We start from the raw sequence: 120,812 nt of genomic DNA on the forward strand, positions 1-120,812 counted from the left end.
TATCTTGCAGCAAAATTAATTTCACTGGGTTAAAGTATTAAGTTTCCAATAAGCAAGAATGGACAAAATCACATGAATGGGATTACACTTTTGTAGCTGACCTGGCAAAGGAGCAAACGTCTTCACCAAGTAAAAGAATAACAAGTCACCTTTGGATTTGTCCTCCTCATCTTCATTGGGAATAGCATCCATAGTGATGGCCACATCTGTTGGCATCTTGACAACATCACCCTCTGTAACTGTGGTTGACGTTACCTCCCCAGTTGGGACATCATCAGAAGTTGGTCCCTGCTTCTCATCCATTTTGGTGTTATTACATTGGACCAAAAACACACTGGAAATATAAAGAAACTGACATAAAGCAGTTGTATACTATTGCAAGCCATGACCAGTGGGATATCTAGGGGGAGGGGTTGAAATTTGAAATCACAACGTGCACCTGAAAATAGTATGGTAACCATATCGTGTACATGTCTCTATGCAGTGCGATGTATATGTGGATACCATACCAGTATGAGATGCGAGCTGTAAATGTCGCCATAACACGGCTGCGACGCGACGGTTCTATATGAAAAGCCACCAAAATCATCATTGTTTCCCCATATTTTAGCCAGCGTAGTTCTGTTTCCAGTCGATCCTTTGCTTTGTGATGACTGCTGCATGGTATTTAGGTGAGTTTAATCTCAACTAGGTTTGGATAATCGGGGAAAAGGACAATTTCAGGCAATATTTCATGGCCTCCGTCATTTTCTGACTGCTGGGGAAAAAATAGTTGGGGAAGAATTCCATACATGTACATATTGCATGCACATCACTAATATTTCCCCACAGTGACCTACATGTATCAGCCATCAGAAACGGATAACATGTTTAAAAGTCAAATTTAGCAGGGAAAATATTGAAACGTTTACGAAGAAAACACTTCAAAATTTTCAGACCAGTCTCTTAGGGTTTGTGCACCGGGTGTCAAGTGATGTCCAGGTGTGGAACTCTTTCCAATAGTTGTTCCCCCAGCTCTAGCTTAAGAAACTCTAGTCCAAACATTTGGGACTCTCAATACTGTCTATGAGAGTGCCAAATATTAAGGTATTGAAAACTTGCAATACAAGATGGAGATGAGAAACTCCAGCTCCAATGCTCATCACGAATTTGACATGTAGAGCTGGAGGCACATTTAGTTTTTGTCCAGCAGTCCGAAAATGGCGGAGGCCGTGAAATTTGGCAAATACTAAACTTCACCTTTTCCCCTATTATCCAAACCCAGATGAAATTAAACTTACTTCACACCATGCAGCAATCATTTATGAAGCATTTGGTCGACTTGAAACAGAACTATGCTTTATAAGTAAGAGTTGAGGCCTTGCAAGGTGGAGATACTAAATAATGAAAGGTTTGCGGAAACACCATGGGAGAATAATTTCTCAACTAAGAGAATGGTTCTGAAAAGCACCAGAGGTACATGTATCAACTCGACGTTCTGGTCAGTATGCTCTGACTCTCTTCAGGAGAAACATTTCATTATTTATGCTTTATACTAAAATATGAAAAACAGTATGATTTTGGTGGCTTTTCTACCTTGTATACTGCATTGGGGCTGCTATTGATGACACGTATACATTCTAATGTTGTTTTCAGAAGAAAAATAAGATATGGTTTAATATAGACCCATGAACGTGGCTATATACATAATATGCACTCAATATTCTGTTATTGCTGCCAAGAAGTTTAAGTGTTCATTTAAAGTTACAGTCCATCATTTGCAGCTATCCAAAACGATATTTAGTGTTGAATAACTACTTGGTTGAAAGATAGTAAGGGGACTAAACTCCCTGTGAAATTATTCTTTCTGGCATGCTGTCATTGGGAAGAAATCAATGAAAGAAGGCCTTTCCAACGATGCATCTAAAGGCACATGGTTGGAAATTTTCATTAGTAGTGTCTTTTGTTAGTTGGCGAAGTGCGGGCAAGTGTTGACACGACGCACACGCGCTTGCTTTAATTCGTCAGATCAGTGCGTGACATTGCATAGCTGCAATTAGCTCAGTGAGAACGTGTCTCCAACACTGAATTCAGGCCAAATTCAAAACAAGATTCAGCATCTTTTGATTTGAAATCAAGATCCTAGAATGGTGTTTTACTCGAAATGTACAGCTGAAGCTGAGCTGAAACTTCATCACGTTAGTTGTTCAGCACCCTTCTTTAGATTTTGAGCACGTTTGTTGCTTCAAACGAACAAAGTACAGTCCATGCAAATGATGGACTGTACCTTTAAATAATATTTGGAAACTTTTATTTTGTTTTCTTTAAGTACATGTACATTTTTTTGGGGGGGGGGGGTGGGTGGTCCTTTTTTGTAAACAGAAGGATTATTGCTGCCAAGAAGTGTTAGTTATTACTTCAAGAATATTTGGAAACTTTTTTTTATAATGCTTCAGTGCCCGATGCGCATTCTGCATGCACCAGTACCAAGGTACATGTAGCAAGTTCAAAGCTTATGATGTTCTCATCCAGAACGAGCTTTAGCAAAGAATTAAACAGAGACAAAATAAGAGAAAGCAAATTTAAAGATTTACTTTGTCTAAATTTACTTTTTTTTCAGTTGTGTCTTTACATAATCATTAATCTCATATTTTTTAACAAACATTCGTTTCTTGACCTTTTTGTGCAGTTACCTGAATGTTCTTTGAAATATGGAAATAAATGTTGAGATGAATAGGAGAGGGTAACCATTTCATCTTCACATATGGTGACTGTCAAAGAAATTCCTGCATTCGTTTTCTTGCGAAGTCTAATAACCAAAATTAAAACACATATTAAAAGAGCAGCCTGTACTTTTAATTGATTCAGTACGACTTGACTTACACGTAATGGAACGAGACGTCTTTATTGAAGGTGCGAGTTGTCCAAGGTACGAGTTGGCATAATGATGTCACATTAAATGTATGTATGAGTTGTCCAAGGTACAAGTTGCCCAAGGTACGAGATGACCTGTTTCCTTGCACATTGGAACAGCAATACTGGGTGATTTGGCAATAAATAGTTAATGCGGTACCCGCTGCTAAAGTTCAAATCGAACCGGCCAACAGATCCCGTTAGCTTGGTGGTCGAGTGGTAAGACATCTGCACTAGAAAGCACTGGACATCGTGGGTTCGAGTCCCACCGGCTTGATTTTTCCCAACTTTCACTCGGGAGGTAACAGACTGAGTATACAGTGTTTATACATCGGTGAAGGGCAAAACCTAATTTGATCAATTCTAAAAGTTTACATTATCTTAAAGAAACCTAAAGGTATTTTTATTTTTTTTGCCAGAGGTAAACTTTTGAAATCACTAAATCCGACTTTTTGCCATACATGTAGGTAAACTTTCGAAATCACTGACTATGACTTTTTGAATTGACATCATCATCGATTCATGATGGACTGCAGACAAGCAATCGTTTCTCGGGCAGCGCAATGGTTCATCAGAAAACCGCAGGATCATCCATAAAATCAAAAATAAAATAGCAAGAAATACACAGTTTGGTATGGAAATACATTTCGAGTGCAAAAATTCAGTTCGGTAATATTTGCAAGTAAGTCTCTAATGCCGTTGAAAAATGGCAAACTGCAACAATGTCACCGTGTACGGACGGCCACATTGGCCGGTCAGCACGGCACAGGAACCGTGTCACTTTGCAGTTTGCACAGTTGGCTAGGTTGACCATACGTACCGGCCCATGAACCTGGCAATGTGAATAATTTTTACGAAAAATGCGTACCGAAGTTCCAGCGTTCCTTTCAGTAGAGCTAGGAAAATATTGAAGTATTAACTGAGAAAAACACAAATTTTCAGACCAGTCTCATAGGGTTTGTGCACAGGGTGGCAAGTGATGGCCATATATGGGAATCTTTCCTTTGATGTTTTTAATTGGGAAAGATTCCATACCTGGCCAACACTTGTCACACTGTGCACAAACCCTATGGGACTGCTCTGAAAATTTGTAAGTGTTTTCTCGGTAAAAATTCAAAATTTGTCACTGCTAATTTAGACTTTTTAGGACAAAATATCACTTTCAGATGGCTGATACTGATAGGCCTAGGTCATTTAGGGAAAAATTACGGCGATCATGAAGTGTAGGGCCCCTGTTTTGTTTTGGTCATATTGGAGTCAAAAGTGTTTTGTTTTTATTGCTCAAAAATCACCTTTACAATCAAAGCAGTTTTTCCTCAGTTCTACACCCGTTTTGCAATTTTGAACGGATTTTTGGGATAGAAACCACGATTTTCCTGCGCGGTTTGTGCCTTGCGATTCAGCGCGCCGTGCGTGGCTATGGATGCCACGCTATACAATAACGCAGTACGTCTAGACTATGGCGACTTCTTGCAGTACGTTTCACTAAATACAATAATGCAGATTTCACCAATAGCTAATATAAACAACCAAATTAATGTTACCATTTATTAAATGGTTAAATAAAATTAGTAATACTGACGTACCAGTAATAAGAAAGTGGCAAAGGTAACAATACAACACACAGGTACAGTTTCGGCCACTCGGAAGACAGAGCCGTACAGTCTAGACATAATATAGAACATGCGTACAGTCGCGTGTTTATGTTGTTGAATGCTGCCCTCATGTGTCGTTCGATAGGCATGCAAGCTCTTTCGAAACATCGGCCTCCATCGCAGATCACAACTGCTTCAGGTTCATATATTGAACTGGCATCCTTCTTCTTCTTTTTAACGATACGCATACGTCTCCCGTAACGGAAGCCCAATAACACCTATTTGTCTATTCTTATTTGACAACTGACGCTTTCTGAATAGCTGTGTGGAAATTTCATAATCTTCAAATAATTATAGTAGACAAAGCCGCAGCTGATAATGAATCGAATTTTCAAAAACCCTTTAAACCCATGTTTTCTTTATTTTCTGGAGGGCGCTGTTTACGCTGAACATGGAGATCAATGTTTTTGAGTTTTTCCCCTTGAATCCCCCCCCCCCGAATTTATGTGATTATTCAAGACAAAGGAGTTATTGAAAATGGCTATCTATGTGGTAGGTACCCAAGAGATTGTGGAAAATTGTTTATATTCTTAGTTGGACACCTCGCCGCAAAAGTAATTTTAAGAAAGCAAAATGTGAAATTGTCCAGTTTCCGGACACTTCACAATGAATATTGAATGGCTGCTGCTACGGTATTCGGTTACTCCTAGATCTATGATGCTCCGCGTGAGCGGAGCCGCATAGACACAGAACCCCACAAAATGGTTAATTGCAGCACAATCCCTCATGACCATTAGCTGGAGTTACCCAGCCCTGAGTTTTATCATTGGGTTGTCATCTAGGGCTGGAGCGAGTTTTTCTCGAAAACGATAGTATAGGCAAAAGAATTTGGAAAATGTTCAATTTTGTCCCCGTTACACACTAATTGCAACTGCAACTCACCCCAAACTTGCCTGGAATAACCATTACACAGGTCCTTGAAGTAAAAAACGATCCACGATGAAGATTCAGCCTACAATTGCAGTGAAAACAGGAGGAATAACCGCTAACCTGACAACCTTTCAGGCATGGCCAGGACCGCAATTGGTTTGTGCACAAAAAAAAATTGTGTACAATGAATGGCGGTCGATTAACAGGCACAGAGAGCGATCGCTGTCAACTACTCGTTTTGCTGGCTGCGCTGGCTGTTGGCGCAGACGTCACGCGGAAGCGTAACACCCGATGACTGTTTCATGCACTATTGGTTGCGGTTTCAGTACCAAAGCTGTGATGCGAGTGGTAAACCTCATATTAGTGCATGAAACAGTCAACGGGTGTTACGCTTCCGCGTGACGTCATGCGCCAACAGCCAGCGTAGCCAGCAAAACGAGTAGTTGACAGCGATCGCTCTCTGTGCCTGTTAATCGACCGCCATTCATTGTTCACAATTTTTTTTTGTGCACAAACCAATTGCGGTCCTGGCCATGCCTGAAAGGTTGTCAGGTTAGCGGTTATTCCTCCTGTTTTCACTGCAATTGTAGGCTGAATCTTCATCGTGGATCGTTTTTTACTTCAAGGACCTGTGTAATGGTTATTCCAGGCAAGTTTGGGGTGAGTTGCAGTTGCAATTAGTGTGTAACGGGGACAAAATTGAACATTTTCCAAAAATGTTTGCCTATACTATCGTTTTCGAGAAAAACTCGCTCCAGCCCTAGATGACAACCCAATGATAAAACTCAGGGCTGGGTAACTCCAGCTACATGACCATGACATATCGTCAGTCCACCAAAAATGACCAGGATATGTTTTGACGCACTCGCATTCAATTTGCGTTGGACAACACGCGCGTGTTGCAAGCGGAGACTCATAGTTCTAGGAGTAGCCAAAATGATGAAAAACATGCCCTTTCCGCACTGAGCCAACCTGACACTAGAAACGTGCACAAAGATAATGATCGATCACTGATTTTCGGTTCGCTCGGAGCACGCCGCGGGGGGTACGGTACTTGCACTTGTACGCATGCGCGTATCATTTGCTTGCGGCGTGCTCCGAGCGAACCTAAAATCATCAATCGACCAAATCTGCTTACACGTTTCAAGAGTCAGGTTGGCTCAGTGCGGAAAGGGCATATTTTTTCATCATTTTGGCCTAAAAACCGACAGAATCCAGCGATGTTTGTTAGGGCGCAACTTACGTGCGTATGTCATGAGGTATTGTATGGAGTTTTTGGGCAAATTGTGCAGCGGTTCTGTAAAAAATGTCTATGTTTTGATGAACGTTTTTGTACTAAGTTGGTGTTTTGTAGTAGCAAACAATTTTGCGAGGTTCTCTGTCCATGAGGCTCCGCTTCGCGGAGCATCATAGTTCTAGGAGTGACTGCTAGGGTAGTTCTCAGTACTCCCTACTATTCTACATCACTTCCTCGTGTTGGTTCAGCATCAGAGGTGACGGAAAGAATGTTGCAACCTGATGCTGCTTTTTCCCTCATAAATCATCTCAATGAAGGTCAGTCATTGGAAAAATGATAAAACATGAATCTTGGACTGAGAAACATTTCCAATTTTGTTAGGAAATACTGAAATTTTTTTGGACTCTCCATAGACTTTTTACACAACCGCTGAAATAGCGTCAGGTTGCAACATTCTTTCCGAGGTGACTGTTGGCTCCCCAAGAAAGCCTTCTAAAACCTCTTCCACCGCCTCAAAAGAGATCCCATCTGCGAGTGGTTTCTTTGTTAAATGTTTTATGCCTGGTTTTTATGAACTACCACTTTGAAAACTGCTGTGAAGATTTGGATTCGAGTAGAAAATGAGATTTTCTACTGATTTTATTGGTGTAGCCGTTTTATACATTCACATTTTTTTTTACATCACACATGTTTACTTGACAGTTTTTCTCATGTTTTTTTTTCCGCAACTGTAGGCGCATCCATCAGTGCGGATGAAAGGCGCTGAGGCAGACTGGACGCCCATACAATGCACAGACAGGGAGTGTAGCCACTCCTTGATGAAGGCTCCGCATCTGCACTGTCCATTCTGCTCCCAGGACAGTCTCTTCACTGATGAGATTCTCCTCAAGGCGCACTACAGGGTCAAGCACGTGGATAAAGGCATCAACTTTGGGGGTGAGTTTGCATTTGGGAACAAGACCAAGCGCTCGCAAACTTGTGACTGGATCCCAAGAAATATGTTTTAGGTTAAGCCAAAGGACAATGTTTTTCACTTTCTCTTCACAGGTCATGCTACAAGATGACTTTTAAGGTCCATGTGAGTTGAATGCAACACTTATCTAAGTGACAAGCCTGCCGAGTGCAGCAAAATCCATCAGGTCAAAAGTCTCAAAGCCAAATTGCCTCGGAGTCTGTGGTCCTCGAACGAAGCAGGATACAACTGAGGCATTGTTTCAGAACTGGCTGTTGATGCACTGGTGTTGATTGCTGAAATGCAGCAAAGTGCACCAGACTTTTCCACCTGATGCACTGTGCTGCATGTGGCAGGGTTAGGGTTAATTAAGATAAGTTGAAGGTAGTGGACAGCAGGACAAGATAGTGGAATTTGTGGAAGTTTTATGAAATTGACAGATACCTGGGCTGGTTATTCTTAGCAGATACCAGTGTTTGATAGACTCAATTGTCACAGGCCATGCCCAAGCGCCGGCTGTGTCTCAGGAAAAACTTTGCATCCGGCCTGCCTGAACAAGAGTCCTAACTCAGGTCAATAGCTTACTTGTGCCTGTTACAGCAAGAGAACCATATAAAAAGATCCATAGTTCATGTTTTGTCAAAGTGCATATAGCTGTCAGCTTTTGTCAAAATTGCCAAACCAATCCTCTACTGTATCCCTCCCCAGGTCTTAAAATATTGCAGTGATGTAGATCCTGCATCGTCCACGGCATCATTCATGAGCAGAAATACTTCAAGGGTGCCCACTAGCACTGCTACCACTGTCGCAACAGGTTCAGCAAGAGGGACGAGGCTATGAAGCACTACCAGCAACACTTCCGTAATCCAGAGACCACAATACAGATAGTTATTACTCGGGTACAGTATGTCATGGTCAATTTTACAATCATGTACTTCATTTTATCCCAGTGGGCACATCAGACTGCACGTACAATACATGTAAACCACAATTCATAAATACCTATGGCAGTTTATCCATTCCTATTGGTCGAGAAGCCGCCATGTGGCCGGTCTTAAAACGGATGATAAAGACATGGCTGGCTGGTCTTCAACTCTTTTCCAGTCTCACTTGAAATTTTGGCTCCTATGAAATCCAGTGCCTCTTTCCATTTTATTGGTCCTCACGTAGGCATGCGCAATGCTACCAGTGAGTCAGTATTTCATAGTCCTTAATTCACAACGCAACGCCCCAGGTGCGTTTTGCATGACATCGCGCAGTATGTGCGACGCATGTGCCAATCTCCAAAAAAGGAGTTGTTAACATCTTACTCGCGAGCTGGACACTCCATTATTTAGCTAAAGAGGGGTGTTAAAAAAACATGAAGTGAACTTGTTGAGCAAAATCAGGTTTTTTACCAAAAGGTTTGGATTTTTTTGACCGAATAGGTATTTATGAATGGGAATAAATATGTGCTTGGTCGGTATTTAAGTTTAAGACCGCTTGGAGTCTGGGTGCTGATAAATACCATCGCCTTCGACTCCAAGCGGTTTTAAACGGAGTGATTAAGACCTTCCAAGCATACTTTTATTCCCTTTAAACTGCATCAACAGTGATAAGCTATTAAACATTGGCACAGGTGGGTAAACTACCATGGTTCACTCAGAAAATGTTGTAAATTCCTGATGCTTGAATTCCGGAGCTCATTGGACTTATGTATAGCTTTAAAGACTCTCTGAAATAAATTTCACAATCAAACATTTGACTCAAGTATTTATTCTTTTGAGAATGATTAGAGACACCTTTTTGGCTTAAACTGTTTGAAAATGCACTTATTTTTTTACCTTCGCAGTTTCAGTGCTGTTTCAAGACAACTGAGTATGCTGTTGCTGTAATGTAATGGTCCCCTTTAATCTGCATGAAAAAAAAAAACAATGAAATAAATTGAATCAGTTGAAATTGTGAGCAGGTATGGTAGTTTACAAGGATTTTGGTGGATTTTATCAAATGCCAACACTTAGGGTCTTTTAAAATAATTAAGTTTGAACTTTAATTTTTCCTTGTACATTTGCGGTGTAAATTGAATCTTTTGCAACCCTGCAGGTTTTGTCTCATTTTATCATCCTCAACCACTTCTCTCCACCAGTTTTACCCAGGATGTCAACTAGATCTTCACCACATACACTGACCCAGCACCCAACAGTACCAGCCTGGTAACACACCTCATAGTCCCCCAGTCACAGCAGCCATCGGAGACGGACACATCATCCCCGGGGCTATGAGCAGACTGACGGGCAGCAGCCGCAGATCGAGTACCAGTATGCCTGCATCAATGATCCGAGCCAGAGCACTGCCAATGGGGAAGGTAAGATGGTAAGAATATTAACCCTGACCCTCCAATAATCCTTCAGCATCTACCCAGAGGTTAAGGTGGATAATGCCACCAGCAGTGGAAGAAGGGAATGGGTAGACAACAGCATGTTTAATACAGTTGTCTTCACTCCTGCACTTGTTTGGTCAATAAAATAAATAAAACAACAACCAAAAGTTCAGCATTTTTTTAGGGGGTTGGGGTGGATGAGGGCCAATATTGACAGTGGATTTTACAAATTGAAATAACAAGGTGCAAAGGGTGTGCCATTGGTGTTATTTAAGTTGATTGAATTTTGGAGGATTCAGGAAGGTTCTAAGCAAAAAATTTTTTTTAATAAGTCAGGGTGGCAGTACATTTTGAGAGCTGACTTCAACGATTAATTAAATATTGGCATTTGTCCTTCACCTTGCCCACCTAATGTTAGGAATAAGGTTTGAAGAAGTGAGTGATTGCTTGCACCCAGTTACAAGGAATTACATCTTCTTGACACACTGCATCACTTTGGACTTTCTTGCCTGTATCCTGTTTTTACCGCTACATATCATCTGTCCCATTCAAGCGCAACATATATGTCGACCTTTCTACTCCATAAACCCCTCCCATCATTTCCCCTCTTTGTGTAGCCCACACCTGGAGTGACCTTTTGATGACCAACTTTCATTATTACAGGAATTATTATCCAGGATAATTACTCAACCCTTTCCCTTTCGTAAACAGTTGTCCTTATTGAAATACCAGACGAAGGAAGCAAAGAGGATTTGGAGGACGAGACTTGCTACACAGAGCACAACTTGTCGCTGCTGCTGCAGGAGAAGGAACGTCTGGAGAAGACTCTTGAGCAGGAGCGGACCACGTGGGCCCAGACAGAGCACAGGATGAAAGGCACTATAGAAAGGCTTCGTACAAAGGTGAGTGGGCATTCCATCTGGTCTTGGTCTAAGAATGAGTTTGGATCTTGTTCCCTGCATGCAACAGGTACCAAGGGCGTCAATCGCTTCTCAAAAGTGGGAGGGGGGACATACCTTGATCAGAACTAATGCAGGCACACTAATGCGACTGCGTTCTTTCAGTGGTCAGATTTCTGTCAGGATGCCAGCTGTCATGGCTGTGGACGATCATGATGTGCACTGTTGTTGTCATTGCTCTACATTTTCTACACGTTCTACGTTGTTTTATGCGCTGACGCTGCTTATGATAAATGCAGACAAACCGTTGCACACATTTTGTACACAAGCTCAGATGTGTCGTTTATCCTTGTGTAGAGGATTCGTGGTTTCACTCAAACTCTAGTTGCACTAAATAACTGGGTAACAACACATGTGCCTTCTTAAGCATTCATGCTCCAACTGCACACATCATGAAGTGCATAAATGTCAGACTTTGGTGTGCGCTGTCATGGTTGTGATTGGTTACACATCATGGGGCAGAGCCTAATGGATTGGTCTATTAAAATTCCATCTGTCAACAAATAATTTCTCTGCCCATCCGTCTTGCCCTCCAGGTTGAGTATTTGTCCAACACAAACATGTCACTCAAGCAGCAGCTGTCCATGATTCACACGTCCAGTTTGAAACATCCAACCAACGACAGCGAGAACCAGTCCATTTTGCAAGAGTTACTGCAACACATGTCTGAGGAGCACACCCAGCTGCTGCACCACCATCTAGCACAGCTACGACTGTACGCTCAGGCCTGCGCATTATCCAAATCAGCCCCCGAGGAATCTGCAGCTGAATCTACAGTCTTGGTACCAGACCTGGCTGACCAATCACAGGACATCTCACACATGGCCATGATGTCGTCCTCGGAGGGCACCCTTGGGAACATGGAGCAGACAGTCGTCATGACGATAACGTCTGAGGAGGATTCGGAGCCGCTCGACAACATCGTGGATAACCCCGGAGATACTGTGGGACATTACTCCTTGACTTTGGATAAGGACGTTCACTTGTCACCAAATGACATTCCATACCAGCTGACAAGCGAGGGACTGTCACCAAGACATGCCACCTCTGAGTCGGGTCACGTTTATCAATCAGGTAGAACTCATTCACATCACAACACAGGCTGTGATGTCACGCAACAGGATTTTCACAAGAACAAAAGTTGAAAATTGGTTCTTTCCAACAGCATGCCAAAAATATTCTGCCCCGATGGCTTTGACAAAAGAACGTTTGATGACAACATGTCAAATGAGGGACCACCATTAAAATGTGGGAGAACTAACAGCCTGAAAGCCACTTAACTAAATAAAACCGGACATATTTTGTAAACAGTGTACACTCAGTGTTGTCTTAGGGCTTAGTTGGGGGGGGGGGGAATTGAACTAATGAGTTGAGTCTTCATGGAAGTTTGTCTTACCTGAATGAAAAATTTTACCAAAGCAACTGGCCTTGGTCTCTCCTATCTTTTCGAGTTCTCGATGGGCAAATCCCGAATCCGCTCAGTGAATGGGCGTCGTTGTAGGCCCAAACAGATCCATGTAGGTCCTCAAATCTATTACTGAAACATAAACGATGCAATTATGATTAACATTGAAACATTTGGTCGTATGTATAAAAACTAGCATTTGCTTTTTTTTTTACTACGTATTTTTAAGCATAACTTTTATTTGCATGAATAAAAATGAGAGCAAATGCTTTCACTATTTGCTTCAAGCTAAAAGTATTTGCTTTTTTACTTTTTGGCTTTTGCTAGACTAGAAGTGTGGACTGGTTTCAAACTTGAAAAAAATATAAATTTCAATTGACCTCAAAATTAATAAAATTTTAAAATCTAAAACTCCAACTGTGGGACTTGAACCAGCAACCTTCAGAAGTTCAGATTTAGGGTCATCAGTCCGTATTACTTGATTAAGCACAACTTCACACTATTTTGTGGATACAAAATTAACTGTAAAGTTTCAATTGACCTGAAAGGTAGTAAAATTTTGAAATCTAAAATTCCCAGCGTGGGAATGAACCTGCAACCTTTAGATTTATAGTCAGCAGTCTGAACCACTGCACTAAGCATAATTTCATGCTTTTAAGTGGTTACGGAATTAACTATCAAGTTTCAATTTACCCAAAAGAAATAAAATTTTAAAATCTAAAATTTCCACGCTGGATTTCAACCCACAACCTTAACATTTAAAGTCAGCAGTCCGTACCATTGTACTTAGCATAATTCTACTGTTTTAATTGGTTAAAATATTAACTATGAAGTTTCAATTTACCCAAAAATAAATAAAATCTAAAATCTAAACCTGGATTGGAACCCGCAACCTTCAGATTTAGAGTCGGCAGTCCATACCATTGGACTAAGCATAATTTCACACTTTTTTGTGGTTACGAAATTAACTATAAAATTTAAATTTACCCTAAAAGACATAAAATTTTAAAATCTAAAATTTCCACCCAGGATTTGAACCCACAACCTTCAGATTTAGAGTCAGTAGTCCATACCATTGGACTAAGCCTAATTTTACACTTTTTAAAGGTTACGAAATTAACTATAATGTTTTAATTTACCCAAAAAGTAAAACAATTTTAAAATCTAAAATTCCCACCCTGGATTTGAACCCACAACCTTCAGATTTAGAGTCAGTAGTCCATACCATTGGACTTAGCATAATTTCACACTTTTTAGTGGTTACGAAATTAACGATAAAGTTTAAATTTACCCAAAAAGAAATAAATTTTAAAATCTAAAATCCCCCCCTGGAATTGAACCCGCAACCTTCAGATTTCGAGTCAATAGTCCATACCATTGGACTAAGCCTAATTTCACACTTGTTAAAGGTTACGAAATTAACTATAATGTTTTAATTTACCCAAAAAGTAACAAAATTTTAAAATCTAAAATTCCCACCCTGGAATTGAACCCACAACCTTCAGTTTCGAGTCAGAAGTCCATCCCATTGGACTAAGTGTAATTTCACATTTTTTAAAGGTTACGAAATTAACTATAATGTTTTAATTTACCCCAAAAAGTAATAAAATTTTTAAATCTAAAATTTCCACCCTGGAATTGAACCCGCAACCTTCAGATTTAGAGTCGGCAGTCCATACCATTGGACTAAGCATAATTTCACACTTTTTTGTAGTTACGAAATTAACTATGAAGTTTAAATTTACCCAAAAAGAAATAAAATTTTAAAATCTAAACTTTCCACCCTGGATTTGAACCCACAACCTTCAGATTTAGAGTCAGTAGTCCATACCATTGGACTAAGTGTAATTTCACAATTTTTAAAGGTTATGAAATTAACTATAATGATTTAATTTACCCAAAAAAGTAATAAAATTTTAAAATCTAAAATTCCCACCCTGGAATTGAACCCACAACCTTCAGATTTCGAGTCAGTAGTCCATACCATTGGATAAGTGTAATTTCACAATTTTTAAATGTTACGAAATTAACTATGAAGTTTCAATTTACCGAAAAATAAATAAAATCTAAAATTCCCCCCTGGAATTGAACCCGCAACCTTCAGATTTCGTGTCAGTAGTCCATACCATTAGACTAAGCCTAATTTCACACTTTTTAAAGGTTACGAAATTAACTATAATGATTTAATTTACCCAAAAAAGTAATACAATTTTAAAATCTAAAATTCCCACCCTGGAATTGAACCCACAACCTTCAGATTTCAAGTCAGCAGTCCATACCATTGGACTAAGCATAATTTCACACTTTTTAGTGGTTACAAAATTAACTATGAAGTTAAATTTACCCCAAAAGACATAAAATTTCAAAAACCAAAACTCCACCCCTGGATTTGAACCCACAACCTTCAGATTTCAAGTCAGCCGTCCGTACCATTGGACTAAGTGTAATTTCACACTTTCTAGTGGTTACAAAATTAACTATCAAGTTTAAATTTACCCAAAAAGAAATAAATTTTAAAATCTAAAATTCCCCCTCTGGAATTGAACCAGCAACCTTCAGATTTCGAGTTGGTAGTCCATCCCATTGGACTAAGCCTAATTTCACACTTTTTAAAGGTTACGAAATTAACTATAATGTTTTAATTTACCCAAAAAAGTAATACAATTTTAAAATCTAAAATTCCCACCCTGGATTTGAACCCACAACCTTCAGATTTAGAGTCAGTAGTCCATACCATTGGACTAAGCCTAATTTTACACTTTTTAAAGGTTACGAAATTAACTATAATGTTTTAATTTACCCAAAAAGTAAAACAATTTTAAAATCTAAAATTCCCACCCTGGATTTGAACCCACAACCTTCAGATTTAGAGTCAGTAGTCCATACCATTGGACTTAGCATAATTTCACACTTTTTAGTGGTTACGAAATTAACGATAAAGTTTAAATTTACCCAAAAAGAAATAAATTTTAAAATCTAAAATCCCCCCCTGGAATTGAACCTGCAACCTTCAGATTTCGAGTCAATAGTCCATACCATTGGACTAAGCCTAATTTCACACTTGTTAAAGGTTACGAAATTAACTATAATGTTTTAATTTACCCAAAAAGTAACAAAATTTTAAAATCTAAAATTCCCACCCTGGAATTGAACCCACAACCTTCAGTTTCGAGTCAGAAGTCCATCCCATTGGACTAAGTGTAATTTCACATTTTTTAAAGGTTACGAAATTAACTATAATGTTTTAATTTACCCCAAAAAGTAATAAAATTTTTAAATCTAAAATTTCCACCCTGGAATTGAACCCGCAACCTTCAGATTTAGAGTCGGCAGTCCATACCATTGGACTAAGCATAATTTCACACTTTTTTGTAGTTACGAAATTAACTATGAAGTTTAAATTTACCCAAAAAGAAATAAAATTTTAAAATCTAAACTTTCCACCCTGGATTTGAACCCACAACCTTCAGATTTAGAGTCAGTAGTCCATACCATTGGACTAAGTGTAATTTCACAATTTTTAAAGGTTATGAAATTAACTATAATGATTTAATTTACCCAAAAAAGTAATAAAATTTTAAAATCTAAAATTCCCACCCTGGAATTGAACCCACAACCTTCAGATTTCGAGTCAGTAGTCCATACCATTGGATAAGTGTAATTTCACAATTTTTAAATGTTACGAAATTAACTATGAAGTTTCAATTTACCGAAAAATAAATAAAATCTAAAATTCCCCCCTGGAATTGAACCCGCAACCTTCAGATTTCGTGTCAGTAGTCCATACCATTAGACTAAGCCTAATTTCACACTTTTTAAAGGTTACGAAATTAACTATAATGATTTAATTTACCCAAAAAAGTAATACAATTTTAAAATCTAAAATTCCCACCCTGGAATTGAACCCACAACCTTCAGATTTCAAGTCAGCAGTCCATACCATTGGACTAAGCATAATTTCACACTTTTTAGTGGTTACAAAATTAACTATGAAGTTAAATTTACCCCAAAAGACATAAAATTTCAAAAACCAAAACTCCACCCCTGGATTTGAACCCACAACCTTCAGATTTCAAGTCAGCCGTCCGTACCATTGGACTAAGTGTAATTTCACACTTTCTAGTGGTTACAAAATTAACTATCAAGTTTAAATTTACCCAAAAAAGTAATACAATTTTAAAATCTAAAATTCCCACCCTGGATTTGAACCCACAACCTTCAGATTTCGAGTCAGTAGTCCATACCATTGGACTAAGCCTAATTTCACACTTTTTAAAGGTTACGAAATTAACTATAATGTTTTAATTTACCCAAAAAAGTAATACAATTTTAAAATCTAAAATTCCCACCCTGGAATTGAACCCACAACCTTCAGATTTAAAGTCAGTAGTCCATACCATTGGACTAAGTGTAATTTCACAATTTTTAGTGGTTACGAAATTAACTATAATGTTTTAATTTACCCCAAAAAGTAATACAATTTTAAAATCTAAAATTTCCACCCTGGAATTGAACCCACAACCTTCAGATTTCAAGTCAGTAGTCCATACCATTGGACTAAGTGTAATTTCACAATTTTTAAGTATTACGATATTAACTATGAAGTTTCAATTTACCAAAATATAAATAAAATCTAAAATCTAAAATTTCCAACCTGGATTTGAACCCGCAACCTTCAGATTTAGAGTCGGCAGTCCATACCATTGGACTAAGCATAATTTCACACTTTTTTGTGGTTACAAAATTAACTATAAAATTTAAATTTACCCAAAAAGACATAAAATTTTAAAATCTAAAATTCCCACCCTGGATTTGAACCCACAACCATCAGATTTAGAGTCAGTAGTCCATACCATTGGACTAAGTGTAATTTCACAATTTTTAAAGGTTACGAAATTAACTATAATGATTTAATTTACCCAAAAAAGTAATACAATTTTAAAATCTAAAATTCCCAGCCTGGAATTGAACCCACAACCTTCAGATTTCAAGTCAGCAGTCCATACCATTGGACTAAGCATAATTTCACACTTTTTAGTGGTTACGAAATTAACTATGAAGTTAAATTTACCCCAAAAGACATAAAATTTCAAAAACCCAAACTCGACCCCTGGATTTGAACCCACAACCTTCAGATTTCAAGTCAGCCGTCCATACCATTGGACTAAGCATAATTTCACACTTTTTAGTGGTTACAAAATTAACTATCAAGTTTAAATTTACCCAAAAAGAACTAAATTTTAAAATCTAAAATTCCCCCTCTGGAATTGAACCAGCAACCTTCAGATTTCGAGTTGGTAGTCCATACCATTGGACTAAGCCTAATTTCACACTTTTTAAAGGTTACAAAATTAACTATAATGTTTTAATTTACCCAAAAAAGTAATACAATTTTAAAATCTAAAATTCCCACCCTGGATTTGAACCCACAACCTTCAGATTTCGAGTCAATAGTCCATACCATTGGACTAAGCCTAATTTCACACTTTTTAAAGGTTACGAAATTAACTATAATGTTTTAATTTACCCAAAAAGTAATACAATTTTAAAATCTAAAATTCCCACCCTGGAATTGAACCCACAACCTTCAGATTTAGAGTCAGTAGTCCATACCATTGGACTAAGTGTAATTTCACAATTTTTAGTGGTTACGAAATTAACTATAATGTTTTAATTTACCCCAAAAAGTAATACAATTTTAAAATCTAAAATTTCCACCCTGGAATTGAACCCACAACCTTCAGATTTCAAGTCAGTAGTCCATACCATTGGACTAAGTGTAATTTCACAATTTTTTAAGTATTACGATATTAACTATGAAGTTTCAATTTACCCAAATATAAATAAAATCTAAAATCTAAAATTTCCAACCTGGATTTGAACCCGCAACCTTCAGATTTAGAGTCGGCAGTCCATACCATTGGACTAAGCATAATTTCACACTTTTTTGTGGTTACAAAATTAACTATAAAATTTAAATTTACCCAAAAAGACATAAAATTTTAAAATCTAAAATTCCCACCCTGGATTTGAACCCACAACCTTCAGATTTAGAGTCAGTAGTCCATACCATTGGACTAAGTGTAATTTCACAATTTTTAAAGGTTACGAAATTAACTATAATGATTTAATTTACCCAAAAAGTAATAAAATTTTAAAATCTAAAATTCCCAGCCTGGAATTGAACCCACAACCTTCAGATTTCAAGTCAGCAGTCCATACCATTGGACTAAGCATAATTTCACACTTTTTAGTGGTTACGAAATTAACTATGAAGTTAAATTTACCCCAAAAGACATAAAATTTCAAAAACCCAAACTCGACCCCTGGATTTGAACCCACAACCTTCAGATTTCAAGTCAGCCGTCCATACCATTGGACTAAGCATAATTTCACACTTTTTAGTGGTTACAAAATTAACTATCAAGTTTAAATTTACCCAAAAAGAACTAAATTTTAAAATCTAAAATTCCCCACCTGGAATTGAACCCGCAACCTTCAGATTTTGAGTCAGTAGTCCATACCATTAGACTAGGCCTAATTTCACACTTTTTAAAGGTTACGAAATTAACTATAATGTTTTAATTCACCCAAAAAAGTAATACAATTTTAAAATCTAAAATTCCCACCCTGGAATTGAACCCACAACCTTCATATTTCAAGTCAGTAGTCCATACCATTGGACTAAGTGTAATTTCACAATTTTTAAAGGTTACGAAATTAACTATAATGTTTTAATTTACCCAAAAAGTAATAAAATTTTAAAATCTAAAATTCCCACCCTGGAAATGAACCCACAACCTTCAGATTTCGAGTCAGTAGTCCATACCATTGGACTAAGTGTAATTTCACAATTTTTAAATGTTACGAAATTAACTATGAAGTTTCAATTTACCCAAAAATAAATAAAATCTAAAATCTAAAAATTCCAACCTGGATTTGAACCCACAACCTTCAGATTTAGAGTCAGCAGTCCATACCATTGGACTAAGTGTAATTTCACAATTTTTAAATGTTACGAAATTAACTATGAAGTTTCAATTTACCCAAAAATAATAAAATCTAAAATCTAAAAATTCCAACCTGGATTTGAACCCACAACCTTCAGATTTAGAGTCAGCAGTCCATACCATTGGACTAAGCATAATTTCACATTTTTTAAAGGTTACGAAATTAACTATAATGTTTTAATTTACCCAAAAAAGTAATACAATTTTAAAATCTAAAATTCCCACCCTGGAATTGAACCCACAACCTTCAGATTTCGAGTCAGTAGTCCATACCATTGGACTAAGCCTAATTTCACACTTTTTTCAGGTTACGAAATTAACTATAATGTTTTAATTTACCCCAAAAGACATAAAATTTTAAAATCTAAAATTTCCACCTTGGATTTGAACCCACAATCTTCAGATTTAGAGTCAGTAGTCCATACCATTGGACTAAGTGTAATTTCACAATTTTTAAAGGTTACGAAATTAACTATAATGATTTAATTTACCCAAAAAAGTAATAAAATTTTAAAATCTCAAATTCCCAGCCTGGAATTGAACCCACAACCTTCAGATTTCAAGTCAGCAGTCCATAACATTGGACTAAGCATAATTTCACACTTTTTAGTGGTCACGAAATTAACTATGAAGTTAAATTTACCCCAAAAGACATAAAATTTCAAAAACCAAAACTCCACCCCTGGATTTGAACCCACAACCTTCAGATTTCAAGTCAGCCGTCCGTACCATTGGACTAAGTATAATTTCACACTTTTTTGTGGTTACGAAATTAACTATAAAGTTTCAACTGACCTAAAAATTAATAAAATTTTAAAATCTAAATTTCCCACTGTGGAAATGAACCTACAACCTCCAGATTTAGAGTCAGCATTCCGTGCCACTATACTAAGCACAACTTCACACTTTTTAGCTGTTACGAAATTAACTATAAAGTTTCAACTGACCTAAAAATTAATAAAATTTAAAAAATCTAACTTTCCCACTTTGGGATTGAACCTGCAACCTCCAGATTTAGAGTGAGCAGTACATACCACTCGACTAAGCACAACTCTTCACTTTTTAGCTAGTACGGAATTATATATGAAGTTTCAATTGACCTAAAAAATATTAAAACTTTTAAAATCTAAAATTCCCACTGTGGGATTGAACCTGCAACCTCTGGATTTAGAGTCAGCAGTCCGTAACACTCGACTAAGCACAACTTCACACTTTTTAGCTGTTACGAAATTAACTATAAAGTTTCAATTGACCTCAAAAGTAATACAATTTTAAAAACTAAATTTCCCACTGTGGGATTGAACCTGCAACCTCCAGATTTAGAATGAGCAGTACGTACCACTCAACTAAGCACAACTTCACACTTTTTAGCTGTTACGGAATTAACTATAAAGTTTCAATTGACCTAAAAAGTAATTAAATCTTATAATTTAAATTTCCCACCTTCGAAATGAACCTGCATCCTTCAGACTTTGAGTCAGCAGTCCATACCACTTCACAGGTCTGAACTACTGAAATTTTATTAATTTTGAGGTCAACTTCAACTTTATAATTAATTTCGAAACTAGTGTACGGTGTGAAATGGTGGTAGTCGAGTAGTGTGGGCTGCTGACTCTGAATCGGAAGGTTGCAGGTTCAAATCCCACAGCGTATTTTTAGGTTACGAAATTTTATTAATTTTGAGTCAACTTAAACTTCATACTTAATTTCGAAACTAGTGTACAGTGTGAAATGGTGGTAGTTGAGTGGTGTGGATTGCTGACTCTGAATTGGAAGGTTGCAGGTTCAAATCCCACAGCGTATTTTTAGGTTACAAAATTTTATAAATTTTGAGGTTAATTTAAACTTTATAGTTAATTTCGAAACTAGTGTAAGGTGTGAAATGGTGGTTGTCGAGTAGTGTGGACTGCTGACTCTGAATCGGAAGGTTGAAGGTTCAAATCCCACAGCGTATTTTTAAGTTACAAAATTTATTAATTTTGAAGTCAACTTAAATTTTATAGTTAAATTCGAAACTAGTGACAGTGTGAAATGGTGGTAGTCGAGAGGTGTGGACTGCAAACTCTGGATCGGAAGGTTGCAGGTTCAAATCCCACAGTGTATTTTTAGGTTACGAAATTTTATTAATTTTGAGGTCAACCTAAACTTTATAGTTAATTTCGAAACTAGTGTACGGTGTGAAATGGTGGTAGTTGAGTAGTGTGGACTGCTGACTCTGAATCGGAAGGTTGCAGGTTCAAATCCCACATCGTATTTTTAGGTTACAAAATTTTATTAAATTTGAGGTCAACCTAAACTTTATAGTTAATTTCGAAACTAGTGTAAGGTGTGAAATGGTGGTAGTTGAGTGGTGTGGACTGCTGACTCTGAATTGGAAGGTTGCAGGTTCAAATCCCACAGCGTATTTTTAGGTTACGAAATTTTTATTAATTTTGAGGTCAACCTAAACTTTATAGTTAATTTCGAAACTAGTGTAAGGTGTGAAATGGTGGTAGTTGAGTAGTGTGGACTGCTGACTCTGAATTGGAAGGTTGTAGGTTCAAATCACACAGCAATTTTTAGTTTACAAAATTTTAGTAATTTGAGTCAACTTAAACTTCATAGTTAATTTCGAAACTAGTGTACAGTGTGAAATGGTGGTAGTTGAGTGGTGTGGACTGCTGACTCTGAATTGGAAGGTTGCAGGTTCAAATCCCACAGCGTATTTTTAGGTTACGAAATTTTATTAATTTTGAGGTTAACTTCAACTTTATAGTTAATTTCGAAACTAGTGTATGGTGTGAAATGGTGGTAGTTGAGTGGTGTGGACTGCTGACTCTGAAGCGGAAGGTTGCAGGTTCAAATCCCACAGCGTATTTTTAAGTTACAAATTTTATTAATTTTAAGTCAACTTAAACTTCATAGTTAATTTCGAAACTAGTGTACAGTGTGAAATGGTGGTAGTTGAGTGGTGTGGACTGCTGACTCTGAATTGGAAGGTTGCAGGTTCAAATCCCACAGCGTATTTTTAGGTTACGAAATTTTATTAATTTTGAGGTTAACTTCAACTTTATAGTTAATTTCGAAACTAGTGTATGGTGTGAAATGGTGGTAGTTGAGTGGTGTGGACTGCTGACTCTGAATTGGAAGGTTGCAGGTTCAAATCCTACAGCGTATTTTTAAGTTACAAACTTTTATTAATTTTGAGTCAACTTAAACCTCATACTTAATTTCGAAACTAGTTTACAGTGTGAAATGGTGGTAGTTGAGTGGTGTGGACTGCTGACTCTGAATCGGAAGGTTGCAGGTTCAAATCCCACAGCGTATTTTTAGGTTACAAAATTCTATTAATTTTGAGGTTAACTAAAACTTTATAGTTAATTTCGAAACAAGTGTACGGTGTGAAATGGTGGTAGTTGAGTAGTGTGGACTGCTGACTCTGAATCAAAAGGTTGCAGGTTCAAGTCCCACAGCGTATTTTTAAATTACAAAATTTTATTAATTTTGAGGTTACTAAAACTTTATAGTTAATTTCGAAACTAGGGTACAGTGTGAAATGGTGGTAGTCGAGTAGTGTGGACTGCTGACTCTGAATTGGAAGGTTGCAGGTTCAAATCCCACAGCGTATTTTTAAGTTACAAAATTTTATTAATTTTGAAGTCAACTTAATTTTATAGTTAATTCGAAACTAGTGTACGGTGTGAAATGGTGGTAGTCGAGAGGTGTGGACTGCTAACTCTGAGTCAGAAGGTTGCAGGTTCAAATCCCACAGCATATGTTTTTTTTAAGTTACAAATTTTATTAATTTTGAGTCAACTTAAACTTCATAGTTCATTTTGAAACTAGTGTACAGTGTGAAATGGTGGTAGTTGAGTGGTGTGGACTGCTGACTCTGAATCGGAAGGTTGCAGGTTCAAATCCCACAGCGTATTTTTAGGTTACGAAATGTTTATTAATTTTGAGGTCAACTTAAACTTTATAGTTAATTTCGAAACTAGTGTATGGTGTGAAATGGTGGTAGTCGAGTAGTGTGGACTGATGACTCTGAATCGGAAGGTTGCAGGTTCAAATCCCACAGCATATTTTTAAGTTACAAAATTTTATTAATTTTGAGTCAACTTAAACTTCATAGTTAATTTCGAAACTAGAGTACAGTGTGAAATGGTGGTAGTTGAGTGGTGTGGACTGCTGACTCTGAATCGGAAGGTTGCAGGTTCAAATCCCACAGCGTATTTTTAAGTTACAAACTTTTATTAATTTTGAGTCAACTTAAACTTCATACTTAATTTCGAAACTAGTTTACAGTGTGAAATGGTGGTAGTTGAGTAGTGTGGACTGCTGACTCTGAATCGGAAGGTTGCAGGTTCAAATCCCACAGCGTATTTTTAAGTTACAAAATTTCATTAATTTTGAAGTCAACTTAAATTTTATAGTTCATTCGAAACTAGTGTACGGTGTGAAATGGTGGTAGTCGAGAGTGTCGACTGCTAACTCTGAATCGGAAGGTTGCAGGTTCAAATCCCACAGCGTTTTTTTTAAGTTACAAAATTCTATTAATTTTGAGTCAACTTAAACTTCATACTTAATTTCAAACTAGTGTACAGTGTGAAATGGTGGTAGTTGAGTGGTGTGGACTGCTGACTCTGAATCGGAAGGTTGCAGGTTCAAATCCCACAGCGTATTTTTAGGTTACGAAATTTTATTAATTTTGAGTTTAACTTAAACTTCATAGTTAATTTCGAAAATAGTGTATGGTGTGAAATGGTGGTAGTCGAGAGGTGTGGACTGCTGACTCTGAATCGGAAGGTTGCAGGTTCAAATCCCACAGCGTTTTTTTTAAGTTACAAAATTCTATTAATTTTGAGTCAACTTAAACTTCATACTTAATTTCAAAACTAGTGTACAGTGTGAAATGGTGGTAGTTGAGTGGTGTGGACTGCTGACTCTGAATCGGAAGGTTGCAGGTTCAAATCCCACAGCGTATTTTTAGTTACGAAATTTTATTAATTTTGAGTTTAACTTAAACTTCATAGTTAATTTCGAAAATAGTGTATGGTGTGAAATGTTGGTAGTCGAGAGGTGTGGACTGCTGACTCTGAATCGGAAGGTTGCAGGTTCAAATCCCACAGCATATGTTTTAGTTACAAAATTTTATTAATTTTGAGGTTAACTAAAACTTTATAGTTAATTTCGAAACTATCGTACGGTGTGAAATGGTGGTAGTCGAGTGGTGTGGACTGCTGACTCTGAATCGGAAGGTTGCAGGTTCAAATCCCACAGCGTATCTTTAAGTTACAAAATTTTATTAATTTTGAGTCAACTTAAACTTCATAGTTAATTTCGAAACTAGTGTATGGTGTGAAATGGTGGTAGTCGAGTAGTGTGGATTGCTGACTCTGAATTGGAAGGTTGCAGGTTCAAATCCCACAGAGTATTTTTAAGTTACAAAATTTTATTAATTTTGAGGTTAACTAAAACTTTATAGTTAATTTCGAAACTAGTGTACGGTGTGAAATGGTGGTAGTCGAGTAGTGTGGACTGCTGACTCTGAATCGGAAGGTTGCAGGTTCAAATCTCACAGCGTATTTTTTTTGATCAGAAAAAAAGGGCACTTTGCAAAAAAGGACACTCTTTACAACAAAATGAGGAAGGGGGTAAGCACTGGTGAAAAAGGGCATTTGAATGGAAAAGGGCAGTCTTCACACAAATATTGGGGGTAAAATACCCCCCCCCCCTTGCTACGCTGATGGACACTACATGTATATATTATGCTTGTTAGTTTGTACCCACATTGGGGAGTTGTACGTTCTTAATAAGCCGAGTGTGCAATTTGTTTGCACTGTTGGGAATGAGTCCCACAGAGTTGGTAGGCTGTGGCGTCCTCGTCTCCTCGTCACCGTCAATAAAACACAGACCAGGTTATTTGCCATAACCTGTAAGTACTATTATTGCTTTGCAGATTCCAAAGTAACATTTCAAAGTGCAAATTGATATTGTATAACTGTTGTAAAACATTGTAAATGTGCCTTGGCAATAACTAGTTGTTTGGGTTTTTGTGTATAAAATGTACCTTGCATTTTATGGTATGTTAAATGATATTGAGCTGCTATGGACGATGCATGTAATAATCTTGTGTAGGAGATGCATTACTGGTGACAATTTGTACTTAATTTTAAACCAGGGTTTTTGGGTGTAACGTCTGGTGTGACAAACTCCGCAGTGAGACAGACATCCTCGGCCGGCCAAGTTAAGTCCACCATTGACCAGTCGGATTGCCAGACAGGTCACGCATGCTATTCATTGTGTAGAATAGTCACTTCAGGTTCTGGCACTCACGCCGTATATCCAACCCTTATTCGTCTTCCATTGCTTACGGTATTTACTTACATAGTTTGGCTTAGTTTGCGTAATGTCGACAGAGGCAGACCACTCCACGAATCCTGATCCGTCGGCGTTTATGTTCGACAAATGTAAAGATTACTTTGACAAGAAGTTTAACGCTATCTCTGCACCGAAAGAGGACTCCACCTCCATTCGGGAACTCAAGAATAAACTGGACTCCAAAGAGTTAACAAAACCAGGCAACGTGGCCCGATTTGAGTTTTGTGGGAAACTTCAAATTGCCCTTGGCGACATCAAGACGGCAATTATCGTTAAAGGCGATACAGACCAAGCCAGCTGCTGGCAGAACACAAGAACAAGATTAAGATCGCCAACTCGAGCAAGGCAGGGTGGATGACCGTCTCGTATATGGAACAATAGGTACATGTATTGACCCTATTATCTCTCCCCCTTGCATACTTTCTTATTTCAGCCTGCATGCCTGTGTGCAGGCCAGCCCCCATCATGTATAATAATAAAATTCTGAATATGAACAAATTGTGTCCTCCTTTTCCTTTATAACGTTCTGTAAAACCTAACTGTTTTTCATGCGTATGAGCGAAGCGAAGTAGCATGAAAATGTGTTTGTATGTTACTTACAAGCTTGATGCTTGAGTGATCATGATAAAGAATAGGTTAAATTTGAATAGAATGTCATTGAGGACGTAATTGAGTAAATTAAAGGGAAAATACAACATTTGCAAACATCGAAAAACAAAACTACCAAGTTTTTACGAAATACACAACAGGATGTTGGTAAATGACAGTCTAAAGCATCCTGTAAAATTATGGCACCTGGTGTGAAGTCACTTTCAAGAAAATGGTAATTTTGTATACATTTCCAACGGTGGTCGGCTGACCACCGTTGGAAAAACCTAACTGTTTTTCAACTACTGCTCCAAATGTACCATTTTTTTCAGTCCAAATTTTGTTTGCTATTGGTTGCATGTTCTGAATAGGTGCAGGCCAGCTAGACTGGTTCCCTAATCGTACAATTTTCCGGCATCTATAAATTAATCCATTTAATCTTCAGTGGAGTCAGGGAACCAGAATACTCAAACATTTTTGTTTTTCTTAGTTTTTCCAGCAATTTCCAACACAAAACTTCAGACATGTCAGTGTAACAATAATTTGATATATTATACTAACCCCTCAAGTAGTTCATTTCTGAAAATTAATGCAAATGCCAATGATGTACATGTACATGTACATTCCCTTGAGTGATCATGATAAAGAATAGGTTAAATTTGAATAGAATGTCATTGAGGACGTAATCGAGTAAATTAAGGGCGTGTGTGGCTGTAGTATGGCCATTCTAGCCTGTGTTCACCACGTCGCTAGGTCAGTAATTTTCATAATGACCACAATACATCGTATATTTTAATTTAAAAGAAGAGGAGAAACTCGGAGTATGTAAGTATTAAAGTTAATGTATAAGGGATCGGCCACAAGGTTTTCCAGAGTTTTTACCTCATAGAGTTTTACCTCTGGTGTTTCACTCTGGGCACTTGACAAGTAATAGAATGAAATCATAGATCTATACAAATTCAGTATTAATTAAAATTTTAATTTACAGCAAACATAAATGAAAGCAGTGGCGGTTCTACCGGGGGGGGGGCAAAAATTTGGCTAGCCCCCCCCAAAAAAAATTCCATACAAAAAAAAAAAGCACTAGCAAAGTGTAAGAATTTGATGTACAGGGGAACGGTCTCCCCCTAAATGAGAAGGGTGCATTTGTACACTTTTAGTTAATAGGCCTACAACATGTATAGTGTGCCTGATTGTAGGATTTTATCAGCGCTCCCCATAGAAAATATGGCACGAGCCCCCCCCCCCCCCCCCCATCTTTCGAGACAATTATTTCTTCTTTCTTAATTATGAAAACATAATTCCTAGTTTCAGGGGCAAACATAAGTAACTCTACTGCCATGATTCTCCCACTTATGAAGTATGCAGACTAATAAAACGCCGGGAGATGATGACTTGCCCAAAGAATTCTACGTTCAATTTTGGGATCTTTTAGGCTCAGACTAGATCTTCTGAAAGTGTATCATAGATCTTTTGACGATAACATCTCGCCAACTTTCAAACACAGAAGTATGATAACTTTGCTTGAAAAAGCTGGAGATCAGCTGAATCCTCAGAAAAAAAGACTAATTTGGTTACTCAACGTAGATTACAAGATTGTCTCTAAAGCTATTTACCTTCGTCTGGGCAAAGTTATCCCTTTTGTTTAATATTAATCCTTTCCAGACCTGCAGGATCAAAAGGCAGAAGTATTCACAATAACGCCAGATTTGGTGACTATATGAGCTCCATGCGCTACCAAAAGAGGGCGCCCTTTTACCTAGCAACGACGTCCCATGGGCGGTACATGTACATTTCGCTGGTTGACGCGCACCGTTCCTTGTGTGTGACACGCGTACACCAGGGGATTTGTTCTATGTACACGCAGTGGCCGCGCACCCCCAACTGTACTTCCTTTGCCGGTGAGGGGATTGGATAAGTTCAAAGGGTATTAATTCCTTGGTCATTTCATATCAATTTGTTAGCGCTCCTTTTCAAGCGCCCACACAGTCCCTGATATTCCGCTATGGGAGTTGCCATCAAAAACTGTGCCTCGATGTCTCTTTTTGTACACCATTGAAAAACGGAACAACGCTTTCACTTCTTAAAAGAATACAAGACAGACAATAATATTCTACATCATACTGATAAGAAATATTGAATTTATATTAACAGGAAAGCCTGTACTTTTCAGGATTGATATTGTTGTTTTAGCAGAATTTAACACGATTATGTGTAAATCATAGTTTTCAGTAAAACCTGCACCATTTCAACTCGCCGTAAATACAAACAGCGCCACCGTATGGCCTTCTTAAAAAAGCATTGTTAGGGAAGGTTCTGGTCTAACTAACTATGTATTCTGATTAGACCTTGTTAAGACCTGTACTTTTAGGATTGAAGAAGATGATCGCCAATCATAACCCCGCTCACATAAGCCATGGGCATTGCATTTTGTGTGTGCGTGCGTGCTATTCGATAATCAGGTCCAAAGATATAGCGCACAAAGTACATTCACTTCCACACACACGCGTGCGCGCATTTGTCTTACATTTTGTTAAAATTGAGCAATGCGCAAAATCGAGTTGAATCAAATAAGATAAATAGGAGTGCGGTTTCGGCCATAAACAAATTGATATGCCTTATCAATAAAAAACTTTTGAAGGGTTATTTAGAATTTTCATTTTAAAGCTTTGGAACCTGTTTCGGCCCTGTTTTTATTCATTATATTAAGGGTTTTAATTAATGGTTTTATATCCGACCCCTTTCAATTTTCAAAGGTGCTAAGCAGGGGTGTACATTATCCCCACTTTTGTTGAGAATTGAGATTTGAAGTTGTTGCTGATATTTTTAAACTGATAGTTACAGTAATGTCTTTTTATACTAGTGGGAAAAGCAATGATGAAAAGTACCAAGCCTATTGCGTTCTACTTTAAGTTGCGCATAATCAGAAACTAAAACCAGTGATTTATTTCATTTCACAATTCTTCTTTTTGAATTGTTTGAATTAAGAGTTCATAACTTAGAAATATACCGCGTTTATTTTGCGATATACCTTTATTGTTTTCCACCTTCCTAGTGATTCGGAGCACTGCATAAGTTGACGTACATGTGTATAAAGTTTGACAACAGATCTTTTTATGACTTAATAATAATTGTAAATACTGCAAGTGGAAGAAGTTGACTTGCAAATTATATTGCACATAATAATGTGTACATAGAACTGAACTTGTCCAATATTTGGTTTTTGTATTCTGATCGTCTTGATCTTTTCAAGCTCCACTGATGTGCTACTCTCTGGCATTCATGCAGAGTCAAAACAGATCAACCTAAAATCATCATATCATGCCTAGCTGTATTGACAGGCAATTATTAGAAGCTCACTACACCCCATCTGCAAGTTATCCAGTTATTCAGGGTATCTACGTGACATGGTATCATCACCCTGTTCCTCATTGGTGTTTGTCAGCAAAATACATTGTAAACTTCACCAAGACCTCATGGGCTGCAACTACAATATAGTGTCCCTGCTTAAGAGGGCTACACACGTAGTTCTCATGTTGCTATACAAGAAAGTAATTATTTCAAAGGATTAGGCCTATATTTTCAGGTTCTGCAAAAACAAAAATACTGGCAGTGCAGAGCAAAAATAAGCATTCTGCACACAATACAAAATTGGTGAAAACTTATCAAAATAACACAGCATTGTTGGCATAATGATGCAGCGTCCCCTTTTGTTTCCTGTGGGGATACATGTGTTGGCCCTGTCACGATTAATTCCAGAATAAGAATTATCTTTGCCTGCGTTACAGTTGTATAGCAGGCAAATGTGTCTAATCGGTTGAGGAATGAATTCTGGGAGGCGGAGTTACATAAGGGTAGAAAGGGTGTGTCAAATTTGCATAGGAAAGAACGTGCGTTTAACATAGAACGTACGTAGAACGTACGAGGCGAAGGTGTGGTGGGATCATTCTAGCTTGCGACTTCAGTTCAGTTAAGGACAAACTGAGAATGGATCAGCTTTAAAAATAGCTTTGTGTAAACGTGCGAAATGTTTTGTTTTGCTGGCAACCACAAGGTTTTCCAGAGTTTTTGCTCATTGAGTTTTATCTCTGGTTTTTAATCCAGTGGGTTTCTTCGGGAGTTTGTAACAGTGTTTAAAAAATTCAATTACATGGAATTTGTATAATTAGGCCTATTGTTTGTAATTAAACAATTAAAAATCCAGCACCAACTGGTTGACTGCCCCTTGGCAAGCCGTACCCTATATGGTGATATATGTCGTATATTAATTTGGTGTTGTGTTCATAGGAAAGGATGTATCATTAGAATAGACTGGCAAAAGCAGTCTTGTCTGCTCAAAGAACAAGAGATATATGATTGTAGACATCATCAAAGCAAGTCTTACCCTGTCCAGATTTTGTATCAGAGGCTTTGTTGAAGTTAAGGAGAGCAAAGAAAATGCAAGAGGCAACGTGAAAGATATCACAAAGGGTTCAACTGCACTTCCTCGGAATCTGAACATGAACCAGCCAAGAATATCTTGAAGGGTATCTGCTAATAGCTCAATGTAATTAGCTTTCATAATGGTCAAGTGGACAAGATTTCTTTGGCCAAGAGTTTGCCATGGAATCGTTCATTATGAACAACAGAATATTCAATATATTTAAGACTATTTCAGTACCTGTTAGTACCTATTACGCGAACGACCTTAAATATTGCAAGGGACAATATTCAACGGATGCGAAATGTGATTCAAAGGATTGAATGATGAAGACCTGATTTATGATTGGATAGTTTGTCATTGTGGGTATATGTACATGTACAGGTACACCAGTGCTTTCTAAGAGCTCGGTAGGAAAAAAATCACAAGCTTAGTCAGCTTTTAGTGAACAAATGACCTCCTGTTTATATTCAAATATATTTAGCTCAAATAATTAGGAAATTTGGATTGCCCAAAAGACAAAATTGCAAATACCTAATGTTAATATTTACAGTGACTTGACACAAAAGTTCATCTAGGAAAACAGCATCAGCTGACTAATTTTGTATCAAAGAAAATGACAGTATTTTATGCATTCCTTCCTGGTCATATTTTAAATAAATGTTAATTCCATCAGCACTTGTACTACATTGTGTATTTTGTAATCAATAAACAATTAATCAATAAAACCATGGAGTGCACAGGCTGTTTCAGGCGCTACAGTGATTAGGCATTGCAGTTTTGGACACTACAGTGATTATATAGTGTCCAAAACTGCCATGCCTAATCACTATAGTGTCCAAAACTGCCATGCCTAATATTAGGCATGGCAGTTTTGGACACTACAGTGAATAGGCATTGCAGTTTTGGACACTACAGTAATTAGGCATGGCAGTTTTGGACACTACAGTGATTAGGCATGGCAGTTTTGGACACTACAGTGATTAGGCATGGCTTTTTGGACACTTCAGTGCCTATGAAAGGGTTGGGTAATTAATTCTTTAAGTAATGAAGTAATTACTTAAAGAATTGTATATTGTAAACCCCATTCACACTTTTATCAATAAAATGCTAGACTATGGAAAACTAACATTAACTTTAAAAGCCCTTGAACTCATTACTGTAATGAGTGAGGTACACGGTCAGAAAAAATATGGCTTTACTTTGCCTTCAAATAAGGTACCGGTACATGTATAGCTTTAATAAGCAACAGATGAAAAGCATGAGTTTAATGAAGAGTAAAAACAGTCAACAAGAGGCTCCTAAACCGAAGTGTAGGGTCATCGACGCCTTCACCGACAGCTGGAGATACCCCCAGTGTCACCCTGATGTTGGGTTATTCCGAGGATTGGGCGCCTATTCCTTATTTCCACATACCACACAAAAATGTTGTAGAAAATGGCATCATATTCATGGAAAGCACATTCACAGGCAACACAAACCACATTGGCATGATGAACTTTCATGTTCAATTTCATGAGTTTATGTTTTCTGTGTTGTTTCTAGATGGTTTGTAGCCCACACATTTTAGGGGCCTTGGCTTTATGGTTGGGCTATACAACAAACCACCACCTCGGCTTGTGTTTCCCACTAAAACTGAAAGGAATATTTAGTTAAAAATATAAATAAAAAAAAATTGGTTGTTATCAAAAATGAATCTTCAGGTACATGTAGGTTGGCAGGCACAAGTGAATTAAATTAATTAATGAACACAAATTAGTAAACATGTTTGAATGTAATCAGTAGCATAGCTTTTTGTGGCGGGGGGGGGGGGGTGTCTGACCTATCTTAAAAGATCTTAAAAAGATTGTTCTTTTATGACACCATTAAATGCTGCCAGGGGCCTTCCCCCCACCAATACCACCATCCAGCTAAATAAAGGCCACTGTACTTTTTATGCATCAAATTAGTTTTTACAAAGGCATTTGGTCTGAACACCTTCATATATTTAAGCCAATATTTCACTTGGTTTTGCCCTCAACTGCCGTAATCAGTGAAGGGCAAATTCAACATTTAACCCTCCTATGCAAACATACATTCTGTTTAAAGTTGTCCTTTCAGTCTAATTCTCACAAGTGACTGTTTTCAACAGTTAAGAGCTCCCAGCCCTTATAAAGCAGGATTGACTGGCTGTGACTGTTTATGTAACTTGATACAGCTATACTTTGACTGTAGATGATTGATAAGACAGCTGTGCCTACTTCCTGCCTGCTGTTGTCTGATGACTGAGTTTGACTAGTCACTTGCTAGCTTGCTTGAAATATGATCTGACTGTTGGTGACTAGCTTAGGTAAAAAGCATGGCAGAGGAAGAGAATTTTTTACTGTCTGTGACCGTTGAAACAGCAGGAGGGTTAAAATTGAGAAATCGTGTCATTGTGAAAAACCTTACATTAAAATTACACCAACCTGACGCAATTTCCATCAAAAGTCTCTACTACGTAAAGTATCAATTAAAAAGAATTCATCACAATGAAAAGTGACCACAAAAATATACAATTGCTAAAATTATAACAGCTTTTAAATGCTTTGTTTCATAAAGTATAAAAAGCAATACATTTAAATGTTGCTGGATCAAATATTAAACTGTCACTTTCAAGAATCTAAATTTTTTGTTCTAATAAAACAACGGATGAATTATGCATATCATGTGATACTTCAGTCTCAAACGACAGTATGGATTACGCCTTCACCGACAGCCAGATACTGATACCCCACTGTCACCCTGATGTTGGGTTATTCCAAGGATCAGGCACCTCCTCTTTTTAACTCTATGCTGATTACAAGCATCTCGCTTTTATGCCAAGTGCCACTGCATTGTTTAAGGGTCTCGATCCAGCCGAGTCTCTGTACTGCTGAAGAGTTCATCAGAAAATATCATTATCAGAGCTGAATCCTTGATCATCTATGCCAAGTCCTGCTGCAAAGTTTCAGGTTCGGCGGATTTCTGCAGAGTGACCCAGACCCACAGCTCAAATGAACCTAGGACATGCACAAAGCTGCTGTATCAGATGTCCCGCTGCAATACTTGAGGATAATGAGCCAAAACACTGCCTTCACCGACAGCCAGATACTGATACCCCACTGTCACCCTGATGTTGGGTTATTCCAAGGATCAGGCACCTCCTCTTTTAAACTCTCTGCTAATTACAAGCATCTCGCCTTTATGCCAAGTGCCACTGCATTGCTTCAGGGTCTCGATCTAGCTGAGTCTCTGTAATGCTGAAGAGCTCATCAGAAAATATCACTATCACAGCTGCAAAGTTTCAGGTTCAGCGGATTTATGCAGGGTGACCCACAGCTCAAACTAACCCAGGACATACACAAAGCTGCTGTATCAGATATCCCGCTGCAATACTTGAGGATAATGAGACCAGTCACTGCCATGCAAACGAGCTCAGAAAACATTATCAGAACAAAATCATCGACATGCAGGTATTCCATGTTCTGCTGCAAAGTTTCCATTTTTAAGCAGAGTCTCTGCAACATCTCTACAGCTCAAGAAAACATGTCCACGTACAGTTTTTATTGAGCTACTTCAATGGCAGAATCTCTGATGTACATCATCTCTGGCTTTGAAGTACATGTATCCTAGGATACAGACATCTTTAAACGGCCAACTAGATGCTTATCTGTTACACCGTTAGTGGAGGTTAGGCAGGATTACCGATGTGACAACTCGGGGAAAAACAACCATCTCACTAGGCGTATGTACAGCAAGGGGCAGCTTGTACTACTTGCAATCACTTCAGGCCTAGTTGAGTCTGCAGGTGTTTATGCCAAGTTTCTTGCATATCATCCAGTAAGGCTTATCCTGGATTTCTAATACTGCAGGTGTTCTGCTGCATAATACGGGTAAAAGTCGACCAGGATCTGATGAGCTGTCACTGTCATTTCCCTGCTAACTTAAACTGTACGTGAACAGCTCTGCTGTGTTTCTTTAGAGACAAATATTCCACCGTGCATCAATGCCTCGTGTTGATCAGGGATGGCGCAAAGTTCACCTATGATCGTTTCCACTGCACTGTAAACTTGTCACCCTGAGATCGAGACCCTTTTTATTATCAGGTACTAGCGACTGAGTCAGTTGGACCTGGGGATCGGCACGGGAAGGGTCCAAACTCCCTGAAGAAGCAATTGCAATGACACAGCTGCATTCACTGCTTATTAAATTACTCTTTAGAATCCTTGCCGGATCATACATGTTCACATTTGCATTTATTTATAAATCTGATAAATTTGGCTTTAACCAAGGGTAAAGTTTTTACTTTACACCGAAATAAACGCACAGTTATATCATGTCTTGGCACCAAGATGCAGGAAGTAGTGGCTTACTTTTGGCACAAAAGCCATCTTGCCAACAAATAAATAAATGTACGGCATTGCACATCAATAATGTGTAATAATTGTATCTTGCACACACCAAGGAGGTCATCCTCTTAAATATGACTTGGGTGCCACTGCTATCCCACTTTGATTTTCAATGTACCCTGCATTGACCACGGTATAACGTGTACAAGCAGTGAATGGGCAGATGGGCTCTGGTACAAAATTGGATCAATATTGTAAGACTCCTGTTGTGTGGGGCGTGGTGTTTTACCAAGACCAAGTGCTCCATGGTACCTTCAGCTTTGTGTTTGAGTGCCATGCATCTTGAGCAATAAATGCCCTACATGAGTAAATACACAGTATTGCATTGACATGCTGAGCTATACTGGTCAACATACAGTTTAAACAATTTCCCTATTTTTAGACATATTTGTAAAAGCAGACTACTGTATGTTAGCATACTTTTCATTGAAGAGTTTTGTCATTACTTTTTGTCCTGTAAAACTGACACCAGGAATTCTGGTGCAATCCACTTAACATTCTAACTGCAACATACCCAAGGGCTGTTACAATTACAACACCATACTCTTACACCAAGCCACTACAATTGCAAACATGTGGGCTCTCTTTCCATTCATCATTAGAAAAATTACACTTTGTCAGTATTTGACTTTTGATGGAATTTGCATCAGGATAATTTATATTTTACAAATAATGAATGTTTCACGTTCGTGCAGTGGTAAGAATAATTCCATTCGGTGACAAATGAAAAGTTCCATTCCACTATTGAAATTATTCTCACCATTGCACTCACAAATATTCATTATTTGTATACTATAATTACTGGCACTGTATAATCAGTGCTTTTCAACAGAAATTAAAACCAATAGCAAAAGCTATCTTGAAAGGCCAATAGCATCATTTGCAATAACAGAAATGTAAATAAAATGGCTGACTTTTCAGCTCAAGTGTCATGTATCTTTTAAAGATCATGAATGTACACAATTTGTGCTTTTATTTAACAGGTTATTTCAAAAGGCAAATTTTTGAGTACTTGCAAATGATCCTGTCAAGCCATGTTACTTCCAACCTACATGTAGGCCAATGAGGCCTTTACTTTTAAAAGATATGCCAGGCCTGTACAGAGCATTTTCAAATGAGTGTCATGTACCGTTTCTATCAGAGAGTGTTCATATCAAGTAGCAAAGACTATTCATAAGATAGAATTTGCATCAATATTAGGTTTTGTCCTTCATCGACGAACAAACACTGTATACTCAGTGTGTTCAACCTGAGTGAAAGTCAGCAAAAGCACTCGGGTGGGAATCGAACCCACAACCTTCTGCTTTGTTGAGCAGACGTCTTACCACTCGACCACCAAGCACGTGAGGTTGTTTAACTTTCACTCGGGTGTAACACACCGAGTAGACAGTGGTTATATGTCGGCGAAGGGCAAAACCTAATTATTGCAAATTGTAAAGACTTAAATTGTGAAAGCAAAATGTATGCCAAATATAAATCACACAACAAAAATATGATTTAGCTAAATAACACCTTTTCAAAGGTACATGTATTAGCACCCATCTCTGGTGCAGGCCTGCATATTTTATTTTAACTTTTAGTCACTGTAGCGCCCAAAACTGCCCTGCCTGTTACTCACTGTAGCACCAAAACTGCCCTAGCACTCTTAGGGTACATTCGAGTACAATGTACATGTAGCTCACCCGGATCGATGTCTCAGGTTAACCCCTTGCTGTTCAATTCGCTCCAACGTCTCGAGTCAGCCACCACAGAAACTGCTCAAGGACCAAACTCAGTGGTGGAAACAGGTCCCATGCATACAAGTGTTGTTCATTTCAAGAAACGAACAAATTTGGCGGCTAGACGGCAAAAATGTCGAGCGGACCCAAAAATCAACTTATTTCAAGCAAAAGGGTAATTATTTATGTAGTTAATTTCAACTTTAGAGGCTGTAATTCCAGCCCAACATTTTACTTTTGCAACTCTCTAAAAAGCAGTAAATCTCAAACTTAACACCCAGTCTGAAATGGGCATTTTGTACGGACATCACGTGAGGATCGTGATGGCCCACGGTTGAATGTTTGATTAGTCCGGCTGTCATACAGTAGTTAACGTCTCCCTTTACAGAGTCGATCCCAGTGAGCTACTTAAAAGGCACCCTATGATTAATTTTTTTCAGTGAATAAATACACTGTAATAAAATACAGACCAAGATGCTAATGGGTTAATTATATTGAATGACAGATATAAAAATCATCAGTTAAAAAAAAATTGCTCAGCCATTCGGAAGAACATAAATTGCAATTGGTCTCAAATTAAAGCTGATGGTCAAGTGCTATACACACTACCAAAGCTTATATCATCATAGCTCCTTGATTGTTTATTTAAGCACAGTTTTTGTAACTGATGCATTTTTTTATGCACACCCTGTGTAACAGCTATAAAGTGCTTTTGGGCAGCCAGGGGAGAGTAGGATTCTCAAAGGGAAGAAAATGGCGTATATCGCATTTTGGAAATACACTCTTCATATGTTCATACACCACACAACAAACATTTCATATTACAGCTTTAGCTAGAAAAATATTCTCACTAATAGGAAATTAGATCTTTATCATTCAATCCTAACTATGAGGTGTTTTACGTGAAAAATAGGGAGGGGGACTTCCACAAATGACTTCTTTTATCAAGTGATACTAACTTTTCTTTCATTTTGTTTTTAAGTTGTGCACCATGTTACACAATTGTTTAAAACCCGATTAAAAACTCTTTTTTTTTTACATTCTTGCAATGGTTGACATGTACATAGAACTCTCTGAGAAGTTGCAGTTGTATAAAAGAGAAGAGATATAAGCCACAGAAAAATCACTATCTGATAATGCTTGTCCAGTAACTTTACAGAAAACATTGTTGCTGACCAAGATTTGGTCAGTGACGGATGACATAGTTTGGTTTAATTAGCATTTTAAAGAGATTTTACACTTCAGATCAAACGTTTGTTTGAAAGTGATATTTATGGGAGTATGCACTCTGTATGCCTAACAGCAACAGTGACACTTTCCCTTGAATATGGCCACTTGGTCATTTTGTCAGGCAACACAACCTACATAATGACACACTAGCAGGGCAAATTCATCAAGGCAACAGAAAGGGACACAGGGGGAAAAAGTGGCCTGAGTGAATCAAAGTGAAAGATTGATTCAAACAGGAAAGAGGTACAAGCATATAAGGGCAGCCAGCTTCCAGACTGGACAAAGTGCTGGGTGGAAAGGTACATAGTTTACGATGGAAAAAATATCATGTTTTTACTGTTTACATGCCAACTTAGTTGGCAGGAAAATGAACGAACATAGATATTGACTAGATGCGTATTGTGATTTGCAATGTTTCAAAGTCACGACAAGTAATCCACAGGACCAAGACAATTAATCCACAGGACAAAAACAACTTTACATGAGGGCATTCAAAAGTAGAGGCCAACAAGCACTGTGTTATTCAGATAAGTTGTCACCATGGGAATTACACATTTTTCTTGAGAGATTTTTCTTTTAAGAATGATTAAAAAGTATGGCACAGTCTTACCTAGCAACTGCAATTGGGACAAGTTCGTGTTTCCATGACTCCTGGTCTCCATTCTGTGCATCATCAGTGACAGGAGATGCTAATGAGACGAGAGAAGCTGGTGCTATCCTTGAGGGCTGGATGACTCCTGACTCCTTGGCTATGGAGATGCTCCTCACAGAGTACAGTCAATCATAACTGCTCCTCCAGTGAAGGTAAACGAAGAAGGTCTATTGTCCCTGGGCCCAGCACAGGAGTAAGATGCCATGGGTATAGAAGACCCGTAGGCTTGCTAAAGTGGGGACACATTGCTATGGGTGCCGAGTCCTTGGGTATAGGTGACCCATCGGACTGTCCAGTGAGGATGGGCTAAAACATGTCACCACCAGGATGTCGATATCTTAGAGGTGGCTCAGCTATAGGAACCAGTGTCAGCTTGCTGTCAATAGATCCTTGCTGGTGCCAGGTTGGGCAGTTTATCACTATCCCATATTTGCCAAGGGATCTTTATTCACCGAGTCCCGTAGGTGATGTCTTGCACTTCACCACATTCGCAGCAGATTCTCCAAGTCTGCACTTCAGGTCCTGCTTGTCCTTGTGGGATTGTAAAAGGCTGTGAATACTGATTAGTGTGCCCTTGTAAAATAATATAGCAAACCACCAAACAACTGGCCAGTGGTAAGGTGGTCTTCCAACTGACATTCAATTTGGCGTTTGGCACTATGCTGAAGTTTCATTGGAGTCAACATTGATTTGAATTTGTTGACTCTCAAGCAATTTGATCGTCAGAGAAAGCAAATCCCAACTTAAGTGTCCTACATGTATATATTAAGACCTGTTCTGTATACCAATACTCTAATATAGTAAAATGCCATTTTTAATATATTTTCAAAGAGTATGGTGGCATATTGATCTCATCTAATCAATGCTCGCAGTAACGTTAATCCTTCATCATTACCTTCAGTATTATTCCCATGCAATATTCCCATGCAATATTCACATGCAACTAAACTTTCAAAGTTAAGCTGATGAGTATAAAGTATTGACTCGGACATATTCAAGTTGACTATGAAAGGACAATAAATATTACCATATTATGCTATGAATTATCAATAACATATATGCATACGAGTAATAACTTGAGTACTATATTATTCAAACATTTCCAGAGTTTTCTAATTTAAAAGAATAATTTCACATTTTACTGGTATTTTCAATGGTTTTTGATAGTCGGTAATTGAAGAATGTAAAATATTTATGGTTAGAAAGTTGGCACATGATCCATATGTGAGAAGAATTAGATTACCATTTTTATTTGTCAAGGTAGGTCTATATCGTGTTTAAATGAAATAATCAGAGAACAGTTTCCAAATTACATTTTGATGAAACCTGAGGCACACAGAGTATGGTGGCATTAATGTTAAATCTATTTTTGCAGTAACATTACCCCCCCCCCTTCATTGCCAAAGGAATTATTCCAACGAAATTTTTACATCCATTTTTTTTATTTGCAAAGTTAAGCTGGTGAGTATACAGTATACATGTAGATTCCGACATATTAGAGTTGACAACTATAAAGCATGTGAAGTGCTGCTATGAAGCGCGTCACCTTTTCAGTTTGGTAGCGCACGATCATTGAGGGCGTACTTGTGGGAAAAAGAGGCGTTGCGCATTAGTCTGTTGCTAGCCAGGGAACAGAGTACTGCATAGACTCAAATCGGGGTAATAGCACACCAGGCCCGTCATTTTTAATCCTTGTTCTGTTCTTTCAGTATATTTTACTTTTTTAAGAATGTGGGGATTTTGTGATGTGAACATGTTTTTTTTTCTTGTTTTGTTTTGTATTATAGTGCAATATTGTGGCACATGTATCTTCTGTGCATAATTCTTATAATTTACTATTTCACTGTATTGATGTCCTTTATATTATTATATTGTTATTGTAACATGTGTGTGTCACTATTTATAGCTATAGCTTCCTATGGTTGTGAGTCCAAGGGCAGACTAGCGTAGAGTGGATGCCTTTGAGATCTGGGCATACAGACGCGTTCTCCGAGTGTCGTGGATGGAGAGGAGGACCAACCGCTGGGTATTGGATACCACAGGGAGTGAGTTGATGCTGAGACAACAGATGGCTGTGCGGAAGATGCATTTCTTTGGCCACGTCATGCGCCGCGAAGGAATCGACAAAGAAATAATCCAGGGATTGGTCTATGGGAAGAGACGTCATCCAACAACATCATGGAACCAACATAAAGCAGTGGACCAGACAGGGACTTGCAGCAGCATCAAGATCAGCAGTGGATCAAGATTGTTGGCGTAGACTAGTAATGGCCACTGAGCGCAAATTGCGCCATCGGACTGAAGAGAGAGGGAGGTACTTGACCGTGATTCATTCATGTGGTATCCCCCATTCAACATGTGGTATCCCCCCTTCGGCCACTACGTTCACTGTTTAACCAAGAAGAATCGTGATTTCATATGGGACGAGTAGTGTGACAGCTCTTTCAACACCCTCAAGACAGGATTGCAGGAGGCCACTATCCTGGGTTACTCTCAACTGGAGGGCCAATACATACTCAATCTGATGCCAGCAGGGATGGGATCAGTCAGTTCTCTCGCAAATTTAGGAAGGGAAAGAAAGAGTTATCACCTATGCAAGTCTGGCATTGTCCGAACCAGGTGCCTACCTATGTTGCCCAATACCTACATGTTCCACAACCCTAACCCTGGAAGCATCTGCATCTGAGGCCTTTACTTTTAAAAGATATGCCAGGCCTGTACAGAGGATTTTCAAATGAGTGTCATGTATTGTTTCTATCGGGGAGTGTTCATATCAAGTAGCAAAGACTATTCATAAGATAGAATTTGCATCAATATTAGGTTTTGTCCTTCATCGACGTACAAACACTGTATACTCAGTGTGTTCAACCTGAGTGAAAGTCAGCAAAAGCACTCGGGTGGGAATCGAACCCACAACCTTCTGCTTTGTTGAGCAGACGTCTTACCACTCGACCACCAAGCACGTGAGGTTGTTTAACTTTTACTCGGGTGTAACACACCGAGTAGACAGTGGTTATATGTCGGTGAAGGGCAAAACCTAATTATTGCAAATTGTAAAGACTTAAATTGTGGACGCAAAGTGTCTGCAAGATATAAATCACACAACAAAAATATGATTTAGCTAAATAACACTTTTCAACGGTACATGTATTAGTACCCGTCTCTGGTGCAGGCCTGCAATGGTGATTCATTCATGTGGTATCCCCCATTCAACTACTATAGTGGCATGGTGGCAACGTTGGAAACATTTCCATGCACTTTTCAGCTCATAAAAGGACTGGTCACAACAAACCGCCGACTTTGAGTGCTACATTTGGACTTCCGACCCGGTGCATCATTCACAAACAGGTGAACAGCTAGCCAGCTGATACTACAGCTGCGTAATAACACTAACTTTCAGTTTTTACCAACAAGAGTGTCCTTACCCTTCCAATCACCATGGCCAGTTCACATCGAGTAACAAAACAATGGTGTTTGGACAAGAATGAAACTGTCAACTCCTTCGACATCTGGAAACACAACCTACAATACATATCATTTCAAATATTTCAAGCTTCCTTGTAAAGTTCACATGGAACTCCACCGAGTAAATAAAACCCAATCCCGAGCTTATTTGGCCAAAAACAAAAACAATGAACACGTTATATTCAACCTATCATAAGCTATCCATCTCCACATCAGAGAAAACAGCCCTGAGTAAAGATTTAAACTTTGTTCCCACTCCGGCCAAACCACTACCAAAGACGAATGAGAATTGCATACCTCATGCAAAACAAACCCTTCAAACATACAAAGACCATTCAAACCTTTGTGAGGAACTTTTCGAAGTCTTCTTCCTACTGGAAGAACGAGATACACTCACTACAAGCACGGCCACTACGTTCACTGTTTAACCAAGAAGAATCGTGATTTCATATGGGACGAGTAGTGTGACAGCTCTTTCAACACCCTCAAGACAGGATTGCAGGAGGCCCCTATCCTGGGTTACTCTCAACTGGAGGGCCAATACATACTCGATCTGATGCCAGCAGGGATGGGATCAGTCAGTTCTCTCGCAAATTTAGGAAGGGAAAGAAAGAGTTATCACCTATGCAAGTCTGGCATTGTCCGAACCAGGTGCCTACCTATGTTGCCCAATACCTACATGTTCCACAACCCTAACCCTGGAAGCATCTGCATGTAACCCTAAGCATCTAACCCTAAGCATCTAATCCTAAGCATCTAACCCTGAGCATCTAACCCTAAGCATCTAACCCTAAGCATCTAACCCTAACCTAAACCTAACCATCTAACCCTAAGCATCTAACCCTAAGCATCTAACCCTAACCTAAACCCTAACCATCTAACCCTAACCATCTAAACCTAACCCTTACCCTAAGCCTAACCCTGAGTATTTTGGGGACATATATAGGTATTGGGGAACAGGTATTGGGGAACATCGGGTAGACCCAGTCCAAACCCAAACCTAATTACTGTGTAACAAGGCGTAAATTGCTAGCTGCTGTCCAGCTTCCTCAAGCATCGAACGCAACACCTCTAGGGCCGAGTCACCAGTAGAAGAAGCCATGCAGGCGGGATCTCTACATGCAGAGCCAATCAAAACATGAAGAGCCAATCAAAACAAGTGAGGCCCAACTAAAGAACGACACCATAACGTGGGTTCTGAAGGAGAAAAATGCAGCAGTCGACCATACCAGAGTGCCGTATCAATAAATGGTCCAGCATCAAAAACTTACTGGTCCAACTGGGACCAGTTGGAGTGAGCTTGTGCCAGACATCGATCTTGAGGAGACATTGAGCTGGACTGCTACCAAGATGACAAAAACCTTCATCGTCACCAAGTTTCAGCCAGCATAGCAACCAAGATCAGAAAAGGATGTGGATGTTTGACATCATCTTCAATGCCAATGCCAAGGTCCCAAATTATTCTTTCTGAGTACTGCTCCCATTAGAGACGTCCCATAATTTAAAAGTGTTATTAAAGTGCTCTTAAAATATTCTAAAATCATTCTTAACTTGTTTGGAAAAGGTTCTTAAATGGTTCTTAAATTGTTATGAAAATGTTCTTTAAAGTACTCTCTTAATTAAAACAAATTAAACTGTAAGACATCTCCAGTACCACAGTTAACAAGAGGTAACTTTTCATGTTGGCAAAATTGTTATTTTTTATTAATGTATTTTGTGAGTTATTGTGTATAAGCTTTCAGGTCGGGACACCCTGGCTTAATTAAAGAGGGCCCATTGTAATGCAAATCATACATCGCTACGAGTGTTGCTATGAAGCACGTCACGTGAACAGTTGCATAGTGCGCTTTCGTTGAGGGCATACTTGCATGAAGAGGCGCAGCACATCAGTCTGTTGCTAGCCAAGGCACGGAGCACACGAACAGTTTACCCGATGGTAAGTCTACACTACACTATGCTACTGTCAGAATTCCCCTTAGATTTGAAGTGTTTTATATATTTCCAAATGTGCTTGTAGACTTCTTCATGTTTATTCATTAACTTCTGACTCTTATTTACACAGGGCCATGGATTTCTTTGCCAACATGTAAATAACCTACTATTTTGTTTAGCAATACAGGACTGACAGGAGCAGTAGAATTCTCTTCCTTTGTGTTACCCATACCAATAGCATGTAATGCCTTTTGTGTTTAATGGAATAAGCTTATCCAATTCTTCCTCAATCTTTGTGTTTGAATTCCTTGAGGTTGTAATGAATGAAGCGGAATGTTAGGTATCACGGTTGGTTTGCAGTGATTGCTGGTATAAGAGAGATTTTTGGGTGTGCCACTGCAGAGCACATTTGATTTTTGATAGACATGGATGTCATGCTTTGATCCTCTGAGCCGCGCGCTTTCTTGCAAGCCGGTATAGCTGCCGCATTTGCTGCAACTTGCAGAAGCAGATATTACAGACTGCTTATAAAGGCAAACAGTGGTGTGGAGCTGAGACCAAGAGCGGCTGGATCAGCGAATCCAAGATCGTGAATGACAAGGAAACCATGGCCCTTGGCCCTTGTAGCCTGTAGCCTGAGGTGCAAATTTGAGGTAGATGGTTGATGAGCCGGGATGCTCAAGACGTGGATTAATGCAGTAGCAACCGTCGAGTTTGAGGTAGAGTCGCAGAGACGACAGAGGACACCGGAAGGGCTGTCATCTCTAGTGTAACACCACTGAGAGGCTGAAATCAGCAGCAGAACACCAAAGGTTTAAAATACGGTGAACTGTATTTCTTATTATTTGCAATAACATTTAATTGTTATTGAAATCTATTTAGATAGATTTCTTTGATCATCTTGATTTACAAGACATGTTTTTTTGTGATTTATAAATTGAAGAGGTATTTTGTTTTTGGCAAATTTGACTGGAAATTGAATTTGGAAGTAGTAGTTAACTGGTCATTGTTGTTTTTTAATAGATCCTTTGGAAAACATCCAAAGTTAGTATACCGGTACATTGCTTTTTTTTATGACTTAGTGGACAAACGTAGAAGTGGTTTTGAAAGTATCCACACCTAGCGTTCTTGTTTGAGTTTAATTTGTTCAGAAAGTAAAAACAGATATTCCTTTAATTACTATTTTTTTGGTTCAGTTGTGTTTCAAGTTAAGAGTTTAAAACTGAGAAGAAAGAATACTTATAGTTTTTTTGTGAGATATTTTTGTTGTTTTCCGCATTAATCATCCATTTTATGACTTAAGAGAAATTTATAATCCTTTTTATGACTTAAGGAGAAATATTGTAAATACTGCAAGAAGAAGTGGACTTATAAATTAAATTGTAAATAATAATTGTGTAAATAGAACTGATCTTGTCCATTGTTGTGATTATTTGGTGTTTGCAATCTAATCATTTTATCTTTCCAGCCACAGTCCCTAAAACAAAAGGGTAACTGTGACAGCTACGAGTCATACGCTGCACTGTGTACAGCTGGAGGTCCAGACTGCACCGCCATATCAGTGTGACCAGCCGACATGCTTATTGGTTGGGCCTGTGACTCACATTTTCATTATTTAATGCGTGGCTTGGATGCCGACATGCTTATTGGTTGGGCCTGTGACTACACATTTTCATTATTTAATGCGTGGCTTGGATGCGCTGCATAGCGAGCACTGTATTGACTCAAACTGGGGTAGAAGCACATACTGTGGAGGCATGCAATCAAAGCGTGAGTCCATTTCCTACCCAGGCTGCTAAAGATTTCACCTATCGTTTTTTTAGCGTTCGTTATTAATAAATGTGTTGAATCTAGTAACTGCTGTCACTGTCTCTTTACTGCATTGTCCACTGACTCATTCAGTTTTCTTGCCTATAGATGGGGATATGTTTTCTCTAAACGGTGAGGATTACTGGTGACCAACTTAAAAATACTAGTTTCCTAATTCATGTAACTGGAGGAACATAGGGAGCAAATTGCTAGTTCAGGAATATTTTTCAAGCAAAATAATTAATTGAAATAAATCATATTACAGCCTAACATTGTACTGAATCATTTCTAAAAAGTCAAACAAACCCTTTTGAAATACTGTGTGCCTCAGTGTTTTATCAAAAGATATTTTGAACCTTTTTTTCTAATGATAATGATTATTCAAATGCTTATGTATGTTTACTGTTTTCAGGCATGCAACTGGCATTTTAGGGGGAAAAAAGGAAACTCCAAAACCACACAAGACTTTGTATGGTATTTTCAATTTGTAATAGCATTCACGAAAAGTTAAAAACAAGGAAATCAGCAGATCCGAGGAAAAGTTGCATGCCTGAATTTTGACTTTAGTTTAATTTGGTTTTTCTTGATTTTGAATACCAAAATAAAATGTAAGACAAAGTAAAGTAATAAACTGCTGACACTTATTTAAATTCGGTCATTACTGTTAAGTAGCCTTCAACACTAACTTTTGTGTGATCGGTCACAGACAGTCAAAATTTCAATTCTTTTCCCCTGCCATGCCTTTTACACAGGCTAGTCACCAACAGTCAGATCTTGTTTAAAGGCACTGTGACAGTCCATTCCATCAACAGACAAAAGCAGGAGATTCAAAGGTGTTCAAGTTTTTTGTAAAAAACTGATGGAAATACCAAAAAAATATTTAAATCAGAAATCATGATTTGGTTTTGACATTTATGCCCTCGCACTTACTACGTGGACAAGCCCAAAGCTTAGACTTGAGTAGGCCTACTTGAGGCAACACTCACACTCAATTAATAAGCTAGTGAAAACACCATAATTCTTGTTACATGTAGATGGGTTTGCCTTCTCTGACCCCAAATTCTTTAAAAGATCAAGAAATGTCAAATGACACCAACAAATTGCCTATCAAAAAGAATCAACAATAAAAAGTAACACAAATTTGAAGTTATAACAAAAAAGGATTGAAAACGTTGAATGTATTTAAAAAGGGCCCTGGTGAACATGTTTTTCAAAGGAAGTGACAAAATTAAGTGGTTACTCACCATATGCATGCAAGTACATTACTTGTGTGGTCGTCCACATAAAAGACAACTGGTGCCAATGGTTTGGCTTTGCATGGTTTACCTAATAAGGGTGATGACCTGCTTGCAACAGCAGCAATACTAGCATCCAGTACAATTAATTGAAATAAAACAACGTAAAGGGCTGTGGCTTTCAGTGTGAACTTTTACCCAATTTTCTGTATGACTAAACAAATTAGCAAGGGATTACTTTGAATTAATCTTAACCTAAAAAAACCTAATGAACTAGACCTTCAATCCAGCCATTGACTTGAAGTTGAAGGCAACTAACTGAGGTTAGAACTAGAATTGTGTGTCTAGAATGGGAGTGTACATGCCTGGCAAGGAGGGTTGATGCATGGCAGCTTTGATTGGAATAACATTTTGCACGTAGGACAGTATCGGTAAAGAAGGGATGTAATTATGGCAAGTGATGGCAATAGGCCTAGAGACATTAGACAACATGGCAAGAATTATCACTTTAGGCAAGAATTAATTGGCACTTTAGGCGAGAATTGGCACTTGAGGCAAGAGTTAGCACTTTAGGCGAGAGATGGCACTTTAGGCGAGAGATGGCACTTGAGGCAAGAGATGGCACTTGAGGCTAGAGATGGCACTTTAGGCAAGAGATGGCACTTTAGACAAGGATTGGCACTTTAGGCAAGAATTAATTGGCACTTTAGGCAAGAATTAATTGGCACTTTTGGCAAGAAATAGTTGGCACTTTTGGCAAGAAATAGTTGGCACTTTAGGTAAGAATTAAGTGGCACTTTAGGCAAATATTGGCACTTTAGGCAAGAAAGTGGCAGGCAAGACAGGACAATTAACATAAGGCAAGAAAGGGCAATTTTTGTTCACTATAGAATGTCAAGTGAGTACATGTACATGAATGTTACTTACAGAGCTGAGTTTTGAGGACAGACACCCACAGACAAGCTAAAAGGGGAACTAGATGTTAACTATTGGTGGAGTGAGTATTGGAGGCCTGTGGAATATTGAGATGCTAGCACAGCAAAGGACTCCAGATATCACTGATGATGGAACTGATGTCCTGCAGAAAAATCCTGTGCCAGACATCCAAGGCCTTTCAGACTCGGCAAGGATTGTGGCACTCAATACTTATGATGAGGTGCTACCGATCGGTAAAATGCTGAATTATCAAAAATTTCCTGCAATCTCCCCAAAGAACCATGCGCCTTGTGTTCATGGAGTCCAGCGCTAAGATCCTCACCGATGTACCCAATGCAGACCTTTCTGTATTCACAGGTGTTACATCAGGTTAGGTCTCAGAGTCTTACTCATCCTTGTAGGCTATTGCAGATCATGTTAGGCATGGAAAACCTAGATGCCAGTGTCATTCAGGAAGGACTAAATGCAATAAGAGCTGCCTATGAAGGGAAGTGTAATGGACCAGATGAACCTGATGGGTAGACTTTGAGTATACGAAACACTTTAGTCAGTGAAAGACTTCGGATCAAGTGTCTCAACTTGATGTACCCCAAATCGGTCGTGTTGGATTGTTGCCTTGACATAGCAAAGTTGTCGCAGCAAAGGATCGTGGTCAATGATGAAGGATTGCCAGACAAGGGTGCCAATGACTGATGAATAGATCCCAGGGCACTGGACAGATTGATTGTGGAGATGCCTATCAATGTGTGGCTCTCTGATAGACAAAAGGGCTGAGAATACTGCCAGACTGCCTGGAGGCCTCAATATCCAGGAAGAAGATTCGATCCAAGGTGAGCCAGATGCTGCTGTGTGTGAACCAGCTGAAGTGTCTCAGGAACTGCTGGAGGTACTGTGCTGTGTGATAAAATGATGAAAGTGTCATCCACAAACTGAAGATAACTGTTGCTCTCAAATCCACGAAAGCTGTACAGAACTATATGATGATATTGGCCAGAACTGGAGATGGGGTTAATCCTGTGGAAGTTCCAGCTGACTGCTTGAAGAATTGACCTGTCCACTGGATGAAGGACGGCAGGATGTAGATGGGTAGGAGATCACAAACCTAATCCAGAGAGAGGGTTTCACACTCACACAGCTTGTCTTCATGAAGGTTTCCTGACCGAGACCTTGAGACATGCCTCACCCATGGGATTGGTGATGAATACCTGGAGTCTCCACTGAAGCTGCACATGGCTTTGTTGGGATCACAAGTAAAGGTTTTCGCAGCAGCAGCAGCAGCGCAGCGCAGCGCAGTGCAGCAGCAGCAGCATGATGATGATGGTGATGGTGGTGGTGAGGGTGAGGGGGGTGGTGGCGGCCGCCAGTGGGGGTGATGGGGATGGTGAGGGTGATGATCCCAATGACACCATGAGCGCAACCTCACAGTGTTCCCAAGGACACCATGGTCAACCCCGATGAAGGCTACCAGATATTCACTGCCATCCCCACAGGCTACTCATGCCTCGGTGCCAAGGGGGACTCCGACTTGACTACGCCCTGCAGAAATATGAAGCCCCACACTCCAAACCAGGTTCATGATCTGCGACCCACCTACATCCTGCTGTCTTTCTTCCAATGAACAGCCAGTTGTCCAAGCAGCCTTCTGGAACTTCCACAGGATCAACTCTATCCCCAGTTTTAGTCAATGCCTTCATATAGGAGTACTGCCTTCGTAGATCTGAGACCAAGAGTTTGTCTTCAGTACATGGATGAGACTCTCATCACTTCATCATACAGCATGGGACCTCCAGCAGGTCCTGAAAGACTTCAACTGGATTTACAGCAGCATCTGGCGCAGTGAGGATCAGGCGCCTTGAATCTCATCCCCGGATGCTAAGGTCTGAAAACAGTCTGACAACACCCTCGACCCCTGAGTCTATTAGAGATGACCGACAGACACTGACTGGCAACATCGACAACCAATCCTTCCTGCACCCGGAAATCCAAACACCAGTCAAAGAGCAACCTTGTCCGGGAAGCCTGCATCAGCAACCGCAATCCTGGCCGGCAACAACTTTACCATATCAAGACAGCACTACAACACAACAGATTCAAGGCTCATCCAGTCAAGACGCAAGATCCAAAGTCTTTCACCTACCAAAGGGTCCCCTACACCCAAGGTCGAACCCACTAGGCTCACCCCGCCTATTACACAGCCCAACACAGGCAGTTCTCATCACATCCAGTACTTCCTAAATGACAAAGGTATCCGGGCTTTCCACACCCACAAGATCCACAATAGCCCACAGGACAAGCAAGCCTCCAAGACCGAACCTGATGCATCCCCTGCGAATGCAGAAGGTGTACACTGGGTACACCAGCAAGAGAACTCAACGCCAGACAGCACAAACACAGAGCACATGGCAGATGGGGAGAATTACAGGAAATCAATGAACACCCAGCACTCACCAAAAGGGACACCATCATCATGAGTATCAAGCAGCTACATCCATGCTCTGTCCGTCTAGCAATGAAGGTCAGCAAACAGACGATAGCTCTGCAAAACTTCAGCATCACCATCAGAGACATCTGTTACCCTCTACATGTACGTAGTAGCTCAACATCCACAGACCTCCAATTGCCTTCCTCCTCCAATTTCTTAGACCTCCTCCTCCAATGTCTTCTAAGGATGTGACGTTTCATTTTGTAAATGTTTAGCAAACATTTAAAGAACCATCTCAATGTTGAGCCCTTTCACAAAGACTGACGACTGCCCATTGTGCAGACCAACATGATCGACACAACAAATAATAAATGAGTAACATAATAAAAAGAGGGCTGTCATTGAAAACAATAAAAAGATGAGCACGTAGCCTGAAAGTAATCTAGTACTGCAGTTCTCCTTAGCTTTTAGCAAATTGAATAGGTTTGGATTATTTTTGTTATGCATGCTCAACTCAAAGGAAGATAGCGGAAAATAGGTTCCTGTTTTTAAAATTTGAGTTTTGTTAAAACTTTTGGAAAAATACGATTTAGAATTTTGTTTATTATTTTAAATGTTTAAATGTGTAAATGTCACATCCATAATTTCCTCACTCCACCAATACATAGTTCCCCTTTTGCCTGTGGATTTCAGTTTAATGTTTACACTCAGCCTGCAGAGGACAAAAATACTTTTTGATATCAGATTATATATATTTATTGAATTTGTTAAAAGCACAAGTAAATTAATATGCACAGTTTAAGTAGCTAAATTAAATTTATGATATACATCTTTTTTCAAAGTGGATTTTTGTTAATTTTCACCTACTGCTTCTAATTGTTTCAGCTTCTTTTCAAAACAATTAAATGTACCCACTGACACCCTATAGTGAACATAGTTAAACAGTACAACTGCCAATGCATCAACCTTACGCTAGAATCATTCGTGGGTTTATCTCTATCCTAAATGCTGGAGATAGTTTATCATGAATTTCTTCCCGCATGTACACTCCCAGCAAGTTTTTATTAAAAAGGGGCCTATGGGTCATTCTTCAGTATCAAGTGTCTACTTTCATGTCCCGACACTTTAAGGCACTATAATTCGAAAAAATATAGAATGAAAATTAGATTTTTGAGCAGTGAAATTAACTTTAACACGACTCCTATTATGTGCAGTGTTAAAAACTCTTTAACATAATGGACAAGATGCTCATTCTTTACAATACTCCCTCAAAACCCCCTCAAAATGCATGTCCCCGTGTATTTCTCAATATGTACCTACTGCCATAATTTGTAAAGTAAACAACTTGAAAAGGTAATTATACCTCCAAAAGCCAAGTAATATAATAATTGTCATTTCCGTCACAAAAGGTGTGACGGATATGACTTTTGCATTCTTTTCACAATCAATATTTCTTTGGGTCCTATTGAAAATAAAGGAACCCAGCATTAATTATTTCCTGTAGAAAACTACTTCACATCACCACTCCAATACAATAGAGACTAAAATAACAGAGAGAGAGATATGTTGCAAGGATGAATGAAGTCCCTGAAAGCCATCAGCCCTGTTTTTGGTACATAATAATTGTCAATTATCAGATTGATCTTCGATCAGGCCAATTAAATATGTTGAACACTTCAAGTTATTCAACATGGGAAAATGCACATGACGAACGTGAGAAACCACTAGCTTAACTGTCACTTCCTTAACATGCTCAAAATCCAAAATGTTTAAATAGGATTATGTGAAAATTTTAGATCTACGGTTTACGGAAAATTGTACGTTGATTCGATTGCAAACCCCGCGCTTTGTGAATGCACATCGCCATGATCGCAACCTTGGTAATACGATTCTGTCCCTGTTAAATACTCACGACCAGGCCATGAACTTCTTGCAGTTTTTCAGGGGTTAAGAAAATCGAGTTGACGGCGGACGTACTGAACCAAGTACCTCACAAATTAGCAGAGAAACAACCATGAAAACATCCGGAGAAAGTGACCCAACATGGCGACGACACTTGCGAGAAGGGCTTGAGTACAGGGTCTTTTCATTGTGACATGTGCATGCAGCACTGACATGACAACAAACCACCACGTGTGAATTGCAATCATTCATTTTGCACCTGTCAGTGTCACAAAACAACACCACCTGTATGCGCCCTCACGTGAGCAATACGTCATACCTTGGGAATTTTCGTAAACATTGGTTTCGTTTGAAAGATTTAGCTTTGACTTCCAGCGATGTTATTTTGTCACTTTCGGGATATACTGGTATCGGTCTTTGTTTTGCTTTGAACATTTCTTGCTGTTGACAGCCCAAATGTTATGACTTGCTTGTATCGGACATGTCATTAGTTGTGGAAATGATTACGACACCGATCCGAAGCTAGTCCGAAATTTCAAAAACACCACTCTCAAAGATTTGTTTAGAGGGCGCTGTTAAAGTTACCGGTAGAAACTTTTTAACATAGACTTGGTGGCAAGATTACCCCCAGAGAGATTGACCCCTGATACCAAAAATGCTACCTCAAAATGAAAAAAGTAGAACAAAGTTCCTTTAGAACGGTGTAAAGATTATGTACATGTATGTATGTTTTTGTGTTTAAGTATATGTATAATATCCTGGGTCCATTATTTTTTTACCAAATTGTGGTAAACGCAAGAAATTTGGCCTACAGAACCGAAATGGGCCGAGTCATTTGAGGGAACTCACCCTCAGATGTGGTTCCACCAGTGGGGGGGGGGGGGGGGGGGGGGGCAGGGAGCACCCAAACGTTTGTTGAGACCCCCCCCATTAAAAAAAAGGAATTCCGTACAAAAAGACGGTAGCAAATGTTAGAATTAAGGTGATGTTACATTCGAACGGTCTCTCCCCCCCCCCCTTCCCCCTAAAAAAAAAACAGTTGTGAGCAGGGGCCATCAATTTTACACCAGGCACGAATCTAGAGGGAGGGGGGTTGGGATAAAAAAAATAAAAAAAAGTAAAAAAAAAACATTATCATACAAATTCCTAAAAAATTATACTGGTATAATGTACCCCTGTTCAAAATACGGCACACCAGTCTGTAATCTAGCGTTACTAATCGTCGAATTTGAACAGCGCCCCCTATTAAAATATGGAACCAGCCCCCCCCCCTAGTTTTTAATTTTACGGAGGCCAAATGTCTGGAAAAAAACACCTGTGTACATCGGATTTTTTGGCTGATGTAACACCCCCCCCCTGCGAAATTCCTGGATCCGCCCCTGTACACTATTAGGAAATGTAGTGTGCATGATTGTAGGCTTTTATCGGCACTCCCCTGGGCACTCCCCATTGAATATATGTACAAGAAAAGGAAGATACTTAAATTTTTTAAGATATTTTAAATTTGGGTTTGAGTATCTTTCTTGAGTACTTTCCATTAGCCATGATATCTACTTGGAAACATTGGGATTCTGTAACCAAGAAATTAAGCGTGACACGATGAAATAAGCCAGAGGAAAAAAATGGTCAATCTTTCACACAGAATAATTTGACTGAAACAAGTAAATTGGCTCAGATCTACATGTATTGTATTTAATATAAAATTTGCCATTGAAAATACAATTTTATTAAAAGTTCAAAAGAGTTCATTTCTAACATCACGTTGCCAGAAAACTAGAACATTTATAGAATAGAAAGTCTGATTCATTTTAAACACCGCATCCACTTTAATAATTTGCCATTGCAAATATAGTTTTTTGAAATATGAAAGAAGTGATTATTAATTTTTAAACCAAGAAGTGATTGTTAATTTTTAAACCAAGTCACAAAAATCCAAAATTTACAGCACAGTTTAATAACTATATGGTGTACATGTATTATAAATGACAAACACAACTACATGTTCATTAAAGTAGGTGAATCCTATCCACATCATGTATGTTCATACCAACATCCATGACAGAAAACCTTATCGCATTTGCATAAATAATCTCAACAAGGCAAATTTGCACTTCACTGTAACACACATTGTTTTGATATTCCAATGTATTTCACTCTCGAAGGTTATACGAAATGACAAAAACACTTCTAAAGTCTTTGGAAGATTTGGCAACTTAAAACAAAGGGAATAAAAATTCATCTTGATGTTTTATAATTACACATTGCACTCAGATGAATACAGTCGAGTCTCGTTTAAAATACAAACTCGTTCCGACCTAACCAAATTATTTGTTATATCAGAATTTTGTATTAAGAGGAACATCAGTCCCATTCATTGTGTACATAAATGCACAGTCGGGACCAAGGCTTTATGTTTGTTATAACCAGAATTTTGTATTAACAGAGTTTGTACTAACGAGATTCGACTGTACATGCCTTTCATGATTGCATGTGCTGTCCAAATCTGGTCTCAGTTTATCATGATCATGACTAATCATGATCGTGACTAATCTGTGAATGTACATTGGTCCAGTAAATAATACTTTCAGGTACTGTTGTTCACAAAATTTTCACACAAAATTTGAGCCCTGCTAATGAACTCATTGCACACAGTAAGATGTGACAATAGCTTGTAGATTGACAACTAGTCTCTGTGGTTTCAGTAAAATATATAAAAAACATGTTTACATAATAAAATATGTATATTGCATTATTAATTTAGAGAGACAAAATTGCATCATGACAAGTTCCAATTTAAGAGTACTGATTTCAACAATGAATTTATTATTATTTTTTTTAAAATATAACACTGTCTCATTATTTTGTTACAATTGTTATATTATAATAATGCAATATATTTTATAATGCACTAATCGTCGGTTTCCCTTTTTGGTTTATTGGAACATTTGTTTGTTTATTTGAACAATCCTTTGTACTGATCCAGTGTAACCGGCACAAATTTGGACACCATGTATTGGTTCAGTTGAGCTTGCCATTTGGGGTCGAGATGCATGTTGAGAAGATGCCTGCTGATAGATGTTTTGAGATTCTATGAGAAAAAAAAAGACCAAAGAATATTCAACATGAGACGAGCAAAATGGTGATTAATCTAAACACAGACTCAAAACGGCAGGCTGTTGCAGGCCGTTTACTATGATGCAGGGTTCAACAATATTTAAATATCTACAAGCATACTAAATATCAGAATCATGAGGCCCTTGTATGTCCTCATGTACACGTGTCAGGTCAGATCTTCTGTTTAAACAGTGGTCTGACTGTCTGAGGTACTTTCTTCTTCCACGCAACAAATATCCATCATAAGATGGAATTTTGCATCGGGGTAATGTAAATCAAATTAGGTTTTGCCCTTCACCGACGTATAAACGGTTGGTATAAACGGTCAGTGTGTTACCTCCCGAGTGAAAGTTGGAAAAAATCACTCGGGTGGGACTCGAACCCAAGACCTCCTACTAGCTAGTGCAGATGTCTTACCACTCAACCACCGAGCTAAGGGAATCAGTTGGCTGGTTCGAATCTGATGTACATAGCAGCAGGTATATCATTAACTATTCATAAGATGGAATTTTAGTTGGGGTTATGTAAATCAAGTTAGGTTTTGCCCCTCGCCAACGTTTTTTTTTCCAACTTTCACTCAGGAGGTAACACACTCATACAGTGTTTATACGTCAGTGTTTATACGTTGGTTATTTGATTAGAGTTTTATTCAGCATGCAGAGTCCTGTGGTCAAAAGGTTCCTGTGTTTGACTCATGCACGATGTTATGTTGAGTCAATCTTGACAGGGGACACGGTGCTGGTGTTCTTGGGCAAGATACATTACTACAATTGCCTCCATTGAGTACATGTGGGGGGGGGTGCAGACCAGATAGGGCTGATCTCGAGCTTATAGCAGGAAAGTGTTCTCATGGCCTGATGAACAGGGGTAATAAGTGTGAGCAATCTGAGAGTGTTGTATAAGAGTGCTATATGAACACTGCACTATGATCATCAAATATCTTAACATCAGCACAAGGTGTTGGGCGACAATGCGTTCAAGAGTTCCACCTAAACCTTTTCTTAAGAGGGATTACTGGGCAGTGTTGTAGGACTCGAGTCTAGGACTCGGACTTGAGTTGGACTCTAGTCACATTGGAAAATGACTCGGACTTGACCATGACTCCTCGAACTCGATGACTCTCGACTTGAGTCACGTAATTTCATCAAAAGTAAAAACCTAACGTAGGTATGGGAAAGGATCATTGAGGAATACTGTTTGGATGACAAAACATGGAGGGAAGGGTTGGAGGAAGATTTTTTAGGAATGGGAATTAAAAGGAAAACACATTTTGGCTCTAAACAACATGTACAACCACAACTATATACACTGGGATTTACTTAAAAGACAGAATGGAGGATTAAAAAATAATTTTTAAAAACGATTAGTTCGGTGAACAACTAAGAACAAGTGACTTGTGACTCGGACTTGGACTCGAGGCTTGTGACTCGAGACTTGGACTTGGACTCGGACTCGACGTTGGTAACTCGACTACAACACTGGTACTTAGTGACAGAGTCCACTGTACCTACCAGGTAATTCTGAGTTGACCACCCCAGGGTAGACAGGCAAAGGCCCCCAAGAGGTGACGACATGAAGCTTGTCCCTCAGCTCAGGATGGCCCTTCATCTGTAAGGCTAGGGTGTTGGAGTCTATGCCTGTACCGTCTGTTGTCTTATTAAGGATCATCTGGATGGACTTCAGATGGGAACCTGGGCAGGAAAAAAAAATTTTATGAGATGTAAATTATCCTTTTTTATATTTAATTTTTGTTTGCCCTTCGCTGACATATTTTGTAAACACTGTGCACTTAGTGTTGTCCGAAGGCTTAGGTGGGACTCAAGCTCAGTGGTCGAGTGGTAAATGCGTCTGCACTACGAAGCAGAAGGTTGGGGATTCGTGTCCAACCAGAAGTAAGCTTGTTGATTTTTGTTCTTGCAAACCCTCGGCCAAAACTCAATGTGTACAGTGTTTGTAAAATACTTCAGGGAAGGGCAACAAAAAAAATACATATATGAAAAAGAAGATCAATAATTGTATGGATGAAATCGAATAAAGTTGATTCCTACTTTCTAATACACAATTTCGAATTTCACAACTATAAACATAGAATTGAGATGCAGACCAATGCAAATGAGTCTTCACAGATGTTTGTCTTACCTGATTTGATAATTTTACCGAAGAAACTGGCCTTGTTCTCTCCTATCTTTTCGAGTCCTCGATGGGTAATCCCGAATCCGCTCAGTGAATGGACGTAGTTGTAGGCCCAAACAGATCCACGTAGGTCCTCAAACACTTTATATCTATCATTGAAAAATCATCAATACAAAATGATTAGCTTTGAAATATTTACAAAGAATCAGGGGCTGGGGGAGGGGGGGGGGATGTCAGGGGAAGAAAAGGGGTTGGGGATTATATTCCCCCCCCCCCAAAAAAAATGGACAAACACACTTTCCCCTTCCCAATTGTCACATTTGTGGAAGACAGTGTTCTAGTGAAGGTTTGCAGTAACACCATGTAGGCATGCAGAGTCTCTTTTGGGAAGATGTGTGGTTCTGAAAAAAAACCCACATCTTCCCCCCAAAAAATTCTACATGCTGGTACCGCAAACCTTTACTAAACCATGCCACCACGTAGTTAGACCAAGTAGTTAGCCCTGCAAATTGTCTTGCAAAGATGTTCAATCAACAAAACTGAGAACATGACAACATCAACTTGATCGTAAGGCAAGGCAGAGACTGATTTCAAATAATATAATAATAATAACGTAAATTTATACTGCGCCATTATCCGCCATAAATGACACTCATGGCGCAAACAAACATTATATCAAATCAGAAATAACAAAACAATTAAATGTAACTAAACCAGAACATTCTGAGTGTTCTGAAACACATAGGTCTTTAGGGCAACTTTAAATTCAGAAAGCGATGAGATGTTGCGAATGGCGAGGGGTAGTTTGTTCCAAAGATGAGGACCTGCGTGAGAAAATGATCGATCACCCCAAGATTTGTGAGTGTGAGGGACAACCAGCAAAGAAGCATCAGAAGATCTCAATCGCCTGGATGGATTGTAAGGAGTTAATAGGTCTATGTTGTATTCAGGAGCTGAATCATGAAGGCAATGAAAAACAAGCAGTAACAGTTTGTAGTTAATCCGGTCAGCAATGACAACAACCCCAGAAAGTGAAGAAGAAACTCTGATCAGATGACAACCAACATTTGCCCAGGAAAAAAAAAAAGGCAACTGATGAACAGAAATCAAATTGTGATTTGTGAATAAAAACTTCCATTTGACTTCATTGCTTATCAGATCAAATTGAATATCAAACAGAAGGGAAGTACAGAATTGTTGTATGGGTAAATAAATCAACATCCAGGGGAAGAACACAATTCATTTTGGAGAAAAAGACAAGAAGGATTGATAGAAAAAGAAAATCTCCTCTTTTTTGGGCTGTTGTCTACATCTACATATACCTTTGTACAAAGTAATATTAGTACTTCTTTCCATCATCAGTAACATGACCAAATTAAAACCAACTACCAACTACCTGCTCCTCCGTCCAATCACATCCATATACTGTCATTATCCCCAAAGCCATTTTCAGGATGTATTCATCAAGTTTATTCCCACGTGACCGGTTGAACCAATTACAGGATGAGTCAAAAAGAAAGTGACTGAATTTGAAAAAAATGTTTAAAATATTTAGCTTGTTCCATTTCAATAAAATACGGGTAAAGTACATCTTATTGACTATTAACTGTGAAAATTTCACTTAAATTGCATACTCTATTCCCAATTCATGTCTATTTCTATAAAATGATCACAAAACCTAGCTGTCCACCACTTATCAATGACCATATTGCGAACTGATAATACATCTCCCATTGAGGACAATGAAACATCCATCGTTTTCCCACCTCCGTGAATGAACCAGAACTTGCAAAGGAAAAGATACAAAAATCACCATCAATATTTCAAAGAAAGAGAGAGTTGACTTGTTTCTCATATTCAAAACACACAACCTGATAGTAAAAATTGTCTTGATTTCAATCATTAAAATTTCATTTGTACTTGAATAGTTGTGTATAATCTGTAAATCTCACTTAGCTCATTTAGCTTTCAATATTATCGCATTCCTTGGACAGCTACACAAATGGGTTCTTTTTAGTAAAACATGCATAACTTTGGATGGCATGATCAAATTTAGTGATTGGGTTTTTTCAGATGAGTGGAAGAACATGCTCTTTTAAGACATATTTCTTCAGTGTATCTAATTTGATTGCTTTTTAAGAAAAAATATCTTGAGTGCGGGTCACTTTCTTATTGACTCGCCCACTTTAAACACAATGTGAACATGCATCTCTCACACGCTAAACTTAATTGTCTTCCTTTTCTATCGTCCTCTTTTTTTTCTGTCTTTTCTTCTTGTACGGTAGCCCTCACATTGAGTGGCATTTATGCCTTGTGAAGGAACGACTTGCATAAAAAAACAATTACATGTACACAATATGCATGTTTAATCTGGAGCCAATCATTAAAACTGAAACAAATTCAATTCTCAGATTTCATGTCAATGCAAGTAGTGAAACTGACTAACATGCATCTGCTTTGGTTACAGGAACTAATACCACAAGATAGTCACATGCATTAAAATTGGACAGAAATGTGGGGGGGGGGGAGAGAAGGAGAGAAAAGAAAAAGAAACTTTCTGTTTCAATTACACTTTGTTTAAAGTCTTGCAATCCCTGTAAGTATAAATCTGGAGTGATCTTGAAATAGAGAAGAACATTCTTTGCTGCATCTGAATAAAATGTCGCTCACTGAGCTCAATGCTACATTGTGCATGAACTATGGTAGATGGCTACCAAAACACCTCCACTCCATCAACTGGGTGGAAAACTGACGTTGAAAAGCATCTTGAGAACTATTACATGAGTAGAGAAAGAACTGAGCAAATATCATGGTTAAGTGCTGAAATCATTGCACCAATTGGCCTCTGCTTAAACTTTGTCTTTCTCTTCACAGTCATTCAAGTGAAGTCCATGCGTACAATCATCAACATCTACTTATCCAATCTGGCTGTGGCTGACTCCCTCTACCTTATAACTTACTTCATAATTGCACTGTTTTCACCTATAAAGTCCAACTTATTGGTCAAAAAGGCAATATTCAGTATCCAAAGCACGTTCCTCGCTACTTCTAATTTCTTTGTGGTTACCATAGCAGCTGAGAGATTCTCTGCAGTATGCAATCCTATAACGTTCAAAGAAAAAGCCTCTAAATCTCGAGCAGCAAAGATATCAGCAGGACTCTGGGTGCCAACAATTATTGTTGGTGTGATTCTGATTTTCGTACCATTAACAGACGCTGTCTTCTATAAAGTCAACCTTGGGATTCTTTCCATTATTAACATTGCCTCTTTGATAGCAACTCTTGCTTTGTACATCTATGTAGTACTGAAAGTGTGCAAGCAATCAGCCCTGTTTCCGAACCGTCCCAAGCGAGCAGGCAAGGTCCTCTGCATGGTTATCATCAACACTGCTGTTTTCTTCATTCTGAACTCACTGTACACTGCAGCTTCAATTATGACAATTCATGTACTTGTAGTGGCATCAAAGTATACTTCAACTGCTCAGATTGTTGCCAATCTGGAACTTTCAGAGACAATAAATATTCTGATTATATGCATTGCAATTTTGCAACTGACCAATAGCTCAATTAATTCCCTGGTCTACAGTGCCACAAACGCTGACTTTCGTGAAGCTGTAGTCAAGGCTTTCTCATTCCTGAAACTGTGCTGTCGTTGTTGCCCAAGACAGAATCCCAGCCGACCATCGCAGCCAGGGAAGCAGATTGAGCTTCATGTGATTCCGCGGGCAGAAAATGACCAAGAGCACCGTGCTGCCAGGCCAAGCAGCAGCAAGCCACCAAGCCAAGGGCATGCACAACACACAGAGAGTCAGAAGTCACTGGACAGCTGTCAAGAACAATGTTCCAGGCAAAGCAGCAGCAAGGCATCCATGCACAGTCTGCAGCATGTTCAAGTGCATGTTGAGGTACATGCAGAACCAGCAGGGACCCCAGCGCTTGCAAGTTCTCATTAGGAACAATGCTCTAGTCTGACTGACTGCAAGCCATCCATACAAGGGGAACAGTGTGTACATCCAGAACCAGCAGAGAGCCAGCAGTCACTTGCAAGTACTCAGGAACAATGTCCTGGGCTGACTGGCACCGAGCCATCAGCACAAGGGCAGCAGTATGCACATCCAGAACCAGAAGGGATCTAATCTTTGGAAAGTTGTCAAGAACAATGTTCACTGGTACCTGATAAGTGCAAGCTGTCTTTAAGGGCAGCAGTGTGTAGAGTGAGTGCTGCTTTTGAACTTGCTGTGTTCAAAGTGTAGAGCAGATTTAAGGCCGTTTCATACATGTTCTTCATTGGAATGCCAATTAAGTAGATTTGACATCGAGAAACATTAACAACACAATATAATGGAGTTGAAATGTGTTTTACTTCAGCGAATTGCCAATACATGTACGCACCATGACATCAGTAATGTGCAGGCCCGCCCAGAGCAGATTGCAACCAACTATCAGTAAAGGGAACAGCTGGTATTCATGCAATGTATGTATGTAAAAGGTTCAGAAATTAACAAATCCTAAATAGTTTAATTATTTGAATCAAACTTTTGTTCGTGTTTAAAGGTAGAGTAGATCATTTGCAGCTATCCAAAAGGTAACTGACAAAATTATTGTTAAAGGCTTTTGGTTTTAATGGCACTAAACTCCCTGCGAAATCATTCTTTCTGACATGCTGTCATTTTGAAGGCAACAATGAAAGAAAGCCATTTCCAACAATGCATCATGTTAGTTCATGTAGTTGGTTTGTAAATTCGGTGAATCCATGAATATGTGCGCGCAAGCGTCGACACGACGCACACGCACACTAGGTTGCTATTATATGTCAGTTCAGTGCATGACATCGCGTAGCTGCAATTGACTGAATGAGAATGTGTCCCTGGGGCTGAATTCGGACGCAATATAAAACATGACTCAGCAACTTTTGAATTGAACCTGAGATCTTAGAGTATATGTTTGGAATATACTGCATTCACAGAGCTAAAACTTCATCATGTTAGTTGTTAAGCACCTGTTTTTAGATTTTGAGCACTGTTGTAGCTTCAAATGAAAAAAAAAATGCACAAATGACAAATGATCTACCCTTCCTTTTAATGAGCTTGTGTACTAACATATGGAATTCCTGAAATTTTTTCACTGTAAATAAAGGTTTTTTATAAGTGCCTTTGAAACAGATTTTGAGGTTTTTATTTTAGGAACTATATTCCAAGTCTTTGGATGTTTCAGGCTTTAAAATATTTTTTAATGAAGTTCCATATTCATGAGCAATACAGCGATGTCATGAGCTGGAACTTCAGTGTCACTGCTGTTTGAGGGGAAAGGAATGTTAACAAAAGTATTTTGATCAAGTTTGATGTGACTGCTGCGTTCATTAGCACATAGCATGCAGCCAATGAGATACTTAAATGTACAAAGTTGTACACATGTATAATGCAATGAATTCTAGGTTCATAAATTATACAGAAAATCCCAAAGCTGTAAAGTGTAAAATACCTACATGTAAATCAACATCACAGCAACATTAGAAACAATTGTGAACATGAGCACGGGCATTGCAAAAAAGTGTGCGTAAAATGTGGTCATTACTTTCATACAAACACAGGGCTGGGATATTTCATGTTTTAGTGAAATTCATTTTACAGCCTTTTGATTCTGTTATTAACAGACCTTGATAAATCCCAAGCATGGAGCACAATACATACATACTCCTAAGAAGGCACAAACTGTATGGTTATTGTTATTGAGGGTTCAATATTTAGGGAGCAAACTCACCGCAAATCCAAAGTGTCTTGGGAGATTTTGGATCTCAATCTTGAAGATCTCTGAGGTGAAGTGCTGTTGTGTCAGATAGTGATTTAAGGATCCTTATGGCAGCACCAGTCACTGGTACGTCAGAGGTGCTGGTGGAATGGTTATCTTGTGGGTCAAGACCTGATGCACAAATGAACAAATTAAAAAAGTTGATATGGCTAGAGCTATATTGTCAAGGTCTTCACCCAAAACAATTACATGGGAACAATCTGACAATAGCCGTAGCCATAGCTCTAGAAGCGCGTTTCAGACACAGTCTAAGTAACAGATCAACAAAGTTGCAAGTTATGCATTAGGAGCATCTGATTCCAAATGTATACCAATCTTTGTACATACATGTTGCACAATGTGGATAATTTTATTTGAAGACCAAATAAAGTGCTGTTTTTTGTTCGAAGTTTCTTGAAAAACCCTTTAGTAAGGAGAAATGCATTGTATAGACTTTTTTTGCTGCAGAGCACAGATATATAATATATGAGACCATTGTAGGCTTTAGATGTACAGTATGGGATTTAAGTCTGGTGTATTAAAGGTGTCTTCACAGCTACTAGCTGGAAACAATGCAGTTGATAGTTAAAGTCAGCAATGTGTTCCCCACTTCTGTCAATAGAGCGTGTAAGTTGACCTCAAAAACCTAGGTGATTTTACTAGGTTTATCCAGTCAAGGGCAAAGAATGGGTTCTGAACAAGAAAAAAAATCATTACAATTTACAACACATTCAAAAAATATTGCAAGTTGATTACTATAGTAAATTGAAGAAATGTGGACCTCCACTTCCGTTCATTGGGTGAATTCAAACACAGGAGTCCGTGGCTAGACTAGTCAGTGTTTGGTACCAAGATGTTCACATGAAAAGTGAATGTGAACTGGCGAGACTTGCATGCTCTATAATTGTACATAATCTGTGTAGCACCACTAGTCTGTTGTATTACATTATGAGCTCCATGTCTGTATGATGTTTAAATGCAAAGCAATATTCTAATATTTCTTTTAGATGGACTCAAGGGTACCTAGAATTTGGGTAATTGAAAAATCAATGCTGTAAAATATGAATGTCGTTGTAAAGTTAGCATCATACAAGATGTATCTTAATTTGAACAGTATCCGAGGAATTGCTGCTTTTTATATGTTCATTAAAGCTGCTATTTCCTTGTGTAATTCAACACTCTAAACACAAATCATATAGAAATGTACTATCACCAAATCAGTGTTTGAGCTCTTACGTCTTTCTGACACCTAGTAATATTTGAAAAAAAAATTGCAGGGCAAACCCTGTTTCTAAAAGTCACGTCCTTTTTATAGGACAAACAAATTTGCGTGTAAAAGCAAGATCAGTGATAAAATAAATAAAAGTGTACACTACCAGGTAGCAACATTTAAATAAACAGTGATTTTCCTGAATTTTTTTATTTAAAATCTAAATCTTGCTTGTACAAATGTAATTGTTGAAAAATCCCTATTGAGTAAAAGAGCTTGCTGGTCAATGTTGAAAGTACAAACATATACCCTCAATATTCATGCCACAAAAGTAAGCCAGCATATTGGTCAGCAAAGGGATGACAAGGGTTTAAGTCTTTTGTGGCTTGTTTCTTTCTTTTCAATAATTAATTCCTGACAGACATAATAGACAATGCACAATATGTACACCTGTCAATCTTTCTGTGTGTTGCATTCTGATTGGTTGAAATTGATCAGCATTAGCTACTAATAGGCCACACCCCTTGACAGCCAATCCAATCAAACATAAAAGCTGATTTACGTCTTTTTCCAAAATGAAACTTCAGAGGAAATACTTACCTTTGTAAGCGCCAAGCCGGAAACCAACAGTGTTATCTGTCAATGAAAATAATAAGACATGATACTGAAACTATTGCACAATTTATCCAGGGCCAAGTTTCATGAAGACCTGACAAGAAATAAGGGGAATAACTGAGAAAAAAATTCCCGAACTTTCTGTTCAGCTTTCATAACAGGTGCATTAAGTACATGTGTGCACACTTTATATCCAGGCGAGGGGGTACTTGTGAACGGAGCGCATACACACACAAAATGAAGAGATTGCATAAATAAAAATAAATGCCAGTTTCACTCACCGATGCCATCTACACTCTTGCCGATGGTAAACTCACACTTGTTGCGATAACTCTCTAATACTGTCTGTTAGTGTGCAAACAAACAATGAAAATGAAAGGAACAAATCAGACATCTCCAATGTCAGGAATATTTACCCCACAAAAGATTCACATGCTGTATAGTTTATCTAACAAGAAATCCAGGTTGAAATATAAATTTAGTACAAGTAAGGTGACTCTATCTATCTACCCGAGTTCAAAGATCACACCAGTCAAGCTAACCTAACACTATGTGCCAAAGTGAACTATCATTCAGATTATAATTCATAAAATCATTCACAATACTAAAATAAATTTAAATAAAATCTATATTTTTATCAACAAATATTTGTCACCTAGCTTACTCACCGATGGCTTAATTGGCTCCAACTCACATTCCATCCTACTGTGGTTCTTCCTGTCAATCAAATGAAGAGTGTGCTATTAAACATGAGGGTGTGGGTTCGAATCCCACTCCAACAGGCTTGTGAATTTCTTGTGGTAACCAAAGCTATATATGCACAAGATTCAAACTGGCCCACTAACCTTTGCAAGCTCTGTTATTGAGTGGTTAAGATGCCTGCTTGCAGAATCTTTGCTCGTAAGCTCTCAGACAGCACTGAATATACAGTGCATTCAAATTTACATTGGTGAAGGTCAAAACCAGGTATTCACATTCACAACTCCCCTATGTAAACAATTAATTAAACTCATTGATTGTGGCACCTGCTATATCAGATTGGGACCAGCCAGCCAACCCCAGCAAGCCTGGTGGTCAAGTAGTTGAGACATCTGCACTAGGAAGCAGGAGATTGTTGGTGCGAGTCTCATTCGAGCAGCTTATGAATTGTGAAGTTTTGGTTTTGTGTTCATTTTTCTGCTTTTTGTTTGTAAACATTTTTTTAACCAACTTCCCCCCCCCCCCTTTTAATCTTTGGGACTTTTGTGTGTGGAAGGGAAGTTTATTTCAGAAATTGGCTAAAACTTTGCCGAGTTTTAACCGATTCTCAAGAAAATGAGGTATCATTTCCTGGACTTTTAATGAAATTTCAGGGCAGCTGTACATGTAAGTCCACTTGCCAGAAAACTGTGTCTGGAAACAGTTTTTTGTCAACGAAGATCACATTTCCATTCTGGCCCACAACCATCCCGTGTCTTTGGTGAGTAGCTCACCTTTGTTGCTTCAGCCAGGGAGACATCTCCCCAATGTTCCATTGCAGCATCTTGGATAAATTCCTCAGAAACTCCCTGGTGTTGGTCTATTTGGTGGATAGCTGGTCCTCATACGGCTGGTTCCACAGTGGAGTCACCATGTTGTTTAACCTGTAGATTGGGAAAAGATGTGAAAAGCACATTCAGTATTCCAGAGTCTTAACAAATTTTGGAAAAAGTGAATAGCTAAACTGCTCTAAGCCTTTTGCGATATAGCAGACACAATACAAGGGTGTTATTTGATTTGGGTATATTGGGGTAACTTATGCAAAAGACTAGACCCAAACCAAATAGCGCCCTCGTATTGTGTCCACCGTATCTCCAAAGGGTAATGGATTGTGTGTGGAACTTGTCATCTTTCTACATACAACCATTCTCCTAACTACAGTTCATAGTTCTGGTAGTGCATGAGCAAATTAAAGATTAAGCTTGAAACAATGAGGGTAATGTGTTCAACTTAGACAGTTTATCAGATAAAATAAGAATCATCTGAAACTGTGAATCGCACACACACTCTACACAGACATGCAACCTTTAATGCTGTACCTTCTAGGAAAAAAACAAGGAAAACTGTCCACATAACAGTTTTACTCAACAAATGCCAGATGAAGTACTTTATTTACTTAAAGTTCCGTGCTATTTTCGAGTTTCATCCCGAAAAACAGATTTCTTTACCAATCTGCTATTTTTCAAGCAATACAAAAGTTATTCACTTTTGAATGAAACACCAAACACAAAAAAGCTCACGTTCAGTTATTGAATTATTACTTTACAATTCCAAATTATTGGCTGCCAAACATTATTTCTGTTCTTGCTGGGTAGGCTGGTCCCCCCCCCCCCCCCCCACAATCAGTATAAATAATGTACGGACGGGAGCCAATCTGTTTGGCAAAGCTGGTCATCAGTTTGGGCCAAGAACAAAAAAAAAAAGTTCATGGGTAATTTCTTAGTATAACATTTGATAGCAGAAGTCTAAGTACACTTTCAATTTCAAGCAAAAGAGTGTAGGAATTCCATGGTTTCAAATCTTTGTTGATGCAGTGACTATTTGTATCTGTATTTTAAATGTCTTTCTTGATTATCCAAACACCAAATCTAAAGCTTGTGTCAAGTTTCTATATGTGAGATATAAGTAAATATGTTGTACGCAAAATGTAGTGAATGACCTGAAAGATTTTGTGTCATTTTTTGATCTGCATCTAATTTTATTCAGTTATAGATAATTCAAGCGTTACGTTATGTCTGTGATCTTTAATAAGGGAATAACAGTGTGAGGAGCCGGTCTTCACTGCGTGATAATGACCGGGTGTGGGGGTGACCGCTGTTAATGGACCGAGACGAAGTCGAGGTCCATTAACAGCGGTCACCCCCACACCCGGTCATTATCACGCAGTGAAGACCGGATCCTCACACTGTTATTCCCATTAATAAATACCTTTATAACGAAATAAACAGTTAAAATGCTCCAATTCTGTGACTTTTTTCTGGCGATATTTCCAGACTATTTTGTGTTCATGTTCATGGGCCATATTTTAGCTTAACAGCTATAATGACGTAAACTCAACAGAAACTGCTGCCGTAGCGAAACAAATTACAACAATGTTTTCATATCTTTACCTGATGGAGGAAGCTGAAATCTCGTTTACACATTCCTTGTGTCCGGAATTACAAAGATGCTTGGTTTAGGAAAGGTAAATATGTCGGTGGGTGAAGTGTTTCAAAGAAAATAAATCGTAGATCTACGCTTTCGTCGTAAACATCCTCAGTATATACTGCACTGCTGTACGATGTCGTTTCAAAACTTCCTTACGCGCGCGCACGCACGCATCCCTAGCAACAGTGTTGCGTACGCGCGCGTCAGTCTCACGCGATGGGGGTTGAGCGCATGTGCAGTGCTCAATTGTTAAAAGCTACCGCAGGACTGTTACTATATTTTGACCAATCATTGGCTTGCATGGGGCTGAACGGGGCTTGATCAATGCTGGTTCAGGGGCCATTTATTCGCTTGATCTTTGAAGCCGGTCCATTATCACCGTTAATGACCGGCCACGTGATCGAGTCTCGACCAATCAGAAACCATCAACTCTCCAAGGTATTTATTAATGAGCTGTAAAACTCTGTAAAAAGTGCAGAGTGCCATTTCACTTTTTTTTAAGTAAGCTAGATATGAGCAAAACCTTAGTGACGGATTACACAATGTACATGTAAAAAAGTCTTGAAGAGAAAATAAAAAGTTATTCTGAAGCACATCTATGCCAAAGTCAACTGTAAAACTCTATTGTCTACTTTGGATTAGTATGCATTCAAAACAAGGAACAAAGAGCTAATCCTTACAAATCTTAGAGATAAAAAAACACTAAGGGAAAAAAATGCAGAAGCTTTTTGTTTCAACTACACATTGCTCCAGGTCTTATATTCGCTGTTAGTATAAAACTGGAGTGATCTTGAAATAGGACAGAACACTCTTTGCTACATCTGAATAAAATGTTGGATATGGAGAACGATGAAGTTGAAAAGCACCTTGAGAACTTTATCAAGACTCACAAAAGAAATTAACAAATACTATGGTTAAGTACCGAAATCAATGCACCAATCGGCCTCCTCTTAAACTTGGTCTTTCTCTTCACAGGCATTCGAGTGAAGTCAATGAGTACAATCATCAACATCTACTTATCCAATCTGGCTGTGGCTGACTTGCTCTTCCTTATGACTCAATATATATTTGTATTGTGTTCATCCGAAGTGTACAAAGCTTTCCAGAGTGTCAAATAAATCCCGGGACATACCGTTATTTCGTTTTACGGTTTTGGATTTCCTCGAAAACAAAAACAGTAAACGAACCATTGACCATTTTGTCATTTTACAGTTTTATAAAACGACAAACGGTATTAATATCAATACGGTTTCTCCGTTTTATAAGTTTAATAGTAAAATTCATTATAGCATAACGATCGATTATTTTTGTTTTACACAAATAAATTTGAAAAACAGCAAAACGGTCAGTATTGAATACACACTGTTTTTTTAATTTAATGTCATAGTTAACAGTCCGTGGTGCATTTTGTGGCGGTGGGCAAGGGGGTGGAGGGGGACCCTGCTTTACACGAGTGTTGGCTCGGCATAATTAATGCGTGGTGTGATTCCTGGCGCAGACCCTGACCCCCTTCTCATGCCATTCAGTTGGTGGGGCTTAAATAGTTGCAAGCAAAAATGGCGCTGGAAAACTGCAAGGGAGGGCATTACTTTTCACAATGGATACAGGATGGTAAGACGTTTGATGAAGTTGCAGATATTTTGAAGGAAATTGGAGTTTAAGTCGACGCGGCTCTTCAATAGCTAATTCGCAAATTCTGTCGTGAGAACGAAAATGTAAGGAGGGCCCAGGCAATGACTCGATCCCTAGGACGCATTAACATTCCTAGGTGCATTGCTTAATTGCCGAACCTAAATCAAAAAAATGGTCGGCAAGACTATTGACCGTTTTGTCATTGTCATGATTTTGTAAAACAACACTCTAAAAATAAAGCAACTAGCCGTATAACGCTTTCTACAATAAAAAACAACAACAAAAAGTATTTTTCGTGTGTGACTTAATACCGTTTGACCGTTTTACAAAACTGTAAAACTGTCAAATGACAAAACGGTCAATAGTTCGTTCACGAATTTTTGAGGAAATCCAAAATGATAAAACAAAATAACGGTATGTCCTGGGATTCAAATACATGTTTGTTGCTGTTTCTAGTTATTTTGTAGTGATCATAGCAGCTGAGAGAAAAGTTCAATAACGAATAGTGTCTAACATTAAATGAATTAGATAAAATTACCTCAGAGCAAATATGCAGTCCGATCCTATGCCCCCTGTCTGTCTGGCCTCAACTCCGTTCTCAAAGCTGTTAATGAAATAAAATGAAATCAATAAACATTTCACTGAGATCAGTGCACGTGGCCCCAGACGATAAATGCATGGTACAGGAAACAGCCGTCGCATTTGCAACTCGCACCCTCGCTCGACAAGCAATTTGCATAAACGCGACGTCACAGCTTGAGGTCATCTCTTGTCACATTCAAAATGGCTGCCATCACCAGACGTTTCACGAGTGCATATGGGCTCCAGAAAGATTCAAGAATATCTCGGAAAATTGAACATCATTACACCTAAGTATCCCAGAAGTGATAGATGAGACATCATAGAATACAACCATATGTAAGAAACGGACCGTCATTTTAATGAAAAAAACCCTCAGTAGTGTGCGGTACCACGGTGTGTGGCCAGAGGTTCAGCGCAGCATACCGCGGCCACACTAGTGGGGCTAAAGTGAAGTATTATTGAGCTATAAAAAGACTTAAGTCTTACCCAACAATGTATGCAAAGCAATAAAAAGAATACCCCAGAAAGATTCCCATACCTGGACACATCACTCCGTCAAATTGTCTTGTCAACAAAGTCTAGTGCCGTTTTTTCAGTAGGCGATGCATTGGAAGGCTAGGCCTAGGACCTGTGAACGTTTACGCGTCTATGTCTACTGGCAGGTTAAATGCTTCTAATCTGTCTTTGTTTTGTTTTTTAGGTCTTTTTTAGTGAGTCTTTTTAAGTGAGTATTTTTTTCGTATGGAGTTCAAATCTCCCCCTCTTGCACAAAGCTGATGAAACTCACTCCATAAAATGTTATGCCTTGTTTACATGATCTGAAATTTCGGTTTAACTTCATTGGTAAACAACAGAGTTATTTAGGGTCAAAAGTAGGACATGGTTTTTTGACACGAGGTTGAAACTAACTGGAATGTAAAGATTTCATTCTTACCTTGATGACATTAAGAATGTTGACCATTTCCCCATTATCATCTATACCGACGTCAAATTCTGCAAGATTTAGTAAAAATGCAAAATTTTCAATTATGCCATCAAAGATGCACAGATTTGAAATGGGGCATTTTCATAGAATTTGTTTAAAGACGTGTTTCCCGTGCTACTTCTGAGTTTACCTCGACAAATAGATTTGTTTTTTATTGAATTCACTTTTTGTGACATCGACTGAAAAAAATCCACATACGTTTATAGATATTGAATGATTTCTTTCCAAAAAATTGAATTATCGGCCGTCAGACAATAATTCTGCTCTCGCAAAGCCGGTTCTTGTGCCCAAAATGAAAGCCCTTATTCAGTGAGTTGAGATGCCTAAAATCAGAATAAAATACTTTTGGTTACAAAACAAAACAATTTAAAATTGGTAAGGAGAAAAAAACTCTAATTATTAAGAGCATTGGGTATATCACCTTTATGCAAGTTGCATCAATCACGGGACAAAACGAATACATGTTGCTGAATGCATGATGACTTGGAAGCGCACAAGTTTTCGATTGATGTGCATTACTCAAGAACGCGTGCTCTTTTTGCCCCATGAAATTGGCGCAAATTAACAGTAAAAGTACTTAAAGTTGAACGCAAGGTGTGTATACGTAAAACAAGCTTATGCACAAATGTCACTGAAATTGTTGTTTTGGATTCTGCAAGTAAATGTAGGTAAAGGACAAATCTGCAAAAGAGAAAAAAAGCAAATATTTGTCTACCTGGGGCTAGGTACATGTATTTACTCAGCTGGTTCTGTAGTTTCAGATCCATGTTACAGCCGGAGGACCGACCGCCAGCCAGATTCAAGTTGGACTGAGTTGAGTAAACATCATTTTCTGAGGAAATAAAATAATAATTTATTCACCTAGGGCTAAACCTATTACCAAGTTTGAAATTTGATGCAGAAAATTCAATTCTACCAGTACTGTATTTAAGTGGGGTGGAACTAAGCCCTACTTGTACATCCATTCAAAAGAATTTGTTTTAGGGGACGGCATATGAAATAATAACGCCATGGCAATAAGGTGTTTCATGGTAATGTGCGTAATCTTATTCGCGAGGCACAAAGAACACACGTTGCTAGACGCGGGCGTACTTTGGATTGAACGCATGTTGACTTGGAAGCGCCAAAACTTTCCAATGACGATGTGTACACAGAACACCTGTAAAATTGCCCAGCGGGCAAGATGGCACATATTATTGTGAAACACTTTATCGTTACGACAGACGTAACGTGACTTTCAACTGCTATTGTTACAAAAGTGTCTGGTTCCCTGACGTAATTGACCTATCGCAGTAGAATCGCTTTAGAATGGCGTCAACGCAGTTTGTGAAATATTATCCAACTACATGATATACAGATGAACACGGAACGCGCAAAATCTGAGACAATAATACTTAGTATACACAAATTCTGTAGGGTTGTGAAGGGGTGTGGCTAACTTGCAAACGGCGATAGGTCAATGCAGTATTCAATGTCACGATCTTTGGCTGTTGGAATCGACAAAATGGTTCTATGACTTTATTTCCCTATTTCAACAAATCCTCCAATTTTCAAGAAAGAAAATGAAATCTACTTAAATAAAAAGAAAAATTTGATTTAAACCTGAAACTTAAGATCTCTATAACATTTTTTTTTTCAAATTCCGTAACGATAGTATTTGAAAATTGCATTACGGCTGTCGTAACAATAGCCACTACGATTTTACAAAGTTAACTAAATGGAGATTAATAAAAGGTTTGACTTCTGCTTACGCTTCTGAGGCTAAACTGGCTCAGAGTCTGTGGTCACCAACTGCACCAGGATTCAACTGTGGCATTTCAGAATTGGCTGTTTTTGCACTGGTTTTGAAGGCTCAGTGCACCAATGTCCCACAGATGTTTGCACCTGATGCACTGTGTTGCATCTGACAGGGTTAGGGTTCACAAGGGGATAAAAGTTCTACGCAAATCAAATAAACTTGGTGATGAAGTTTAGTTCTACTGACATATCAGGAGGTTCAGTAGAAATCTACTGCCTGGAGGCTGTGGTGACTGGGTATAAATGAGACAAAATAGGCTGCTGTTTCTTACCATTTGAACCAAGAAACATTCAGATGCCAGCTTCCTGAAGACAGGGATGAGGTCGACAAATGTGGATGTGTCGTCACAGAGGGGTGGGGGTAAGGATTGACGATACTGATGGCCCAGCGTCAGCAGGTGATGGGCGATGTACAAGCAGTTGTTGTGGTGGAGTGCGCACACCAGGGGTAGCTTTTGCTGTTTCACAAGAAAAATTTGCAAAAATAATAAAGAAGTTAAGATTTCTTTAAAGAAATTGTAAGACAATATCAACATTACTTTGGTTGTTGTTTTCATCCTTGCTTTAACCTGTTCACGCTGGGATTATTTTGACAAGAACGGAACGAGGCGCGGAATATATTTTCACTCCACTTCAAGTCAGGCCGGTTGAAGCCATCACCCTCGGGCAGCACACTCATATTTCCAGCCTTGCTTGCTGCGAGTGGGTCGCTGACAGATATTTCCGGACTCTCTCCCTGCGTGTTTATCTGTCATCGGCCTCTGGCGCAAACTGATTAAAGCATTTTTCCTTGGATCCACTGATTTCCTCGTTATTTACTTCTCATGAATAATTATAATAATAATAATGCCATTAAAAATTGAAAAACACTGAACAAAGTCATGTGTGGTTTGGAATTTCCTCGTTTTTTTCAAAATTCCCAGTTGCATGCCTGTTAAAGGTACATGGAAACATTTGCTTCTGTGCATTTTTTTTTTTTTTGGCTCATCAAGCAGACGACAGTGAAATACCAGATGACTGTTTGAAAAAGTCTAGAAGTTGACTCACCAGACTATCTCTGTGGTATGTGGGTACGACATCACAAAATATCTCAAACATGTTTCGCACTGTGTAGAACAGTTGGATGGCACTGCAAACATAAAAATAAGACATTTTCAGGAATCCTTTAGTTGAATATTGTGTACACTGACCTATAAAATGTTCAACACATTTCAATTTGCATGGAAAAAAAGGCACTTTTGCTTTTTCACATGATATGGGACAAATTCCAACACAGGGGAGTGTGGCAAAGTGGTTTGGGTTCGTGACTCTTGATCAGAGGCTCAGAGGTTTGAATCCAGCTGCTGGCCATATGTTGTGTCCTTGGGCAAGCCACTTTACCCCTACTTGCCTCTCTCCACCCAGGATGTAAAGGGGTACTAGCATCAGCTGGGGAGTAACCTGCGATGGGCTAGCATCCCATCCAAGGGGAGTAGAAATATTGAATCATTTCATACCAAGGAAACCATAGATAACGGCTGGCCCGACCCGATGGGCCATATTGGCTCACGACAGACTTTACTTTACTATGGTGAGAATAGCATAAACACATCACATCAGGCAGTTGGCATGGGTGGCGATAAGTACGATAAGTTCATTCAACACATTTCAACAATAAATATTTCAATTAATGTTTTAAACTTGCAAGGACTCTTAAAGGCTGATTAGAATGACAAAATCAAATCCAGTTTAGTCTTGAAGCGCACAATTTCCAACAAATTCTAACCTTGGCATCTTGTGTTTGTTCTTTGACGTTCTTGTTGTCAACCTTCATTGTACCGACTCTCTTTGTATTGTGCAGCTCTCTCTTCGTCAGCTTGCGGGCTTCAACTATCAGCTCTTGACACTTTCCAAAAATAAAATAAACCGAACAAAAATCTGTCATAAATCTGTCAGGGATGAAGTCAAATCCATCACAAGTTCAGCCACAAGTAAATCACAAGTCCAGTCACAAGACCAGTCACAAGTCCAGTCACAAGTCCAGTCACAAGACCAGTCACAAGTCCAGTCACAAGAGGTTAACATTGATGAAGATTCAAAATATGCAGAATATGGTGGATTGCTGTAGTATTGCATTAAGCAGGAGCATTTGTGTTTAAGTCCACTCTGGGAAAATTTACAAAAAGTTTTCATCATAGGCTTTCGAGAGACTAGAATGTCCTTGTCATGAAGGCAAACACGCTTTTCACCCCAAAGTTCAGAGCAGTTTATTGATGCATTCCACAATAATTGTGTCACCCTCCAGCACAAAACCAGAACCAATTTTTGAAAACCAGGATTTTGAGATTATTGGAAAGGACATTAAATGAACTTTCCAATGATGTATAGAATATGGGAATCGGACAAAATCTGACGGAGCTATTGATTTTTTCAGTTCCCAAATATCATCAACATTCTATGTATTACAGGTTGTATTTCAAAATACGGCCGTACAATTTCCGACTGGTTTGCTGGAGGGTCATATGTGAATGAGATGAACCAAAGATTCAGAAGGGACCAAACAGTCCAACTGTTGCCATTCAAGAAATGTTCCCACAAGATTTTTAAAAATAATAGACATTAAAAAAATATATATTGTTTATACCTTTTCGTTAGCAAAATAGACATTGACATCTCTGGCGTAGGTCAGTAGCGGAGAAGCAGTTTCTGCAATAAACCCTGGAATAGAAAGATCTCTTTAATAAGAAACTTTCTTAAGGACAAATTTTGCTCCAGCATGGTGTCAGGTACACACCGACACTTGTTTTATCAGAGACAGAAAGATCTCTTACAATTAAAGGCAGAGTAGATCATGTGAAAGTAAGATTTGAGGCTTTGCAATATTCTAGGATCTTCATTTCAATTCAAAAGTTGCCCATTCATATTTTGAATTGCACCCGAAATCAGTATCCGGGACACATTCTCATTCAGCTGATTGCAGCTATGAGATGTCACGCAACTGAACCTGACGAGTAATAGCAACAACGCGCGAGCGTGTGCGTGTTACAAACCAACTACAAACACAACTACAAACCAACTGGCCTCGTGGTTAAGGGCACTGATTCGTGGTATGTGGGTAAAGCTGCAGGTCGTGGGTTCGAGTCCTGGCGTGGTCATGGTGCGTGTGCCCTTGAGCAAGGCACTTTGTCACTCATTGCTTCTCTCCACCCAGGAGTAAATGGGTACATGTGAGGGCAGAGATGGTTATTGTGATTGAATTAGCTTCCTTGCGCCTAACAGGCAGCATCGAGCTGTATACTCCCCAGGGAGCTGAGATGGTATATGGAATGTTTAATTGGCCCAATGATCAGGGGTAATAATAATGTAAAGCGCTTTGATCTTAGTTAAAAGCGCTATATAAGAACCTGTTATTATTATTATTATTACAAACAGAAATTTCCAAAAATGCGTCACTTGACTCATCTTTGGAAATGACCTTCTTATATTGTTTTCTTCAAAATGACAGCATGCCAGAAAGAATAATTTCACAGGGAGTTTAGTGCTATTATTATCTTTAAACCAAGTATGCTTTTCAACAATAATTTGGTCAATAAATGTTGTCACAAAATATAGACAAAATTGGGGAAAAGAATAAAAGGAAGAAAAAAAAATTCTTAAAAACAAAACAAAAGCTGTTTCCAATTTGCTAATGAGATTGTCCCTACCTAGCATAGCCATCAGCGTAGTGTTCTCATCTCCGTTTTTACCCTCTGTCTTGAGGCTAAGTAACGGCCCACTCAGTGCTTTCAGTATTGCCAGTGTGCTCTTGTACACAGCTACAGGATCGGACGCCTCCTCAGAGCTCTTGGGTAGCACCTTGAATCCAACGGTGGTTGACTGCGACTGCAAAGAAGATGTTAGCACGTTCATTCACTAAACGCACAAAAAAAGGTTTTGCTGAGGAGTGCTGTGGCCTCGTGGTCTGGAGCATTGAATTCGTGGTCTTAGGGTAATTCTGCAGGTTATGGGTTTGAGTCCAGCCAGGGGTTGTGGTGCGTGTGCCCTTGGGCAAGGCACTTTGTCACTCATTGCTTCTCTCCACCCAGGAGTAAATGGGTACCTGTGAGGGCAGAGGTGGTTATTGTGATTGATTTTAGCTGCATTGTGCCGAAAAGGCAGCATCGAGCTACACACTCCCCAGGGGGCTGAGAATGTCTTTGAAATGTTTCTTTGGCCCAATTAGCAGGGTAATAATGATGTAGTGCTTTAAAAATACAAGTTGTTATTAGGAACAACAGGTTGTCAGTCAAAATGTCATTGCTTGGACCGTTTCCCTGCTGATTTTTCGCTTCCCAGCTGATTTTTCGCAAACAAAATTTCTAAGCAATCTTTTCTGCTTAAAAGCAGCTCTATGGAATTTGTCCTAGTGCTTAACACGTTATTCTCTGCTAACAGAGGATGTGTCCATTATAGGGAGATCATGAGCAGTCAGTGCAGCAAGGAGCTTTAATACAAGTTATGCCTACAATTTATGCTGTTATTCACCCAGTATAACTTTTCCATGCCTAAACAAACGTTGTATATTTATGAACTTATAAACTTGCATAATTTGTAATATAATCATTTCTTCTTGTTCTTGTAAAAGAAACCAAAATGCACCTGTAAATTAAGACTTAATGGAGAATGACAGTAGCTTTTTAGCTGCGTTAATTGATGGCGCAACATTTGACAATGTCACAACCGGCTTCAGAATATATTCCATCAGTTTCTTTCCTGAAAATGGAAAATTTAGGAATGAAAGGATAAAATGAGCGAATTCTGTTTCTAATGTGATGTTATACATTCCTTCCGTCAATGCATTTTTGGTTTATCAAAGCTTGGTTTTGAAAAACGGTCACAAAGAGAGGACAAACATTCAAGAAACTCACCGAAAACTTGCATTTTGTTCTTCAGAATTCCAACCTCATTCATGGCATTGACAGTAACTGCAGGATTTTCACTATGAACTGGTGAAAAAAAGTGTAAAACAAAATTTACTCCTGGGTGGAGAGAAGCAATGAGTGTCAAAATGTCATGTGCACGACACACGCACCACGACCCCAGGCTGGACTCGAACCCACAACCTACAGAATTACCCGCAGATCCTGAATATGATACTCCAGCCCACATGCCATAGCGCCCACGTCTTGTTGACCTACCTAGTTTGAGTTGGACTTGGCTGACGTTGGTCAAGGTGACAGGTTCTTTGGCATGGGGTATAGTCCAGACAGTCATGGCAGACCAGGCCTCTCCTAGATGATGCAGCAGCGTCTCTTGGTTCACTCGCAGCTCAGACTAAAACGGGGGAAAAAAAACTCTTATTAGCAATGTCTCTCTCTGGCTGGCAAAATTCAACAACGTCATCCCAACTGACCTGTCACCGTTTGCGAGTTAGCCACGCCCCTTTAGACAACCCCATGGAATATTTGTACACTACGTTTTGTTTGTCTCAGATTTTGCGCATTCCATGTCTATTCGTATATCTGTAATTGGACAATATTTCACAAGCAGTGTTGACGCGATGTAAATGTGATTCTAACAAGATCAATCCACTTTCTGCATCCTCACTGGCCTGCTACAAGTAAACAGACAACGGATAAGCTCCTTACCCTCAGAGCCTTGACAATTTTCAGCTCACAGTATCCGTCTTCGATGAGAACATCCGAATCAGATTTCTGCAGGGAAAGAAAAAATCAAAATATGCAAAGTACAATTTGATTACAGTGGATTCAAAGTTTACAAAAACAACCTGAAATTTGTAATTTTAAAGTAAACTTCGTACAGAAAAGAAGTTTGCATTCCTTTTAGAAGACAAATTTGGAAAATAGGAACCAAGTCTCATCTTAATTTGATTTGACAATTACTTTCATTTGTCTCTTACCAATTCATTGACAGCATCGGCTGCTTGCAGGAACTCACTGTTCTGGACGAAGCTTTGAAAGTCTGTCAGTAAACTGTTAACCTGTCAAACAAAACGGACGGACAAATCATTAGAATCGTCAGGAAAGTGGGGTTTCTTACTATGAAGAGAATGAAATTATAAGACAAACTTACTTGTCAACAATGATTTCCAACGTCCGTCTATGATTCCATGATCTAAAATGATTCATCCTTAAGGAATCACAGGATAAAAATGTGGTGCTTAAAATGGCGATTATGTAGTGACAGCCCCTGTTTAGTTTAGGTCAAGTACAGACAGGGTGGGTGAAAGAAAAAAAAAAAAATTGCATTGTTTTAGTGAAGTTCTGCATGTAGCACTTTCAAATTCTAAGATATGAAAGCCCAATTCATAAGTTTTCTTTTAGTACAACAATCATTCAAATCACTCATGTATTTTATGTAATTTTAAACACAACCTTACTTTTAAAAGTCTGTCCATGGATCACCAAAAGATATTAAGTGTTCCTTCAGCACAACAAAAACAAATATGACCATATGTTTTATTTTGAACAGTATCTTTTGGTAGAAAATGCAGTTTTTTTAGATATTTTTTCAGCTGATGCCATTGAAATCAACTTTTTTGCACACGCACGGTCTGTCGCACGGTCTGTCATGTTGGGTTTTGTCGTCTTCATTGTAATTTTACTCCAAAGTTTCCATAAATAATCAAAATCTTACCCTCTGTCCATGAGTCATGCTGGTTATAAACATCGCTATAAACTCCAGTTTGTGAGTTCAATAACTTGATTTTTCCTTTTCTTATAGGAACTTTACACTATAATGGCTCAAAGTGCGTCATAAATATCACCCCTGTCCACCAGGCTGCAAGACCAGTTTTCTGCAACAGCCTAAGATCAGTCCAATATATGATGCGATCGAGCTAAATGAGTCGTTTGTTGACCCTGGTCAATTTTTTTTACAGATTTGAAAAGAGCACAATCTCAGCATTACTGGTGTAAAAACCGCATGCTGGTACCATCTTTAGTTCAAAAGTTATGGAAATCGGAACACCAAGAGATGTGATGTGATGAAGTGCATCTATTTTGGCCCGAATCTCCAAATGAAAGTTCCCGACAAATGATTCATTTAGCTTGATCGCGTCACATATGGTCTCAACCCTCACAGGCAACCATTTGTGTACACCTTGAGAAAGACAACTGCGGTAAAGTGTCTTGCCCAAGAAGACAAACACCCTGTTCCTGTTAGGGAAACGTTTCTGTCTTGCCATACGGAGTTGATCATTACTTTGCATTGTGACAGTAGCACATCAATGATAGCGTTAGTTTTCTCCAACTGTCTGGTAAGGTCCTGAAGATCACTGGTGGAGCTGTTGAGCTGGGAACTGATGTCTCCCTGAATACCAACAAAAAATAAAGATACCAAATTGACTTCTTTTGACAATAAAAAGTATTATCTTAACCAGTTTGCATCAGAGGACGTGATAAGACGCACTGGCTGTTTTTATGCACAGGCACGGCTGATGGATTTTCTAGGGTTAAAAGGTCAAAATTGCCTCCACTCACCTCCGGGTAACATTCTGCTTTTGCACACACTGTGGAGTCATACAGGCCACACTTGTGTGTTGATCTTGAATTGGCTGTTGTGCATGGCCAATTGTTTGACAATTTACGTTCCAGTGCACACCTGTGAGGTTTCGGCACAAAGTGGGACGCTTGGGTAAAAAGAACCCCTATGCCAAGTATCAGGCCAAAATATTTCCATGAAAAAAATGCATCATTTTACCAACTTGCTGTGCTCACATTGGTATGGCCCTTAGCACAGAGATTACTCCAGTGTGTGGCCATAGAATAGGCTAGGTTTTTACCAATGGTGCAATAAGTTATAACCACAGACACCAATGCCTGTCTCATCAGACAGCCCCACATACCTAGTCTAGGGGTTAGACGTTATTATGGTTTGATACGCGATAACCCCCGCAGCGATAACCCGCCGCAAGAGGGAGCTCTCACTCACGACCAACCAATATCACCGACCATCAAAACGTCTAGGCCAACTCCTAATACCCCCCCCAAGAAAAAACAAAAACAAAATGGGGGAAACTAGTGCACAAACGTGACTTCTGCAGGCAATTTACTGTTCACTTTCAGTCCCACACATACTACATATGATAACCATTCATCTTAAATATCTGCGTGGTTATCCGTCAACTTCCTTTGGTATTCATGGAGGGGCTACGAAGTTCTTAACTGTTCCAAACTTCCGTGGTGAATAGTCATGAAAATCAATGCGCAGTAGAACCCTGGGACATCCATAGAACAACCGAACTAATTCGTAGTGTTATTTGTAGCTATTCATACATATTCTTGGAGATTTGTAGCTCATTCGTGGTGGAAATCTCTACGAATTCACTACAAATGTCCTACGGTTATGCCCAGATATGCTAGAATTCTGCTAAGGTTGTACTACGAATATGACTATGCTTTATTTGTAGGAGAACCTTGGTCATCCGTGGCCCAATCGCAGACAACTGTGGCATTAACATCATTATTCTTGGTAATACTGTCAATATTCATAAACAATCCATTCAAGAAACCGTGGTGTATTCGTAAAGAAACCTCCTACAGTCGTGGCTATCCATCCTGAAACCCTAGTGCATTCTTAGAAAGTCAATTTCTCCATGAGTCTTGACGGTTCATTGTGATCAATTGATTCTTGGTAAACGGTGGATATTCGTAGGTCCAACCGTGAATGTGTTACTCGGGCCTTAAGACTATGACATACCTTGATCTTATTGCTGAGAGTCTGCATCTCAGTGGACAGTGTCTGCACCTTGTTGTGTAGCTCCTGGGTGGAGTCCCTGGTGGGTCTGTAGTTGGCATACTTCTCGTGTACGGCGTGGTAGATTTCACCCTTGATCTCATCAATGTGAGTTGATAATTTGCCGATGCGCATCCCCAGGTCTTCCTTTTCCAACAGATCTGGGCAAAGAATTACAAAATATTGGGTGAGTAAAAAACACCAAAACCCAAATGGCAGGACCAACTTTCGAATGAAGTTTTGTCTGTAGCACTTTTAAACTCTAGGATATAAAAACCCAATCAATAAGCTTGCGGATTTGTGACAGTTAATACGGAGGTAGGCCTTGTCCACTAGTTACCTGTAGCTTGAGTAACTCCAGCTCTAATGCCTATTGCATTAGATCTGGAGTCACAACTACGTTAAAAGCACCAGGTCGTAAGAGTCCCGAAATTTCGGACTCTGTATCCCCAGTACATTACAAAACCGGTCCATTTTCCCTAGATATTATCCCGACCCAGATTCCATAATTCATACCTCATACGATGCAACAGACATTCACGAAGCTAGTAATCGACTTCAAACAGAACAATGAAGACTAAAATATGAACTTTTTCGACGATTTTGGTGGCGATTCTCGAGAAACCATGAGAAAACGTCGAGCGACACTATTCTGCCGACTGGCGTTGACCAAAAAATAACACAACATTGGCAAATAAAAACATCAGATTTACCTCAAAACAGCCTCCAAATTACTAGATACGCCACCTGAGGTACAAGGAGAGATCGATGATTAAAATCAAGGTGCTGAAGTTTGCTGACGAGTCGGATGAAAAGTGACATTTCCCGTTCAATTCTGAGAGCTCCCCTCGCGATCGATCGTTAAATTTCCGACTCTTGTTTGAACGACGCAATGTAACCGTACGTCCCAGCATTCATTCAGTGGTCTCAGCGCGATTCCGGTAACGAGCGCAATGCATCGATTATGATAATGAGTAGACTGGATCTCGTTTGTACAAGTGCATTCCGAACGATGATATGGAGTCGGGAACTAGCTTGAACTGGCTTCCGCTGATAGCTGCTCTAGTTCCCGACTCCGTATCTCAGTTCGAATGCACTTGTCTGTACAAACGAGATCCAGTCTGCCATTATCATAATCGATGTATCGCGCTCGCTAACAGAATCGCGCTGGGACCACTGAATGAATGCTGGGCACGTACGGTTACATCGCGTTGTTCAAACAAGAGTCGGAAATTTAACGATAGATCGCAAGGGGAGCTCTCGGAATTGAACAGGAAATTTCACTTTTCATCCGACTCGTAAGCAAACTTTAGTACCTCGATTTTAATCATCGATCTCTCCTTGTACCTCGGGTGGCGTATCTAGTAATTTGGAGGCTGTTTTGAGGTAAATCTGATGTTTTTATTTGCCAATCATTTGGAGGGTCAACGGCAGTCGGCAGAATAGTGTCGCGCGACGTTTTCTCATGGTTTCTCGAGAATCGACGTGCCGGGCCCGGTCCACGCAGGCGGGGCGCGCCGGCCCAACGCGACGGCCACCGGCTCGGAGCGTGCCTCTGTGCATCGAGTATGCCCGTGCCGTGCCCGGGACTGGTCCTGCCACAGATTTATGCAACTTTTTCCGCTCCACATGTATACATTTCCATTGTGTCGAGCTGTCTCAACGGTCGACCTGTCCCGAGTCGAGTTGTCTCAACGGTCGACTTGTCTGACAATCGACTCCAGCTCTAATGCGATAGGCATTAGAGCTGAAGTTACTCAAGCTAAGTTACATCATAGGACTATGTCATTGCCAATTACCCCTAGAATTTAGCTGGAGTAACTCCAGCTGACATGCTCATAATATTCATTCACATGTATCGCTGGAGTGTGGTAGCAAGAGACCCTAAAAAAATGGCCTCTCAAAAATTGTTCATTTTCACCTCTAATATCCCACCTCAGATTTCATTTACATACCTCGTAGATTCAGCAGTCATTCACAGAGCCTAATGATCGACTTGAAACAGACCACAAAAAAACTGTCTGGTGAGGTCAGGAAGATCACTGGTGGAGCTGTTGAGCTGGGAACTGATGTCTTCCTGAATACCAACAAAAAATAAAGATACCAAATTGACTTCTTTTGACAATAAAAAGTAACATCTTAACCAGTTTGCATCAGAGGACGTGATAAGACGCACTGGCTGTTTTTATGCACAGGCAGGGCTGATGGATTTTCTAGGGTTAAAAGGTCAAAATTGCCTCCACTCACCTCCGGGTAACATTCTGCTTTTGCACACACACAAAAGTCTGTGAAGTCATACAGGCCAGACTGTGTGTTGATCTTGAATTGGCCGCTGTGCATGGCCAATTGTTTGACAATTTACGTTCCAGTGGACACCTCAAAGTATTGAACCATATGAGGTTTCGGCACAAAGTGGGACGCTTGGGTAAAAAGAACCCCTATGCCAAATATCAGGCCAAAATACTTCCATGAAAAAAATGCATCATTTTACCAACTTGCTGTGCTCACATTTGTATGGCCCTTAGCACAGAGATTACTCCAGTGTGCGGCCATAGAATAGGCTAGGTTTTTACCAACAGTGCAATAAGTGATAACCACAGACACCAATGCCTATCTCATCAGACAGCCCTAGTCTAGGGGCTAGACGTTATTATGGTTTGATACGCGATAACCCCCGCAGCGATAACCCCCGCAAGAGGGAGCTCTCACTCACACCAACCAATATCACCCACCATCAAAACTTTCTACATGCAGTTTACCATTACTTTTATATAGACATGAGGCTAGGATATTTCCAGGTTTTAGTGAAATTCATCCAATTGCCTTTAAATTCTGTTATACAAAATTACATAAAGACCCTGAGAAATCTTCACCATGGAGAACATCGTGAACTCTTAATAGAGCACAAACTGTATTATCATTATCGAGAGTTGAATGCTTAGAGAGCAAACTCACCACAAATCCAAAATGTCTTGGGAGGTTTTGGATCTCAATCTTGAAGATCTCTGAGGTGAAGTGCTGTTGTGTCCGATAGTGATAAGGATCCGTTATGGCAGCGCCAGTCACCGGTACGTCAGAGGTGCTGGTGGAATGGTTATCTTGTGGGTCAAGACCTGATGGACAAAAACAAACAAATTAAAAAACCAACTCCAATCAGAGAAAATAAATTTACTTTGATTTTTTTTAAGCATGAGATATTTGTAAGTTTAATTATGAGTTTTCAAGTGAGACACTGCACAACAAAATCAGTTCACACTGACAAACAGATCAATGAATTGCAAATTTTGAATAAGAAACATCCCAAAGTTGAATACTGTTAATATAGATGTACAACAATTGTACACAGTACCTGAAAAAAAATTAATGCTTTAAAATATGAATCTCTTTGTAAAGTTAGAGATAAACCTATATATAAATATCTTAATTTGGACGGTTCCCAAAAATGACCAATTTCTACAAGCTGCTGTTTTTGTGTGCGTAATTCAAAACTGCCAAGCACAAATAATGCTATGTACTATCACCATTCTGGTATTTGAACTAGTATGCTTTTCTGATACTTGATACTTTATTGATGCCTCATAATATTTTGATATTTTTATTTGCCTTTTTTAATGGGCTTTGTATTAATCAACAAAAGAATGAATCAAATTAGGTTTCGCCCTGCACCAACGTATAAACACTGTATACTCAGTGTGGTACCTCCTGAGTGAAAGTTGGAAAAAAATCACTCGGGTGGGACTCAAACCCACAACCTCCTGCTTTCTAGTGCAGACATCTTACCACTCGACCACCGAGCTGGTTGGTTCAAATCTGATGTACATAGCAGCGGGTACTGCATTAACTATTCATAAGATGGATAGTCGGTGAAGGGCAAAACCCAATTTGATTTACATCACCCCGACGCAAAATTCCATCTTAAGCCGTGTCCGCACTGGACTTTTTTTTGGAAGGTTTTACCGAGACGATGGTAAAATGAGAAATGGTCAAATGTGACCACTGTCCGCACTTGGACTTTCGACACGGGAAATTTTACCCAGACCGCGTGGGAGAAGTGACCGAGCTGTCACAGTCACGTGCACAGGAAATAAAATGCTGATTTTTTCAGCCCCCGATACGCACAGTATAATATTACACACACCATTAAAATGCACAATATAATCGTAACATACGATGTTATTTCATCTTGACACGATAAATCTTGACCAAAATGCCTACTATTCTGACGCATTTGTGATGGACGACATCGAAGCCATGCGGCAGCAGTTCCATCGGTAATCGCTGGTTCCCACCGCATGCTAACAGAATCAAAGCTATGATGTAGGACCGGAACCAGGGACTGCGGCCTACGTACATGTACGGTGCCATGCAGACTACACGGCGTAACAGGACGAATTTGGATCGTAGAAAATACAAAACAAACATTGGTGGAAAAAAAGAATAACTGCAAAGTATTTCCCAGAACGTGATCTTGATATTTTCTGTGAATGTATTCTCCGTTAAAATATATTTATAACGAGATTTTACCGCTCGGACTTGACACACCGCAGCGTACCGGTACGTGTTTCCACAAAATTTTCGGCCACATCACGTGTGGGATCGTGTGGTCTCTGTATGCATGATACTAGCGCTCGGGCCGGATCTCACTTTCCTGAGCCGCTTTTACCGACTCGCACTGTCCGCACTGGACTTATCGTCTCAGGAAAAGTGACCTGGTCAATTTTCCTGGGCGCATGGTCAGTTTTCCTGGGCAGCAGTTGGCCAGTAAAAGTAACCGCTGGACTCAGGAAAAGTAACCGAGAGGAAAACGTCCTAGGCTGTCCGCATTGGACTTAAAATGGGAAAAGTACCCATAGTCTCGGTAAGTTTGACCAAAAAAGTCCAGTGCGTACAGGGCTTTATAAAAGAATGAATGTTTTAAGATATGAATGGCTTTGTAAACTTTGCATTCATTCATCAGAAATTCACAAGTTTGACAGTTGAACGAAGGTTCAAGGACAGAGGAAACGACAGACGTGGCGGAGGTGTCTTTATCTTGGTTAAGGATGGTTTCTCAGCCATTGAACTTTCTGAAGATGGTTGTGAATTACTCTGGTGCCAACTACCGCTCAAGCCGAAAGGAGAGGACATCTTCATCTCTGCATATTATAGAGCCCCCGACTCCTACAGGCCAGAATCTCTAGAAAACCTAGACAGAAGTCTGAGTAAATTGCAGGCTCAGGTAAACTCCCCATTCATCATTCTTGGAGGAGACTTCAACATCCCGGGCATGCTTTGGAACTCAAGAACTTGTACATGTACTTTCTCGGCAAACGGTATTCAATCCAAAATTATCAACATCGCAGATGACTACAATCTCCAACAAAAGGCAAATTTTACTACAAGGAGAGACCCAGTTACAGGAACAGATAACATCTTAAGCCGTGTCCGCACTGGACTTTTTTTTGGAAGGTTTTACCGAGACGATGGTAAAATGAGAAATGGTAAAATGTGACCACTGTCCGCACTCGGACTTTCGACACGGGAAAATTTACCCAGACCGCGTGGGAGAAGTAACCGAGCTGTCACAGTGTCAGTATAATGACTCACCGTACACAGAAAAAAAATTGCCGATCACATTTTCAGCCGCCGATACGCACAATAATATTACACACGCCATTTGCATGCACAACATAATCGTTTACACGATATAATTTCATCTTGACACGCTAAATCTTGACGAAAAGGCCTATAATTCTGACGCATTTGTGATGCACGTCGTCGAAGCCATGCCGCTGTACGATGTTCCGTGCGGCAGCAGTGCCATCAGTATTCGTTGGTTCCCATCGCATGCTTACAGAATCGAAGCTATGATGTGGGCCAGGAACCAGTGACTACGGCCTACGTACGGTACCGGACCATGATGTTCCGTGCATCGTATCAGGACGAATTTGGATCGTAGAAAATAACATACATCGGTAGAGAGAGAGATAGTTTCCGCAAATTAATTCTCAGAACATGATCTCTCTTCTCTGTGTATGTATTTGTCCGTTGAAATATATATTTTAACGAGATTTTACCGCTCGGACTTGATGATACACCGCAGCGTGTTTCTACAAAATGTTCCGCCACTGCACGTGTAGGTTCGTGCGGTCTCTGTCTGATGTACGCTTTCCTGAGCCGCTTTTACCGACTCGCACTGTCCGCACTGGACTTATCGTCTCGGGAAAAGTGACATGGTCAGTTTTCCTGGGCGCGTGGGAAGTTTTCCTGGGCAGCAGTTGGCCAGTAAAAGTAACCGCTGGACTCAGGAAAAGTAACCGAGAGGAAAACGTCCTAGGCTGTCCGCACTGGACTTAAAATGGGAAAAGTACCCATAGTCTCGGTTAGTTTGACCAAAAAAAGTCCAGTGCGGACAGGGCTTTAGATTTGCTCTTCACCACACGTAAAACTCTGGTTTGTAATGTTTACAGCATCTCCAGAATTAGCGATCACGCAACAGTGCTAGCTGACATAAACATCACTGCACCTCGCTCTGTCAAGCCCCCTAGGACCATCTTTAAGTGGAATGATGTGGATGAATCCAAGCTGAAAAAAATCTGTCCTCGAGCTTAAGACCGAATTCATGCAGTCATCTCCAGAAACCAGAACAGTTGAGGCAAATTGGAGTATTTTTAGGGACAGGCTGAAAACTAACGAATTAGTACCACAAAAACCAGTCCATGGACATTCTAGACCCTCCTGGCTCACTACTGTCCTAATCTGTTGCTGCAGGAAGAAAGAGCGCAGCTATGTGAAGGCAGTAACAAGCGGTCTACATTCAAACTTTTGCAAAAGGCTCATTCCGGCGGGTTGGGGAACAATGTGTGACATATGACCATATTAACAAAAGCATAAATGCCTTGCTAGCAGTTGCTCTACATAATATTTGTTGTTGGGTGTTTCACGACTGCAGAAAGTTTGAAATCATTTCAATGTATTTGGCCAAAAATATGAGCAAAAAAATGTCATTTTGGATGTAACATTGACACCATGTAAGTGTTACGTCCAAATATGACATTTGTACCTTTTTTTTAAATTTCTGCGAAACATCACACAAATTCACTTTGCTAACTTCTTACTATACATGCAACACAATAAAAAAAAATTTTGTTACGGTAGTCAGGTATCAAATGGAGCAGAAATGATAGCTTGGTTGTGTGGATGTAACATTGACACGGTGTAAAACCCAATGTCACACTTCCATTGCGTGATTTTTACACCGTTACATCCACACTAGAGGTATTGTTTCTGCTATATTTGAAACCTGACTATACCAAAACAAAAGCTTTTCTTGGTGCTTAGGTGTCCAGTTGTAAATATGCAATGTCAGTTTGGGTAATATTTTACATACGTGTAAAAAATGGGAAACAAAGAATATTTGGATGTAACACTGACACGGTGTCAATATTACGTCCAAATATAACATTTTTGCTTATATTTTTGTCAAAGTACTTTCAAATGATTTCAAACTTTCTTAAGTATTGAAACACCTTAAGACAAATATCAAATTGAGCAATTGTTTAGAATGCATTGATACTTTTAATAATATAACCAAATATATGGATGTAACATGCACTGCTTCCCAACCCGGTGGAATGACCCAAAAGCAAGTGAACAGCGAAATCCGAAGGGCTAAACGCACACATTTACAAGAAACTACATCTACAGCTAACCCCCAGAAATGTTGGCGCTACGTAAACAGCACTCGTAAAGACAACACAGGGGTTCAGGTTCTAAAACTCAACGGGAAAAATATCACATCTGACCAAGAAAAAGCTGAAACCCTACAAGACCAATTCTGTAGTGTTTTCACCAGGGATGACACCGATGTGCAGCCAGTTCTACCACCGAGTCCCTACTCAGACTTGACAAACATCACCGTGTCTGTTAGCGGAGTCCTCTAGTTACTGACGTCGCTCAACTTGAAACTAGCTGCCAATGAAGTTGCCCCAGTACTCGCATTCATATTCCAACAATCACTTGACCTGCTGGGTTCTCTACCATCTGACTAGAAGAAAGCCAACGTAACACCCATTTTTAAGAAAGGCTCTCGTGCAGACCCGGCAAACTACAGACCTGTGTCGTTGACCTCTGTTTGCTTTAAGTTATTAGAGCACATCATTGATAGCCAATAAATGAAACACCTCCAGGAACACGACATCCTGAACGAAAACCAACATGCTTTTCGTAAAGGCCTGTCCTGCAAATCCCAACTCGTAACAACTCTGGATGACATCTCCTACAATTACAATAATCAAATCACCACAGACATGGCAGTACTTGACTTCTCCAAAGCATTCGACATAGTTTCTCATCAAAAACTGGTCCAAACATTAGACTACTACGGGATAAGGGGAAAAACACAGAGATGGATCAGGGAATTCTTAACCAACAGGTCACAATGAGTTGTGGTAAATGGAAAATCTTTGAAATGGCAAAGTGTCGACAGTGGCGTACCACAAGGCACCGTGCTTGGCCCCCATCGGTTTTTACTTTTCATCGATGACATTAGCAAATCAGTGACTGGCACAACTCGCCTTTTCGCTGACGACTGCCTGTTATATTGGAAGATCTGCTCATCAACTGATGAACTGATGTTCCAAAAAGACCTGAACAACTTGGCTCACTGGGCGCAAACCTGGGGAATGAAATTTAACTCCAGCAAATGTAACATCATGCGAATCTCCGGGAAGCGGGCCCCAGCAAAACTAACTACACCATGTTAGGATCCAACCTCGTACTCGTAGAGAAAACCAACATCACATATTTGGGAATAATCATTCAGAATAACCTAAGTTGGAATCACCAAACAGCATACATGCCACTTCCAAAGCAAGTCGTATATTGAGCTTCATCAAAATAAATTTTCATTCTGCATCCAGACCAGTCAAAGAAAAGCTGTACTTAGCAGTAGTCAGACCACACCTAGAATATGGCAGCATTGCTTGGAACCCTCACATAGCTAAGAACATAACATCCCTGGAAAAAGTGCAACTGATGAGGGCTGCTCGTTTCGTAATGCGAGATTATTCCAGACTGAGCAGTGTGACCGACATGTTGACAACCCTAGGCTGGTCTTCACTGGAAGAGAGAAGGAAAGTTAACCAACTTACCTACTAAAATAATACACAACATAGTTCACATTAACTCATCATCCATAGTCCCCAAACCAGCACCGGCTCGTAGAATTCACAACCACCAGTTCACAGAAATTGCAGCAAGGACAGACATCTATATGCAGTTATTCCTACCCCGAACTATCCGGAAGTGGAACAAGCTCCCTCAAGACACCACAGACGCCCCAAACCACAACACCTTTAAGGATTTAATTTAGTTCCACTTCCCCAAGGCCTCCTTGCTAGACTTCCACGTGGAGTATTCAGGATAACCACCAAGTACCAAGTAAAGGTGCATTTTTTTTTAATGAAATTGAACCCTCATATCCCCAATTTAAAAAAATTACCTGGAAAGCAACAAAACTATTTTGCAACAAAATTAATTTCACTGGGTTAAAGTATTAAGTTTCCAATAAGCAAGAATGGACAAAATCACATGAATGGGATTACACTTTTGTAGCTGACCTGGCAAAGGAGCAAACGTCTTCACCAAGTAAAAGAATAACAAGTCACCTTTGGATTTGTCCTCATCTTCATTGGGAATAGCATCCATAGTGATGGCCACATCTGTGGGCATCTTGACAACATCACCCTCTGTAACTGTGGTTGACGTTACCTCCCCAGTTGGGACATCATCAGAAGTTGGTCCCTGCTTCTCATCCATTTTGGTGTTATTACGTTGGACCAAAAACACACTGGAAATATAAAGAAACTGCACATAAAGCAGTTGTATACTATTGAAAGCCATGACCAGTGGGATATCTAGGGGGAGGGGTCAAAATTTGTCCCTGCTAATTTTGACTTTTTAGGACATATCATTTTCTGATGGCTGATAGGTCATTTAAGGGAAAAATTACGGCAATCGTGAAGTGTAGGGCCCCCGTTTTGTTTTGATCAAATTAGAATCGAAAATGTTTTTTATTGCTCAAAACTCACCTTTACAATCAAAAGCAGCCTTTTCTCAATTCTAATAACACCCATTTTACAATTTTGAACAGATTCTTGGGGTAGAAATCACGGTTTTCCTGCGCGGTTTGTACCTTGGGATTCAGCGCGCCTTGCATGCTCACGGAACATCGCGCGGTGATTGCCATCTTAATTTTCGGGTCGCATGTTGTCGCCGCGCCGTCATTGTCATTTTACCCCCAAATTTCCCTCAAATAATCAAAACCCTGCCCTCTATCTATGACAAACCTGTTTATTGAGAATGTTGCAAACTATTATGGTAGGTCAAATAATTTTTAAGTGGATTTTGTTCCCCAAGTTATAGGAACCGGGCCCTGCACTTCACGATGGCCGAAGTATTAACTCAACTGTAGCTGGAGTTACCCAGCCCTAAATTTTATCATTGGGTTGTCATCTAGATGACAACCCAATGATACCCAATTGGGTGCTGGGTAGTCCGAGTAACTTGGACCCAACTTATCGCCTTTTTTAACATTTGGACATGGTCTGGCGATAGTAAGGTCCAAGCTAATACCGAGACCTAGACAACACAGTCCCAAAAACCAACATTTTCCAACAAAAAACATCAGATTTCGCCTTCAAAACGGCCTCCAAATTACTAGATATGTCACCTGAGGTACAAGTAGACATAGATGATTAAGATGGTTGTACTTAAGTTTACTTACGATCCGAAAAAAAGGGAAATTTTCCGTTCAATTCTGAAGACCCCCTCTGCCTAGGTTGTCGTTGTTGTGCTGACGTTCAAAACTGCATGGCGTCTGACCTCGACCTCATGCAAATGTCGGGACGGCGCGCTTGCGCATAATGCACTGCATGCACGGCAGATTCCCCTGCGCCGCGCCGACGACTGTTTCCTGATGTAGAGCGCCAGCCATGCGCCTGGCTAGCCAGCACGACTCCTAGGCGTACCGCGAACTTACACAGCACTCTACATCAGGAAACAGTCGTCGGCGCGGCGCAGGGGAATCTGCCGTGTCGTCACGACATTTGCATGAGGTCGAGGTCAGACGCCATTATCATGCAGTTTTGAACGTGAGCACGACGACGACAACCTAGGCAGAGGGGGTCTTCAGAATTGAACGGAAAATTTCTGATGTTTTTTGTTGGAAAATGTTGGTTTTTGGGACTGTGTTGTCTAGGTCTCGGTATTAGCTTGGACCTTACTAGCCAGACCATGTCCAAATGTTAAAAAAGGCGATAAGTTGGGTCCAAGTTACTCGGACTAGGTGCTGGGTAACTCCAGCTAACTCAACTGAGAAAACACTTAAAAATTTTCAGACCAGTCTCAAAGGGTTTGTGCACAGGGTGGCAAGTGATGGCCAGATATGGGAATCTTTCCTTTAATGTTAATTGTTATTGTTAATTAAGCATCTCAAACTTTTCACGAATGAGATACCACGCTATTGAATACAAATAATAAACGCAGTACGTCTATCAAACTCAAAGTATCATGTCCGATATGGCCACTTTTTGCAGTACGTTTCAGTTTCACTAAATAAAATAATGCAGATTTCACCAATAGCTAATATAAACAACTAAATTAATGTTATCATTTATTAAATGGTTAGATAAAATTATCTACTGATACTGACCAAGAAAGTGACACAGGCAACAGGTTTCGGCCACTCGGAAGATAGCGCCAGATTTACAGTCGCGTGTTTATGTTGTTGAATGCTGCCCTCATGTGTCGTTCGATTGGCATGCAAGCTCTTTCGAAACATCGGCCTCCATCGCAGGTCCCTACTGCTTCAGCTTCATATATTGAACTGGTATCCTTTTTTTTTTAACGAGACGCATACGTCTTCCATAACGGAAGCTCAACAATATTTATTTGTCTATTATTATTTGACAACTCACGCTTTCTGGGTAGCTGTGTGGAAATTTCACAATCTTCTTAAATTTTTATAGTAGACGAAGCCGCAGCTGGGAATGAATCGAATTTTTAAAAAACTCTTTAAACCCATGTTTTCTTTTTTTCTGGAGGGCTAGGCCGGCGCTGTTTACGCAACTCAAGTAAGTTTCCACAGGGAGAAATGGCTTTAAGGGAAATAAATAAGCTGTTTACGCTGAACACTAGTTTTCCAGTTTTTCCCCTTGACCAGTTTGAGTTGCTCTTCACCAAGGTAATGAAAGTCGAAGGAGCGTCAATAGAGCTAGAGAGGGGCTATGTGCAAATATTATGTTGGACATTTTACAAATCCCCGGGAGCATCAAACTAGGCCTATATCTATACTAATAAAAAAGTCATAATATAGCAGTGTTGAACCCCACCGTACAGGAGCGACACAAAATATTGAATTCTACTTCGAATGCTGGAGGGAGCTATATGCTTAAATGTTTCCAGTGACGGGTGCATATGTATAAGTAAACACTAAATGAAATGTTTTTTGTGGCTATAACTTTGCCAATAGAAATAATTATTAACAGACTTTTGTCTAAAAACTGTTGAGATACTTTGGACAGTATTTTTACCTATGAAATATAAATGAGGTTGATATTTGTTTCACACGAAGTAAAGAATAATAAAAAAAGACTGCCGAAAAATTTAAATTGATTAAACACAGCGTCACTGTAGCTCACCTATTATTACTGCATTTCACTGCCAACCTGGTTCGCTACAGTGGTGAAGCAACAACTCACAAATAATTAAGATACCTAAAGTAGTCAAAACAAAACTAGAAAGACACAACATTTTTTAATCATCCTTTTTATACAACTCGGCAGAAAGTCCTTAATGCCTGGTGAACTGGATAAAAATCGCCACTTGAAGGAGTTTAGGCAACACAAAAAGAGAAATTTCCCATTCCGCAATAATAGGGATGCTGCGATAATAGGGAGTCCGACTAAACTTTAAAAATATAGCAACGGCATACTAAAGTTATATTGCAAATGTTTCTATTTTGGAAGAATCTGTATACATTTGTAAAATGTTATGTAATTGGCACACGGATGATTTTCAGCAAAACATTCTCGGAACTCTTTCCGTGCATAGGATTTAACTAAGCTTCTTAGCTTTCGACAAAAGTATATTATAATATTTGTGGATTTATTTTATTTACCTCCTATTTTCAATTATGATATGATTTTAAATATTATGCATGCAGTTGTTTTTACCAAAATGGAAAGAAATTCATTTATTTCATATATAAACAAACGCGCATTTAATAACAATGTCGGATGACAAATCCACATTGGTTTAAGAAGTAGGACACAATGGAGACTTTCGTGGCAGCCAATTTCACTCATCTGCAGACGATGACGTTCTTGGTGCTTCCTTGACGTTCGATATTGTTCAAATTATTTTTCTATGTAGTTAATATTAGTCATTCTTTCAATGTTAAAGTCCACAACTGTGTAGAATTTAGTTTATGCAAGAAAAAAATTGGTCCAAGTACTAAGTGCGCAAAAAATGGCCAATGTTTTTCTACATCACTACCTCGTGTTGGTTCAGCATCAGAGGTGACGGAATGTTGCAACCTAACGCTGCTTTTTCCTTCGTATATCATCTCAATGAAGGTCAGTAATTGCAAAAATGATGATATATTGATAAGACATGAATCTTGGACTGAGAAACATTTCCAATTTTGTTAGGAAATACTTACAAAAATTCTTGACTCTCCATAGACTTTGTACACAACTGCAGAAGTAGCGTCAGGTTGCAACATTCTTTCCGAGGTGACTGTTGGCTCTCCAAGAAAGCCTTCTAAAACCTCTTCCACCGCCTCAAAAGAGATCCCATCTGCGAGTGGTTTCTTTGTTAAATGTTTTATGCCTGGTTTTTATGAACTGCCACTTTGAAAACTGCTGTGAAGATTTGGATTTGAGTAGAAAATGAGATTTCTACTGATTTCATTGGCGTAGCCATTTTATAACATTTTTTTGACATCATACATGTTAACTTGACAGTTTTTCTCAATTGTTTTTTTTTTCGCAACTGTAGGCGCATCCATCAGTGCAGACGAAAGGCGCTGAGGCAGACTGGACGCCCATACAATGCACAGACAGGGGTGTGTAGCCACTCCTTGATGAAGGCTCCGCATCTGCACTGTCCATTCTGCTCCCAGGACAGTCTCTTCACTGAGGAGATTCTCCTCAAGGCGCACTACGTACAGGGTCAAGTACGTGGATAAAGGCATCAACTTTGGGGGTGAGTTTGGGAACAAGACCAAGTGCACCAGACTTTTCCAACTGATGCGCACTGTGCTGCATGTGGCAGGGTTAGGGTTAATTATAAAGATAAGTTGAAGGTAGTGGACAGCAGGACAAGGTAGTGGCATTTGTGGGAGTTTTATGAAATTGACAGATACCTGGGCTGGTTATTCTTAGCAGATATCAGTGTTCGATAAACTCCCTGTAGAGGGGTGTTTAAAAAAAGCATGAAGTGAACTTGTTGAACAAAATCTGGGGTTTTTTTTACCGAAAAGTTTTGACTCAAGTATCCATTCTTTTGAGAATGATTAGACACACCTTTTTGGTTTAAGTGTTTGAAAGCGCACTTATTTTTAACCTTCACAGTTTCAGTGCTGCTTCAAGACAACTGAGTATGCCGTTGCTGTGATGTAATGGTCCCCTTGTACAATCTGCATGAAAAAAAAAACCATGGAATAAATTTAATCAGTTGAAATTTATGTACCTTGTGAGCAGGTGTGGTAGTTCTACAAGGATTTGGGTGGATTATGTCAAATGCCAAAACTTCGTGCCTTTTAAAATAATTAATTGTGAACCTAATTTTATCACTGTATGTTTGTGTCGTAAATTGAATCTTTTGCTACCTTACAGGTTTAAGTCTCATTTTATCAACCTTAACGACTGCACTCCACCATTTTTACCCAGGATGTCAACCAGATCTTCACCACATACACTGACCCAGCACCCAACAGTACCAGCCTGGTAACACACCTCATAGTCCCCCAGTCACAGCAGCCATCGGAGACAGACACATCATCCCCGGGGCTATGAGCAGACTGATGGGCAGCAGCCGCAGATCGAGTACCAGTATGCCTGCATCAATGATCCGAGTCAGAGCACTGCCAATGGGGAAGGTAAGATGGTAAGAATATTAACCCTGACCCTCCAAGAATCCTTCAGCATCTACGCAGAGGTTAAGGTGGATAATGCCACCAGCAGTGAAGGATAATTAGAAGAAGCTGACCAAAAAGCCAAGGGGGAGGCATTTGATGCAAGGAAGAACTCTCTCCCCCCCCCCCCCCACTTTGTTTTCAATTGATATATCTTCCCCCCCCCCCACTTTGTTTTCAATTGATATATCGTGAATCCATATGGAAGAAGGGAATGGGTAGACAACAGCATGTTTAATACAGTTGTCTTCACTCCTGCACTTGTTTGGTCAATAAAATAAATAAAACAACAACCAAAAGTTCAGCATTTTTTTAGGGGGTTGGGGTGGATGAGGGCCAATATTGACAGTGGATTTTACAAATTGAAATTACAAGGTGCAAAGGGTGTGCCATTGGCGTTATTTAAGTTGATTGAATTTTGGAGGATTCAGGAAGGTTCTAAGCAACAAAAAAAATCTAATAAGTCAGGGTGGCAGTACATTTTGAGAGCTGACTTCAACAATTAATTAAATATTGGCATTTGTCCTTCACCTTGCCCACCTAATGTTAGGAATACGGTTTGAAAAAGTGAGTGATTGCTTGCACCCAGTTACAAGGAATTACATGTTCTTGACACACTGCATCACTTTGGACTTTCTTGCCTGTATCCTGTTTTTACCGCTACATATCATCTGTCCCATTCAAGCGCAACATATATGTCGACCTTTCTACTCCATAAACTCCTCCCATCATTTCCCCTCTTTGTGTAGCCCACACCTGGAGTGACCTTTTGATGACCGACTTTCATTATTACAGGAATCATTATTCAGGATAATTACTCAACTTTTCCCTCTCGTAAACAGTTGTCCTTATTGAAATACCAGATGAAGGAAGCAAAGAGGATTTGGAGGACGAGACTTGCTACACAGAGCACAACTTGTCGCTGCTGCTGCAGGAGAAGGAAAGTCTGGAGAAGACTCTTGAGGAGGAGCGGACCACGTGGGCCCAGACAGAGCACAGAATGAAAGGTACTATAGAAAGGCTTCGTACAAAGGTGAGTGGGCATTCCATCTGGTCTTGGTCTAAGAATGAGTTTGGATCTTGTTCCCTGCATGCAACAGGTACCAAGGGCGTCAATCGCTTCTCAAAAGTGGGAGGGGGGACATACCTTGATCAGAACTAATGCAGGCACACTAATGCGACTGCGTTCTTTCAGTGGTCAGATTTCTGTCAGGATGCCAGCTGTCATGGCTGTGGGCGATCATGGTGTGCACTGTTGTTGTCATTGCTCTACATTTTCTACACGTTCTACGTTGTTTTATGCGCTGACGCTGCTTATGATAAATGCAGACAAATTGTTGCACACATTTTGTACACAAGCTCAGATGTGTCGTTTATCCTTGTGTAGAGGATTCGTGGTTTCACTCAAACTCTAGTTGCACTAAATAACTGGGTAACAACACATGTGCCTTCTTAAGCATTCATGCTCCAACTGCACACATCATGAAGTGCATAAATGTCAGACTTTGGTGTGCGCTGTCATGGTTGTGATTGGTTACACATCATGGGGCAGAGCCTAATGGATTGGTCTATTAACATTCCATCTGTAAACAAATAATTTCTCTGCCCATCCGTCTTGCCCTCCAGGTTGAGTATTTGTCCAACACAAACATGTCACTCAAGCAGCAGCTGTCCATGATGCACACGTCCAGTTTGAAACATCTAACCAACGACAGCGAGAACCAGTCCATTTTGCAAGAGTTACTGCAACACATGTCTGAGGAGCACACCCAGCTGCTGCACCACCATGTAGCACAGCTACGGCTGTACGCTCAGGCCTGCGCATTATCCAAATCAGCCCCCGAGGAATCTGCAGCTGAATCTACAGTCTTGGTACCAGACCTGGCTGACCAATCACAGGACATCTCACACATGGCCATGATGTCGTCCTCGGAGGGCACCCTTGGGAACATGGAGCAGACAGTCATCATGACGATAACGCCTGAGGAGGATTCGGAGCCGTCGGCAACATCGTGGATAACCCCGGAGATACTGTGGGACATGACTCCTTGACTTTGGATAAGGACGTTCACTTGTCACCAAATGACATTCTGTACCAGCTGACAAGCGAGGGACTGTCACCAAGACATGCCACCTCTGAGTCGGGTCACGTTTATCAATCAGGTAGAACTCATTCACATCACAACACAGGCTGTGATGTCACGCAACAGGATTTTCACAAGAACAAAAGTTGAAAATTGGTTCTTTCCAACAGCATGCCAAAAATATTCTGCCCCGATGGCTTTGACAAAAGAACGTTTGATGACAACATGTCAAATGAGGGACCACCATTAAAATGTGGGAGAACTAACAGCCTGAAAGCCACTTAACTAAATAAAACCGGACATATTTTGTAAACAGTGTACACTCAGTGTTGTCCGAGGGCTTAGTTGGGGGGGGGGGGGGGGAGTTGAACTAATGAGTTGAGTCTTCATGGAAGTTTGTCTTACCTGAATGAAAAATTTTACCAAAGCAACTGGCCTTGGTCTCTCCTATCTTTTCGAGTTCTCGATGGGCAATCCCGAATCCGCTCAGTGAATGGGCGTCGTTGTAGGCCCAAACAGATCCATGTAGGTCCTCAAATCTATTACTGAAACATAAACGATGCAATTATGATTAACATTGAAACATTTGGTCGTATGTATAAAAACTAGCATTTGCTTTTTTTTTACTACATATTTTAAGCATAACTTTTATTTGCATGAATAAAAATGAGAGCAAATGCTTTCACTATTTGCTTCAAGCTAAAAGTATTTGCTTTTTTACTTTTTGGCTTTTGCTAGACTAGAAGTGTGGACTGGTTTCAAACTTGAAAAAAATATAAATTTCAATTGACCTCAAAATTAATAAAATTTTAAAATCTAAAACTCCAACTGTGGGACTTGAACCAGCAACCTTCAGAAGTTCAGATTTAGGGTCATCAGTCCGTATTACTTGATTAAGCACAACTTCACACTATTTTGTGGTTACAAAATTAACTGTAAAGTTTCAATTGACCTAAAAAGTAGTAAAATTTTGAAATCTAAAATTCCCAGCGTGGGAATGAACCTGCAACCTTTAGATTTAGTTTCAGCAGTCTGAACCACTGCACTAAGCATAATTTCATGCTTTTTAGTGGTTACGGAATTAACTATCAAGTTTCAATTTACCCAAAAGAAATAAAACTTTAAAATCTAAAATTCCCACCCTGGATTTGAACCCACAACCTTCAGATTTCAAGTCAGCAGTCCATACCATTGGACTAAGCATAATTTCACACTTTTTAGTGGTTACGAAATTAACTATGAAGTTAAATTTACCCCAAAAGACATAAAATTTCAAAAACCAAAACTCCACCCCTGGATTTGAACCCACAACCTTCAGATTTCAAGTCAGCTGTCCGTACCATTGGACTAAGCAAAATTTCACACTTTTGAGTGGTTACAAAATTAACTATCAAGTTTAAATTTACCCAAAAAGAACTAAATTTTAAAATCTAAAATTCCCCCCACTGGAATTGAACCCGCAACCTTCAGATTTCGAGTCGGTAGTCCATACCATTGGACTAAGCCTAATTTCACACTTTTTAAAGGTTACGAAATTAACTATAATGTGTTAATTTACCCAAAAAAGTAATAAAATTTTAAAATCTAAAATTCCCACCCTGGAATTGAACCCACAACCTTCAGATTTCGAGTCAGTAGTCCATACCATTGGACTAAGTGTAATTTCATGATTTTTAAATGTTACGATATTAACTATGAAGTTTCAATTTACCCAAAAATAAATAAAATCTAAAATCTAAAATTTCCAACCTGGATTTGAACCCGCAACCTTCAGATTTAGAGTCGGCAGTCCATACCATTGGACTAAGCATAATTTCACACTTTTTAGTGGTTATGAAATTAACTATAAAATTTAAATTTACCCTAAAAGACATACAATTTTAAAATCTAAAATTTCCACCCTGGATTTGAACCCACAACCTTCAGATTTAGAGTCAGTAGTCCATACCATTGGACTAAGTGTAAGTTCACAATTTTTAAAGGTTACGAAATTAACTATAATGTTTTAATTTACCCAAAAAAGTAATAAAATTTTAAAATCTAAAATTCCCATCCTGGATTTGAACCCACAACCTTCAGATTTCGAGTCAGTAGTCCATACCATTGGACTAAGTGTAATTTCACAATTTTTAAAGGTTACGAAATTAACTATAATGTTTTAATTTACCCAAAAAAGTAATAAAATTTAAAATGTAAAATTCCCACCCTGGAATTGAACCCACAACCTTCAGATTTCGAGTCAGTAGTCCATACCATTGGACTAAGTGTAATTTCACAATTTTTAAATGTTACGAAATTAACTATGAAGTTTCAATTTACCCAAAAATAAATAAAATCTAAAATTTCCAACCTGGATTTGAACCCGGAACCTTCAGATTTAGAGTCAGCAGTCCATACCATTGGACTAAGCATAATTTCACACTTTTTTGTGGGTACGAAATTAACTATTAAATTTAAATTTACCCAAAAAGACATAAAATTTTAAAATCTAAAATTTCCACCCTGGATTTGAACCGACAACCTTCAGAGTTAGGGTCAGTAGTCCCTACCATTGGACTAAGTGTAATTTCACAATTTTTAAGGGTTACGAAATTAACTATAATGTTTTAATTTACCCCAAAAAGTAATAAAATTTAAAATCTAAAATTCCCACCCTGGAATTGAACCCACAACCTTCAGATTTCGAGTCAGTAGTCCATACCATTGGACTAAGTGTAATTTCACAATTTTAAATGTTACGAAATTAACTATGAAGTTTCAATTTACCCAAAAATAAATAAAATCTAAAATTTCCAACTTGAATTTGAACCCACAACCTTCAGATTTAGAGTCAGCAGTCCATACCATTGGACTAAGCATAATTTCACACTTTTTTGTCGTTACGAAATTAACTATAAAATTTAAATTTACCCAAAAGACAAAAATTTTTAAAATCTAAAATTTCCACCCTGGATTTGAACCGACAACCTTCAGATTTAGAGTCAGTAGTCCATACCATTGGACTAACTGTAATTTCACAATTTTTAAAGGTTACGATATTAACTATGAAGTTTCAATTTACCCCAAAAATAAATAAAATCTAAAATCTAAAATTTCCAACCTGGATTTGAACCCACAACCTTCAGATTTAGAGTCAGTAGTCCATACCATTGGACTAAGTGTAATTTCACAATTTTTAAAGGTTACGAAATTAACTATGAAGTTTAAATTTACCCCAAAAGACATAAAATTTTAAAATCTAAAATTCCCACCCTGGAATTGAACCCACAACCTTCAGATTTTGAGTCAGTAGTCCATACCATTGGACTAAGTGTAATTTCACAATTTTTAAATGTTACGAAATTAACTATGAAGTTTCAATTTACCCAAAAATAAATAAAATCTAAAATTTCCAACCTGGATTTGAACCCGCAACCTTCAGATTTACAGTCAGCAGTCCATACCATTGGACTAAGCATAATTTCACACTTTTTTGTGGGTACGAAATTAACTATTAAATTTAAATTTACCCAAAAAGACATAAAATTTTAAAATCTAAAATTTCCACCCTGGATTTGAACCGACAACCTTCAGATTTCAAGTCGGTAGTCCATACCATTGGACTAAGTGTTATTTCACAATTTTTAAAGGTTACGAAATTAACTATAATGTTTTAATTTACCCCAAAAAGTAATAAAATTCTAAAATCAAAAATTTCCAACCTGGATTTGAACCCACAACCTTCAGATTTAGAGTCAGCAGTCCATACCATTGGACTAAGCATAATTTCACATTTTTTAGTGGTTACGAAATTAACTATGAAGTTTAAATTTACCCTAAAAGACATACAATTTTAAAATCTAAAATTTCCACCCTGGATTTGAACCCACAACCTTCAGATTTAGAGTCAGTAGTCCATACCATTGGACTAAGTGTAATTTCACAATTTTTAAAGGTTACGATATTAACTATGAAGTTTCAATTTACCCCAAAAATAAATAAAATCTAAAATCTAAAATTTCCAACCTGGATTTGAACCCACAACCTTCATATTTAGAGTCAGTAGTCCATACCATTGGACTAAGTGTAATTTCACAATTTTTAAAGGTTACGAAATTAACTATGAAGTTTAAATTTACCCCAAAAGACATACAATTTTAAAATCTAAAATGTCCACCCTGGATTTGAACCCACAACCTTCAGATTTCGAGTCAGTAGTCCACACCATTGGACTAAGTGTAATTTCACAATTTTTAAAGGTTACGAAATGAACTATAATGTTTTAATTTACCCAAAAAAGTAATAAAATTTTAAAATTCAAAATTCCCACCCTGGAATTGAACCCACAACCTTCAGATTTCGAGTCAGTAGTCCATACCATTGGACTAAGTGTAATTTCACAATTTTTAAATGTTACGAAATTAACTATGAAGTTTCAATTTACCCAAAAATAAATAAAATCTAAAATTTCCAACCTGGATTTGAACCCGCAACCTTCAGATTTACAGTCAGCAGTCCATACCATTGGACTAAGCATAATTTCACACTTTTTTGTGGGTACGAAATTAACTATTAAATTTAAATTTACCCAAAAAGACATAAAATTTTAAAATCTAAAATTTCCACCCTGGATTTGAACCGACAACCTTCAGATTTAGAGTCAGTAGTCCATACCATTGGACTAAGTGTTATTTCACAATTTTTAAAGGTTACGAAATTAACTATAATGTTTTAATTTACCCCAAAAAGTAATAAAATTCTAAAATCAAAAATTTCCAACCTGGATTTGAACCCACAACCTTCAGATTTAGAGTCAGCAGTCCATACCATTGGACTAAGCATAATTTCACATTTTTTAGTGGTTACGAAATTAACTATGAAGTTTAAATTTACCCAAAAAGACATAAAATTTTAAAATCTAAAATTTCCACTCTGGATTTGAACCCACAACCTTCAGATTTAGAGTCAGTAGTCCATACCATTGGACTAAGTGTAATTTCACAATTTTTAAAGGTTACGATATTACCTATGAAGTTTCAATTTACCCAAAAATAAATAAAATCTAAAATCTAAAATTTCCAACCTGGATTTGAACCCACAACCTTCAGATTTAGAGTCAGTAGTCCATACCATTGGACTAAGTGTAATTTCACAATTTTTAAAGGTTACGAAATTAACTATGAAGTTTAAATTTACCCCAAAAGACATAAAATTTTAAAATCTAAAATGTCCACCCTGGATTTGAACCCACAACCTTCAGATTTCGAGTCAGTAGTCCACACCATTGGACTAAGTGTAATTTCACAATTTTTAAAGGTTACGAAATTAACTATAATGTTTTAATTTACCCAAAAAAGTAATAAAATTTTAAAATCTAAAATTCCCACCCTGGAATTGAACCCACAACCTTCAGATTTCAAGTCAGTAGTCCATACCATTGGTCTAAGTGTAATTTCACAATTTTTAAATGTTACGAAATTAACTATGAAGTTTCAATTTACCCAAAAATAAATAAAATCTAAAATTTCCAACCTGGATTTGAACCCGCAACCTTCAGATTTACAGTCAGCAGTCCATACCATTGGACTAAGCATAATTTCACACTTTTTTGTGGGTACGAAATTAACTATTAAATTTAAATTTACCCAAAAAGACAAAAAATTTTAAAATCTAAAATTTCCACCCTGGATTTGAACCGACAACCTTCAGATTTAGAGTCAGTAGTCCATACCATTGGACTAAGTGTTATTTCACAATTTTTAAAGGTTACGAAATTAACTATAATGTTTTAATTTACCCCAAAAAGTAATAAAATTTTAAAATCTAAAATTCCCACCCTGGAATTGAACCCACAACCTTCAGATTTCGAGTCAGTAGTCCATACCATTGGACTAAGTGTAATTTCACAATTTTTAAATGTTACGAAATTAACTATGAAGTTTCAATTTACCCAAAAATAAATAAAATCTAAAATCTAAAATTTCCAACCTGAATTTGAACCCGCAACCTTTAGATTTAGAGTCAGCAGTCCATACCATTGGACAAAGCATAATTTCACATTTTTTAGTGGTTACGAAATTAACTATGAAGTTTAAATTTACCCAAAAAGACATAAAATTTTAAAATCTAATATTTCCACCCTGGATTTGAACCCACAACCTTCAGATTTCGAGTCAGTAGTCCATACCATTGGACTAAGTGTAATTTCACATTTTTTAAAGGTCACGAAATTAACTATAATGTTTTAATTTACCCAAAAAAGTAATAAAATTTTTAAATCTAAAATTCCCACCCTGGAATTGAACCCACAACCTTCAGATTTCAAGTCAGTAGTCCATACCATTGGACTAAGTGTAATTTCACAATTTTTAAATGTTACGAAATCAACTATGAAGTTTCAATTTACCCAAAAATAAATAAAATCTAAAATCTAAAATTTCCAACCTGGATTTGAACCCACAACCTTCAGATTTAGAGTCAGCAGTCCATACCATTGGACTAAGCATAATTTCACACTTTTTAGTGGTTACGAAATTAACTATGAAGTTTCAATTGACCTTAAAAGTAATAAAATCTTGAAATCTAAAATTTCCACCCTGGAATTGAACCCACAACCTTCAGATTTCGAGTCAGTAGTCCATACCATTGGACTAAGTGTAATTTCACAATTTTTAAATGTTACGAAATTAACTATGAATTAAGTTTCAATTTACCCCAAAAGACATAAAATTTCAAAAACCAAAACTCCACCCCTGGATTTGAACCCACAACCTTCAGATTTCAAGTCAGCCGTCCGTACCATTGGACTAAGCATAATTTCACACTTTTTAGTGGTTACGAAATTAACTATGAAGTTTAAATTTACCCTAAAAGACATACAATTTTAAAATCTAAAATTTCCACCCTGGATTTGAACCCACAACCTTCAGATTTAGAGTCAGTAGTCCATACCATTGGACTAAGTGTAATTTCACAATTTTTAAAGGTTACGATATTAACTATAATGTTTTAATTTACCCAAAAAAGTAATAAAATTTTAAAATCAAAAATTCCCACCCTGGAATTGAACCCACAAGCTTGAGATTTCAAGTCAGTAGTCCATACCATTGGACTAAGTGTAATTTCACAATTTTTAAAGGTGACAAAATTAACTATAATGTTTTAATTAACCCAAAAAAGTAATAAAATTTTAAAATCTACAATTCCCACCCTGGAATTGAACCCACAACCTTCAGATTTCGAGTCAGTAGTCCATACCATTGGACTAAGTGTAATTTCACAATTTTTAAATGTTACGAAATTAACTATGAAGTTTCAATTTACCCAAAAATAAATAAAATCTAAAATTTCCAACCTGGATTTGAACCCGCAACCTTCAGATTTAGAGTCAGCAGTCCATACCATTGGACTAAGCATAATTTCACACTTTTTTGTGGTTACGAAATTTACTATAAAATGTAAATTTACCCAAAAAGACATAAAATTTTAAAATCTAAAATTTCCACCCTGGATTTGAACCCACAACCTTCAGATTTAGAGTCAGTAGTCCATACCATTGGACTAAGCATGATTTCACACTTTTTTGTGGTTACGAAATTAACTATAAAATTTAAATTTACCCTAAAAGACATAAAATTTTAAAATCTAAAACTTCCACCCTGGATTTGAACCCACAACCTTCAGATTTAGAGTCAGTAGTCCATACCATTGGACTAAGCATAATTTCACACTTTTTTGTGGTTACGAAATTAACTATAAAATGTAAATTTACCCAAAAAGACATAAAATTTTAAAATCTAAAATTTCCACCCTGGATTTGAACCGACAACCTTCAGATTTAGAGTCAGTAGTCCATACCATTGGACTAAGTGTAATTTCACAATTTTTAAAGGTTACGAAATTAACTATAATGATTTAATTTACCCAAAAAAGTAATAAAATTTTAAAACCAAAACTCCACCCCTGGATTTGAACCCACAACCTTCAGATTTCAAGTCAGCCGTCCGTACCATTGGACTAAGCATAATTTCACATTTTTTAGTGGTTACAAAATTAACTATCAAGTTTAAATTTACCCAAAAAGAACTAAATTTTAAAATCTAAAATTCCCCCCCTGGAATTGAACCCGCAACCTTCAGATTTCGAGTCAGTAGTCCATACCATTGGACTAAGTGTAATTTCACGATTTTTAAAGGTTACGAAATTAACTATAATGTTTTAATTTACCCAAAAAAGTAATAAAATTTTAAAATCTAAAATTCCCACCCTGGAATTGAACCCACAACCTTCAGATTTAGAGTCAGTAGTCCATACCATTGGACTAAGTGTAATTTCACAATTTTTAAATGTTACGATATTAACTATGAAGTTTCAATTTACCCAAAAATAAATAAAATCTAAAATCTAAAATTTCCAACCTGGATTTGAACCCGCAACCTTCAGATTTAGAGTCGGCAGTCCATACCATTGGACTAAGCATGATTTCACACTTTTTTGTTGTTACGAAATTAACTATGAAGTTTAAATTTACCCAAAAAGACATAAAATTTTAAAATCTCAAATTTCCACCTTGGATTTGAACCCACAACCTTCAGATTTAGAGTCAGTAGTCCATACCATTGGACTCAGTGTAATTTCACAATTTTTAAAGGTTACGAAATTAACTATAATGATTTAATTTACCCAAAAAAGTAATAAAATTTTAAAATCCCCACCCTGGAATTGAACCCACAACCTTCAGATTTCGAGTGAGTAGTCCATACCATTGGACTAAGTGTAATTTCACGATTTTTAAAGGTTACGAAATTAACTATAATGTTTTAATTTACCCCAAAAAGTAATAAAATTTTAAAATCTAAAATTCCCACCCTGGAATTGAACCCACAACCTTCAGATTTCGAGTCAGTAGTCCATACCATTGGACTAAGCATGATTTCACACTTTTTTGTGGTTACGAAATTAACTATAAAATTTAAATTTACCATAAAAGACATAACATTTTAAAATCTAAAATTTCCACCCTGGATTTGAACCCACAACCTTCAGATTTCGAGTCAGTAGTCCATACCATTGGACTAAGCATAATTTCACACTTTTTAGTGGTTACGAAATTAACTATAAAATGTAAATTTACCCAAAAAGACATAAAATTTCAAAATCTCAAATTTCCACCCTGGATTTGAACCCACAACCTTCAGATTTCGAGTCAGTAGTCCATACCATTGGACTAAGTGTAATTTCACGATTTTTAAAGGTTACGAAATTAACTATAATGTTTTAATTTACCCCAAAAAGTAATAAATTTTAAAATCTAAAATTCCCACCCTGGAATTGAACCCACAACCTTCAGATTTCGAGTCAGTAGTCCATACCATTGGACTAAGTGTAATTTCACAATTTTTAAATGTTACGAAATTAACTATGAAGTTTCAATTTACCCAAAAATAAATAAAATCTAAAATTTCCAACCTGGATTTGAACCCGCAACCTTCAGATTTAGAGTCAGCAGTCCATACCATTGGACTAAGCATAATTTCACACTTTTTTGTGGTTACGAAATTAACTATAAAATGTAAATTTACCCAAAAAGACATAAAATTTTAAAATCTAAAATTTCCACCCTGGATTTGAACCGACAACCTTCAGATTTCGAGTCAGTAGTCCATACCATTGGACTAAGTGTAATTTCACAATTTTTAAAGGTTACGAAATTAACTATAATGTTTTAATTTACCCAAAAAAGTAATAACATTTTAAAATCTAAAATTCCCACCCTGGAATTGAACCCACAACCTTCAGATTTCAAGTCAGCAGTCCATACCATTGGACTAAGCATAATTTCACACTTTTTTGTGGGTACCAAGTTTTTACGAAATACACAACAGGATGTTGGTAAATGACAGTCTAAAGCATCCTGTAAAATTATGGCACCTGGTGTGAAGTCACTTTCAAGAAAATGGTAATTTTGTATACATTTCCAACGGTGGTCGGCTGACCACCGTTGGAAAAACCTAACTGTTTTTCAACTACTGCTCCAAATGTACAATTTTTTTTTCAGCTCAAATTTTGTTTGCTATTGGTTGCATGTTCTGAATAGGTGCAGGCCAGCTAGACTGGTTCCCTAATCGTACAATTTTCCGGCATCTATAAATTAATCCATTTAATCTTCAGTGGAGTCAGGGAACCAGAATACTCAAACATTTTTGTTTTTCTTAGTTTTTCCAGCAATTTCCAACACAAAACTTCAGACATGTCAGTGTAACAATAATTTGATATATTATACTAACCCCTCAAGTAGTTCATTTCTGAAAACTAATGCAAATGCCAATGATGTACATGTACATGTACATTCCCTTGAGTGATCATGATAAAGAATAGGTTAAATTTGAATAGAATGTCATTGAGGACGTAATCGAGTAAATTAAGGGCGTGTGTGGCTGTAGTATGGCCATTCTAGCCTGTGTTCACCACGTCGCTAGGTCAGTAATTTTCATAATGACCACAATACATCGTATATTTTAATTTAAAAGAAGAGGAGAAACTCGGAGTATGTAAGTATTAAAGTTAATGTATAAGGGATCGGCCACAAGGTTTTCCAGAGTTTTTACCTCATAGAGTTTTACCTCTGGTGTTTCACTCTGGGCACTTGACAAGTAATAGAATGAAATAATAGATCTATACAAATTCAGTATTAATTAAAATTTCAATTTACAGCAAACATAAATGAAAGCAGTGGCGGTTCTACCGGGGGGGGGGGGGGGGCAAAAATTTGGCTAGCCCCCCCCCCAAAAAATGCCATACAAAAAAAAAAGCACTAGCAAAGTGTAAGAATTTGATGTACAGGGGAACGGTCTCCCCCTAAATGAGAAGGGTGCATTTGTACACTTTTAGTTAATAGGCCTACAACATGTATAGTGTGCCTGATTGTAGGATTTTATCAGCGCTCCCCATAGAAAATATGGCACGAGCCCCCCCCCCCCCCCCCCCCCCATCTTTCGAGACAATTATTTCTTCTTTCTTAATTATGAAAACATAATTCCTAGTTTCAGGGGCAAACATAAGTAACTCTACTGCCATGATTCTCCCACTTATGAAGTATGCAGACTAATAAAACGCCGGGAGATGATGACTTGCCCAAAGAATTCTACGTTCAATTTTGGGATCTTTTAGGCTCAGACTAGATCTTATGAAAGTGTATCATAGATCTTTTGACGATAACATCTCGCCAACTTTCAAACACAGAAGTATGATAACTTTGCTTGAAAAAGCTGGAGATCAGCTGAATCCTCAGAAAAAAAGACTAATTTGGTTACTCAACGTAGATTACAAGATTGTCTCTAAAGCTATTTACCTTCGTCTGGGCAAAGTTATCCCTTTTGTTTAATATTAATCCTTTCCAGACCTGCAGGATCAAAAGGCAGAAGTATTCACAATAATGCCAGATTTGGTCGACTATATGAGCTCCATGCGCTACCAAAAGAGGGCGCCCTTTTACCTAGCAACGACGTCCCATGGGCGGTACATGTACATTTCGCTGGTTGACGCGCACCGTTCCTCGTGTCTGACACGCGTACACCAGGGGATTTGTTCTATGTACATGCAGTGGCCGCGCACCCCCAACTGTACTTCCTTTGCTGGTGAACGGATTGGATAAGTTCAAAGGGTATTAATTCATTGGTCATTTCATATCAATTTGTTAGCGCTCCTTTTCAAGCGCCCACACAGTCCCTGATATTCCGCTATGGGAGTTGCCATCAAAAACTGTGCCTCGATGTCTCTTTTTGTACACCATTGAAAAACGGAACAACGCTTTCACTTCTTAAAAGAATACAAGACAGACAATAATATTCTACATCATACTGATAAGAAATATTGAATTGATATTAACAGGAAAGCCTGTACTTTTCAGGATTGATATTGTTGTTTTAGCAGAATTTAACACGATTATGTGTAAATCATAGTTTTCAGTAAAACCTGCACCATTTCAACTCGCCGTAAATACAAACAGCCCCACTGTATGGCCTTCTTAAAAAAAGCATTGTTAGGGAAGGTTCTGGTCTAACTAACTATGTATTCTGATTAGACCTTGTTAAGACCTGTACTTTTAGGATTGAAGAAGATGATCGCCAATCATAACCCCGCTCACATAAGCCATGGGCATTGCATTTTGTGTGTGCGTGCATGTTATTTGATAATGAAGTCCAAAGATATAGCGCACAAAGTACGTTCACTTCCACACACACGCGTGCGCGCATTTGTCTTACATTTTGTTAAAATTGAGCAATGTGCAAAATCGAGTTGAATCAAATAAGATAAATAGGAGTGCGGTTTCGGCCATAAACAAATTGATATGCCTTATCAATAAAAAACTTTTGAAGGGTTATTTAGAATTTTCATTTTAAAGCTTTGGAACCTGTTTCGGCCCCGTTTTTATTCATTATATGAAGGGTTTTAATTAATGGTTTTATATCCGACCCCTTTCAATTTTCAAAGGTGCTAAGCAGGGGTGTACATTATCCCCACTTTTGTTGAGAATTGAGATTTGAAGTTGTTGCTGATATTTTTAAACTGATAGTTACAGTAATGTCGTTTCATACTAGTGGGAAAAGCAATGATGAAAAGTACCAAGCCTACTGCGTTCTACTTTAAGTTGCGCATAATCAGAAACTAAAACCAGTGATTTATTTCATTTCACAATTCTTCTTTTTGAATTGTTTGAATTAAGAGTTCATAACTTAGAAATATACCGCGTTTATTTTGCGATATACCTTTATTGTTTTCCACCTTTTTATGACTTAATATTAATTGTAAATACTGCAAGTGGAAGAAGTTGACTTGCAAATTATATTGCACATAATAATGTGTACATAGAACTGAACTTGTCCAATATTTGGTTTTTGTATTCTGATCGTCTTGATCTTTTCAAGCTCCACTGATGTGCTACTCTCTGGCATTCATGCAGAGTCAAAACAGATCAACCTAAAATCATCATATCAAGCCTAGCTGTATTGACAGGCAATTATTAGAAGCTCACTACACCCCATCTGCAAGTTATCCAGTAATTCAGGATATCTACGTGACATGGTATCATCACCCTGTTCCTCATTGGTGTTTGTCAGCAAAATACATTGTAAACTTCACCAAGACCTCATGGGCTGCAACTACAATATAGTGTCCCTGCTTAAGAGGGCTACACACGTAGTTCTCATGTTGCTATACAAGAAAGTAATTATTTCAAAGGATTAGGCCTATATTTTCAGGTTCTGCAAAAACAAAAATACTGGCAGTGCAGAGCAAAAATAAGCATTCTGCACACAATACAAAATTGGTGAAAACTTATCAAAATAACACAGCATTGTTGGCATAATGATGCAGCGTCCCCTTTTGTTTCCTGTGGGGATACATGTGTTGGCCCTGTCACGATTAATTCCAGAATAAGAATTATCTTTGCCTGCGTTACAGTTGTATAGCAGGCAAATGTGTCTAATCGGTTGAGGAATGAATTCTGGGAGGCGGAGTTACATAAGGGTAGAAAGGGTGTGTCAAATTTGCATAGGAAAGAACGTGCGTTTAACATAGAACGTACGTAGAACGTACGAGGCGAAGGTGTGGTGGGATCATTCTAGCTTGCGACTTCAGTTCAGTTAAGGACAAACTGAGAATGGATCAGCTTTAAAAATAGCTTTGTGTAAACGTGCGAAATGTTTTGTTTTGCTGGCAACCACAAGGTTTTCCAGAGTTTTTGCTCATTGAGTTTTATCTCTGGTTTTTAATCTAGTGGGTTTCTTCGGGAGTTTGTAACAGTGTTTAAAAAATTCAATTACATGGAATTTGCATAATTAGGTCTATTGTTTGTAATTAAACAATTAAAAATCCAGCACCAACTGGTTGACTGCCCCTTGGCAAGCCATACCCTATATGGTGATATATGTCGTATATTAATTTGGTGTTGTGTTCATAGGAAAGGATGTATCATTAGAATCGACTGGCAAAAGCAGTCTTGTCTGCTCAAAGAACAAGAGATATATGATTGTAGACATCATCAAAGCAAGTCTTACCCTGTCCAGATTTTGTATCAGAGGCTTTGTTGAAGTTAAGGAGAGCAAAGAAAATGCAAGAGGCAACGTGAAAGATATCACAAAGGGTTAAACTGCACTTCCTCGGAATTTGAACATGAACCAGCCAAGAATATCTTGAAGGGTATCTGCTAATAGCTCAATGTAATTAGCTTTCATAATGGTCAAGTGGACAAGATTTCTTTGGCCAAGAGTTTGCCATGGAATCATTCATTATGAACAACAGAATATTCAATACATTTAAGACTATTTCAGTACCTGTTAGTACCTATTACGCGAACGACCTTAAATATTGCAAGGGACAATATTCAACGGATGCGAAATGTGATTCAAAGGATTGAATGATGAAGACCTGATTTATGATTGGATTGTTTGTCATTGTGGGTATATGTACATGTACAGGTACACCAGTGCTTTCTAAGAGCTCAGTAGGAAAAAAATCACAAGCTTAGTCAGCTTTTAGTGAACAAATGACCTTCTGTTTATATTCAAATATATTTAGCTCAAATAATTAGGAAATTTGGATTGTCCCAAAAGACAAAATTGCAAATACCTAATGTAAATATTTACAGTGACTTGACACAAAAGTTCATCTAGGAAAACAACATCAGCTGACTAATTTTGGATCAAAGAAAATGACAGTATTTTATGCATTCCTTCCTGGTCATATTTTAAATAAATGTTAATTCCATCAGCACTTGTACTACATTATGTATTTTGTAATCAATAAACAATTAATCGATAAAACCATGGAGTGCACAGGCTGTTTCAGGCGCTACAGTGATTAGGCATGGCAGTTTTGGACACTACAGTGATTATATAGTGTCCAAAACTGCCATGCCTAATCACTATAGTGTCCAAAACTGCCATGCCTAATATTAGGCATTGCAGTTTTGGACACTACAGTAATTAGGCATGGGCAGTTTTGGACACTACAGTGATTAGGCATGGCAGTTTTGGACACTTCAGTGCCTATGAAAGGGTTGGGTAATTAATTCTTTAAGTAATGAAGTAATTACTTAAAGAATTGTATATTGTAAACCCCATTCACACTTTTATCAATAAAATGCTAGACTATGGAAAACTATCATTAACTTTAAAAGCCCTTGAACTCATTACTGTAATGAGTGAGGTACACGGTCAGAAAAAATATGGCTTTACTTTGCCTTCAAATAAGGTACCGGTACATGTATAGCTTTAATAAGCAACAGATGAAAAGCATGAGTTGAATGAAGAGTAAAAACAGTCAACAAGAGGCTCCTAAACCGAAGTGTAGGGTCATCGACGCCTTCACCGACAGCTGGAGATACCCCCAGTGTCACCCTGATGTTGGGTTATTCCGAGGATTGGGCGCCTATTTCTTATTTCCACATACCACACAAAAATGTTGTAGAAAATGGCATCATATTCATGGAAAGCACATTCACAGGAAACACAAACCACATTGGCATGATGAACTTTCATGTTCAATTTCATGAGTTTATGTTTTCTGTGTTGTTTCTAGATGGTTTGTAGCCTACACATTTTAGGGGCCTTGGCTTTATGGTTGGGCTATACAACAAACCACCACCTCGGCTTGTGTTTCCCACTAAAACTAAAAAGGAATATTTAGTTAAAAATATAAATAAAAAAAAATTGGTTGTTATCAAAAATGAATCTTCAGGTACATGTAGGTTGGCAGGCACAAGTTAATTAAATTAATTAATGAACACAAATTAGTTAACATGTTTGAATGTAATCAGTAGCATAGCTTTTTGTGGCGGGGGGGGGGGTGTCTGACCTATCTTAAAAGATCTTAAAAAGATTGTTCTTTTATGACACTATTAAATGCTGCCAGGGGCCTTCCCCCCCACCAATACCACCATCCAGCTAAATAAAGGCCACTGTACTTTTTATGCATCAAATTAGTTTTTACAAAGGCATTTGGTCTGAACACCTTCATATATTTAAGCCAATATTTCACTTGGTTTTGCCCTCAACTGCGGTAATCAGTGAAGGGCAAATTCAACATTTAACCCTCCTATGCAAACATACATTCTGTTTAAAGTTGTCCTTTCAGTCTAATTCTCACAAGTGACTGTTTTCAACAGTTAAGAGCTCCCAGCCCTTATAAAGCAGGACTGACTGGCTGTGACTGTTTATATAACTTGATACAGCTATACTTTGACTGCAGATGATTGATAAGACAGCTGTGCCTACTTCCTGCCTGCTGTTGTCTGATGACTGAGTTTGACTAGTCACTTGCAAGCTTGCTTGAAATATGATCTGACTGTTGGTGACTAGCTTAGGTAAAAAGCATGGCAGAGGAAGAGAATTATTTTACTGTCTGTGACCGTTGAAACAGCAGGAGGGTTAAAATTGAGAAATCGTGTCATTGTGAAAAACCTTACATTAAAATTACACCAACCTGACGCAATTTCCATCAAAAGACTCTACTACGTAAAGTATCAATTAAAAAGAATTCATCACAATGAAAAGTGACCACAAAAATATACAATTGCTAAAATTATAACAGCTTTTAAATGCTTTGTTTCATAAAGTATAAAAAGCAATACATTTAAATGTTGCTGGATCAAATATTAAACTGTCACTTTCGAGAATCTAAATTTTTTGTTCTAATAAAACAACGGATGAATTATGCATATCATGTGATACTTCAGTCTCAAACGACAGTATGGATTACGCCTTCACCGACAGCCAGATACTGATACCCCACTGTCACCCTGATGTTGGGTTATTCCAAGGATCAGGCACCTCCTCTTTTTAACTCTATGCTGATTACAAGCATCTCGCTTTTATGCCAAGTGCCACTGCATTGTTTAAGGGTCTCGATCCAGCCGAGTCTCTGTACTGCTGAGGAGTTCATCAGAAAATATCATTATCAGAGCTGAATCCTTGATCATCTATGCCAAGTCCTGCTGCAAAGTTTCAGGTTCGGCGGATTTCTGCAGAGTGACCCAGACCCACAGCTCAAATGAACCTAGGACATGCACTAAGCTGCTGTATCAGATGTCCCGCTGCAATACTTGAGGATAATGAGCCAAAACACTGCCTTCACCGACAGCCAGATACTGATACCCCACTGTCACCCTGATGTTGGGTTATTCCAAGGATCAGGCACCTCCTCTTTTAAACTCTCTGCTAGTTACAAGCATCTCGCCTTTATGCCAAGTGCCACTGCATTGCTTAAGGATCTACCTGAGTCCCTGTAATGCTGAAGAGCTCATCAGAAAATATCACTATCACAGCTGAATCCTTGATCATCTATGCCAAGTCCTGCTGCAAAGTTTCAGGTTCAGCGGATTTATGCAGGGTGACCCACAGCTCAAACTAACCCAGGACACACACAAAGCTGCTGTATCAGATGTCACACTGCAATACTTGAAGATAATGAGCCGAGCCACTGCCATGCAAACGAGCTCAGAAAACATTATCAGAACAAAATCATCAACATGCAGGTATTCCATGTTCTGCTGCAAAGTTTCCAGTTTTAAGCAGAGTCTCTGCAACATCTATACAGCTCAAGAAAACATGTCCACGTACAGTTTTTATTAAGCTACTTCAGACATCTTTAAACGGCCAACTAGATGCTTATCGGTTACACCGTTAGTGGAGTTTCGGCAGGATTATCGATGTGACAACTCGGGGAAAAACAACCATCTCACTAGGCGTATGTACAGTTAAGCCTACCCAATTAGCTGTAAGCAAGGGGCAGATTGTACTACTTGCAATCACTTCAGGCCTAGTTGAGTCTGCAGGTGTTTATGCCAAGTTTCTTGCATATCATCCAGTAAGGCTTATCCTGGATTTCTAATACTGCAGGTGTTCTGCTGCATAATATGGGTAAAAGTCGACCAGGATCTGATGAGCTGTCACTGTCATTTCCCTGCTAACTTAAACTGTACGTGAACAGCTCTGCTGTGTTTCTTTAGAGACAAATATTCCACCGTGCATCAATGCCTCGTGTTGATCAGGGATGGCGCAAAGTTCACCTGTGATCGTTTCCACTGCACTGTATTCTTGTCACCCTGAGATCGAGACCCTTTTTATTATCAGGTACTAGCGACTGAGTCAGTTGGACCTGGGGATTGGCACGGGAAGGGTCCAAACTCCCTGAAGAAGCAATTGCAATGACACAGCTGCATTCACTGCTTATTAAATTACTCTTTAGAATCCTTGCCGGATCATACATGTTCACATTTGCATTTATTTATAAATCTGATAAATTTGGCTTTAACCAAGGGTAAAGTTTTTACTTTACACCGAAATAAACACACAGTCATATCATGTCTTGGCACCAAGATGCAGGAAGTAGTGGCATACTTTGGCACAAAAGCCATCTTGCCAACAAATAAATAAATGCACGGCATTGCACATCAATAATGTGTAATAATTGTATCTTGCACACACCATACCAAGGAGGTCATCCTCTTAAATATGACTTGGGTGCCAATGCTATCTCACTTTTATTTTCAATGTACCCTGCATTGATCACAGTATAACGTGTACAAGCAGTGAATGGGCAGATGGCCTCTGGTACAAAATTGGATCAATATTGTAAGACTCCTGTGGTGTGGGGCGTGGTGTTTTACCAAGACCAAGTGCTCCATGGTACCTTCAGCTTTGAGTTTGAATGCCATGCATCTTGAGCAATAAATGCCCCACATGAGTAAATACACAGTATTGCATTGACATGCTGAGCTACATGTATACTGGTCAACATACAGTTTGAACAATTTCCCTATTTTTAGACATATTTGTAAAAGCAGACTACTGTATGTTAGCATACTTTTCATTGAAGAGTTTTGTCATTACTTTTTGTCCTGTAAAACTGACACCAGGAATTCTGGTGCAATCCACTTCTAACATTCTAACTGCAACATACCCAAGGGCTGTTACAATTACAAGACCATACTCTTACACCAAGCCACTACAATTGCAAACATGTTGGCTCTCTTTCCATTCATCATTAGAAAAATTACACTTTGTCAGTATTTGACTTTTGATGGAATTTGCATCAGGATAATTTATATTTTACAAATAATGAATGTTTCACGTTCGTGCAATGGTAAGAATAATTCCATTCGTTGACAGATGAAAAGTTCCATTCCACTATTGAAATTATTCTTACCATTGCACTCACAAACATTCATTATTTGTATACTATAATTACTGGCACTGTATAATCAGTGCTTTTCAACAAAAATTAAAACCAAGAGCAAAAGCTATCTTGAAAGGCCAATAGTATCATTTGCAATTACAGAAATGTAAATAAAATGGCTGACTTTTCAGCTCAAGTGTCATGTATCTTCTAAAGATTATGAACACAATTTGTGCTTATATTTAACAGGTTATTTCAAAAGGCAGATTTTTGAGTACTTGCAAATGATCCTGTCAAGCCATGTTACTTCCAACCTACATGTAGGCCAATGAGGCCTTTACTTTTAATAGATATGCCAGGCCTGTACAGAGCATTTTCAAATGAGTGTCATGTACCGTTTCTATCAGAGAGTGTTCATATCAAGTAGCAAAGACTATTCATAAGATAGAATTTGCATCAATATTAGGTTTTGTCCTTCATTGACGAACAAACACTGTATACTCAGTGTGTTCAACCTGAGTGAAAGTCAGCAAAAGCACTTGGGTGGGAATCGAACCCACAACCTTCTGCTTTGTTGAGCAGACGTCTTACCACTCGACCACCAAGCACGTGAGGTTGTTTAACTTTCACTCGGGTGTAACACACCGAGTAGACAGTGGTTATATGTCGGTGAAGGGCAAAACCTAATTATTGCAAATTGTAAAGACTTAAATTGTGGAAGCAAAATGTATGCAAGATATAAATCACACAACAAAAATATAATTTAGCTAAATAACACTTTTCAAAGGTACATGTATTAGCACCCATCTCTGGTGCAGGCCTGCATATTTTATTTTAACTTTTAGTCACTGTAGCGCCCAAAACTGCCCTGCCTGTTACTCACTGTAGCACCGAAACTGCCCTAGCACTCTTAGGGTACATTCGAGTACAATGTACATGTACATGTACATGTAGCTCACCCGGATCGATGTCTCAGGTTAGCCCCTTGCCATTCAATTCGCTCCAACGTCTCGAGTCAGCCACCACAGCAACTGCTCAAGGACCAAACTCAGTGGTGGAAACAGGTCCCATGCATACAAGTGTTGTTCATTTCAAGAAACGAACAAATTTGGCGGCTAGACAGCAAAAATGTCGAGTGGACCCAAAAATCAACTTATTTCAAGCAAAAGGGTAATTATTTATTTAGTTAATTTCAACTTTAGAGGCTGTAATTCCAGCCCAACATTTTACTTTTGCAACTCTCTAAAAAGCAGTAAATCTCAAACTTAACACCCAATCTGAAATGGGCATTTTAAACGGACATCACGTGAGGATCGTGATGGCCCACGCTTGAATGTTTGATTAGTCCGGCTGTCATAGCTAACGTCTCCCTTTACAAAGTCGATCCCAGTGAGCTACTTAAAGGCACCCTATAATTCATTTTTTTCAGTGAATAAATACACTGTAATAAAATACAGACCAAGATGCTAATGGGTTAATTATATTGAATGACAGATATAAAAATCATCAGTTAAAAAAAGATTGCTCAGCCATTCGGAAGAACATAAATTGCAATTGGTCTCAAATTAAAGCTGATGGTCAAGTGCATTACACACTACCAAAAGCTTATATCATCATAGTTCCTTGATTGTTTATTTAAGCACAGTTTTGTAACTGATGTATTTTTTACCCTGTGTAACAGCTATTTAAAGTGCTTTTGGGCAGCCAGGAGAGAGTAGGATTCTCAAAGGGAAGAAAATGGCGTATATCGCATTTTGGAAATACACTCTTCATATGTTCATACACCACACAACAAACATTTCATATTACAGCTTTAGCTAGAAAAATATTCTCACTAATAGGAAATTAGATCTTCATCATTCAATCCTAACTATGAGGTGTTTTACGCAAAAAATAGGGAGGGGGACTTCCACAAATGACTTCTTTTATCAAGTGATACTAACTTGTCTTTCCTTTTATTTTGAAGTTGTGCACCATGTTACACAATTGTTAAAAACCCGATTAAAAACTGTTTTCTTTTTACATTCTTGCAATGGTTGACATGTACATAGAACTCTCTGAGAAGTTGCAGTTGTATAAAAGAGAAGAGATATAAGCCACACAAAAATCACTATCTGATAATGCTTGTCCAGTAACTTTACAGAAAACGTTGTTGCTGACCAAGATTTGGTCAGTGACGGATGACATAGTTTGGTTTAATTAGCATTTTAAAGAGATTTTACACTTCAGATCAAACGTTTGTT

General features: G+C 38.6%; 3 protein-coding genes and 1 pseudogene across 15 annotated transcripts; 2 read left to right on the forward strand and 2 right to left on the reverse strand.

Annotated features, from left to right (window-relative positions):
* The first annotated feature begins 4,958 nt into the window (after positions 1-4,958).
* Positions 4,959-12,265, forward strand: LOC119746163 (annotated as a pseudogene).
* A 42,432-nt stretch (positions 12,266-54,697) lies between these two features.
* Positions 54,698-85,153, reverse strand: LOC119745999 (tRNA (uracil-5-)-methyltransferase homolog A-like). Of its 5 annotated transcripts, XM_038222745.1 has the most exons (9): positions 85,108-85,149; positions 84,108-84,229; positions 77,121-77,298; positions 66,749-66,898; positions 65,945-65,993; positions 65,558-65,621; positions 65,262-65,297; positions 63,425-63,583; positions 57,052-57,222 (listed from the first exon to the last, which is right to left on the reverse strand). In XM_038222745.1, exons 4-8 carry the CDS (start codon positions 66,796-66,798, stop codon positions 63,459-63,461), a joined length of 324 nt encoding a protein of 107 aa, XP_038078673.1. In that variant the 5' UTR covers positions 66,799-66,898; positions 77,121-77,298; positions 84,108-84,229; positions 85,108-85,149; the 3' UTR covers positions 57,052-57,222; positions 63,425-63,458. The 5 variants fall into 5 exon arrangements, with proteins under 5 accessions (XP_038078672.1, XP_038078671.1, XP_038078673.1 ...); XM_038222746.1 differs by lacking the exons at positions 77,121-77,298; positions 84,108-84,229 and having other exon boundaries at positions 85,108-85,153; XM_038222747.1 differs by lacking the exons at positions 65,945-65,993; positions 77,121-77,298; positions 84,108-84,229; positions 85,108-85,149 and having other exon boundaries at positions 66,749-66,793.
* Positions 78,062-84,492, reverse strand: LOC119718790 (centromere/kinetochore protein zw10 homolog). The gene is made up of 9 exons (XM_038188212.1): positions 84,400-84,492; positions 84,160-84,229; positions 82,117-82,313; positions 80,620-80,727; positions 79,316-79,396; positions 79,044-79,109; positions 78,594-78,729; positions 78,324-78,401; positions 78,062-78,168 (listed from the first exon to the last, which is right to left on the reverse strand). The coding sequence occupies exons 1-9, from the start codon at positions 84,490-84,492 to the stop codon at positions 78,062-78,064; spliced, it is 936 nt and encodes a 311-aa protein (XP_038044140.1).
* An 8,791-nt stretch (positions 85,154-93,944) lies between the features above and the next one.
* On the forward strand, positions 93,945-99,754 carry LOC119746062. Of its 9 annotated transcripts, none has more exons than XM_038222835.1 (5): positions 93,945-94,021; positions 96,193-96,399; positions 97,086-97,294; positions 98,173-98,363; positions 98,957-99,754. In XM_038222835.1, exons 4-5 carry the CDS (start codon positions 98,331-98,333, stop codon positions 99,380-99,382), a joined length of 459 nt encoding a protein of 152 aa, XP_038078763.1. In that variant the 5' UTR covers positions 93,945-94,021; positions 96,193-96,399; positions 97,086-97,294; positions 98,173-98,330; the 3' UTR covers positions 99,383-99,754. The 9 variants fall into 9 exon arrangements, 8 of the variants coding, with proteins under 8 accessions (XP_038078763.1, XP_038078762.1, XP_038078766.1 ...); XM_038222834.1 differs by lacking the exon at positions 93,945-94,021 and adding an exon at positions 94,200-94,265; XM_038222836.1 differs by lacking the exon at positions 93,945-94,021 and adding an exon at positions 94,272-94,375.
* Positions 99,755-120,812: the final 21,058 nt, after the last annotated feature.

The sequence above is a fragment of the Patiria miniata genome, unplaced genomic scaffold (assembly GCF_015706575.1).
Source record: "Patiria miniata isolate m_02_andy unplaced genomic scaffold, ASM1570657v1 HiC_scaffold_7, whole genome shotgun sequence".
In the NCBI taxonomy this organism is placed as follows: domain Eukaryota; kingdom Metazoa; phylum Echinodermata; class Asteroidea; order Valvatida; family Asterinidae; genus Patiria; species Patiria miniata.

Bases quoted from the DNA above. Each gene is read 5' to 3' on its own strand.
- LOC119746062 (XM_038222835.1), top strand. From the start codon at position 98,331: ATGAAAGGTACTATAGAAAGGCTTCGTACAAAG. The intron at 98,364-98,956 runs GTGAGTGGGCAT...CTTGCCCTCCAG, and splicing joins TAGAAAGGCTTCGTACAAAG to GTTGAGTATTTGTCCAACAC.
- LOC119718790 (XM_038188212.1), bottom strand. From the start codon at position 84,492: ATGCACAGCGGCCAATTCAAGATCAACACACAGTCTGGCCTGTATGAC. The intron at 84,230-84,399 runs GTGAGTGGAGGC...GTTGGTATTCAG, and splicing joins AAGCAGAATGTTACCCGGAG to GAAGACATCAGTTCCCAGCT. The intron at 79,110-79,315 runs GTAAGAGACAAA...CTTTCCCTGCAG, and splicing joins CCGATGCTGTCAATGAATTG to AAATCTGATTCGGATGTTCT.
- LOC119745999 (XM_038222743.1), bottom strand. From the start codon at position 59,086: ATGGATGTGATTGGACGGAGGAGCAG. The intron at 57,814-59,060 runs GTAGTTGGTAGT...TTTCAATGATAG, and splicing joins GTGATTGGACGGAGGAGCAG to ATATAAAGTGTTTGAGGACC. The intron at 55,506-57,042 runs GTAGGTACAGTG...TTTTTCTCATAG, and splicing joins GGTCAACTCAGAATTACCTG to AATCTCAAAACATCTATCAG.